Raw genomic sequence first — 122112 nt, forward strand, 5'->3', positions numbered from 1 at the left:
TGGCCAGTCTTTGCTGTGCTGGGAAGATTTAGTTCTTTCTTGGTTGGTTGCAAATACATCAGAGCTTTGGCAGGGAATCTTGAGAATGAGAGATGTGGGTCAGACTGTCAGGTGGCATGGGGGGGGGCATGGAACATGAGCCCCAGGGAAGTTTGTGGCCTCTGTACCAACATGGACAACCATCTAGAGAACCTGCAAAACTCGTTAAGGACATACCACTTCTCCCCCAGAGAGATGACCATATTGAACACTTATTTTATGCCCTGCTTTTCCTTGCAAGCTCAAGGCAACAAACCCTCACTTAATCCTCACAACCACCCTTTGAGGTAGGTCAGGCAGAGAAAAAGGAGGCACTGGACTAAGATCACCCTGTAAGCTCCATGGCTAAGCAAGAATTTGAATCTGGCCCTCTTCAGTCGCCTGGTGCTCTAACCCAGCCTTTGCCAATCTGGTGTCCTTGACACTTTGCTCTACAACTCATACCAGCACATGCTAGTCAGAGCCGATGAGAGTTGTAGTCCAAGACATCTGAAGGCACCGGGCTGGTGAAGCCTGCTCTAACCATTGCACCACACTGCTTCTCTGCTGCTGCTGTTGGCAGCTGGCCCTGGTGTCTCAAGTCGCTTATGATGCTTTAAAATGCTCCTTCATGGTTTTCATTTGTTTTTTTCATTTAAGAGCCTCTAAGCCCAGGCTCCACAGTTTTGCACACCTGCTCGCTTAGCGATTGGGTGGGGAGTAAATGATTTTCTGTAACATTGCCCGCGGTAACTTTCAGAGCTTGTGTGTTCTGATGTGAAATCCCCAGGAGGACTTGGCTCCCGGAGACGGTTAAAATCCACACCATCAAAGTCCCTTGAGCATGCTCTCCACCCAATGCACAGGTTGCCGTGTTGCAACATGCTTTCGTCGTTATCTTGTGTCTTCAGTGCATAAATCGGAACATCATTTGCCATGCATGGACTGAACTTTGTTTAGGACCTTCATTCAAATGAATCTGGAGGAACCTCAAAGCGTCCACTTGGGTGGAAAGGCATTAAGAACAAATGATAAAATTACAAAGAACCGAAGGACTCTTATGACGATTGCAATGTGCATCTCTCTCTCTCTCTCCGTTGGCATTCAGTTAGTTAGCTTTGCCATTGGGGCTGAAACCAGTTATGTGAAATTGGCCGAGATCAAAGTGCAGATTCACGTGGGAAACACTGCAGAGGGTTGCGTGGCTTAATTTGGGGGAAGGTTTGTAGCTTAGCACTAAATCATTTTTGTTTTGCATGCAGAAGGTTCCTGGTTCAATCCCTGGCATCTCCAGGTAGGGTTGGGAAAGTCCCTTGCCTGAAACTCTGGAAAGCTGCTGCCAGTCAGTGTGGACAGTATTAAGCTGGGTGGACTGCTGGTCTCTGTATGTCACCCTCTACAGAGGGTGGAGAAGCAGTTGTGTCTCTGCTAGATCTTTGCCTATGTGTTCCTCTCAAACAAGAAGCTGCCAACGTTCTCCCTCTCATCAGGGCCGTCTTTAGCATATGCGGCACTGGGGTGCAAAAAACTGCCCAGCGCCCCCAATTTTTGGGGGGGGAGGCTAAAGTTGTTGAGCTTCTTTTTGGGGGGTACGCAACTCTCCCATGCCACTGCGGGTGGAGGGAGGAGAGCAATCCCTGCAGAGGCTTGGGAGGAAAGCTGTGTGAGCAGTGTGTGTGCGCTGGGCAGGCCTCTCAATGGCCCACTAATTCCAGGGACGCAGGAGGGCAGAGCTGGCAGCTGCCTCAGCACCCACAGCAGAAAAGCCTGCGGTGCTCTGACAGGCTCTGCTCCGCTCGACAGCGGCTGTTTGGCTGGCCTGGCTCTTCAATCCCCGGACTCCAAATCTCAGCTCCAGACTCTAGGCCTGGATCCCCTGAGAGCCCAGAGCCCGGGTGCCCCGCACCCCTAGCGCCTATGGGTGAGCCGGCCTTGATCCCAGTATATTGATAAATCAGTGCCTGGATGGATACAGCTCTGAGTCTCCAAGGGGAAAACAGCTTAATTTCTAAACTGAGTACAATGGTACCTCTGGTTGCGAACGGGATCCGTTCCGGAGGCCCATTCGCAACGTGAAAGGAATGCAACCCACAGCTGCGCGTCTGCTCACACGCGGGTTGCTATTCGCCGCTTCTACGCATGCGCATGACATTATTTTGCGTGTCTGTGCATGCACGAGTGGCGAAACCCGGAAGTAACCCATTCCGGCATTTCCGGGTCACCGCGGGACACAACCTGAAAAAACGTAACATGAAGCAAATGTAACATGAGGTATGACTGTATTGCAGATTCCTAAACCTGCCTGGAGGTTATAGCGCGTAGGGGTTTTTTAATCCTAGATTCAGTTGTATATCATATAGGATGGTAGTTGCCCTTTCTATCCAAGGCATTTTGCACATGCTCATATAAACTTTAAGGGAGGCGGAAGCAACCTCCAGCTACCCACGAGCCAAGCCACAGTCTCAATGCCACGGTCTCAGGCCCTTTGCCTTAAATTCAGCCTGCCGGATACAATTCTCTCGCAAAGGTATTTTTGTGCTTTGTTTCTCTGGCCAGAAAAATTGATTTTTGAAGCCTCCAACGAGCAAGACTCATGCTTCCAGCAAAAGACAGCCAAACCTTATTGTACAGAGACAGATTATTAGGGAAAAGGGTGCAGTTTGATTGGTGATCTTATTACCGAAAAATTGTAACATGCTTCTCTCCCACCCCCACCCCCCGCCTCACTGCCCAATTTTCTTCTGTGCTTTCAGTTTGACGCTCTTATAATGAAACGAATAACTTGCGTCCATCTTACAATCCTAGACTGAAAACAACAGCTTGTCTTCTACAAAGATAGGACGCTGCTTTGTACTGGTCCATCAAGCTCAATATTATCTGCACTGATTGGCAGAAGCTCTCCAGGGTTTCAGCCCTGCAGAGGTCCCAGGCCTACCTGGAGATTCTGGGGACTGAACTGGCAACACTAGGTCAGTGCACCTGGCTATTAACCAGAAGGTTGGTGGTTCAAGCCCCCTGCCACACTGGGATGGCTGTGGGCAGGATGCTGGGGGTTGGACTAGATGGCCCCAGAGACCCCTTCAAACTCTACGATTCCATGGTTCTATGATTCTGATTCTGATTGGAAAGCGGATGCGCTGCCATTGAGCAGAAATCAAGGATTTGCATGCCTCTGCAGTGTAACCACCTTGATTGTGGCAAGGTTTTAATTCCCCCTCCCATTCAAAGCCATTTTGGGTTTTCAACAGGTGCCCAAATTCTCATGGCAGGTTTTAATTAACAGTAATTAGCGGCAAAGACAGAATGTCTTGCTGCAAAAGGGCGTGTTGTGCAAAAGGGGAGAAGTAACACGTCTTGTTAATTTTTTTCCACAATAGAAGTGGTGAAACGGAGTAGCTTGAACCTCGGAGGATCTGCTTGGACGAAACCACCAAGTGAACAGCTAAGCCGCTAAGTCGCCGCGCTCCAGTAACACGAGATCAACTTGTCAGATGAGTCATGGCTGTGTTCGTGCCGATGACGGGCTGGCGCTGTTGTAACGGTGGTTAAAGATCATCGTACGCAGACGCAAGCTGGCTCTCTGGGGCTGGCCTGCCACTTAAGTGCCTGTTCCACATAAGTAGCCTGGTATTTTGCAGGGCACGCCTTAGATCAGGTAGGCTTAAAGGCGTGTGGACAATGCCTGCTAAGATCTCCGGAGCTCAGGAACACAATACTAAGGCAATCCAAAACCATTTTGTTGCCACAGGAAAAAGAGGATCCTGCTGCCTGCACCACCACCACCCAGGGATGTGGAAGAAATAGATTCATTGCACATGCAAAGGTGTAATACATAGCTGTCAACTTTTCCCTTTTCTTGCGAGGAATCCTATTCGGAATAAGGGGATTTCCCTTTGAAAAAGGGAAAAGTTGACAGCTATGGTGTAATACAGTTCTCCCACATTTGCACTTTCTGAAACAATTTGCAAACCTAAAGCACAACTGTCCTCCAAAACCCACACTTCTCCGAAGGCCGCAACTCAATTCTCCGGCCAAGTTAGGGGTCCAAAAATGCATACAGGAAAGCGTGCACAAAAATGCAAATCTTAGTGAAAATAAGCAGAACGAAATGCATTCTTTCTGGGGCCATTGCTTTGTAAGAAATGAGTAGATTAGGCAAAATGGCGCGCACACCAAATGTGTATATTACAAGGAATTTGCTCTAAAGTGCTGGTGAATTTTCGTGAGGGCTTAAAGAAGAATTGTATACTGATGCGGAATTGTGGAGAACTGAATTTAAGGTGGGGGGAAAGGTGTTTATTTATGTTCATTTAATAAAATCAAAAACCACAGAGTAGCTGGGAAAACACAGCCAAATAGGCGGGGTGTAAATAATAAATTATTATTATAAATTATTATTATTACTTGATGGGGGGGGAACACACCCTCAAAGCTGTTCACAAAAAGGTAAAGCGATAAAATCAGGAAAATATGCAGCCCTACTTTAAAAGATATAACAGTTAAAATACTGAAACAGATTAAAATTACATCAGCTTTGTAAGCATCTGAGTAGGCTTGTCAAAACAAGATATATATATTTTTGCAGGCACCAAAAAGAGTCCAGGGGAATGAGAAACTGAGAGAAATGGAAACTGACAGAATTGCCCATTCCTACCCACACTCCAACTCCATGTACCAAACCTCATGGGACTAGTAGCTGACTCTTCCATATTAGCAGAAGGAGAGCAACTTCTACCAAATCTGAAGGCGACAGAGTAGCTTAGATGAGAAGGCGGGGAGCTGTTCCATCCCTAGCATCTGCCAACTAAAACAACAGCCTCACGGCAGGGCCGGCCCTCACAGAAGAACCCTGCAAGGCCACGCCAGAGTTTCCCAAACATGGGTCTCCAGCTGGTTTTGGACTACAACTCCCATCATCCCCAGCTGGCAGGACCAGCAGTCAGGGATGATGGGAACTGTAGTCCAAAACTGCTGGAGACCCAAGTTTGGGAAACAGTGGTCTAGTCCCACACCCTGTTTCTCACAGGGACCAAGCAGGTGCTTCTTTCATATTGTTCTGAGTGATGCATTTTGTGTACAGCAAGCCCACAATTCACGTGCATTTAATTTGTGTGCTTTCAGCTTTATACACGTGGCAAAAAAATAAATAAAAAGGGGGCAGAAAGAGGGTAGGGTTCTGGGGGAAATGACTTTGTTATAATCAACAGTTAATTCATAAACAATTACAGTGGTACCTTAGGTTACAAACACTTCAGGTTACAAACGCTTTGGGTTACAAACTCTGCTAACCCGGAAGTAGTTGCTCTGGGTTGCAAACTTTGTCCCAGGATGAGAATGGAAATTGCGCGCCAGCAGCACGGCAGTAGCAGAAGGCCCCATGAGCAAAAGCGCGCCTCAAGTCAAGAATGGTTTCGGGTTAGGAACGGACCTCTGGAATGAATTAAATTTGTAACCCAAGTTAAAAGGTAAAGGACCCCTGACAGTTAAGTTCAGTCGCAAACGACTCTGGGGTTGTGGCACTCATCTCGTTTTACTGGCCGAGGGAGCCAACGTTTGTCCACAGACAGTTTTTCCAGGTCACGTGGCCAGCATGACTAAGCCACTTCTGGCAAACCAGAGCAGTACACGGAAACGCCGTTTACCTTCCCGCTGGAGCTGTACCTATTTATCTACTTGCACTTGACGTGCTTTTGAACTGCTAGGTTGGCAGGAGCAGGGACCGAGCAACAGGAGCTCATTCCATCACGGGGATTTGAACCGTCGACCTTCTGATCTGCAAGTCCTAGGCTCAGTGGTTTACACCACAGCGCCACCCGAGGTACCACTGCAATTCATTACCAAAGCAATACAAACACAGCTTTTGGGGTAGACGGTGGTGAGGGGGTTTAGTTAGGGGGCATGGGAGTGCAAGGGCAGGAGAAATCAAAACATACGAATACACAGACTCTGTCAAAATGGTTCTCCACTTAAGCCCGCAGTGGCGTCAGGGCAAACGTCTGCTACTTCATATAACTTCATATAATTAGATCCAAGGGAAGCTGAGAAGAGCTTGCTGTTTCACAGCAAGCCCACAGGAGGGCACTGGAAACAAACAGATAGAGCTGCCTTGTCAGTCTCATAACTATATACACACCATCTCCTTCTGGCGGTGATCAGTGAGCCATTCTTCCAACAGTATGTCAAAATGCAAAAGCTTTTCGAGCAGACCCTGGCTTTGTTACTTGTTCCGGCAAGCCCTACTCTAAAACACCACTGGGAATGTTGATAAAAGTTTCTCAACACATTTAGAAAACCCTTTTCACAAAACCACCGGAAGGAATTATCCCTAATGCACCCCTGGCATACCAAGATGCCCTTGACATTATTTAAGTGCCAGCCATGTATGACGCAGAATTTGTATTTGTTGACAAACTTAGGGAATATCACCAGAGGTCGGTAACAAGAGGCGGTTCCCAGCCACCCCTCGTTGTTTTCCAAAACTACAACAATTTTGCCTACTTAAAAAATGTGTGCATCATCTACATTTTGCTACAGAGGCAGAAGGGAATAGAGATAAAAAAGACACCACTTTTGCCTTGCTGTTTCAGACGCAGGTCCATTTAGGCTGCAATCCCAGGCCTGTTTACCTTTCAGTGAGACCCGCTCAGCTCAGTGTAGTTTATGTCTGAGTAGGGAAACATAGGATTGCAATGCAAACCCACTGTTCCATTTCCAGGGTGGTGGTCAGCCAGCCAAAAGTAGGGTTTCATCCACATTTGTCCCACCGCTTTCCCCCAGGAAGACCCACAGTTTACCACTGAATTTGAACCAAATAGCTACCAGGTTTTCTGTAGTTTGCTGTCTGTTCCAATTCAGCAGTAAAGTGTGGGACTGTTTGTTTAGCCCAATCACTCATCAGTGTGCAGATTTAGTGAACTGGCCCAAAATGAAGGTACGATAGTGGCCAAGTGGGCAGAGATGGCAAGGATCCTGCACCTTTAATAAGCATGTGAAAAAAGATTTTTAAAAAACTTTATGAGAAATTTATGAAATCAACAAACCTTATCACATTCTTAGTATTTCCTCCTCTGCCATTTTCACAAGACCATCTATGTCTATGGGTGGATCTACACATGGGGGGGGGGATGCTATAAATAAGTCAGAAATTAAATCATTATAACAAAAGAAAAAAACACTACGTAAGAATCACATAGGAAATTCTTTTGTTCTTGGGCACCATCTGGTGTTGCAGGTTTATAACACATTCAAAGTGTTGTTTTTTGACTAACGTAGCTGAGTCCTATGTATTCAAGTTTATATTAAATTCTCTTTAAAAAATACTTACTGGCTACTCAGTGCCCTTTCTTTCTTTCTTTCTTTCTTTCTACAATTTTGGATTAGGTAAACGTAAAGGGACCCTGATCATAGGTCCAGTCATGACCGGCTCTGGGGTTGCGGCACTCATCTCACTTTATTGGCCGAGGGAGCCGGCGTACAGCTTCTGGGTCATGTGGCCAGCATTACTAAGCCGCTTCTGGCGAACCAGAGCAGTGCATGGAAACGCCGTTTACCTTCCCGCTGGAGCGGTACCTATTTATCTACTTGCACTTTGACGTGCTTTCGAACTGCTAGGTTGGCAGGAGCAGGATCCGAACAACAGGAGCTCACCCCGTCACGGGGATTCGAACCACCAACCTTCTGATCAGCAAGCCCTAGGCTCTGTGGTTTAACCCACAGCACCACCCGCATCCCTAATTTCGGAATACAGTAATCTAAAATATAAGAATGTGAGTTTTCAACTACGTTATAATGGTTTTACTTAATTTGAGGCATTGAGTTTAGATGGCATGGATTTAAAAAAATGGAAATTTATATCAATGTCAGAAAATTATACATTTTCTTTTCCATCTTACATCACTAAAATGTATTGCTACATTACGAGGGAAGAGACGGCGTGTTTGCCTAGGTGCAAAAGACCCTTACGATGGCCCTGTCTTCTTTTGCCTCTGGCCACCCCACAGCCTACCCACTCAATAAGAAGTCTGTTTTTAACAAGCATACCTGTCTTCCGCATTGGTACGCTCAGTGCAGGAAGAAGGTGGCCTCCCGGTTAACAAACATGCGAGTGTTGTGGTTGATTCAGAGATGCAGTGTGAACAAGCAGCCCCAAAGCCTGCAACACCACCTTGAAAACAAACAATCCAGGATCTCGCAACCACCACCAAGCCAGGCTTGGGATCGGACACAGCTTGATTTAATTTTCTTGTGAACTTCACCCTTGTCTTCGTCCCATTTATATCGCACCTTTTCCTCCAAGGAGCTTGAGATGGCGTACGTTGTTCTCCTCCTGCTCCCCATTTTGTCCTTGCCACAACAGCCCTGTGAGGTAGGCGGAGAGCCTTTGACCAGCCCAAGGTCACTCAGCGAGCTTTGTGGCAGAGTGGGGATTTGAACCCTGGTCTTCCGGGGCCACAGTCCGACACTCTAACCATTACGCCACATGTGTCCATTAATATGCTTTCACCACCCTTCTCTTCTATAGAGAGCCAAGTCTCACGACGCAGTCTGGACATAGGGAATTCACACGGAGCTGAATTTGGGGAGGGGGAGGCAGCAGTGGAGTTTTCTCCCAGGCAACAAGTTGTTTGTTGCTTTGGTGCAGAAGTTTAACTTGGGTGCTTACTTCTTCTTTTAAGCGTAGGGCTGACACTGCTCTAATTAATGGGGAAATTGAAGAGGGCAATATTATTAGTGCCCACAGAGCCTATACGCTCCTTCCTCACTTTAGATCTTTCTTGCTGTGTGTCTCTGTCTTTTTGCTTCCATCTTCCCCTCTGCTTTCGTTCTCACAGCCCCTCCTTTGACCTTTCTCGCAGCCCTTTTGAAGTGGCTTCTTGTTTTGCAAGGCTGTGAGCTTTGGGCTACTAAGAGGAACACACACACACACATTTGGCTCCATGCGGTTGCCAAGGGGTCCTCACTTTGCAGTAAGAACGGAGGGCAGAGAGAATTGTCATCTTATGTACCTGGATGCAGAGCTGCCCCAAGGCAGGTGGGGCAGGGGGAAGTAGCCAGTACCAATCACACTTGTGGAGTGGGGGGGGGGCTCTCATAGGGATGCTGTAGAAACTCGGTTCAGTTGACATTTAAAAGTAAACCTACCCAATACACACTTTTCAAAACAACCTGAGGACCAGAACACTTTTCAAAACAACCTGAGGACCTAATATGCACACCTCCACAGGCCGATTTTCCCAAATGGGAGCCACTTTCACAATTGTAAGTTGCTTCGAGCAAGTGACAACGTGGCAAGAAATGCAATTCAGCAACAATAAGAGTCCTTTGAAATTTGCACTTCTCTGAATTTTTCAGCACAGGTTTTCCAGTGAGGTGGTGCGCACTAAAATACATGGATGAGGGTAAAGTGTGCATTAAGATGTATTTATTGGTGAAAATAACACACTCAAATGTCTCCCATTTGGGGAAATCGGCCTGTGGAGGTGTGCATATTAGGCAGAATTGCAAATGTACATGTGAATTGTAAGAAATTCACTCTGAAATGCTGATGAATTCTCATGATGGCCATAAATGTGGAGAACTGAACTTAAGGGTGGAGAAATGAAAAACAAGGAGCAATCGTAGAATTGTAGTGTTGGAAGGGACCACAAGGTTCATCTAGTTAACCCCCTGCAATGCAATCTATTACCCATTGTGGGGCTCAAACCCACAACCCTGAGATTATGATTCCTTCTAGCTCAGAGATAACCAGTGTTGTGGACTAGGGCTCCCAGCATCAATCCAGGTTTAAGTCTCACCATAAAAATACTACAGAAAAATGCAAGTGTGTCTCATTAGAGATTGGTTCAATGACATTTACAACAGCATAGTAAGTTGGCCTGGGAGAACAATGGCTTCCCAGTAATTCACCATGGAGCCAGAATTTGAACCAAGACCTCTTGGTTTGCATGTCACACCCTGAACAGGCTCTTTGGTACATGCTGCTGAAATGTTCCAGCCTTGCCTTGGTGGCAACCATTCTAGAAGGACTTTGTGATAACATGCACCTCCGTGGGGAAGTGAAAGACATCCTTAGATGAAATGTATTTATTTCACATTTATCCCCTGCTTCCTCCAAGGAAATCACATCAACCGGGAATTTTCTAACAAAGAAAATACAGGGGAAATTCCGCCCTGCAGTCCTTACAAATCCCTCCCACTCAAAGTGCCCTTTTAATATGGTTTACATTTTGGGGATCCGACATTGTCTAATTTACTCCAAAGCGGTGCCAAACGCCAGCAGAAGGCCCCCTGCAACGTTTGGCGGTTAAAACCCCATGTTTCATGTGGACAAAGAACAAATCATGAGTGTAGGCCTTGACTGAGGTCATTATGGGCATGCAAACCGGTATCTGTTTACCTGTAAGCACACACCTTTAGTTTATCTTTTTGATATAAAAAAATACAAGTTTCTCAATCTACCAGCTTTGCACAAAACAGCAGCCATGTGTGTGTGTGTTGCTCAAAGCCAGGAAATCTAGTATCTATGGGTATTTGTTCACATGTGCACATATACCTTTTGTGATCTACCATGCTTGCACAAAAGAACAGTCCAAAAATAAAAAAATAAGCAATGCCTCACTCCAAACTAGGTAAGGATTTGGAGTTGTTCACATGAAAGGCTACCTGTCACTTTATTTCCTCCCCCTTTCCTCCCCATCTCTTCTACCCATGGGCGTAGCCAAGGGGACAGCGGGGTCCACGAATCTTGTTGGAAAAGGCAGACTGTGACCTTTCCTTTGGTCAGATGGAAACAAAATGGAAGTAGGGGGCATGGAGGGAGACAGCACCCAGCAAAACATCACCACAGAGAGGGGTGGGTTTTTTTCACCGTAACTCACAAAATCACAAGTTGGGCACCTCTCAGGTGGGCACCATTGCCATTGTAAGAGAACAAGCAAGCTGTTTGTGGTGATTTCCGGTACATCTTATTCTGGAAAAATAGCACTGACCACTGATTACTCATAAGCAGGGAATATCTCAATCAAACAGGTTTCCCCCACAAAAATACCCCAAATTTCACAACATAGGAGTAGTGTGACTGGAGACTGTGACTGGAGACCCCAGGTGGAGTAGCAGGGGCAATCTCATCCTTTTCTTCCACACTGTGGCTCCAGACCAAATCATCTGTCAGGATAGCTATGGCGGTCACAATTTCACCCAAAACCCAATGAACCTGTGTTCATCTGTGTCACGAAAGGCACTGTCGGGAGAGCTGTGAGCTATGACCTGATCAGGACAGATGCCTAGCCAGGACACAGGATTCAAATTAGGCCTCAGTGTTTTTCTTACAGCAGCACCCTCATGGGGGCCTCCTTTCATGCCCCCACCTCTGCCAGAGAAGCGGTGCCAGCATAGGTGCTGATTTCCTGCGAGATCTCATCAAAGGCTTGCAAGATATCAAGGAGGGCAAAAGATCTCATGAGATCTGGGTGAGATCTTGCAAGCTCTTTCAGGGAATCGGCGCCCAAGCCAGCACGGCAGTGCTGGTACAGCAGCCCCTACAAGTGTCCCTATTTTCCAGGGGTGTCCGTGATTTAGAGAAGCTGTCCCAGTTTCTGATTTCATCCCAGAATGTCCTGCTGTTCCTTAGGATGTCCCTATTTTCATTGGATAAATGCAGTGCTGGTACAGTAGTCCCTCTAAGTGTCCCTATTTTCCAGGGATGTCCATGATCTGGTAGGGTGTCCCTATTTTCATTAGAGGACACAGGCCTGGCCAGGACAGCCTTCCTGTTATATATTCTGGGCATGATGAGGCATATGACACTCACCTGAGTCTACTCCAGCTGAGGAATCACATACCTACTTCCCAAGCTAGTGAGCCCCACCTGGGCTGTGGGCCTGTGTCCTGGACAGGCCGTAGCTCATAGCTCTGCTGCCAGATTATTTGCTCTGGGGCCACAATGTGGAAATAAAGGATGAGATTGCTCACCATATACCAAACACTCTACTATCCAATTAGCCCCCCCCCCCCCAGTGGTTTTCTCATAATGCCCTTCCCAATGTGCCTAATTTGCCCACCTTGCTTTGTGAGGTCTTCTATAATCCTGAAGTCTCTTATGTTCAAGCCCTTTGTGCCACAGATGAACACAAAAGGCTTGGACATAGAGACAGGTGTCAAAGAGATAAATAATTACCTGACATTCAGAAGACATCTTAAGGCAGCCCTGTTCAGGGAAGTTTTTAATATGTAACGCTGTACTGTTTTTAACACTGATTGGGAGCCGCCCAGAGTGGCTGGGGAGACTCAGCCAGATGGGCGGGGTATAAATAATAAATTATTATTATTATTATTATTATTATTACTTCAGGATGATAGACCTGTCAAAGAAAGGTTTGGTCAGAGGAATGGAAATTAAACCTTGCAAAGTTGGCCTGAATAGTGAAATATGTGAAAGTTGTTTTGTTTCTTGGGGAAGGGAACAAGCCCTTCTACCCCCCAAGCAAAGCCAGGAAAGTCCAAAAGAGCCTTGGCAACTTATTCATACTGATATATGTGGTCCAATTCAACCGATGTCTCAAGGGAAAAACAACAAAATGGGAAATTAACTTTTCAGCTTATATATGTTGATAATATAATTTTGGTTACTGAGAACAAACAAATGCAGATTTAGATGTTGTTCATGTTTTCCTCTAAGCTCTGTGATTCAGGATTTGACACCCTGTTTTAAGCAAAACCTTGCTTACCCATGTGGGCTGAATTACACCTGTTACTTTCGGAAGACTCAAGACTTTCAACCTCTTGCATGCAGACTGGTGTGGGCAGGGCTTCAGAAGTCATTTTGACTATGAGTGGCAGGAGTAGAATTCAGAGTGAGTTATTCATATCTGAGGGGCTTTCAAATCTATATGGAGGCAGGAGCACACTTAAAATTGTGTGTGTTTTTCATTATCAATGTTCTTTTCTAGAACGTAATAGAAATGTGTCAGGTGCTCCATTTCCCAGCAAGCTGCCCAGGAGGGACTCTTCCCCACTTTCTCAGCAATTCTGCATTTGGGGCAGGAGGTCTGGAGGTTCAAAGGCCTGGATGAAAGAAAGCTTTGGTTCGAGGGAGTCTGTTACTTGTTTGGACTCCCCAGTTACAGCTTTAAAACCTTTCCAAAGAAAGTTTTAAACTTGATCCCATCTTGGACCACAAGCTTAACACAAGTCAACAGTGTGATGCAGCAGCAAAAATAAGCTAATGCTCTTCTAGGCTGCATCGACAGAAGTGTAGTGTCCAGATCAAGGGAAGTAATAGTACTACTCTATTCTGCTTTGGTCAGACCACACCTGGAATAATGTGTCCAGTTCTAGGTACCACAATTTAAGAAGGATGTTGGCAAGCTGGGATGTGTGCAGAGGAGGGCAACCAAGATGATCAAGGCTCTGGAAACTTACAAGGAGCGCTTGAAGGAGCTGGGTATGTTTAGCCTGGAAAAGAGGACTGAGAGGAGATGCGATAGCCGTCTTCAGATATCTTTAGGGCTGTCACATGGAAGAGGGAGCAAGCTTGTTTTCTCCTGCTCTGGAGGGCAGGACTCAAGGCAATGGCTTCAAGTTACAAGAAAGGAGATTCTGACTAAATGTCAGAAAGAACTTTCTGACAGTAAAAGCTGTTCAGACTCTCCTTCCTTGGAGGTTTCTAAGCAGAGTTTGAAGGGCCACCTGTCATGGATGCCTTAGCTGAGATTCCCGCATTGCAGGGAGCTGGACTAGATGACACTTCTAATGCTACAATTCTATGATTCTATTGTGATAAGGTGGTATCTGTATTCTGCTCCCAAACTGTGCAGCACTTAGCCTGGTAGCTGACTGGCACCCTGTGTAATTCTTTCAGCAACAGCATAATATGATGACAATATTCTGCCCTAGCGAGCCACTGAATTTTGCGCTGGCTGCAGCTACTACAGAGCACTCTCGCCTGTAAAGCAGGGCAAACAGCCAGCCTACCTTCACTACTTAGGACAGACGCTGCTGTTTCCTTTGCTGAAGTCTTTGGAGAGAGGTCAGTGGGCATTAGACGATGCACCATACAATCGCCACTTCCCTGCAATGAAGCTGATCTTAAATGCTCATCATGTTATGCGTGCACACCGTGGTGGAAGATGCAAGGCACTGGTGCATAGCATAGCATAGCTGACAGGCAGATCGGGTGGCTGAACCTTTCCTTTAGATACGTGCATATATATATATAGCTTGCAATGCAATGTAACAACAAAAGGCAGGTTGTGGTTTGGCTTTGTTTTCCATCTTTAGCAGCAGCCAGGAACAGAAGAACCATTTGCATAGAGTGCACAGAGAATATTTTTTTCTATGATTTGGGCAGTGTTGTTGTTTTGACAGCTGCAACAGCACCTTTGTAGGGGCTCCAGGGCTTAGGGGACACCAAACTCTGTGCGGACCAGTTTGACTCCCATGGCTTCTTCCAAAGGGCCCAAAGAATTACAATTTCACTAGCCAAACCTTATCACCAGGAGCTAGTTCACACTGAGGGGATAAAACTGTGCCAGGAGGGTGGGGGTGCCACTGCAAGTGAGGCGATTCACATTATGGAATTCTTGTTGGGGGGGGAGCTCTCCACATAAAAAACTCAATGTCAGATAGAAGCATTCAGGCCTAGCCTTCTCCCTGGCTTGTAAGCCTTCTAAGAATAAAAATACGGCCCTGTTGCTACCAATGGAGGAGCAGAACATCTTGCACACACCCCTCCCCTACCGCTGGAAGTTTCACAGCCCAGACAGAACCAGCCCTACCAGGCGGAGGGCCTTCTGAGTAGTGGCATCCGCCCTCTGGAATGCCCTCCCATTAGTTGTCAAGGAAATTGTCGGGAGTGCGTGCAAGAGCCAGGCCCTGTGACCAGTAGGACTAGGGCCTTCCTAAGTTTGTTCTGAAGAGGCAAGGTGCGGCCGCACAGGTGAGGCCGATTGGTAACTCCCAGCACCTGGTGGCAAGAGCCGGGAAGGGATATAAGGTCAGCATTTCCCTTCGGCTCTTTGCCACAGCAACACGCTTCCTGCCTTTGGCTTCTTGCTTCCTGATCCTTGAACTCTTGACTTCGTGACTCATTGCTTCCTGACCCTCGGACTCTTGGCTTCCTGGCTCCTGCTCCCACCCCGCCATCTTGCCCCTGGTCCTGATGTCCTCAGCCGGGACTTTGACTCGGACCGTGACTGAAATAAAGAACTATCTGACTTTTAGAAGACATATGAAGGCAACCCTGTATCAGGAGATTTTTAATGTCTAATGTTTTACCATTTCTTATGTAAGCTGCCCAGAGTGGCTGGGGAAACCCAGCCAGATGGGTGGGGTATAAATAATAAAATTATTATTGTTAGGCAGAATGAGGTGGCTTCCTCGGTTGGGTGTTGGGGGTAGTGGAGAAGTGTTGTTGGACAGAGCTGTTTGTGTCCCACATCGCCTGCAACTCCTAAGCCAACCTGCTCCCCTCAGGAATGGCGGATAGCACCGTTCCATTACCACTGTTGAACTAATATTCCGTGAAGGCTGCCCTATTGGGGCAAAAGGGGCCTTGCTCCCTCAACCAGCCTCCACCTCCCTCCCTTCTGACTTTACAACCAGTCCAGGGGGTTTACAACCAGTCCTATCCGCTTCTTCCTTCTCCTTAGTCTCAGCATTGCCTTTGAAGAAACTCAACAGGCAGCAGGATGGAGGCAGAGTGAGAATTAGTTGGCTCTGCCTTTCTTCAGCTGGAGTCGCCTAGCATTTGGCTTCTCTGATTTCCATCCCACCAGCCTCAAGGGGCACCCAGCCCCCATGGGTAATTTTCACCTCCCAGTTGCACTCTGCTTTCCACCTGGGGCTAGCAGCCGCTGACATGTGGGGTGGCAGGACATTGAGAACACATTGAGGGAGAGAAAGGGTTGAGACAAGGCCCTGTTTTGAAAATCAACCTCCCCATGGCTGCTACAAGCAATTAAAAAATGACAAGATGTTGAAGCAAGCTCAACATCTCATCTACCTTGGTCCCACAGACTACGGCCTTATTGGCCATGGCACCCTCCCTGTGGAATGCCCTCCCATCAGATGTCAAAGAAATAAACAACTCTGACTTTTAGAGGACATCTAAAGGCAACCCCATTTAGGGAAGTTTTTGATGTTTGACACTTTATTATGTTTTTAGATGTGCTGGAAGCTGCCCAGAGTGGCTGAGGAAACAGGAAACCCAGCCAGATGGGCAGGGTATTGGTATTATTATTATTATTATTATTATTATTATTATTATTATTATTATTTTATTTATTTATTATTATAGTGTCCGTGTGTCTCTGCCTTATGAAAGAGCAGCAGTACTCGCCATTGCTGACTGAAGACAGCAGAGAGATGCCTGCACTTCATCCTAACCCTTCCCCACTCAAGCAACCAGCATTGGGGTGTTAAGGGTGCAGCCTTGATCCTATTGAAAGAAATGGATCTTAACTTAAGCTGTGTTTGACTAGTCCCATTGGTTTCAATGGGGCCCAAATTCAGCTAGCTTTGTTTGACTCCAACCCACTGCGGCTATAAATGATTCGAGACCGGCCAAGATCTCTTATGCACAAGGTTGTACAGTATTGTTCTTGTGGGTTAGACATTTTTACAACTTCCTGTTCGTGCATACTCAGTGCAGAACCTTTAAGATCCATTTCCTGGAAGTGGTTTTTAATTTTTCTTTTTTTAAAAAAAAAAATCTCTAGAAGATAGATAATACACCTGTTTCTTCTGCAAGATATGGCTCTGCGGTTACGGAGTAAAGCAGTTGCTAAACCATTGAATGAATCTTTCAGCGTTTAACAGATAAAGAAAAGGGCAAATCAGGCCGCAGCCGTGCAGAGCGATAGCAATCACCAGAAGCAAATTTTCAAGGCGAGCTGGTAAAATCACTCACGGGACACTCTCTGTAACCATGCTTCCCATAGGGAGCAAGGTGAAAAGGGTCTTCCTTCATGGCATTTCCCCTGAGGAGGTTGTGGTTTTCTCCTCCTGCTGCTACAACGGCTAAATTTCAGTAACTGCCCAAGTCCTCAAAGGTCCTTGAAAGTAATTAACACATATTTTAATTGTTTTATTCTAAGCAAACAAACTTGTTGCAAAAGATGGGGGTTAAAGGGGAGGGGTCTAATATAAATAAGCAAACAAACAAACAAACCGCTTGCTTAGTGTGGGCCACACTAAGATACACTATAATTGCCCCATGGTTACCCATTTTTCTGGAGGAATGTGTGATTTTGCCTCATCTTTTAGTGCCTCATCTTTAAGCTAGGGCAACAGCAGCAAAGGTGAGGGTGTTGCCGTTACCTCTGTAGAGGCGTTTTTACGTGTGGTGAAGGAGGGCTAGCTGCCTCGGGCATATTTTGGATTTGCTCATGGTTTTTATGGTCCCCCTGTGTGTGTTGTTTCAGTTTATATTGATGCTTTTAGAAGATTTCTCATCCTGATATCTGTGCCCCTCTAGAGTGTGAATTTTGCCGTATTTTATTTTGTGGGGGGGGGGGTTTAAGAGCGTGCAAACTGCTTAGAGGTTTTCTTTCGAAACATGAAGTGGTATACCAATTGCCCAAATAAACCTGCCATAAAGGGAGGCAGCGAGAGCTAAGGAAGAGGCATGCGGACCTACAGGGCTAGTCATGAAGGGCAGTCATTTCTCCCAAAGTTACGGCATACCTCTGTGCCCCACTCCCAAGACTGATTCTCACATGGCAGCCACAAAACACTCTCTCTCTCTCTCTCTCTCTCTCTCTCTCTCTCTCTCTCTCTCTACCTGAAAACTGCCGCCCCCAGTTCTCCCACACATATACATACAGTGAGCAAAGTTGTCTGGGGATTTGGAGTGAATACAAGTCATCAGCATGTTGATGACACTTAAGCCCTCTTTCTCCTTTTCATCTAAACCAGGGGAGACTCTGAAAGTGTTGATGGTGAAGACGCCATAGCTTTTAAACAAATTCAGACTTCTGGTGGCTGTGGTTTGTGAAGGGTTGCTGGGAATTTATAGGGGCTTGCACACCATTGTTCAGGTTCTCTCTCTTACCTCCTTGCAAGGAGGGGAGGGAACTCTGTTGCAACAGAAAAAAAAAGATCTGCCTTGTCTCCATCTGTTCATCTCTGACCGATCATGGACTTAGGGGACTCAATCCCTTCAGGAGTTGGGCAGCAAAAGCCAAACCCCCAAAATTTTCTATAACATTCCCTCAAGGGATTCAGTGGGACTTTTCCCGAGCAGACAGTGCAATAGATGGGCTGCAATCCTATGCACCCCTTGCATCCAACTTGTACCTAAAAATCTGCACCAGAGAATTGTAGAGTTGGAAGGGACCCCTGAGGGTCTTCTAGCCAAACCACTGGGGCAATGCAGGAATCTCAACTAGACCATCCCTGACCAATGGCCATCCATCTTCTGTTTTCCCCTCAGCCAGGACACAGAACAAGGGAGACTGGAGGTGGGGAGGGAAGATAAATTTTGACAATGGGACAGATTTGTCAGGCATGCGCAGGGACAGCTTGAAGACTTTACACAGAGAGGGACTCCACATGGGTTTCCCTGCATGTAACGTAATAGGCAGGGAGCCAGCTCAAATAGAGAGAAAGACATTGGGGGAGGGGAGGACAAAAGAGTACCAAAGTCTGCCCATTTTATCCTCTTTGAGATGGTGGCACTAGGGTTCTGGGACCACCCTACCCAAAATATTTACTTGCCTTCAATGTATTGTTACCACTGTTATTCTATAGTACAGATCCTTTTTTAATTAAACACTTTCTCTAAAATTAAAACGGCAGCAGTAATCATTAGCATAGATATCAAAGGAAAGGCGAGAGAATAGTTCCTAATAGATACAAGGGAGACACAGATACAGTGGCGTAGCGTGGGTTGTCAGCACCTGGGGCAAGGCAAGTAATTTGCGCCCCCTAACCCGTGGATTTGCGCACCCTAACCCTAACCCCCAGATGTTGCGCCCGGTGCGGCCGGCCCCCCTGCACCCCCCACGCTACGCCACTGCACAGATACACAAGCACACATAAGTAAATAATCCAGCCTTGGGGAAATTTCAGCCTTCACAACATAGGAAAACGGCCAAGTAAACAGCTATTTTCGTGGAGGAGGGCCAAGATATTAACTGATATGCATGAAATTTCATATACAGTGGTACCTCAGGTTACATACGCTTCAGGTTACAGACTCCGCTAACCCAGAAATAGTGCTTCAAGTTAAGAACTTTGCTTCAGGATGAGAACAGAAATCGGGCTCTGGCGGCGCGGCAGCAGCAGGAGGCCCCATTAGCTAAAGTGGTGCTTCAGGTTAAGAACAGTTTCAGGTTAAGAAGGGAGGTCCGGAACGAATTAAGCACTTAACCTGAGGTACCACTGTGTAGCTATATAATCCCTAGTGTAGTAAAATAAGACCTTTGCAGCAGGCATTTTCAAAAAAAAGTTTTTAATGAACCGCCCTAGTAGGGCAGTAATTGTTCCTTGATAATTTGTCACCCCCCTTCCATGATGGCACCTGGGGCAGCCCAGCCCCTCCACCCCCCTTTCCTACGCCCCTGCTCAAAACATCACAGAAGGTCTCCAGTAGAATTCTGAGTGTTGCTTCTCTCCTGTCTGCCAGGATACCTGATAATGCCTTACTTGATTGCATTTTCTGGGCAGCCTGGCCATTCCTTTGAGATGGTAAATACTTTAGTTCATGAATCTCTTACACACATTGATAGTTTGCTCAGCTTAACAGATACTTGCCAGACTGTTTTTGCAGGGAAATGTACGTCCCTACAGTCCATATACAATTGGAAAGCTTTTCCCGTTTCCTTCCTCCTTGCAGATAAATATTTGAGGTCAATTTGGGAGAGTCAGAATGGCTTCAGGATTGCTCTCCTGTGCTATTTCAGACACGTGGTGTATGTACTGTAATGATCTCAGGCAGGCAAGAAAGCTCCGATAAGAATTAATGAGTCTCTGTCAGTTTTATGGTACGTTTATTTACAATTAACATCCAGAGAGCGGTTTTGGGCCTGCCACTCTTATCTATGAGTTGGTCACTCTGAGTCTCTGCCCTTTTTGCAGCATGAAGGGTGCCAAAGTCCAGTCCTTCCTCTCTTTTAACCCTTTCAACTCTTCTGCTTTGGGGAGAAAGTGGGTGGGTTTCCCCCTCCCCCGCTTTCAAACGAAGAGCCCTCTAAATACTGCCTCCCTCCTGGTTGCATAGCAACCCCCTCAATGCCGTCTATCTCCTCCTCCCCTCTGCCTGTGATCTTTCCGAGTCTGCTGCTCTATCTGAGTCTGGGAACTCTTGATGAAGGGGGGCTGAACTAACCCACTCCTGCTCTGTCTGTGGCTGCAATCCCTTGTCTCCAGAGTCAGACTCTGGCTCCCTCTGTACTGGCATTCCTTCATCTCCAGAGTCAGACACTTCCCAGGCTTTCGATTCAGCCACGTCTCTGACATATACTTAGGTATGTGTTTGCCTTGTACATTTATGAACATTTATTCTATATTTGAGACCTTCTTATAACAGGAATAAAATTAACTCTCAAAAGATCAGCAAATGATAATTAAACAGAAATTCACTCTCAACAATTACAATAATTATTAAACTATGATTTTAAAAAATAACTGCACGGCACAATGCATACAATGCCACAATAAATCCCTACTTGAGACCTTTTTTAATCCAGGCAAAAACATTTTCAGTTCCCGAAGCCTCTGATGTGTTACCTGAGATGCTTTTCTTGTACTGGCCTTGCTTCTTATTCTTCTTCTGCTTTAACTATGTTGGTTAAACATACGGCTTCCCCCAAAGAATCCTGGGAGCTGTAGTTTGTTAAGGGATGCTGAGAGTTGTGGGGAGGCACCAAACTACAATTTCTAAAGTGGCTTAACAATCAGAGGGAATGCTGGGAATTGTAATTCTGGGAAGGGAATAGGAGTCTCCTAACAGCTTAAAAAGCAGAGACATCACCTTGCCAATAAAGGTCCATATCGTTAAAGCTATGGTTTCCCCAGTAGTGATGTATGGAAGTGAGAGCTGGACCATAAAGAAGGCTGATCGCCAAAGAATTGATGCTTTTGAATTATGGTGCTGGAGGAGACTCTTGAGAGTCCCATGGACTGCAAGAAGATCAAACCTCTCCATTCTGAAGGAAATCAGCCTTGAGTGCTCACTGGAAGGACAGATCCTGAAGCTGAGGCTTCAGTACTTTGGCCACCTCATGAGAAAAGAAGACTCCCTGGAAAAGACTCTGATGTTGGGAAAGATGGAGGGCTCAAGGAGAAGGGGACGACAGAGGACGAGATGGTTGGACGGTGTTCTTGATGCTACGAACATGAGTTTGACCAAACTGTGGGAGGCAGTGGAAGACAGGAGTGCCTGGCGTGCTCTGGTCCATGGGGTCACGAAGAGTCAGACATGACTAAACGCCTAAACACACACAACAGATCTCAGTAAAGCTCGAACAGATTTGCTCATCCTTACGAGGCACTAACCTGACCTAGATGGAGCAGGATGGTGTTTTCATGTGCCCTGGGTTTGTCTTTAATCTCATTTTTTTATTTTTTATTTTTTTATTGCTTTATTCTTCTTCTGGAAGTCACTTTGTGGCAGGACCAGCAAAAATAGATAGAGGATTACAGATGTGGGCAGCGTGCCTTTTTGTCCAATGTTTGGTTTCTAGAAGAAAGAAAACTCTGTTTGGGGACAGAGGCAAGTTACTTATTGCAAGGGGTGCTTCCCCTCCTCTGGTGGTCCTTGCGCGCTTTGTGGGCCTTCTTGGGTGAAAAGCGGGGGCTCGTAAGAATATAAATATATGTGACACCTGTTCCTTGGAGACCACAGAGAAAGCCATTTTTCACCCTTTGCCAGAGGATGACTTGCAACAATTCATTCTGTAGGTTCTTCTTCTCGAAAAGGGCAAAGATCCCCTTATCACTTGGGCCATCTGCATTCTCTCAGGGCAGCAGGAAACACCTGAGGCTATCAAGGGCCCCCTCACTGAGGCTGTGCTCCAGGCAGGAGAAGGAACAGCAAGTAAAATCTCAGCCTCTGAGCGCAATGCATCATGTGCTCCGTTCTTGCAAGAGTATGAGGGCTGAGCCAAAAAGAAAAAAAAAGGAAGTTCCTATAAATTGCTCTTCGCACAGCATCATTCTAAGCTCCCTTTCACTAGCTGTTATTGTCTGGTTTCGTGGCAAGTTAGCAAAAGGCCATGGACAGAGGTAAGTCCCCTTTCTCTCTCTCAACCTCAACTTCAGGGTTGAAATTGAGTCAGAAGCAAGCCTCTGAACCTGTTTCTAGCTCCAAGGCTACTTGGAAACAAGCACAATGGCAGTGTGTTTCTGGGCATGTGCAGAGTAGAATTTGCTTGCCATTAAACGATGGCAGCCTTGTGCTCAGACGCCCATCTGGGAATGGGGGCAAGGGCTTCCAAGTGGAGGGGGGGTCAGGTTTAAAAGCCCTGTCATCTCTCCTTCCTTGGAAGGTGTGTGTTTCAGTGAACAGACTGTGTTACTTGCTGCCTTGCCTTGGCTCCCAGGACAGCTGTTAGGAGAAGCCCAAATTTCAAATTACAAGACACAGGAAAGGACCACAATGTGGTATTTTGATTTATTCATGTTAAAAATCTCTTCTGTTAAAAGAGATAAACTCCACCCCGCTCTCAAAGAAGTGTGTTATTTCTAAAGCCAGGGGGTATAGAGGCTCAGACTATCTTTTCTGAACAGGAAGCCCCTAATCTCTAAAGACCTACACACTCAGTGATAAGTGAGGCTTTCTGTGCATGCTCAGTGGCACATACTTCTGAATGAGATGCCACTTTGATAGGAAAAATAAACATATACGTATTTTCCCCCAGCAATGTTGAGTTTGAATGATGTCAGTTCTGTTTTCTGTTGTAAATAATACTAATATAATATAAATCACAAGGGGGAAATTAAGGAATGAACTGGGCAAACTGCTTTAGATAAGATGATTCAGAGCTCATGCTTGCTTGGAAAGCTGCTTTCGGAACAGCTTTTTGTAGTTTTCTGGGCACAATGCAAAGCACAGTTTTGGACTTGCAAACCTCCTGTCTTATGGTCACAAGCTTTGGCGACCATAGGATAGGTGTCAGCAACAGCTACCCTAGGGCCAACTCTGGCCTTGCAACTGCCATCCTTGAGGCTGAGGGGGAGCAGGGGTTGGGGGAAGCAGCAGCTATGATGGGGAGACACCTGCCAGCAATATAATTTGCCTGGAGTGGTGGTGCGGCCATCGTCTACAACTCCCCCTTCAAAACAGCCATCCAGTGAAACCACTTTTGAACCTTAGAAACCACCTGCTCCCCTCTACGAAAACAAATCCCAAATCACAGCCCTGTTTATCACAGCTAACGCATGATCTGTCCTCGTTGCAGCCTTTTCTATAAGCATTTCAGAGTGGGCATGAACAACTTTGCTGAAAGACCACGATATTTCAGCCGTCACTTAAATTTGCAAGGCTGCCTTCTCTTCATGCCCTCTTCTGTGTCGTCCCAGCCGTTTTCTGTGTCACTGTGTGCATTGTGTTTCCCTCCTCTAGATAAAAAGCTGAGAGCGGTCGTCGTTTTGAACTTGCCTCTCCTTTTCCAGGTAAGGAGCTGACCCAAATGGCCGGTGTCCCTTGAGCACTGCTGCAGTGGGGTGGGGTGAAGTCATTTGATACAGAGTCTGTTGCATGTTCCCTTGCTCCACCTTCCCATGTCAGTAAAGGGAAGAAGTTGGGCAATGGGAAGGATAAAAGGTTCAGGGTGCTTGACAAATGGCCACTGGGCAATAGAAATTTGATTCGGCTTGCATTTAAAGGCGAGCCTAGCTGGACCGCATGCTCTGCAGAGACGCATGCACCAAACCACAGCCATCCTTTGAAATCCACACTTCTCAGAATCTTGCCAAACCGTTCTCCAGCCAAGCAATGCGTACAAAAATGCATATACTCAAGTCAAGTGTGCAGGTGGGTGCATACATTACTAAAACATAACCTACAGAGATGAATGATTTTAGGGGGCATTGCAAAAATTAGCAAAACCACATACCCAAGAATGTGCTCATTAGGAGAAATCTGAGCTAAAACGCTGTTGAATTTTCATGAGGACTATTTTTATTGGTTATAGATTAGTAATTCTTTATTGTAATTGATAAGTGTAAACTGTTTAATTACGATTTGCTGATGTTAAATTTTACTGCTTACTATTGAATTCCAATGGAATATTGAATATATATCTTTATTGGATATAAGTTGTTTATTTTTAAAGTTATTGTGATTTTTTAAATATCACATCAGATTGTTACTATTAATGTTTGACATTTTATTATTATTATTTATATGAGTTGGAAGCTGCCTAGAGTGGTTGGGGCAACTCAGCCAGATGGGCAGGGTATAAATAAATACATTATTATTATTTTTATTATTAAGATTGTGGAAATGTAGAGAACTGAAGTTTAGATTGGAAAAATGGGAAACATAAAAGGGACAGCTTTTCCCATCCCTCCTGGGCAACCATCTCAAGGTGCATTTTATTCCCACCTCTGAAGAAAGGCATGTTGCTAAGTTGTGAACTGAGGTTGACTCTGGAGCTCCTCTTTCCCTCATCTTTCTCACTTTCATACAGGCTCTCTCTCTCACTCTCTCTCTCACACACACACACATTCAAGGGAGAGGGTGGAGGTGTTTGGTGGTGGGCTGCCTCTCCTTCCTTTCTCTTTGGGCGATGCTCCTTCTGCAGGTCCACCCACAGGATGTGGTAGGAGCCCTCGCTCACAAGCCCACCGCAAGGTTTTCTTGCAGGCCTCAGAGCTCGGTGTGTTTTCCCTTTTAAACTTTGTGTGGCCGGTTCACCTCCCAACCCGCTGCGGTTCTTTCTCTCTGCTCCTCTGCCACTCCTCACGCCCGCCATGTGTGCAGTACATGCCCCTTCTCCCTCCCTCACTCACTACAGATCCCATTCCTCTCTCTTTTGCTCTGCCTCTCCTTGCTATTTTTGCAACAAAACACACCAGCAAAGTCCCCAGCAGTTCCTGTCCCTTTCTCCAACCCCCCCTTCCCACTGACCCTTTTCCTTCTCCATCTCCATCCTCCCTACCCCTATCCTAAACCAAACCATGTCTCAGACTCAGGGCCAGATTTAGGTTTGATGAGGCCCTAAGCTACTGAAGGTCATGGGGCCCTTTAGATGCCCAGCTGTCCTTTGTCAACAACAAATTGTCACTGTTTTTTGTGTTCAATATATGCTACATGGTAATTTATGGACCTAATAGGTACAGTGGTACCTCGGGTTACAGACTCCGCTAACCCAGAAATAGTACCTCGGGTTAAGAACTTTACCTCAGGATGAGAACAGAAATTGCGTGGCGGCAGCAGGAGGCCCCATTAGCTAAAGTGGTACTTCGGGTTAAGAACAGTTTCAGGTTAAGAATGGACCTCCAGAACGAATTAAGTTCTTAACCCGAGGTACCGCTGTATCTAAAGCCATTTGCACATGTTGCCATGCAACCAGTCCATGCAGAATGTAGGCACCCTATATATAGAAATGAGCAAACCAGTGATATTTTAGGCTCAGGCTAGCAGGCAGAGCCCATTACTTACTGTATGTAGGTTTTATTTTATTTGTTTTTTATCTTATATTTTGGAAATGTACATTCAGGTGTGTTTTTTTCCTTTATATTTTTGGGGGGCCCTCAAGAGAGTGGGGCCCTAAACTATAGCTTGTTTAGCTTATACGTAAATCTAGCACTGCTCAGACTTAGTCCTGGAATATCATGCCTCTTCCACTTTTGAAAATGGGCAACCCCAATGTGTTGTTTTGATTGTCTGGAATTTCCAGTGCAAATGTCAGGGAAACACACACCAGCTTCCCATGTGACATAGCAAGGGACTGTAAAGACATGAATCACAGATCACATGCTGTGGTCACCCACAAGTGGCAGAGGGATTTGGAATCACCCTTTTCTGAGTGGTGGGAGAGCTTTTGACCACAAAACAGGCTTTTAAAACCTCTTATCTTAAGGGTGCAGACATCATGCCAAAGTTAACCAAAGGGATGATGGACACTTAGCTATGGTTTGGTGCGATGTCTGAGCTGATAGACCATAGTTTGTGAGAGACCAGCTATCCTGAATCAGAAACCATGGTTTGAAGTGCATGAACAGACCATGGCTTGTGCTAATTATGGTTTAGCACGATGACAGAACTCATAATGACCTTCCTTATGGTTACTTCTCTGCTGCCAAAGATTGGTGCGCCAAGGGATGGATAGATTTTTGGTTTGGGTTCATGTCAATTTTGCATATGTTTGTTCCTAAGTCTTTCCCAGCATTTCCCCACATTAATCTGCGCTAAAATTTGTATTGAAATACTGCTTTATGACAAAGTACCTAGCTGATACATATTTTATCTCGCGGTACACCTTTCTTGAGGTATTTTAGTCAGAAATACACATGCTTTTGGGGAGTTGCTTCCCCCCCTTAATGCCACGAATTGCATCACAAAATCCCAAGCAATGCAAAATCCAAAGGATAATGAAGCCCTAATCCACACCTAGGTCTAGGAAGTGAGAATCAGGGCAGTTCAATTTGCAGGACTTGAATTCCCCAAGCATTCTCAGCTTGCTTTCTTAATTTATTCTTGCATTGCTATCTCACTTTTCCTCCAGGGAGCTCAAGGTGGTGTACATGCATCTCTCCCCATGCCATTTCATCCTCACAGCAACCCTGTGAGACAGACTAAGAGATAGCAACTGTCCCAAGATGATCATGACAATGACAATACTTTTCTTTTTTGTACCCCACCCATCTGACTGGGTTGCTCAAGTGAGCTTCATGGGCTGAGTGGGGATTTGAACCCTGGTTGCCCAGGGTATCAGCCCCATGTATGCTACCTTGAGCTTCTTGGAGAAAAGGCAAAATGTTGTTGTTGCTGCTGTTTAGTCGTTTAGTCGTGTCCAACTCTTCGTGACTCCATGGACCAGAGCACGCCAGGCACTCCTGTCTTCCGCTGCCTCCCACAGTTTGGTCAAACTCACACCGGTAGCTTCGAGAACACTATCCAACCATCTCGTCCTCTGTCGTCCCCTTCTCCTTGTGCCCTCCATCTTTCCCAACATCAGGGTCTTTTCCAGGGAGTCTTCTCTTCTCATGAGGTGGCCAAAGTATTGGAGCCTCAGCTTCAGGATCTGTCCTTCCAGTGAGCACTCAGGGCTGATTTCCTTCAGAATGGAGAGGTTTGATCTTCTTGCAGTCCATGGGACTCTCAAGAGTCTCCTCCAGCACCAGAATTCAAAAACATCAATTCTTTGGCAATCAGCCTTCTTTATGGTCCAGCTCTCACTTCCATACATCACTACTGGGAAAACTATAGCTTTAACTATACGGACCTTTATTGGCAAGGTGATGTCTCTGCTTTTTAAGATGCAAAATATAAATAAATAAATAAATGAGTGAGTGAGTGAGTGAGTGAGTGAGTATATACTTTCCCACCCGTAAATATATTCACAGATAGGCACTCCAGACCATATCACTTGCAATGGCGGTTCTGATGCCTCTTCTCCGTTAGATTTAGTCCCGCACAATCTTCTCATTCTGAACTTCGCCAGCAGGATCATGTCCCTGGTGGCGTCGGTTCAGCACCATGAGGAATGTACTGGAAAAAATATTCGTTCCATGAAACAGGTACTTTCTCAGGGCAAAACCCAGCAACCGGATCCTAATCTGGACTGCTGTCCAAGACCAGGTATAGATCACATAAACCAGGAATATTGGAAGGGGTGCCCTCCAGATGGGGTTGGACTCCAACTCCCATCAGCCCCAACCAGCAAGGATGATGGGAGCTGGAGTCCATCAACCTTTGAAAGGGGAATTCCATGCACTACCTTTACCGTTAGCTTTTTATTGTGAGTGAAACAGCTGGTGCAGACACACCTTTGTTTTTGAAATATTTCTACCACCATCCCCGGAACATTTTGTGTAATGATGTTTAGTGTATGTAGCATTTTCTGAGTGTTTTGAGGTGTTTCACCCACATTATCAATACTGTAATCTCTACACAACAGCCCTTGGCAGGAGATCAATGTTATTATCTGTATACTGCAGATAAAGAACTGAGAAAGAGTGGCTCATTTAACACCCACACCTGCTGAGCTCATGATAGGGATAAGATCTGAACCAGGAATTACATGATTTCTAGCTCAGTTCCTAAGACACAACCGTGGCCCAGCTACTGCCTGGGAGCAGGTCCTGTTGAATTCAAAAGTAGGCAGCTATAGGATTCTGCTCTATCTCAGTTAACTGTGCCAGTAGCTAAGGAAGCATCCTTCATTTTTATTTTATTTCATTAGGAAACTTTGGTGTAAGTACTGCACATCACATTGTCCTTATGTGGGGTCAGAAACTCCAAGTTTGAAAAAGAGAACCTCTTCTGCCTATGACGACATCCTCGAAAAGGAACGAACCAGTCGCACGTGACCCTTCATAAGGCAATGCTCACATGTCCTAATCAGAATTTCCTCCTTGGTATCTCACGGGCCCAAATGTGGCAATTTTCAAAACTTTAACCACTGTCACGAATTATTGTTCTATCTGAAAATGGCAGACATTCCCTAAAGATAGAGTTGTTGTTTCTCCCCATTGATTTGCATCAGTTGTCCCCCCCCCCAGAAGTCGATAACCCTGCCATAAACTCATTTTAGTGATCCCCATGTGCCTCTTTTTACTGAGGACAATTCTCTATTTGACCGTGGAACAGTCTTCCTTGGGAGGTGGTGGACTCTCATTCATTGGAGGTTTTTTTTGTTTTGTTTTGTTTTAAATATTTTTATTAGTTTTTTAACATATCATTTTCAACAATTATTAAGCATACTTTTATATCTTATTCAATTTTTTGACTTCCATCAATCACATCTGAAAATTTTCCAATCTTTCCCACTTAATTTACATTTCTTACTTTCACTATTACATGAAAATATCATAACTAATATCTCTCTTCTTTCTCTTCTTTGCAATATTTCATATATTCCTCCTTACAAAACTTCTTGTAGTCCTACTAGTGTAATTTTTTTATTACAGTTGCTCTTCAAATAATTCGTATATTTCTTCCAATCTTCTGTGAATCTCTGGTCCCACAGTTTCGAATCCTTCCTGTCATTTTGTCCAATTCTGCGTAGTCCATTAATTTCGTCTGCCATTCTTCTTTTGTCGGTATTTCTTCTTGCTTCCGTTTCTGGGCCAACAATACTCTTGCCCATTCATTCATTGGAGGTTTTTAAAGCAGAGGTGCTTTAGCTGAGATTCCTGAATTGCAGGGGGTTGGACTAGATGACCCTCAGGACCCCTTCCAACTCTACGATTTTATTGGAGAGGGTGCCCAGTCCAAGTCCAATTTAAAGGTAAAAAAAAAAACTTTAAAAGGCGAGCGCAGGAGGGGGCCCCAGCATTGCCCATCACGTGGGAGCACCAGGGCAGCAAACTGAGCTGGCACAGTGCAGATAGCTACGTCAGAGTGAATTGCTCTATGGAGAGATATTCAGCACATCTATATGAACATGGCAATACAGTGGTACCTCGGGTTAAGTGCTTAATTCGTTCCGGAGGTCCGTTCTTAACCTGAAACTGTTCTTATCCCGAAGCACCACTTTAGCTAATGGGGTCTCCTGCTGCTGCCAGGCTGCCGGAGCACGATTTTTGTTCTCATCCTGAAGCAAAGTTCTTAACCCGAGGTACTATTTCTGGGTTAGCGGAGTCTGCATCCTGAAGCGTATGTAACCTGAAGTGTATGTAACCCGAGGTACCACTAGTTATTTCTGCATTTGCATCTATAAATATAAATTAGCCTGTGCATTTTGTGTGCACGTCTGTGTCAACAGCGCATTTCTAGGCAATACATTTCCTCTTTTTCTGGCAATGTAATTTTTGCTTGGCTATACAATTCCTGGAAAGCTTAATGTCTGTAAGCATATGCCTGCCAGGTGGCAAGCATTTTCTGCAAAATAAAAATGCTTTCAAATGTCGCACACTGAAAATTCCCTTTATGTAGAAGTCATCCTGTCTTGGTGGGTGGGAGAAAAAATGGTTCTACAGAAGTGGTTCCCAACTGGTGGTTCACAGACTCCAGGGAGTCGACGTAACCCACCCAGGGGATCTGTGGCACAATCTACTAGAGAGATATCAAAGTTTTTGAAAATAGTGGGTCCATGTGGCTTGGCTTTTGCAAAACAGGGGGTCTGCAGTACTTAGCTGATGGAGAACCACTGTGCTACAGTGTCAGAGAAATGGACCTGAAGGTCAAACAGGGTGTGACATTATTCAGTCCTTACACGGCAGATTTGTTAAATAATCAGCCACTATGGTGGGGCTCATACTGAGAATCTGATGGGGAGCAGGGGCGTTTTAACCCTTTTGCCCTTCAAACCAAATCTGGATTGGGGCCAAGTGCTGAAATTTGAAAGGAAGTGTGCACAGGAAGCCAAACAGATGTCTTATAAGCCTGCCCCCAAAACACAGAACCCACTTCTGTTGTCCCAACACACACACGCACACACCCCAGTGCCCTTGCAGAGTGTTCTTCTTGAGACCACACTATTTACCCTCTTCTCTAATACTCTCTTCACTTGGGGCTGCAGGGATGAGCAACAGAGACAGTAGCTCTTATTTGCTCCAATCTCAGTCCTATATTGTAGGGTTTTTATCTACATCGCAGATAGTCAGCAGGGCAACGGCTGTCCTCACTTCAGTTTCAGTTCATCTCACTTATTAATAATCATAATCATAATCATGATCATAATTTATTATTTATACCTGGCCCATCTGGCTGGGTCCCCCCAGACACTCTGGGCGGCTTCCAATATTACAAGCTTCCCTGAATAAGGCTGCCTTTAGATGTCTTCTAAAAGTTTGGTAGTTATTTTTCTCTTTGACATCTGGTGGGAGGGCGTTCCACAGGGCGGGCGCCACTACCAAGAAGGCCCTCTGCCTGGTTCCCTGTAACTTGGCACAGGGAATGTAATCAAACTATTAAGTAGCATACTGGCGACTTGCATTGGAAGAAAAGCTTCCATTGGTGCACATTTGAACCTTTCCAACTTGGGTGACTTTACAAAGAGGATTAATCAAACTCTTGGCTGTGAATGGCTAGCTATGATGGCATTGGGGCATGAACCCTCCCATCTCTGTGGCACCTCCCTCCCCAATCTGGAGAACCCCTGAGCTCATGGTCCCCCATCCCTATTTGCTTTCTAAACAGCCTTTAATGCAGTTACTAATTGTGTGAATATCTGCTCATCTAATGTGGAACCTAGAGACTTAAAAGTGGGCATCCACTCATCCCAGGAAATCCTTGGAACTGTAGTCTGTGTGTGTGGCTAGATAGCTCTGAGAGCACCCTCATCTGGCAATGACCTCCAGGACACCTGCAAAGGATCATAGAATTGTAGAGTTGGAGGGTACCCTGAGGGACATCTAGTCCAACCCCCTGCAATGCAGGAATCTCAACTAAAGCATCCATGACAGATGGCCATCCAACCTCTGCTTAAAAACTTCCCAGGAAGGAGAGTCCGCAACCTCCTGAGGGAAACTGTTCCACTGTCGAACAGGTCATACTGTCAGAAAGTTCTTTCTGGTGCTTAGTCGAAATCTCCTTTCTTGTAGCTTGAAGCCATTGGTTCAAATCCTACTCTCCAGAGCAGGAGAAAACAATCTTGCTCTATCCCCCATGTGACAGCCCTTTAGATATTTGGAGATGGCTATCATATCTCCTCCCACTCTCCTCTTTTCCAGGCTAAACATACCCAGCTCCTTCAACCGTTCCTCATAAGGCTTGGTTTCCAGTTCCTTGGTCATGTTGGTCGCCCTCAAAAGCACACGTTCCAGCTTCTTAAATGGTGGCACCTAGAACTGGACACAGTACTGCAAGTGCGGTCTGACCAAGGCAGAATAGAGTGGTACTATTACTTCCCTTGACAGGGACACTATACTTCTCTGTTGATGCAGCCTAGAATATTATTAGTATTTTTGTTTTTGTTTTTGTTTTTAAATATTAGAGTTTCCAATTTTTTACAAAACAAAAAGAAAAAAGCAAACATAAAAAACATTAAAAACACATAAGTTTCACAACTTATTTTCTCATAACTTATTTCCCCGACCTCCTCATACCTCCCCTTCTTGTATATCCAGTTCAAATTATTTATACAGCAAATCCTTATCTCAAAGCATTACAGCTTAAAAAAAGAAAAAAGAAACACCTTATTTTCTCTCCAACATCTTAGATTGTTGTGACTTTAAATTCTTGCTTACAAAAAGAAAACCATTTTATCATATTTACAGCTTGAAACCACTTAATTTCAATCCAACATCATTCAACATTCCTTAATTTTATATTATTAGTATTTTTGTTGCTGCTGCATCACACAATTGGTCTACTTGTGATCTACTAAGACCACTAGATCCTTTTGAGAAGCCATGATAGTTAAACTGCGAATCAAACAATTATACCTAGATATAATTCCTCAATGAATGTGCCCCCTGATCTGAAGATTGCTTCCTGGGGTTTTTTTTTGGGGGGGGGGGATCACTTGGCAAATGCTGCAGAGATGTTATCCCCTCCAGTATATAAGTTGTAACTGATTCTTTTATCTGCCTCCTAGCTCTGCATGAGCCAGACTGTGACAGCTGAATACGACTACAATAACAACTTCACGATTGACTACGATGTGTATGCAGACATCTGCAAGAAGGATGAGATCCGGCGATTCCGTGCAGTTTTCTTACCCGTTGTATACTCCCTTGTGTGTTTTGTGGGGCTGGCAGGCAACTGCCTGGTCATGGTGACGTACATCTACTTCAAGAGGCTCAAGACGATGACAGATATCTACCTCCTCAACCTCGCCGTAGCGGACATCCTTTTCCTGCTGACTCTCCCCTTCTGGGCCTTCAGCGCAGCAAAGTATTGGGTCTTTAAGGAGTTTGGTTGCAAAGCCATCCATTGCATCTGCCAGATGAGCTTCTTTAGCGGAATGTTGCTGCTGCTCTCCATCAGCATCGACAGGTATTTCGCCATTGTCCAGGCCCCCTCAGCCCACCGCCTTCGGTCCCAGAGAGTTTTCGCCAGCAAGGTCACCTGCCTCTCCATTTGGATCCTAGCTTTCGTCCTCGCCATCCCTGAGCTGGTCCACAGGGGCATCTATGAGTCTGACCAACAGAAGCCACGCTGCAGCATCCTAGCATACAACTTGCTGGCCTTCAGCACCGGCATCAGGATTTGCCAGATGCTCTTTGGCTTCCTGATGCCTCTCCTAGTGATGACGTTCTGCTACTGTGTCATCATCAGGACCTTGTTCCAAGCCCGTAGCTTCGAGAAGAACCGGGCGATCAAGGTCCTCATCGCCGTGATGGTGGTCTTTGTCCTCTTCCAGCTGCCCTACAATGGCGTTGTGCTAGCTGAGACCATCTCGGCCTTCAACCACACCAATGGCGAATGCGAAGTCATCAAGCGCATGGATGTGGCCAATGACGTGACGTACGGCCTGGCGTGCTTCCGCTGCTGCCTCAACCCCTTCCTGTACGCCTTCATAGGTGTCAAGTTCCGCAATGACCTGCTCCGGCTCCTCAAGAACCTGGGCTGCATCAGCCAAGCGCAGCTCTGGCAGTGGTCAACGTACCGGGATAACACAAGGTGCTCCATTGCCACGGAAACTGACACCACCACCACTTTCTACCCCTGAAAGGCCCCATCGATCGCCAGTCAACTTGGTGTCACAACAGCAGCCTTTTCCATTGGCCAGCATGAGAGATTGACACTTGGAACCTTTGAATCTCACCTGGTGGGTAGGTTTCCAAGTTGCCTGAAGGGCCCAACGTACCGCCCTCCCTCCTCCACAGATCAACTCACATAATTCAGACTGTTGTATAGAGTTAAGAGATGTGGACTGCAGAAAAGTTGCTTGCGGATCTCAAGGAAGTGAGCTGATGGCGGGGACAAAACTCTGCCTATGAACTAGAAGAGTGAGCCTAAATCAGGGTTTCCCAAATGTGGGTTTCCACCTGGTTTTTGTCACTACAATACCCATCACCCCCTGACCACTGGTCCTGCTAGCTAGGGATGATGGGAGTTGTAGTCCAAAAACAGCTGTAGTCGCAAGATTGGGAAACCCTGGCCTAAATGAATGTAAGAAAAGTTGTGTTGGATCAGGCCAAAGGCCTATCTATCTAGTCCAGCATTACTGTTCTCACAGTGGCCAGGTACCTGTGTGAAGCCCACTGCCTTCTCACACAGGACTTGGTCAACGGGCCCCTCCCTAGCTTTGTCTGTGGGACTCTCTATCATTTCTCGGTGGTGAGGTAAACACAGTCTGCAGCTGCTCAGGGGCCCATTTAATCTACTCTTACTGAATATTATCATGTGCTTTCTAGCAGATTGCTGTGAACACAGCTATCGCTGGGGGTTTGCCTTAACGCAATACCTGTCCAGAGTCTCAGACTTGTCAGAGGAATGTTAATAGCTCGTGATGGTCAGGAAATGGTCTCTCAGCAGGAGCCCAAAGGTTAGAAGATGGCCTCTTGAGACACGAATATGTTCTAAATAGGAGAAACCCAGGAGAGATTGGGTGATGCAGCATGCCTTCCCTATTCCCTCAAGTTACGGAAGGTCCGTGTTGGGGAGAGAAACCGCAGTAAGTGATTGGGACTCAGAAGAATGCAGAGAGAGATCTTTGAACTCAGGAAAGTACTATTTTGAGGCCTGCCTCTCTAGCAGTCTGATGTGGGACGGTAGCATTTGCTGCTTGTAAGAGGGTTAAGCTGTGTTCAACTTGTACATTTATAAATAAACTCAAAATATTAACAGACACACCATAAGCCTCTGGTTATCTCTCCCTTCAAGAGGAATCAAGTGCTGCTCTTGGAACTTCTCTTCTCTTACTATTATTATTGATCATCATCGTCGTCACTGAGTTATTAATTGCCTTCTAAACCACTGCATCTTGGCAATTTGCATATAAGAAAATTCAAAGCAGTTAAAACCACAAAAGGTACATTTAAAACATGACCGGAAGCCTGACAAGCTCATGGAAAACCCACATTGGTCCAGCTGGGGAAAGCCTGTTGGAACAAAAAAAAATGTATTTAATTGTTTCAAGGAAATGCAGTTATTGAACACCTGTCCCTGGGCACCAGAAAGACTTCCATAGAACAGGGACAGCCGCACATAAAGCCCTGCTCTGAGTTAGTGTGGGATGCAGCTTATGAGATCTTTGAAACTCGCAAGAGAAACTCGTCCACTGACCTCCAGGTGTGTAGGGGGTGTGGGGGATGCAGGGAAGTATGGAGTCCTGGGTTTCCAACTATAAAGCCTTTGGGGATAACACATCACCACAAGTGAGTCATCCCCAGTGCCGGATTTATGTATAAGCTAAACAAGCTATAGCTTAAGGCTCTTGGGGCTCCCCAAAAAAATTAAAGGGAAGAAAAACTGGATGTACATTTCCAAAATATAAGATAAAAAACAAATAAAATAAAACCTACATACAGCAACAGTGTTTTGTGTTGTGTAGACTCCTATGATGTAAGTCATGGGCCCCGCCTGCTAGCGTGCTCCCTAAAATATCACTGCTTTGCTCCTTTCTGTATATAGGGTGCCTACATTCTGCATGGACTGGTTGCATGGCAACATGTGCAAATAGCTTTAGATACCTATTAGGTCCATAAATTACCATATAGCATATATTCAACACAAAAAAACAGTAGCAATTTGTTGTTGACAAAGGACAGCTGGACATATAAGGGCCCCATTGCCTTCAGTAGCTTAGGGCCTCATCAAACCTAAATCCGGCCCTGGGCATCCCACACCAGAGATGTTCTTCCAGTGCAAAACTTAACTGCCCACCTCGGGAATGAGGAAATCTCTGTAGTTTGCTGGATTGCCATTAGCCACAATGGCAGGGGCTGAGGGGAGTTGCAGTGCAACGGCCCCCTCCGGCCATACATTTCATTATGCATTCATGATGATTTGTGCTTGGGATGTTATTGGGGCAGTTACACCCGATTCTCCTTTCAGTGCTATCTGCACCTGCAAAAAGGGAAGGAGCGGATAGACTGCTTCTTTTCCAATTAGTGCATGCCCATAAGTTTTCTTTTTTCTTTTTTTTTACACCACAAATGTCCCGAGGGTGGTGTTCTGCCCGGACACTGAGATCCAGCTCTGGGGGCCTTCTGGCGGTTCCCTCACTGTGAGAAGCAAAGTTACCAGGGAACCAGGCAGAGGGCCTTCTGGACAGTGGCACCCACCCTGTGGAACGCCTTCCCATCAGATGTCAAGGAAATAAAGAACTATTTGACTTTTAGAAGACATCTGAAGGCAGCCCTGTTTAGGGAAGTTTTTAATGTTTGATCTTTTATTATCTTGTTGGAAGCTGCCCAGAGTGGCTGGGGAGGCCCGGCCAGGGCTATAAGTAATAATAATAATAATAATAATAATAATAATAATAATAATAATAATAATAATAATAATAATAATAATAATAATTTTGCCCCACACTGGGAGAGCATTGCCGAGCGACTCATAAAGCAGAATGATGTATGGATGGTCCTGTATAAATTCACCACTAATACACTATTATTGTGCCCAGGCCATGTTGCAGAGTACACTTAAGAAAGAAAGGGATCCCAAAATGTTTGGAGGAAACTGCGTAGACTGACCTCCATTCCAGAGCAGGTGAAGTAAATGCACAACAGGTGTGAAACTGGCCCTTGCAAACGAGGTGGGATCTTCCACCAGAACAGCAGCGCATGGGCTCTGAGCATCCTTTCACACGGGTGCAAGGGAAGCTGAAGTGAAACTGTTTCTGAAACTGCGATCGAGATGTGGGGTTTCCCCACATGCATACTTCTCATTTCGCTCGCTCATGCCACCCCCAAACATCAGGGAAATGGAATCCGAAAACAGGAGGCCGGTGAAAAACGTTTGGTGGTTTCACTGCAAAGCAATGAAGTCTCTTGTTTCCAGAAACTGGTTGGTAAGATAATGGAAAACAGGGGTGGGGTGGGGAATGAGGGACTGAAATATCAGCAAGCCCTTTAAATAAAATAATGTGAATGACACTTGACTTCAAGCCATGGCCAAGCAGAGCAGCCATTCACACACACACACACACACACACACACACACACACACACACACACTGAGAAAGGGGGTGCAGACTTGCATAAAACATGTGTGCATTAATTCGTATGCCTCCTGATGTATGTTGTGCTCTAGGAGGCTTAGTAAGGTCAGAATCGAGTATACACTTCCAGAATTGACGCTGAATACAGTGGTACCTCGGATTACGTACTTAATTCATTCTGGAGGTCCATTCTTAACCTGAAACTGTTCTTAACCTGAAGCACCACTTTAGCTAATGGGGCCTCCTGCTGCTGCTGCACCGCCAGAGCACGATTTCTGTTCTCATCCTGAAGCAAAGTTCTTAACCCGAGGTACTATTTCTGGGTTAGCGGAGTCTGTAACCTGAAGCATATGTAACCTGAAGCATATGTACCCCGAGGTACCACTGTACATTTCTTCTGGTAAATGAGCCACCATTAGCCACTAGAGGAACGTGAAAATATGTGTCCTGGGCTTTTTAGACTTGTTTACCCATGTTCTATCTGAAACCAAGGGGACGCATTGGTTGCCAGATGTGAAATATATTGGCCTTATGTCCAAGCTCTCCTACCCCTCTATAGACTTTTCTTCTAAAAACAGAGAAGGCAAGAAACTTTCTTTCAAAGTGAAATTTGCAATTCTCAAAATCTCACCTCCCCTATCACCTTTGTCTGCTTGCAATCCATGCCTGCCAGTCTGCGCATGGAACATGCACTTTGATCATCTCCCACGTTTTGCACCTAGATCGCGCCGAGCGAACAGTGGAGATTAAAAGGGGCCTCGAGTTTTCAAACCCTTGCTTTCTGCCAACAGAAGCTGGCGAGCAGTAAAGATAACAAACAAACTTGCGGTGCCTTAACAGACAGATTTATTGTGGCACAAGCTTTCACAGAATGAGATTTTGGCTAGATGCTATCGGCAAGAGAGTGATGATGGAGGAGAAATCTGAATGAATCTGACCGAACACAGGAGAGAATTCGTTCTGCAGCTGCTCCATGGTGGTTGTGGTGGTGGCGACAAAGAGATTCTACTTTGCACTCACCACTGTTGCACTTGTGTAGGGCTGTTCAGCAGAACTGTTCTGAGGTTTACAACTTGTCGCTCGGTGGATTCTGGTTGATCCCTCAATGACCCACATTTGCAAGATGTTTTGCACACAAAGTTGCTCATGGATGGTGATTTCCACAAAGTATTCGATGAAAGTGTTTCTACCCAGGATGTGGATAGAATTCTTGAAAGTACGTATATGCCTGGTCACTTGCATGCTCACCTTTATTTCTTGGACTGGATGATCAAAAAGACCAAGGGTTGTCTGAATAGATAAGGCAGGAAATTTCTTGTTTTCTTCAGAAAGAGGGCTTGGCTCCAGCAATTCCAAAGGAAGCAATAGTCAGAGTTGGGTTGCCTGATTAAATAGGGAAGGTATTTTAATGTAGGTGTGGGTTTGTTGTTGTTGTTGTTGTTGTTGTTGTTGTTGTTGTTTGTTTGTTTTGTTTTTTTTTTTTTTTTTTTTGCAGAAAGAGGGCCTTGCACCAACCGGAAGAAAGCATTAGTCAGTAGTGCTGAACCAAGTATTTGGAATTCTGAAAGTTCAGCCTGAATTCTGAGTGCATTAAAAAGGGGACATGAAATTGTACCCCCTCTTTCAGATTTCAGCAGATTTTGAGAGTAGGGTGCAAAGTTCCCTGGTGCTCCCTCAGTTCCTGTTGGGGGTACATTTGAACCCCCAGAATTGTACTGTGTAACAATGTGTCAAGGGCCACTGGCAGCTGTCCTGGGTGGCCACTATTTTTCCCCAGGGTGACCTGCAGAATGATGCTTTCTTCTGATGCAATCTCAGTGCAAGTCATTACAATCCGATTTCCAGCCTGGTTTTGTATAGAATCATAGAATTGTAGGGTTGGAAGTGACCACGCAGGATCACCAAGTACAACCCCCTGCAATGCAGGAATCTTTTGCCAAGTCTGGGGCTCGAACCCACAACCCTGAGATTTAAGAGTCTCATACTTTACCGACTGAGCTATCCCACATTTCTTCTTTTAAGTCCATTGTATTCTTCTTTTTGGGACGCGGGTGGTGCTGTGGGTTAAACCACAGAGCCTAGGACTTGCCGATCAGAAGGTTGGCAGTTCAAATCCCCACGACGGGGTGAGCTCCCGTTGCTCGGTCCCTGCTCCTGCCAACCTAGCAGTTCAAAAGCATATCAAAGTGCAAGTAGATAAATAGGTACCACTGCGGCGGGAAGGTAAACGGCATTTCCATATGCTGCTCTGGTTTACCAGAAGCGGCTTAGTCATGCTGGCCACATGACCCGGAAGCTGTACGCCGGCTCCCTCGGCCAATAAAGCGAGATGAGCGCCGCAACCCCAGAGTCAGCCACGACTGGACCTAATGGTCAGGGGTCCCTATACCTTTACCTTTATTCTTCTTTTTAACTATGCTTCTGGTTGCTGGCCATGTTGATCATCTCTCTGCGGGTGGAAAGGCAGAATAGAAAGATGTCTACAAAGCTAAAAGTATTCCATACTGTTATATTCATTTGGAATATCAAGCTTGAAGTATATCGAACAGCAGAGGGCAATATAACAACATCTGGCTTTCTGCAGTTTGAATTTCCTGCTTCCGTAGACGGAGATGGGCATGTTACTCTTGTTTAAACTGTGCATAGAAATTCATCATTAATAAGCGTTGACTGGAAACCAGACAAGGCATGACATTCTGCAGTAACCTCCATACATACTCTAGTTTGAGTAAATAAACTCATTGGCTTCAAAACAGAGATGTAAGCCTTTGACAATATTTCTTGGAGCTTTATGATAAAGAATCTTCATGGGATGGGGGTAGGCCAAGGTTTTGAGAATGGTATGGCTGCAATATATTCTGAACAAAAAGCTAAATTAATTGTAAATAATGTAATAACTGAGGAACTTAAGATAGAAAAAGGAACACGACAGGGGTGCCCAATTTCCCCATTACTCTTCATTTCAGTTCTGGAGGTGTTGCTGAACATGATTAGGAATGACCAGGAGGTTAAAGGAGTGCAGGTCGGAGCTAAACAGTATAAGTTAAGAGCATTTGCAGATGACCTAGTATTGACTCTGCAAGAGCCAAACACTAGTACGAAAAGGGTCTTAGAAATAATCCAATTGTTTGGCCAGGTGGCTGGATTTAAGTTGAATAAACAAAAAACCAAAGTTTTAGGAAAAAACTTAACAGAAATGGAAAAAGAGGAGTTCCAAGAGGAGACAGGGCTGACGGTGGTCAAGAAGGTTAAATATCTAGGGGTTTACTTGACATCTAAAAACGCGAATTTGTATAAGGACAACTATGAAAAATGTTGGTCAGAGATTAAAAAAGATCTAGAAATATGGTCAAATTTGAAATTGTCAATGTTAGGCCGAATTGCAGTGATTAAAATGAATGTATTGCCTAGAATGTTATTTTTGTTCCAAACCTTGCAGATACTTGATAAGATGGAATGTTTCAAGAGGTGGCAGAAAGATATTTCGAAATTTGTCTGGCAGGGCAAAAAGCCCAGAATCAAATTCAAAATACTGACAGATGCCAAAGAAAGAGGGGGGTTTGCCCTGCCGGACTTGAAATTGTACTATGAGGCAGCAGCATTCTGCTGGCTGAAAGAATGGATGCTCCTCGAAAACATTGACATCTTAGATCTGGAAGGCTTTAATAATGCTTTTGGTTGGCATGCATATCTATGGTATGACAAAGTTAACAGTGCCTTTAAAAACCACATTGTTAGGAAAGCATTGTTTAATGTTTGGATAAGATATAAAGATCTGTTGGAAAACAAAACCCCTAGATGGGTGTCACCAGTGGAGGCCAAGGCAGTGAAGAAACTCAATATGGAGGTCGGATGGCCGAAGTATTGGGAAATTTTGGAACAGGATGGAGATAGGTTCAAATTGCAAAGTCATGAGAAATTGAAACATAAGGTACAAAATTGGTTTCAATATCATCAAATAATGGAATTTTTCAAACAGGACAGGAAAATTGGCTTCCAGATGGAGAAATCAAAACTAGAAACTGAATTGCTAGAACCCAGTACTAAGAATTTATCTAGAATGTATAACTTGTTGCTGAAATGGAATACACAGGATGAAACAGTCAAATCAGCTATGATTAAGTGGGCACAGGATGTTGGTCATAACATCATGTCAGCTGACTGGGAATGGTTATGGAACACCGGTATCAAATTCACGGCATGTAATGCCTTAAAGGAAAATATTATGAAAATGGTATACAGGTGGTACATGACCCCAGTCAAGCTGGCAAAAATTTATCATTTGCCCGATAACAAATGTTGGAAATGTAAAGAGACTGAAGGTACCTTCTACCACCTTTGGTGGACGTGCCAGAAGATTAAGGCTTTCTGGGAAATGATCTATAATGAAATGAAAAAGGTACTTAAATGTACGTTTCCTAAAAAACCAGAGGCCTTTCTCTTGGGCATCGTCGGCCAGTTGGTGACAAAGAGGGATAGAACTTTTTTTATGTATGCTACGACAGCAGCAAGAATACTCATCGCAAAGTATTGGAAGACACAAGATCTACCCACTCTGGAAGAATGGCAGATGAAAGTGATGGACTATATGACATTGGCTGAGATGACAGGCAGAATCCGCGACCAACGCAAAGAGACGGTGGAAGAAGAATGGCGAAAATTTAAAAGTTATCTTAAGGACTATCATAAACTTAATGAATGTTAAAGTGTTGTGGTTCCTAGAAACAAAGGGATACAGCGATATAAGATTAGAATATAGAGAAGACTAGGATGACAGAGATTGAAAGTAATAATTGGGAGTTGCTAAAAATTTTGGACATTGGGATGCAGAAAGGGGGGGGGTATGGGGAAGTCCTAGAAAAGAGGTTTAGGAAAATATGTCAAGAAATTATACGTGTATGTTTGTCTTTTTAAGTGTTTGTTTGTCTTCAAAAAATTTTGTAAAACCAATAAAAATTTTATTAAAAAAAAAAAAAGACATTCTGCAGTAACCTCCATACATACTCTAGTTTGAGTAAATAAACTCATTGGCTTCAAAACAGAGATGTAAACCTTTTATGAAGGCAACACTGGTTTTATTGTTTTGTAATCTGGTGCCCTGAAGTGGGTTTAGAGTGACAGCTGTGCTGTTTCTCCAGTGATTGCAGTTGTCGCATAACAACCATGTTGTGGGAAGATTTTGTGATGTGATGGTGACCCCGGGGAACAGATAAGAAATGCTTTGTTTGGCACAGCTTTATCAATCTCTTCAAGCAGAGACAGTGAAACAGGCAATATTTTTCCAGCCCAAAGTTACTTTGTCTAGAGCAAGGAGGGCCAACTCTGGCTATTCGATTAAATAAGTATGTTGTTGTTTAGTCATTTAGTCGTGTCCGACTCTTCGTGACCCTATGGACCAGAGCACGCCAGGCACTCCTGTCTTCCACTGCCTCCCGCAGTTTGGTCAGACTCATGTTCGTAGCTTCGAGAACACTGTCCAACCATCTCATCCTCTGTCGTCCCCTTCTCCTTGTGCCCTCCATCTTTCCCAACACCAAGGTCTTTTCCAGGGAGTCTTCTCATCTCATGAGGTGGCCATAGTATTGGAGCCTCAGCTTCAGGATCTGTCCTTCCAGTGAGCACTCAGGGCTGATTTCCTTAAGAATGGAGAGGTTTGATCTTCTTGCAGTCCATGGGACTCTCAAGAGTCTCCTCCAGCACCATAATTCAAAAGCATCAATTCTTAAATAAATAAGTATAACCCACATAATTCTTAATAAATAAGTATAACCCACAACAAATACTCAACATTTTGCTACAAACATTGGCTGTGCTCAGTCCTCATTGAGCTGTTTTTGGGCGAGGGGAAAGCTTCTGGAGTTTCCCATTAAATATTTTTTAGGGGTGGGGGGTATTTTGCTTTTGTTTTGTTTTGACTTCCGGAGATCTTGGGGTTCCCCTGAGCCTGTCAACACATCCCTTTTCTGCAAGGGCATTTCCATCTTGGCTACATAAGAGGAATTCAGTTGCAATAGGTGATATACTATAATAGGATTAGTATATGCTGGTGGGGCCTGGCCAGGGTGAAGGCCTCTTATATACCTCCTGGGATTGACAAGGCATCTGTCCCTCACCTGAATCTCATAACTCTCCTGACAGGTGATTTGGTCTGCGGCCACAGTGTGGAAATAAAGGATGAGATTGCCCACCAGATACCAGGCACTCTACTATTCAAATTAGGCCCCAGTGTTTTTGTTACAACCCCCTTCTCAAGTAAGTAATCAATTTTAATCTAGAATTTAAATTCTCAAAATTTTCTTATTTGTTAATTTGAGCAAGTAAACTACTGCTCTCACTTCATTACAAACAGTATTTCTACCTGCAACACACTTGAGCAAACCTGCTCCTTTTCCTTTCACAGAAATTTTCTTGCCATTTGCAACTATAGCTGCCTCTGATTAGTTATCATTTAACCCTTTGGGGAAATAATTGGCATCACACATCATGTGCATGGAAGTTGCCGAACCAATTAACCAACTAGAAGGATTACTCTTAATAACACCAGTTTTCCTATAACTTGATATTGCTGGATAGTTTTGATGAACTGCAAAAGCATTTTTAGTTTGCTTTTTGTTGCCACCCTGGAACTTTTCTTTATTAGTGCCACTTTGTTTCGTACGATTCCTTGCAAATAAAGGAAAACAACTTTTCTGCTTGTATATGTTAATATAATTTTGGTTACTGAGAACAAACAAAATTGTACAAAAACAAGATTGGGTGCAGGCCTGGCCAGGACATAGGCGTCCTGATTGTGACAAAGGTGACCTGTGTGCTTGCTTGCTTGCTTGCTTGCTTGCTTGATTAACAGCTATTGGGAACTTCAAGGTCCCTGCTCTCCCTTCTTATAGTCTTTGTACTGGACCTGGAGACTCCAATAGAGAGCATTCCATGTCAAGAAGGAGGGCAAGTGGGCACTCTATCAAATGACAGGGCAGGAGCTACACGGAGCAGGGCCTTTTCACTGGTGGTGCCCATTGTATGCCTCACTCTTCCCAGACCTGTTCTCTTTTGGCCTGTATTTTGAAGCTTTATAATTTAGGAAGACTTTGGAAGAACTGGTTGACAAGACATACACACACATACATCTCAAATCCTCAAACTGGACCACAATCCACAATGCAAAATGATAGTAAAGCAAATAACAATCCGCATTGAAATAACAAACGTTGATAAAACCCATCAGTTTTTCTCTTTTCATCGTTCGGCCTGTCCCCTGCCCATCGTGAGATTTGCTCAAACGCAGTGTAGTGTGTTCTCGGCCTACGTCACCTCAATGTCTTTCCCAGCAGTCCAGTGGAGCACCTCCCTTCCCTTGCCAGGAATGGTTGAGGTGAAGGCAATAACAGCATGGGTTCCTCCTATAAAAACTCTGGGGCATGATGTGGGCTTCCCATGCATTTGCATGAACACAGGGAAAGGCCAACCACAAATAATCCCGTTCTCGTAAACACTAGCCGGCCCCAGGTTTTCCCACAATGCAGTGCAGCCAATGCCGTGAGAAAAGCCCTACTGCTGTGTCCCTCATGGCCAACAGGGAAGGCGAGAAGCCTTCCAGCTCGACACACAGGTCAGCCCTCCTGGTCCCCAGCTGCTAGCTGGGAGTTCCAAGTGGGAAGCTCTCATGATACAATCTCCTTTTTCCCCTTTGAAAGCGGCAGTGGTTCTCAACCCTTTTCTTTTATTGAGAGGGCGTGGAAAACTGCTGGGGGGTCTTGGCAGACTATGTAACAAACTCTTTGCTGGTCGTTCTACAAATCAAAGCTCATACATAGCGCATGTTTTAATAACTGAAATATACTCGGAGTCGAGAGTGGATTTCATGCTCTTTATTCAGCTCATAGTGGTGAAGAGGAATGGAAGTTCCCCCAGGATGTCCGCTTTATATACATTATTTACACAATGGGCCCCACATGATTGGCTAATTCCAGGAGTCTCCTGTAGGCCAATCAGGTTGTGGATTCACTTCCACCTGGAGCTGGATTGAGTGGCTCCTGCGGACCAATCATACTGCTGCATTGTTCTAGGACCAATCAGACTGCTGCATTTTGGATCCTATTGTTCTAGGACCAATCAGACTGCTGCATTTTGGATCCTATTCAACTCAGTACATAACAATAACCATCTTGCTTTCCTGTTGTGATGGAGGAAGGAAAACAAAGTAACTGCACTGGCATCATAATCAAAACCAGCGCTATGGCATGAAATCATGGGCCTTAGGTAGAAATGCAGATTCTCCAAGTGTCTCTATTTTCCATGGACATCCCTGATCCTGGTTTCTGATTTGATCCCGCAATGTCCCAACTTTTCCTTAGGATGTCCCTATTTTCATTGGAGAAATGTTGGACGGTATGGAGTTATCCGACCCCCGAGCCGTCTGAAGGCAGCCCTGTACAGGGAAGGTTTTTTTAAAAAAATGTTTTATTACATTTTATATATATGTTAGAAGCTGTCCAGAGTGGCTGGGGCAACCCAGTAAGATGTGCGGGGTATAAATAGCAATTTTTTTTGTTATGGAATGGGACGTCCCTATTTTCATCAGGGAAATGTTGGAGGGTATGGAAACGCGGTAGAAATGTGGTTCATTTAAAGGCGAGCCTTTGTTGTGGCTTCTGCTACCTTGGACTCTGATCCTGGGCCAGCCATGAATGCTATGGTTGCAGCCAGTGTTATTTTTCTAGAAAAAGGAGGTGCCAGAACTCACCATGAATGCTTCTCTTGTTCCCTTATAATGGCAATGGCACCCACCTGAGAGGTGCTGGAACTGAGTTCCGTGATTTCCATCTGAAAAAAAGCCCTGGTTGTTGCCCTGTTAGTGTTATTGCTGGTAAGGTAAAGGTAAAGGACCCCTGGATGGTTAAGTCCAGTCAAAGGCGACTATGGGGTTGCGCCGCTCACCTCGCTTTCAGGCTGAGGGAGCTGGTGTTTGTCCACAGACAGCTTTCCAGGTCATGTGGCCAGCATGACTTAACCGCTTCAGGTACAACGGAACACTGTGACGGAAACCAGAGTGCACGGAAATGCCGTTTCCCTTCCCACCACAGCAGTACCTATTTATCTACTTGCACTGGCGTGCTTTTGAAGGTTAACAGGAGCTGGGACAGAACAACGGGAGCTCACCTTGTCGTGTGGATTTGAAGCGCTGACCTTCTGATCAGCAAGCCCAAGAAGCTCAGTGGTTTAGACCACAGCACCACTCGTGACCCTATTGCTGGTAAGTTTCCTGGTTACTCAGGTGTCCAAGTGAGCCCTCTGAATCCTCATCAGTCTTGCTCTGCACCCTCCTCTAGTGCTTTCTCCTGCTGAACTGGGTGACTCCTCTTGGTTGCTTTGGTGGAAGGTGGAAAGATGTGCTTGTATGTGTGTACAAACATCTGTTTCATGTAGCTGGGATACAGCCTATGGTGCAAGGTAAGAGTCATGCCTGTTGTTTCAACCACTTTGGCCCTGCCCACCACCACTGGCATGTGACCCCTGGAAGACTCCCTATTGTGGCCCCACCCCTTTCGTAGGATGTGACATTAGAGAATTCACTATGTACATGTGGCCATTTCACAGGGTCAGTTTCTTAGATAATATCGGATAATCATCTATGTGTGCTTCAGCCCGTACATCAGATTTTATGCACAGAGGTTATATTTTGATGTTACGGCCCTGTATAGACATCTAGAGACACCCAGGGTAGGACTGTGTGCTGTGCAGATAGGAAAGGCAGACCTAATCTCTCTCCCCTGTATATACCGTATTTTTTGCACCATAACACTCACTTTTTTCCTCCTAAAAAGTAAGGGGAAATGTCTGTGCGTGTTATGGAGGGAAAGCCTATGGGTGGCATGCCTACGGATTTTCCTCCTCTAGAAACTACGTGCGTGTTATGGTCGGGTGCATGTTATAGAGCGAAAAATATGGTAGTTGTACCTTGGATCCCAAACACCTCGCTAGTCGAACGTTTTGGCTCCCAAACGCCGCAAACCCAGAAGTGAGTGTTCCGGTTTGCAAACATTCTTTGGAACCCGAATGTCCGGCGGTGCTTCCACGGCTTCTGATTGGCTGCAGGAGCGTTCTGCAGCCAGTCGGAAGCCACATTTGGATTTCCGAATGTTTTGGAAGTCTAACGGACTTCCAGAACGGATTCCGTTCGACTTCCGAGGTACCACTTTATTATGAGCCAGATCAGGGATAACTTTCAGGTGCTTTGAGCCTTGGAGTTTAAAGGACAACAAACAGATCGTGCACAACTGTAGAGAATGGGTTTTGGTGTAAGCCGATTCTCTTTTCAATGCCCTCCCTTATTAAGATGGAGCCAGTGAGTAATCAATTTTCTCAGGTGCCTTCCTTGTGGGCAAACCACCAGGAATGCATGATGCCACAAGGTACAAGACAAATAGGCCTATCAGGGATGGTGAAACAGATGGTGAAGACAGCACATGCCTCTCGGAGCCACAATGACACAAAAAAGCACATGCTATGTAACGTGCAGAGCTGAGATGATGTGGCAAGGACATGCCCAACTCCCAGCACCACCACTTCATGCGCATGATAGACTCCCTTGCGGAGGAAGTTGCCATAGGTAGTGGGCTAAACCTGCTTTTCTATTAATAGCCTCATCTCCTTTGAGTAATTACAAAGCTTTCTCAAAATTGGGGAAGTGGCAGCATCACTCTACTAAGACTCATTGAGGGTGTTGAGATGAAAAAGATGTTGAAATATACATTTAAAAAAAAAAAACCAGAAGCATTTTTACTTGGTATTATAGGTCAGGACATTAATAGTCAAGATGTTAAATTGTTTTAATATGCAACAACTGCGGAAAGAATATTGTTAGCCCAGAAATGGAAACAATTCCGACGAAAGAAGAATGGCAGATGAAATTAATGGACTATGCAGACTTGGACGAAATGACAGGAAGGATTCGAAACCTGCGGGACCAGAGATTTACAGAAGATTGGAAGAAGTATATGAATTATTTGAAGAGCAACTGTAATCAACAAATTATGCTAGTAGGACTCCAAGAAGTTTTGTACGGAGAAATATACGAAGTGTTATAAAGTAGAAAAAGATAGAGATATTGGTTATGAGTTTGAAATGTAATATGGAAGATAAGAAATGCATACTAAGAGATTAGATTGGAAAATTTTCAGACAGGATTGATGGAAGTCAAAAAAATTGAATAAGATGTAAAAGTATGTTTAATTACTGTTGAAAATGAGATGTTAAAAAACTAATTATAGATGATGATAGATAAATAGATGATAGATAGATGATAGACTCACTGAGGGTGTAAAGGGCACAGGAGTGGGGAGATTTCAGGCTTGTTGGGTCTGCTTTGTTTTGCTAGAACCCTAAGATCCAGCAACTGGAGTCATGTGCAAAAGACTAAAGAACTTGGTGCCTCTGAGTACGTCCAGAGCCTAGGAATTTTGTTTTCCAGATCCAGAACTGAACTGAGCTCACGAGAAAGTTCTAGGAAGCTTCTTGTTCCAGCAGTCCAGTCGCCTTGTTGTTTCTATATTACTAAACCATGGGTGGTGGGGGAGGGGGTCAAAAGTGAACTACTGCAGATAACCCAGACCTATACCAGTCGATTCCAAGAACACAACAGTCAGCTGGATCAGGTCCAAAGCCCACCTAGTCCAGCGCTATGTCCAGCTATACTGTTTCTGGCAGTGGACCTTCAACATTGCTGTCATGGCTAGGAGCCTTAGCCTCCATGAATTTGCCTAACTCTCTTTTTTATGCAACCACTGCCTCTTGTGGGAGTGAATCCCATATTTTAACTATGCACTGCATGAAGAAGTAGTTCTTTTGTCCATCCTGAATCTTCCAATATTCAATTTTGTTGGACGTCCCCAAGTGCTAATATTGAAAGAGAGGGAAAACAACTTTCCCCCATCTGCTTCCTCCATAACCAGCATCATTTCACACACCTTTATCATGTTTCCCCTCACTTGTCCTTTCTCTAGTAAAGGTAAAGGGTAAAGGGACCCCTGACCATTAGGTCCAGTCGTGGACGACTCTGGGGTTGCGGCGCTCATCTCGCTTTATTGGCCAAGGGAGCCGGCGTACAGCTTCTGGGTCATGTGGCCAGCATGACTAAGCTGCTTCTGGCGAACCAGAGCAGCGCACGGAAACACCGTTTACCTTCCCGCCAGAGCGGTACCTATTTATCTACTTGCACTTTGACATGCTTTCGAACTGCTAGGTTGGCAGGAGCAGGGACTGAGCAACGGGAGCTCACCCCATCGCAGGGATTTGAACTGCCAACCTTCTGATCAGCAAGTCCTAGGCTCTGTGGTTTAACCCTGATCTACACTGGTAATTTCGGGCATGCCCAGGTTACAAGCCTAGACTGGTTTCAAGTTTGCTTAGGGGTGTCTTCATGACTCCCAACCCAGGAATCCTGGATACAATAGTACTGGGAAGTGCTGCCCAGAATACGGAGTTGAATGTGGAAATCCTGCAAGTCCCAGTTTTTACATTGGCTCAGCTCACATGTCCATAGTTAACCATACACGGAGGAAACAAACCAGGGGTCATGGACTGGCTGGATGCAGAGGAGTGGGGGGAAGCACAAGCTGGGGAACCCCCCGGGGACCCCCCCCCAGGGGAAGAAGGCTCAGAGCCAGGGGATTGGTGGTGGGACAATGATGAGTGGTCAGAGGGAGAAGAGAGAAAAGACTGGGAGGAGGAGGTGTCAGAAACTGAAGAGGTAACAGGGTTTAGTGAGCAGGAAGAGGCTGCGGCAGAGGGCCATCCAGACTCAGAGGCAGGAGAGGAGGCTGGGGGGGGGCAAGAGGCAGAGTGAAAGCAGGCTGCTAAAGAAGCCAGGGAGTCTCCCCCTCCTTCTGCGGCCAGCTCCTCTCCCCCCTGGTCTCCCAGAACCAGAAGAGGTATGCAGAGGGTGGAGAAAAGAGAGACAAGATGGAGGAGCCTCAGACTGCTGAGGAAGGACCTGGAGGAGGAGTCTTAGAGAGCGGTGGGAAAACAGGCACCTTCAGCCCTCGTTACTGCCTCTTTGGGTCAAGACCTACTGGGAAGAATTGCTGTGATCGCTGGGCCTGCGTTGTTTTGGCTTCTTTGAACAAAGAGTTAACGTCACTGACACTGGGTCATTGCTGACGTCATTGCTGACGTGCCCCTGACTCCGGCTCCTGACCCCAGGATCCCAGGCTCAGCGGCATGTCTAAACCAGTCTAAACTACAGATGATGGTTCGTTGGGAGCAAAACGAACCATGATTCCCTGGTGCAGACATAACGCTAAACCAGAGATTGTGGTTTGTTTCCCCTGCGTGATAGCAAGGAGGAGCAAAGCAAGTGTTCTGTGGGAAGGAGGCCATGTTTCAAGTCCCCATGGGTAAAAAGAAAACTCTGGAATAGTGAGGGTGTGTATGCCTGTGTGTATCCGCTCAATGCTTTAGAAAACGAGCAGGAGAAGAGACTTTGAGGAGTGAGGTGTAGACATGCCTCAGCACGTACAAACCTCCTTGGACCCCTCAGTGCAAGGCTCGGCTAGCTACTGTAGCTCCTTATATAGTCTCCTTCCTTTGTGAGACTCAGTCCAGGGCACCTGGAAAAGATGAAGTGGCTCTTTCTAGTCTTGTATTGCACCCTAACTAACGCTACCTTTTCCCCGAGGGCGACAGACAATGCACAACCCGGTGTGATTCACCCCTCTTCACTGTTACATAAACAGGGGGACGTGTTGGGAACTGTAGCAGGAGTCCTGCGTGCGATGACATCCCCATTTCCGAAGAGGAGGAAGTCTGCATCGCCGTGTCATCCGGCACAGCGATGTAAGTAGGGGGAGACTCTTTGAAAAGCCCAGAAAACACAGTGAGGAGATCGGAAGTCATACTAGAATTAGTGAAGAATTAACTCAATTCCGGATGTAAGAAATTTAACCTTTTTTTCGGATTGCTTTTTGTTGAGTACTACATATTTGAATTGTTTTTCTTTGTTATGCTATGTTTTTTCTTTCAAAACGAATAAAGCATTAAAATAACGAATAAAGCATATATATATTTTTAAGAAGAAAAGCCCATTCTAACACACTGCCAGGAAGCTGATTTACATGGGCCTGTGCTTCGCTTGATATCTCTGTGACTCAGTGCTTGATTACTTGCAGCTGGGAGCATCAATAGCCTTCCTTCAAAAAGCGCTGGGTTTGAGTTCATTTGAGGCAAACAGAGGAGCTCTGCCTATTGACCATGCTGGCTGCTTCACCCAAGCACATCGTCACTTGGTGATGCAAAGGGATAGGCATGCAATGGTGGGTTCTCCTGGAGGGGAAAGGCTGGGCTTGCATTTGGGGGAACCTGGCCTCTCCCTGCAGCCACACAGGGCTAATTTTGTGGTGACTGGTGGATCACTGTTCCTCAGCCGCAATCCTCCTCAGCTGGAAAACAACAGTGACTTCGCCCAACAGTTCCCAAAAGGAAAACAGATCGGGCAAATGAAGGCTAGGCAATGGGTACCACTGAGCTTGAGGCCCTCCAGACTGGTATTTTTGGCAGGTGTGTCCTGTCACACGTCAATGATGCAATGAGAGCACATTAGTGGTGGGTTCGTACTGAACCATCCACACGTCATTCCACTTTAATAGTTGACCTGTGATGCTTCCCCAATGTTACTTTATTACTCCTGTCTGGGAGGTGCTCCTGCGCTATAGTGCAACAAAAGCAGGTCAACAACAACAACCCAAACTATTTGTGATATACAAAGTTACAGTAAGCTATGGGGTGTGCACTGATTGGAAACAAAGTGGAGCTAGTGCGGTGTAATGGTTAGAGTGTTGGACTAAGACCAGGGAGACCAGGGTTCATAATCTTCACTCCACCATGAAGCCACTGAGCTCCACCACTGGGTGACCTTGGACCAGTCATAGAAACATAGAAGATACCCTCAAGGGTCAACCCCCTGTAATTCAGGAATCTCAGCTAAAGCATCCATGACTAATAATAATAATAATAATAATAATAATAATAATAATAATAATTTTATTATTTATACCCTGCCCATCTGGCTGGGTTTCCCCAGCCACTTTGGGATGCTCATATATCAGAACATACTGAATGTCCATCCAACCTCTGCTTAAAAGCCTGCAAGGAGGGAGAGTCCACAACCTCTTGTGGTAGCCGTTCCACTGCCGAACAGCTCTTGCTGACCGCAAGAGTTTAGTCGGAATCTCCTTTCTTGTAACTTGAAGCCATTGCCTCGAGTTCTGCCTTCCAGAGCAGGAGAAAACAAGCTTGCTCCTTCTTCTATGTGACAGCCCTTCAGATAGTTGAAGATGGCTATCGCATCTCCTCTCAGACTCCTCTTTTCCAGGCTAAACATACCCAGCTCCTTCAACCGTTCCTCATAAGGCTTGGTTTCCAGACCCTTGCTCATCTTGGTCGCCCTCGTCTGCACACATTCCAGCTTGTCAACATCCTTCTTAAATGGTGGCACTCAGAACTGGGCACAGTATCCTAGGTGTGCTCTGGCTAAGGCAGAATAGAGTACAGTGGTGCCTCGGGTTACAGACGCTTCAGGTTAGAGACGCTTCAGGTTACAGACTCCGCTAACCCAGAAATAGTACCTCAGGTTAAGAACTTTACCTCAGGATGAGAACAGAAATCGCGCAGCGGCAGTGGGAGGCCCCATTAGCTAAAGTGGTACCTCAGGTTAAGAACAGTTTCAGGTTAAGAACAGACCTGCAGAACGAATTAAGTTCTTAACCCAAGGTACCACTGCAGTACTATTACTTGATCTGGACACTATATTTCTTTTGATGCAGCCTAGAATAGCATTAGCTTTTTTTGGTGATGCATCACACTGTTGACTCATGTTAAGCTGGTGGCCTACAAAGACTCCAAGATTCTTTTGGCATGTACTGCCAGAGTCGTTGTGCCTCTCAGCCTAACCTATCTCACAGGGTTGTTGCAGGGATTAAACGAGGAGAGGGGTGAACCATGTATTCCATCTTGAGCTCCTGGGAGGAAAAGTTGGGGTGTAAATGCAATAGATAAATGATTGCCCCAAACAGTAATCAAAGTGGGATTGCACAGAACTGCTCCAATACCATCATGAGTACAAATACAAATGCATCCAGAGGTGCTTTTACTTCTGAGTAAGCATGCATAGGCTTGCACCAAGGAAGCAGTGTTGGGACTCACTCAGGTTGTTATCACCATAAGAGAGGTAGGGAAGAATTGAAGCTGAATTTGGAAACATGATCATTTGAAAGTGGCTTGAGAGAGGCATAAAGAGTGAATTTTAAAAAGAAAGATATCTAACTTGGCCATTGTTAACCACAGTCGTACCTTGGTTTTCAAACAGCTTCGTTCTCAAACATTCTGGCTCCCGAACGCCGCAAACCCGGAAGTGATTGCTCCAGTTTGCGAATGTTATTTAGGAACCCGAACATCCAACGGGGCTTCGGCAGCTTCTGATTGGCTGCAAGAGCTTCCTGCAGCCAATCAGAAGCTGCTCTTTGGTTTCTGAACGTTTTGGAAGTCGAACAGACTTCTGGAACAGATTCCGTTTGACTTCCAAGGTACAACTGTACGCCCATTGTTAAGCACATTGATTTCAACGAGCCTACTTGTTCTCAGACTCAGTTCAAGAATATCCAATTATTTTTAAAAAAATAAGAGGTTTTTTTAAAAAAATTAAATGTGATTTTTATAAATAAAATAAAGGAATTTTCCATTAGATTTAGTTTCCTATTACCTGCTTTTCAAAATAATATATATCTCTAATACCAACAAACATCTTCCAAACCAGGAATGGGGAATCTCACTTTCTTTCACGTCTGAGGTGAAGTATTATGAATATGATAGTATGGTATTCATCATGGCTGCAAATTATGGATGTTATGACTCTGTCAACCAAACAGCATGGATATTTCCTTCCCCATCTCATGGAGAAATACTGCTTTGCCTCGTAATTACTAGCCTTGCTCCTGAAAGTTATTGGCACTAAGTATTTGTTTCCACACAAATGGTCTTGTAAAATTACCATCTGAGTGATTTAACAGCAACGGACCCAGAAGATCAGGATTCTTGATGGCAAATGGGGACAGCTGGAACTGCAGGGGCTCTTTGTCAACTCGCTTCAACTCTGACTCACCCCATGAACATAAAAATTCAAGGGTGGTAAAAGCTCCAGTGTTGTCAGCCCAGCTTAAATAGGCCCCTTAAGGATGAACCTATAATGCCAGAACAAACTGTGGAGCGTTGCTTTTTGCTTCCTTATCCTGGTCCTTCTCAAAAGGCTCATTTCCAGCATATGCTCCCACCTGTGCCCATTTATCAGGCACCAATCCCTCAGTCTGAATCAATGGCTCCATTTTCTTCATGCTTTACCTTTGCATAGGCAAACTCAGCCCTCCAGATGTTTTGGGACTACAACTCCCATCATCCCTAGCTAACAGGACCAGTGATCAGGGATGATGGGAGTTGTAGTCCCAAAACATCTGGCGGGCCGAGTTTGCCTATGCCTGTTTTAGGAGATGCGGGGAGGGCTCTTAAAAAAAATGCTTGTATGCAAGAATGGATGAATCTATCAGATTTCCTTTATTTTGCATAGTCTTAAATTCAGTTCTCCACGCCATTGCATCAGTTTGCCTTCTCAAAAAAGCCTTTGTGAAACAATCACCTACATTTTAGTAGAACTTAGAAGATTCATAATTTGGGGGCGCCAAATTTTGGCCTTGCGCAGGGCGCCATGTTACGAAAGATTGCCAAAGCCCGCCCCTGCAGTCAGAATGAATGCTCAATAATCCAGATGTGAGTTGAAGCTGTTAACACTTTGCAGCTACTGAAGCCTTGCCTCTAATTTTACCTGTGAAATGCTAGCACTTACTAGCTCCTCTTAAGACTTTGACGCATTTCTTAACTGCTTTCCCTATCAGCCTGGTATTCTGTGGAACTGGGTGTGGTAGCCTCAGGGCAGAGAGAGTGGGCAGACTGGGAGTCGGAGGCAGCTTCCAGTAAAGGTTTATAGAATTAAGTCACTGATATGTTCAACCGCAGCTGGAGAAGAAAGGAAAAGCCATGAAGGAACTTTGAAAAATGGATGGTTGGGGTGGGGTGGGGTGGGGGGAGGCTGCTGGGGGAGGGGGTTATTGGTTGGCTGTCTTGCACTGAGTCAACATGTTTTACAGCCCATTTAAAAAAAAAAAGAAAAAAGTGAGTCACTTGAAAAGCAAAAGGGAACAAGCAAAACCTACAAGCTTCCTAGCAACAGAGTTTTTCCTTTCTAAACTATCTAAAACAGGGTTGCGAAGTCTCAGGGTCTGACTTTGTTTCAGGGGTTTAGCCTTCTTCTCTGGGTTCGGACACAGAATCGTAGAGTTGGAAGGGACCCTGAGGATCATCTAGTCCAACCCCCTGCAATGCAGAAATATGCACCTGTCCTTTATGGGGATCGAACCTGTGACTTCGGTGTTAAACAGCACCATGGTCTAACCAACTAAGCAATCCAAATTCCCAGGGCAAGGGAAAGAGTCAAATCTGTTGCTGCTGCTGGCATTATTATTGATGTACCATTTATATGATTGAGGGGTCAGGTTGTGGCTGTTGTTCACCATTTACCGCATTTACTCAAACCTAATCTTCACTTTTTTTGGCCAAATTGAGGTGCACATTAGATTCGATGGCACATTTATATTCTCCAGCAAATGGTCTTTTTTTGTTTCAGTGTTCTGGAAATTGAGGTGTGCATTAGATTCGATGGTGCATTAAACTCGAGTGAATACGGCATTTATTATTACATTCGCATCCCACCTTTCCTACCAGGAGATCAAGGCGACGTGCATGGTTCTTCCCCCGTTCCCTGCCTCTATTTTTATCCTCACCTGTTAGGTAGGTGAGGTTGAGAGGCAGTGATTGGCCCAAGCTCAGCCAGTGGGTTTCGTGCTGAGCGGGGATTTGAATCCTGGTCTCCCAGGGTTCCCTACATTGCAGTGCATTTCTGTAAAACTTATACAGGGTCCAAGATAGTATCCTGCCTGAGGCAAAGGATACGACAACATCCAGTGTATAGAAGCTAATCGTTGAAACTTTGTTCAGCGTTGGTAATGCAAGAGCATTTTTGCATCACAAAGGGCAGCAGACTAGCTTAGAGGGCAGGCCCTACGGTGTATGCAACTCTGTCTCCCAACACCTTGCTGCTGCTCTCCACCCTACACTATCTGCTGCCTGAAGCAGTCACCTCATTTCGCCTAAGGGTAGGGCCAGGCCAGGCAAGGAACAGGCTATGTTCTACTTTCCTTGAGGGTTTTCTCCTTGAAATAGAAAGCCCAATCAGGTTCTCCTCCTGACCACCAAGTACCATCCTCTACCTCGATCAAGCACAACCTTCTCTGTGCCTTGGCAGTAGAACCTATGCTTCTCACACAGAATATTCCAAATTCAATCCCTTGTATCTCAAGGTATGGCTGTTGGGTGTCTTCCTCTCCCGTCTACAGTAGCTTGTAAAAGTGGTAGACAAATTGGAACACGTTCAGAGAGGTGGGTAAGAAAAATGGTCAAGTTGGTATGGAAAACGTGGCCTATAGGGAAAGGTTGAAGGAACTGGATATGTTTACACTGGAGAAGAGAAGACTGACAGGCAACTTGATGGAACTCTTCAAAAGTCCAAAGGGCTGTCACTGTTAAGTTGTGGGTGAATATATCAGACAACACAGCGATTCTTCAGACAGCTCTTGTTTATTCACAGGCCAGAACAGAACTGAACTGAAGGGTTCGGCCAACCTGCTTATATAGAGCTCAACTACAAAGCAACAGTAACATCTTTCTGTAACTATCCAATCACTGAACGTCAGTTTCAATTCCTTATTTGCATATGCAGACCTGAGTGAAAACTATCTACAGTATCCCCCTGCTGGCCCAGGGTGAGAACTTCAGTACATAACAGTCACAAAGATGATTAGGCTCTGTTATGCATTATACCTTTAAAGCACATTCAAAGCCTGTTCCCCCTCTCAAATAATTTTGGACACTGTAGTTTATTAAGGGGCTGCTGGGAATTGTAACTCTGTGAGACATAAGCTACAGTACCCAGAATGCTTTGAGGGAAAGGATGTGTTTCGAATGTGCTCTAAAGCTATATGGCGTGTGCACCTTCTCTGCTTCCCCAGGTAAGTAGGTTCAAGTTGTAGAAGATAGATTTCAGTTGTACAGTAGGGGAAGCATTTTAAGGCCCTAACATTTAAAAGCCCTGAAGTTAGGTTACCAGACGTCCCCATTTCCTGGGGACAGTCCCCAGATTTACAAATCAGTCCCCTGACAAAATCCATCTGTTTAGTAGGAAGTTGAAAAGTGTCCCAGGATTCACTGAAAAAATCTGGTAACCTTACCCTAAAGCCCTAAACAGCCTTGGCTCAGTATACCTGAAGGAGCGTCTCCACCCCCATAATTCAGTCCAGGCACTGAGGTCCAGTTCCGAGGGCCTTCAGGCAGTTCCCTCACTGCGAGAAGCAAAGCTACAGGGAACCAGGCAGAGGGCCTTTTCGGTAGTGACACCCGCCCTGTGGAATGCCTTCCCATCAGATGTCAAAGAAATAAACAACTGTTTGACATTTAGAAGACAACTGAAGGCAGCCCTGTTTAGGGAAGTTTTTAATGACTGATGTTTTAATGTATTTTTAATCTTTTGTTGGAAGCTGCCCAGAGTGGCTGGGGAAACCCAGTCAGATGGGCGGGGTGTAAATAATAAATTATTATTATTATTATTATTATTATTATTATTATTATTATTATTATTATTATTATTAGTGAGGGCGCTTCCAGGGAACCTGATTCTTGAACATTTGTCCTGATTTGTTTTAATCGGAACGTTGGCTGTTTAAATCAATCTTCTTTCTGAGTTATTTGTGGGAAGGCTAGAGGACGACATGTAAAAGCACATGCCGTTCCCTGCTTTTCAGGGCATTTCCCCCTCACTTTTTTTAACCACAAAAAAATTGATCTTTTGGGGAAGTGGGGTTTAATTGTGTAACCTGAACTGGCTGGCACGTGATTGCATCCCAACTGAAAATGGTGATGGTCTGAAAGCATCCAGTGTGTAGCTTAACAATGGAATCAATTATCAGGATGTTGACGCTTTAAAAAAAAGAAAGAAAAATTAAAAATAGCATTATAGTGTTATAATGCTATAACCCTCTTTTATCTGTGTGGTACCCACTAATGGGTTAAACATTATAGTGAGAAATGTATTTTAGTACTGTTTAAAATAAATATTTGCCTTTATTATTACAGTGGTGCCCCGCAAGACGAATGCCTCGCAAGACGGAAAACCCACTAGACGAAAGGGTTTTCCGTTTTGGAGGTGCTTCGCAAAACAAATTTCCTATGGGCTTGCTTCGCAAGACGAAAATGTCTTGCGAGTTCCTGCAGGGGTTTTTTCCTCCCCCCCTTTTTCCCAAGCCGCTAAGCCGCTTATCAGTTGATCCTAAGCCGCTAAGCCGCTTAACAGCTGATCCGCTAAGACGCTTATCAGCTGATCTGCTAAGCTGCTAAGCCGCTTATCAGCTGATCCGCTAAGCCCGCTAAGCCGCTAATAGCGCTAAGCCGCTAAGCCGCTAATGGGCTTGCTTTGCAAGACGAAAAAACCGCAAGACTCAACGGATTCTTTTCGTCTTGCGAGGCACCACTGTATTTATTACTATCATTAATTAAATTTGTATACCTCCCTTTACCCAAAAATCTCAGGGCAGTTCACAGTATAAAATTAGAATATAAAAAAGACACAAAATACATAAAATAAGTAAGAACAGAAACAAACCAATAGCACACACGCCTTTCACAACACATTTAAAAGGGCATTGAATGTCAGTCGGCCAAAGGCCTGGTTTTCATGGTGTGATAAAATGCCGTGCAAGTACAAAGGTCCTAGCGCATATATGTGCTGAGCTTCAAGTGACCATGTGACCTACTCTCAGCAGCTATGTCATGCTCAGTTCACTAGTGTGAATGGAACGTAGAGAGGTTCGCATGCACAGGAACTGTGCAATACTCTGGACAATGAGGAGCCTATTGCAATTCTGCTTGTAGCTTACGATGGAAGATCAATGCTAAGGCCAGTAGCCCCCGACACTTCTTACTGGATGTTGTAGTGCAGAACAGGGAAATATGCTGCTTGTTCTGGAGAAAGTAGGTAGGCAAACAAACCCCTGTGTTGCAGAGAGAACATCAGAAATATCTAGGCAACACGATGACCATGTACATACGCAATAGACAGTCTTTATAGAATTCCTTCAAAACCATAACAAATACAAAATTAAATCTTTAGTCCCAAAGTCTCTGAAAATCCTTAAATGAAGCAAGGTACCAGACTTTGTACGATGAAAGACAAGCTGCGAAGCTTTGTGTATTCGGCAAATATGATGTCCAACACTGAACAGTGATTCCGGATATTGACTACTGTTTCGTAGAATTATTCGTCAGCGTGGTGGGAGGATATTGAATTGCTTCATAAACCCATCTTATTTTGAATGAATGTACGTAAATGAAAATATCAAATGCTGTGAAACAGTGCTCATGTAATAATATAGTCACTGCATATATCCTCCCACCACGCTGACGAAGAATTCTACGAAACAGTAGTCAATATCCGGAATCACTGTTCAGTGTTGGACATCATATTTGCCGAATACACAAAGCTTCGCAGCTTGTCTTTCATCGTACAAAGTCTGGTACATCGCTTCATTTAAAGATTTTCAGAGACTTTGAGACTAAAGATTTCATTTTGTACTTGTTATGGTTTTGAAAGAATTCTATAAATTTGAAGGAATTCTATTGTGTATGTACATGGTCATCGTGTTGCCTAGATACAGTGGTACCTCGGGTTAAGTACTTAATTCATTCCGGAGGTCCGTACTTAACCTGAAACTGTACTTAAGCTGAAGACCACTTTAGATAATGGGGCCTCCTGCTGCTGCCGCGCCGCCGAAGCCCAATTTCTGTTCTTATCCGCCCTGGGTGTCACCAGTGAGGGGGTGACAAAATGCCGGGTGGCACTCACTGTGCGGCCTGCAGCGCGCCTGAGCCACGCGTCTCTCCTGGGAGTGACGTGGTGGCTTGGGCGACCGCAGGCTCCGCGCTGCCCCAAATGGTCTGCCCGCCATCTCCCCCTCAGTTGTAGGCTGAGTGGGAGGAGGCAGGCAGACTCCTCGGAGGCCCCGTCCCGGCTTGCCCTGCCCCACGGGCAGCTGGCCCCACCCCTGGGTGCAGGGCACACGCGCCGCCCCAGGCGCGTGATCGGTTTGCTCCGCCGCTGGCTAACAGACCTCTTGCTTATCCAGAGAGTTTTCAATAATTTTAAAAGTGTGCTTCTTTATGTGTTCACTGGCCCAACAGGGCCTGTTTCCTTGTCTCCTGTTTGAACAGCTAGTATGAAAAGCAGCCTCGTAAAAGCCCTGCCATAAAAGGTTTCCTATCTGTGGGTTGCTGGCTTGTTTCATTACAGTGATCAGGCCCTTATCTTGGATATCACACCTTGGAGTTCTGCAGAACTCAGAGCACAGAGATAGGGGCAGAGGGCAGAGCAGAAGGAGGCAAGAGGAAAGGGAAGGCTATAAATAGGAGCTTTCCCCAGTCGGCAGAGCATGAGACTCTGAATCTCAGGGTTGTGGGTTTGAGCCTCACGCTGGGCAAAATGTTCCTGCATTGCAGGGGGTTGGACTAGTCACTAGATGACCCTCGGAGTCCCTTCCATCTCTACAGTTCTATGAAAAGCACCCAACATATGTATACTGGGCAGAGGCTGGACTTCTTGCACACATCGTGCTACTTTGCTAAGCAGCATAAGGCCCACTGCAAGAATCAAGTCATCCGCATGGTGGCTGCAGAAATATAGATGCTCAGCCTGTGCTGAGTCCCAGACCTAGCTACATCAGCTCAGAATTAAGCGCATCCACCATCATTGCCAGAGCAGTGTCAAATTAAAGGGCCATGTTGAATTTGGTGTATGTGCTGATGATATACAAGTGGGAGCCCCAGCAGGATTACCTGGCTGGGAGCAGCAGCAGAGAGTGTCTCCCCGCAGACGCTCTAAGTGCCCCTATTTTCTTATATATATTAATTTTTTATTAAATTTTCTGTTTTTACAATTTTCTGTTTTACAAAATATCCTTAAAATATCAGTGACTTCCCTTCTTCTCTTTCCATGGTTCATTTTGCATAACATACGGTAATCCCTGCATATTTTACATAACCTAAACCATTCAGTATTCCATCGTTACATCCATCAAAACTTATTTACACTGCTGAATTTATCTTAATGCTGCCAACCTTTTCAAGTGTACACAATATCCCCCCATATAGTCAATAAACATTTTCAATCTTCTTTAAACATATGTTCTTCTTGTTCTCTTATTCTATATGTTAGATCTGCAAGCTGCGTATATTCCATCAGTTTAAGTTTCCATTCTTCTTTAGCTGGGACCTCGCTCCCTATTTTCCAAGGACATCACTGATTTAGAGAAGCCGTCCCAGTTTCTGATTTGATTGCCGAATGTCCCACTTTTCCTTAGGAGGTCCCTGTTTTCATTGGAAAAATGTTGGAGGGTAGGTTCCCAGTGCCAGAGGTGGGTATGCGGGGGGCAGAGAGTGGAGGGCAACATGAGGAGGACACAGCAGGACAGGCACATGCCCTTCCAATCCACTCTGTCGCTCTAATTGGAAGTCACATGCCTGTTGCGTCCTCCTGACGCCCTGCCAGCCCCACACTGCTTCGTGAGGCTGGGGTGTGGGATCCGATTCACAAAGCAGTGCAGGGCTGGCAGGGGCAGTGCAAGGAGCAGAATGTGCCCTGAGGAAAACTGTGCCTGGGGCAAAGCTCTGCCCACACTTTTCACCACACGAGTTCTTGTTGATGAGTGAAGGGCGCTCTGCACATTCTCAGGAACACTCTCCGTCTGGTACTCCAGACTGTGAATGAGGGAGCCTGGATGCCAGCCAGAGGGCACCAGAGGGTATTGTTCTCCCTCCACCCCTCGTTTACCAGAAATCGGGATAAAATCCCCCCACCTCCTTTTGTCAAATGCCCAGATTCACTTCTTTATTTCTCTGTTTGTTCATTTCCCCTTTACATGTCTTCCTGCTTAGTGAAGCAATGAGTTGCGGTGGAGGGAGCATGCCTGGCCGGTTGCCAGCTTCCACAGTCAACTTATTGGGCTTTTTTTTCATTACTCCTGGACATGACTCGAAGAGACACGCCTTAGCAATCCAGGTGTGGCTGCCATGAGCTCACCTGGCATAGGCGGGAGGGGACGACCATTAAAGCAACAGCACCCTCAAGGCACTCATATCTTCTCACACTTTCCCTTTGCCACACTTCGGAGTGAGTATATCACAGAAAACAGCTGCTGCAGCTTAGGTAATGGAATGATTCTTTCTCTTTCTTTCTTTCTTTCTTTCTTTCTTTCTTTCTTTCTTTCTCTCCCTCTCCCTCTCTCTTTCTCTTTTTTGTTTTCCCCCTGTTCTTCACTTACAGTTGCAACTTTTTCCAGCGTCCCGTATTAAGTTGCATAATATCTGTCCCACTATGATGTGTCATGTCTGATGGATTGGAATGTAAAATGAGGGATCCCCACATCCATTTTTTTCTTGTGACTGGTCTAGAACACGGTGATAAAGAAACCCCCAAACGCTGCAGAATCCTTTCGGTTCTAGAGCAGTCACGTTCTCCATTATGCATGTTGCATGCAAAACGTGTGCGAAAGAACTGAAGTTGCTTGTTTTGACTCTTGACCTCACTTTTATCTTCTACGAAACCTTTGCCAGTGCTGTTAGCACAGGGAGGGGAGGACAGTCTGGTTGCACCTGGCCTTTATTCATGGAGCAAACTGGATAATATGGGTTGATGTGCAGAGGAAGAGTTAAGTGGGTTTTGGCTTGTCAGGGGAAATTATGGGGGATCCTGCTTACTGCTGGACAGGGTGAGCCCTGACACTGGCTATGCACTTCCAAAACCTGGGGTGCTTCAATATCAGGGATTTAGTATGGAATTGGCATGCTTCGTTGGCTCACTTTTTATAGGGCATCCACATGACACCATCGTCCTGTCATTGTCATCCTGTCTTTTCTCAGGGTTCCTCCAGATGATGTTTATTGAACACTTGCCCAGATTTACTTGCACAAAGATTATGTGGAGGGTAGACTATGCCTAGTCTTTTTTGAGCATTCCTTTTGATTTGTTTGCAGGGAGAATAAGTGTTCAACCTGATTTGTCTGTGCGGTGTTTATATGTTTTCCCGCAAATTATTTGTTCCGCCCACACTTCTCATTGCATTTTCCCGCCATTTTCCTAACAATGAAACGTCTGCAGTTGTTTTCTGTTTGAAGTGAATTTGGCTAAGTAAGCACTATACTTTTCCAGTACATTTGAAGCACGTTTTCACTGAATGAATTCAGGGCACTGCAGTTTACCTGTCACAGAGCAACAACTCCCAGCAACTCTTAACTCTGTGAGGGGCAAACTACAGTGCCCAGAATTTTGTGAGGAAAAATATATGCTTTAAATTTACACTGTGTATGGGCCCTTAGTTACATAAGAGTGCTAAAGTGCTGTAATCCACTTTAATCCAAACACCATGCCTTTAAAGCTTTCCCCCACAAATCCTAGGAACTGTAGTTTGTTAAGGGTGCTGGGAACTGTAGCTCTGTGATGGGTAAACTAAAGAGTTGCTAAATGCAAAAAGGGGAAGGCTGGAGGGTTGTGGAAATCATGGCCTAGATAGGGGAAATGGAATTAAAGGGCTGCTGACAGGACCAGAGTAAAAATAAACATGGGTTCTTTGGATATGATACACTAGATTTGATCCAAGCCCTGGAAGCTATTGAGAGCAGTATTGCTGCATCAAACACTGACCTACAGTTAGGAAAGGGGGGTGGGATTTGTTTGCAAATGTGTGCTTTCAAAACAATATGCGAACCAAAGCACGGTTCTCCTTCCAACTTGGTCTGAATTTTGCAATGCAGTTCTCCAACCACATGTACAAAAATTCATGTTTAGGGGGGTTTTGCGGGTGGGTGTTGTTGATCTTGTTAGTGTTAATTTTTTATCTATATTTTGGATCTTGTGATTTATGTGGAATTTTTCAGTTTGGTTGTGTACTTTTTGATTTTTTTAATTATTGTTAATGACTAGTTTTGTTATGCTCATATCTATTTAATTTTTTATACATTGTAAACCACCTTGCACATGGTTTGAACTTTGGAAAGGCTGTAAACAGAAGAATAAGTGATTGATTGATTGATTGATTGACTGATTGATTGATTGATTGATTGATTAGTGGAAATAACATGCTGAAATCCATGCTGTTACAAGAAAAAAATGTTCTTCCCCCTCGAAAAAAATGCGTAGACGAAGAGAAATGTGTACAAATTTTTAACTTAAGACTTTAAAACAAACAAACAAATCTAGAAAATATATGTGTGAAAATGGAAAGAAGTGAATTGAAGATTGTATAAATAGAAACTGAGAGAAACCAACATTAATAACTTCATCCCTGTTTAACAATGGGGGCCAACATTTATTCAAAGCTGACTATTTAGTCACTCTTTTTTGTTCTTCCTGTTTGAAATTTGAGCTGCAAAAGCAAACAAGCCCATTTCCTTATCCTAGAAATAACATGGGAAGGAAGGCCGGATCACAGATTACACGCTCCTTAATCATCATTGGGTTCCTTTGTGGCGCTCCTGGATTAAGAGGGTGTGCCGGGGAGATGGCAGGATACCGTTGCCATACTGAGGCTTGTTTGTTTTGACTGTAGTAACAAGAAGCCATGTTACCAGTCACACAGCCTAATGTTAATATGCCTCACAGACTTGGAGACACAAGGCACAAAACTGTGTGGCTTTAGAAATGCCCAGGGTGATTGTCTGTAGGCCTCATGGCAGGAATTGACCCTCCTATTAGACAGGGTGAGTCAGCCGCCTCAGGCAGTTGATTTGGGGCATCATGAAAGGTCGGTTAATTTATCCATATTATGTGTTTACCGCCAGAGAGGGCAGTTTTTGTGGTGTTTTCAGCCTCAGGTGCCAAAGTAACATGGACAGCCATGGACAGCTTGACTTGGAGTGGGGGTCGGGTCACTTTACCTCAGGAAGCAAAATGTCTTGGCTGGTCCTATTTGAAGGACTGGTAGTGTGAAAAGGATTAGTAATAAGAGACAGACATTTATAGCCTGCCTTTAAATTAAGAAAATGTCCGAGGCGACTCACAATAAATATCATCTCTGCCCTCCCCCCATTTATTTTATTAACTGGTCAATGACACCTCTAGTAAATCACTAAACGCCTGGTAGTTAAAAAGAGCTTGTCTAGTATAGGGGCTAAGAGTATTTGCTGGAAAATTTCTGGGTGAAATCTCACCCCACCCCTGAACTTACTAGGGGACTCCAGATAAGCCACTGTTCTCTCAGCTACCTATCTGCAATATGAAGATAATAATACTGGCATAACTTGCAGGACCGTTGTAAGGTTAACAGGAAATATGCCTATGAAGCATACTGAGCATTTACAAAATGTCTCCCATGAAGGCTCTGTGTTTCAAGCAACCTGGGCTCCCCTGTTCTTATTGTTGCTCAACTCTTCCCAGACATTTAATTCCTAAGCATGAATCTCAGGACATGGTCTGCTAGCTAAAAGTGGTGTGTGTTTTTCTGTCAAATAGATTGCGTAGACCAGGGATGGGGAACTGGATTCCTCCAGCAGGTCAGAGTCTGACTTCGCCAACCGCCCACCACGAGCCAGATTCTGACATCCCCAGCACATACCCCATGTCCCACTTTGACCCACCCATTTGTCAATTGCCTGAAACCATTATGATACGCTTTTGAACCCCACGAACCTTTCTTTTGCTAATCAATTGCTCTCCAAGGGGAGCTTGGGTTAGTCACTCTCTCCCAGCCTTGCAGGGTTCTTGTGAGAATGAAAATGGCGACATGCTGCCTTGAGCCTCTTGGAGGAAAAGTGGGGTATAAATGTTGTAAAAATCTTCTGCAAAGGGCTATGTTTCTATTTTCTTTAGCTCCTCCTCATCTATCTTGCAACATCGTCTTCGTTTTACTATACAAAGCTCTTCAGATTTCTACTGTTCTCTTGCTCTTCCCACTTTCCAGCTTTTTAACATTTGCACTACTCCATCTCCTCCTATTTATTTAAAGCAGCACCTGCAGCAAACTCATCTCCTTCTCACTGATTTTCCAAGAAAAGACCTTATGACCTGCAGCTTTCCTCCTTTCCATTTGTTTTTTTGCTCCTTATTGTCTGTCGCTATCAGATTGTGAGCCCGCAGGCAGCGCTCATCTCCTTTCAGCTTCTGAACAGTGCTTAGCTGTTAAAAGCTCTAGAAATAATACCAGGATTCCCTTATTATTTAGCAGTTAAAGAGGCTCTCCAGGCAAACCTCTTGGGAGGAAGGTTTTGCCCCGCTGTTTTTTCCTCCACTGTGCTCACTTGTTGTTTTAATTATGCACACATCAGTGACGTAGGGTGGGAACTTCTCCAGTGTTTCATTTCTCTGTGGGAATGTTTTCCATTTCACAAGTTCGTTAGCAGCAATATTGGGCAAGTGTTTTGCTACAAGTAAATTAAATGGGTTATATTAGATCGCTCTCGAAGGCATCAGAAGAAGAATAAAAAAATCTGATGCAAATGGAAAAAGTTCCAACATAGATTACTCTATTCGAATTAGCCTGATTTGCATAGGAAATTGTTGTGGTTCAAAGTTTTCCAAAACAACAACAGCAACCCATCAACAATGGATGTGTGAGGGTGTCTGAATTTTATTTATTCATTTGTGATGTTTATATCCAGACTTTCCTCAGAGAAGCTCCCCAGAACAACCCTGAGAGGTAGGCCAGGCTGAAAGATTGTGACAGGCTCAATGGCCACTCAATGAGTCTCATAGTCTAATGGTGGGGGCATGTTTGAGCCTGGGTTATCCCACTCCTAGTGCAACATACAAACCACTACATCACCCTGGCTCTCACTCAGTCCCCAAATCATCCCAACCTTATTTTTAATTTGGTGTGCTGTTCTCAGAAAAAGGCTGGGGGGGGGGAGAGACTGCTGCTCTGTTGTAGTGATGCTGTGAAGAAGAAGAAGATGCTGTGAAGAAGAGAGCCAGCGTGGTGTAGTGGTTAAGAGCGGTGGACTCGTAATCTGGTGAACTGGGTTTGCTTCCCCACTCCTCCACATGCAGCTGCTGGGTGACTTTGGCCAGTCACACTTCTCTGAAGTCTCTCAACCTCACTCACCTCACAGAGTGTTTGTTGTGGGGGAGGAAGGGAAAGGAGAATGTTAGCCGCTTTGAGACTCATTCGGGTAGTGATAAAGCGGGATATCAAATCCAAACTCCTCCTCCTCCTCCTCTTCTTCTTCTTCTTCTTCTTCTTCTTCTTCTGTGAAGCACTCCTTAGATCTTGGAGTATAATCGTACCTTGACTCCTAAACGCCTTGGGAGTCAAACGTTCCAGCTCCTGAACAATCAAAAACCGGAAGTAATTGTTCCGATTTTTGAATGTTCTTTTGGAAGCCAAACATCCGACGGGGCTTCCACAGCTTCCTGCAGCCAATCAGAAGTCGCGCTTTGGAAGTCAAACATTTTGGAAGTCAAACGAACTTCCTGAACCAATTCTGTTCGACTTCCGAGGTACAACTGTAGTTGGAAATTCCAAGGAGGGACTGTACCCAAGCTTGGTTTCTTTTGCATGGGAGAGCAGTGAAGTAGATGACCCCTAGGCTCCCTTCCAAGCTTAACATTCAATGAGATCTCACCTCACCTTCATCTGAAGATGTGCAATCTTTGCGAGCATCTGATGGGCATTCCAAAATACTAAGAGATCCCTAATAATTTCTAAACCATTAGCTCCTACCATTGAGGAGGCAGTAGTCCATCCTGGACTATTAAGTAGAAATTTACCTATAAAAGGAACAGTCAAAGGTGTCTTCTTCTGTAGCCAGTATTAGATTTAAAAAGAAGTTCTGTACAGGCAGCAGGTTTGGGGGGGGAGACTGTAGCTCAGGTTCAGTCCACCAACATCTCAAGGAAGGGCTGGGAAAGACTCCTGCCTGAGCCCTACACAGCTGTTGCCAGTCTGTGTAGACAACATTGAGTTTGATGGAGCAATGGTTAGTCTCTATGTAACACAGTTTCTTTTCTTCTTGGGTTGCTTCCAACAGTGCATGTAAAACAGATCGTTGGTATGGAAGGGGCAGGAGATGGGTCATGTTTAAAAGAGGAACAAGTTCCAAAAAAATGTGAGAACCTTTCTTCCCCACCCCTGATTGTGCAAATCCTTACATATCTATGTAAAATGGCACTAAGCCTTCTCCCAAATCAGAAACACCTGTTATGTGGGGGAGAAAGTCCTCTGAAATGCATTGATCTCTAGTTTCCTTTCCAGAGAAAAGGGGGACAGAAAGGAGCCGTTTTTGTTCACGTCCAACAGTTATATAATTCCCAGAGCATAACGTCCTGGCTATTCGTCAAGCCTTTTTTCATCTGCCTCTCTCATCAGCCTTCAGGGCAGTAAGTCAACAGTTGCTAGACATGACGTACGGCAGCAATTGCAGCCCTTACCTTCTCCCTGCCTTGAGCCTAAGCTATAAACTTAGCCTGACACCCATTTGTCTGTTCCTGAAAGGGCTTGCTTCGGTAGTGGTGAAAGCTTTGGAGTATCTTAAGCAGGCTTGCACAAAGTTAACTTTGTGGGTGCGCCTGAGGTCCAACAAGGAAAGTTAGGTAAACAAAGAAACCTTTACACAGTTGTTCTGACCATCTGCAGAAAAGCACGGTGTTAGCTGATGAAGAAGAAGAGTTTGGATTTGATATCCCGCTTTATCACTACCTGAAGGAGTCTCAAAGGAGCTAACATTCTTCTTTCCCTTCCTCCCCCACAACAAACACTCTGTGAGGTGAGTGGGGCTGAGAGACTTCAAAGAAGTGTGACTAGCCCAAGGTCACCCAGCAGCTGCATGTGGAGGAGCGGAGACGTGAACCTGGTTCCCCAGATTACGAGTCTACCGCTCTTAACCACTACACCACACTGGCTACAAGTTACATCCCATTTGGATTACTGTACAGTGGTACCTCGGGTTACAGACGCTTCAGGTTACAGATGCTTCAGGTCACAGACTCCGCTAACCCAGAAATAGTACCTCGGGTTAAGAACTTTGCTTCAGGATGAGAACAGAAATCGCGCAGCTGTGGCGTGGTAGCAGCGGGAGGCTCCATTAGCTAAAGTGGTGCTTCAGGTTAAGAATGGACCTCTAGAACGAATTAAGTTCTTAACCCGTGCACTTTGATATGCTTTTGAACTGCTAGGTTGGCAGGAGCAGGGACCAAGCAACGGGAGCTCACCCCGTTGTGGGGAATTGAGCTGCTGACCTTCTGATCGGCAAGTCCTAGGCTCTGTGGTTTAACCCACAGCGCCACCCGCATCCCTCTTCATATATGTATATAGTTTCAATTTTATTAATGTTTAATTGTTTTTTCAACGTTAGTTCTTTCCACTTTTAGCAATTCTTGTTTTTATCTGTAAGTTGCCCTGAGTCCCATCAGGGGAAAAGGTGGAGCAATAATAATAATAATAATAATAATAATTAATAATGGAAGAAGCGGCAGAATTTGCGGTGGGGGAGGGTTTTAGTGGGAAACCACAAAAGTGTACTTTTACCTGACTATTATATTCTCAACCCTGCCCTCTACTGACTGGAGCCATTCAAGGTTGCTTATACCCAACAGAATTAAACCTGTGGGCCGGAGGTTTCTGGCTGCTAATCTATATCTCTATTTTCCTATCTGTGCTATGTTTTTGTGTATCAGTGCAATTGCCCATTTTTGCTGCTGAGCCCTCTTCAGCCCTTCCCAGAGTTGCCCTTTCCTTTCTGTGCCTGTTAATAAAACTGGTCTCTATTCTCTGTCCACTTGCAAGGAATCACAGATGTTATAGCATGGGTATGCAAACTAAGGCCCGGGGGCCAGATCCGGCCCAATCGCCTTCTAAATCCGGCACGTGGACAGTCCGGGAATCTGTGTGTTTTTACATGAGTAGAATGTGTCCTTTTATTTAAAATGCATCTCTGGGTTATTTGTAGGGCATAGGAATTCATTCACACACACACCCAATATAGTCCAGCCCCCCACAAGGTCTGAGGGACAGTGGACCCGCCCCCTGCTGAAAAGTTTTGCTGACCCCTGTGTTATAGCTACATTTGTCAATAAAACTTTGGCTCTGCATCTATTGTTTCTACTTTGCTCAAGGACTCCATGTATTTTCTTTAAAAAAACAAACCAACCTGTTTTCTTCCCCACCAGCACTGCCTGGAAGAAATGCATTGGTGACTGTCGTTCTTCTGCTTACAATTAAATAAGTAAGCTTCCTTTCTCCCTCTCTGCCCCATTACCTGCCGTTCTGAAACTAAAGTGCATTACCAGAGTGCTCATAACCATTTATCTTCTGTTTTAACATTCTGTTTGCACAGGTTTTCTCCTTTGATGCGACAGGCTCCAGGAAAAGTTTGCAGGTGTTTGCAACATCTTAGCCGCTCAGAGAGAGAGAGAGAGAGAGAGAGAGAGAGAGAGAGAAGATAAACAATCCTTGAAGACTTCACACCCAAAGGATGTCAAGGGTGATGCCAAACCATGTGCTTAGGGTCGGACAGACAATATGTGTTTCGTCCCAAGAAGACCACGCTCTCTTGCAGCCTAACGGTTATTCGCCTTGCCACACTTCGCCATCGCAGTATTTATATTATTCTGTAGAAGGCTGGGACAGACAGATCTCATTGACCCAAGGCAAAGGAGGTCCACTGCCCAAGATGGAACTCTATGACTCCTGTAAGCCGGCAGAGGCCACACCTATGAAATCCCCAAATTTGGGGGATAAATGTCTGCCAGAGGAGCCAGCAGAAACCAGCAATGACAGCTGCCCAGAATTCTCTCCCACTTTGGATGTGTCCATTGATAAACTGAACCGCCTGATCTTGGAAATTGACCCCACTTTCCAGCCTCTCAAGCTGAATCCAATCGAAAGCCAGAGTCCTAACCAAGCTGTTCCACAAAGCAGCACAGCAGTGGCCCCAAAACAGGAGCCAGAATCCCCAGGTAAGGTGTGGAATTCATTGAGTTACAGGGCTCAGTCTGCTGAGCTGATGAGAGGGCCAAATGACTGTGGATTGACCTTTCTTCCTGTTGCCTGCCCCCATGGGAGTTTATTGTGTGGTGTCCCTCAGAGGAGCTCTCACTCTCCTGAATCGCTGGAAACTTAGCTCCCACCCAAAAACAACTTCCGTAAACCTGTAGTGGTGAATGTTTCACCATTCTGACAAACAGCAGATGCGGTGACGAATCTGTGACTGAGCTCAGGGCCAGATCAACCACGAGGCTAATAAGTAGCCTTAAGCCCTCCTAATTATTTTGGCTTTCAATTTCCCAGCTCAGCCAGTGAAGTTGAGCTTCCCTGGACTAGTCACCTGCCCTTAGGCTTCCCTTCCTCATAGGTTGCTGTGTCTGAGAATAGCAGAAGGATAGGAAAGCTGATAGTCTTCTACAGTAGTACCTCTGGTTACGTAAACTTCAGGATGCGAAAGCAGCAATACCGGAAGTATTTGACTGGGTTTTGCTACACATGCATGCGCAGAAGCGGTCCTCAGGTTGCGGAAACCTCGGGATCCGACCAGATCTCCAGAATGAATCCTGTCCGCAACTGGAGGTACCACTGTATTAGCCTTTGGTCTTCCATACCTTTAATCTAGGCTTGATCTGGATTGTATTTCTTCGGACTGTAGATGGGGGGACATCATTGATTGCTCCACCACAAATGCATGTGTGTGTGCGCGCGCGCACACACACACACACACACACACACACACTAGGGTTCCCATATTTCAAACAGTGAAAATCCATTGTTTTTAGCCAAAGTTGTTGAGCAAATTTGCAAAAAAAGAGAAGGTTTTGGGCTATTTTTAAGGAAAATTCTGGGAATTGTAGCTCTATGAGGTAACACTGTATTAGCCTTTGGCTCAGCAGCCTTAACAAACTACATTTCCTAGGATTCTTTGGGGCAGGCCATGCCTGTTTAAAATGGTAGGAGGCTGCTTTAAATGTGCAGTGCAGATGGGACCTTTGTCAAAGTTCAGTTCAGATTATATTGACCACCTCACTGGCAGTTTGTGACCACTAGGCGTATGATGCATCCATTGACTTGTTCTAATTTGTGGTGTTTCTCCCCCCTCCCCAATCTAAACTCCATATGATTGTTCCCTCTAACACAGCTGATAGATTTTTCTTGATTGGATTAGATGTGCCAATTAAATGCAGCATCGTGTGTTTTGCCCATGACATGGGATGGGGGTGGGGAGGAGCCTGTTGAGACAAGTCTGCTTAGTCATTTTTTAAAAACTCAGTGGTGATGTCTCAGAGGGTGTTCCCTGCGATGATTGCCAAGGGCAACATGAGATTAACTGTCGTCTCCCCCACAGATTTATCTTTGAGCTGCAATAACCAAGCATGTCGGGAAACTAGGAATAAATTGCTTCTTTCCATCCCACACACTTCTATTTTCTATGTTGCTGGAAAGGTTTGCACACACATTAGATATTCTTATCTAAAATGGAAATGTAACCAATGATGTCCTGGGTGATGTCCTAGAACCCACTTGGCAACACCCAGGAAATTCAGGAAGCCACGGGGTACTGCATAGTTTTTCATATAAAGCCCGGCCTAAATGGTTTGGGACCAGAGAATTTGAAGGCCCCCCTCTTCCTGCACGAACGCGCTCATCAACTGCAGTCATCTTCAAAGGGAGCGCCTACTCTGCACTTTGCCATCAAGGCAGGTGTGTATGGCGGGGATGTGAGACAGGGCCTTTGCAGTGGTAGCACCTTAATTGTAAGACTCTATACCAAGGAAGATTAGACCTGCTCCTTCTCTGTTGTCCTTTAGGTGGGAGTTTAAGACATTTTTGTTCTGGCAGGCTTTTAAATGTGTTGTTATATGGTTTACTTATCAGTTTTATTTTGGCTTTGTGGTGGGTTGGATTAGATGACCCTCAGGATCCCTTCCAACTCCACAGTTGGGAAATCCAGCCAGATGATAATAATACACTTCTATGATTCTGTGACCTCCACTCTGGCAGGTGGCTATCATGCTCCCACTAGGTGCTTGAACCAGCTAATTGCCCATTAGAGCTTTCTGGTCCCCATCGATGACGACCGTGTCATGCTAAGCCTGAAGGAAAGGCAGAGACACATTGCATAACAAGGCAGCATGACTCACACCACCCTGCTAGGTTTTGTACTTTGGCACTACTTTCAGAGTACAAAATACAGACACATCGCATCATTTCACAAAGGGCGTGCACAGGTTATAAATTGCTATGTTGCCCTCTTGCAAAAAGCATGCAGTTGGCTATCAGGAGAGATTCACGAGTGGGAATTGCACACCCAGAACCCTGTTGGGCAACAGTGGGCAACCTGTGGTCCTCCTCATGTTGTTAGACTACAACTCCCATCATCCCTGATCATTGGCCATCCTAGCTGGAACTCATTAGAAATTGAGTCCAACAAGCATATGGAAACCCGCAGGTACCTCTTCCCTGCTAGTGGAGAAAAAGCAGCTTGTGACCTTTTTTTTGGAGGTGGGATTTGTAAGTAATAAGTAATTTGTCTCTCTGTTTCAGTGTTTCCCAAACTTGGGTCTCCAGCTGTTTTTTGTACTACAGCTCCCATCATCCCTAGCCAGCAGGACCAGTGGTCAGGGACGATGGGAATTGTAGTACAAAAACAGCTGGAGACCCAAGTTTGGGAAACACTGGCCTGTTCTGTCAGGTTCTGTCTTCCTCCTACCTCTGCCCATGTGAGGATAATTGTACTAACCAAACTTGAATGAAATAATATGATTCTGCAGGCTGGGGCCGATTGGAGTTCGGCAACATCTGGAGGGCTACAGGTTCCACACGCCAGCTATATGTGAAGTACTTAGAGCACTCAAAAAGTGGTTATACAAAGTGGTTAGAACTTTGCCTCCTGTTTAACACAATTCCTTCTCTTTCTGTATACTTCCAAAACAACTGAAAAAATTAACATCTTCAGTGCAGATTACAGTTGTTAGATTGCAATCTAATCTCCAGAAAGAGATCAATTGCAGTGGAGAGAAAAGATTGAAATGGGAAGCCTTCCCAGAAAAATTGGGCAAAGAAAAACAATGGGAGTTTTTGTGCCTCTATGTCCAAACTGAACAAATGTGTCACACACTTGGTAATAAAAGCAAACTTGTTCCCACCCCCAAGGTTATTCCTCCAGGGTTAGTAAAGTGGCACTAATATTATGCCAATCCTGCACAAACTCATTGATGCTGTGATAGTAAAGATCCCCATTTTATTTTATTTTTAAGGAAACCTTTATGTATATGTATGTAGTTGTGTATAACAAGGTTGGGGAACCTGTAGCCCTCCAGGGGTATTGGACTCTAATGGCTTATGTCAGAATGGCCCATGGTCAGGATGATGGGAGTTGAAGGCCAACAGCATATGGAGGGTCACAGATTTCTCCACCTCTGGAGAATATCAGAAAAAGATATTTCAATGTCATTGCCAACACTGAGGTGTGGTTTTGCCTCTGATGTATTCTTGGGGAGTCACCAGATGTTTTTTCATCTGGAGTCAGGTACAGACAGGACCTATGAGAAAAACTAAAGCATCAGCCACACCCTCCCATACAGGTGCCAACAAGTAATGGGCTCAATGATCATCACTGGAATGACTCTATATAACCCGTGTTTTGGCAGGGCTGTTTGCCTTCCAGATTCTGGAGGTCGTTTCTACCTGGAAAGGGAAAGTACCTGGAATTAAGCCAGGAGTGACCTTTGACCTCAAGTTTGCTTCTTAAAAGCTTTTTATATATGCATTTCAGGGTGATTGCCTTCACAAGCAGGGTACAAAATAATTTCACAGCAAACATTTAAAACCTATTAAAAGCCACATTACATTCCTTAAAATGATCAGTAAAACTCAACAATTAATTAAACCAGCTGATAAATTCTTTTTAAAGTCACCAGTGAAATGGCTGTAGGCAATTCCATTAATATGGGGCCATCACTGAGAAGGCACTGTCCCTAGTTCCTGTCAGCCTAATGCTTCTTATTGACAGGCCAGATGGACTTCCCCATACCCCAGTCATTCTTGTTTAGTTCCCTGTCTTTTTGTAGACCTCAAAACCTAGACTTATTTATTGAGCAAAGAGAGAACTGAACAGGAAAACAAAAGTAACTGCAAGAACTGTCTGAAGGTGGAATGTTTAGCTCTAACCCAACATAGTGAATGCACTTACTGTTTAACCCCATCATTTCCCATCACTACACTCTGCACATGCCCGGAGTCCTTCTCTTGGCTGCTTTTCTTACTGTGTGTATCCCAACACCAGGTCCTGGAATTGAAAACAGGTTCAAGGACAGAGGCCTGGTTTGGATGCGGCTTTGAAGAATCAGCAACTATAAACATTTGAGCGTCACTGTGCAGCTGCTTGCAGTTTGATGCTGTAGGGTTGAGCTGGTTGAAAGGGGTTGAGGCGTTTCTGCAACTGAGGCGTTTCTCTAAGATTTGTCCCGAGGCAAATCTAACTGCCTCTCAGGTAGTGGATGTACCTTAAACCAGAAGTTCTGTCCTCTACCCCCAAGTCATCCTACTCTCTTGTTAGGAAAGAAACAATATCTTTCATCAAAGATCAAAGAGAATAATGGGGAAAGAAACAAAAATAGTCCAATTTTAAGAGTAGAAGCTGCCTTCAAATTGGGTTGCGGAGGGGTAGCCAAATTTTGAGTTCTTGAGGAAGTGACTCACACAGCAGGCAACCAAGGGGAGATGGGAGCACGGTTAATTCTAACATTTGCAGATTCCTCTTTGTGAAAATGGTTTTCCATACACATCAAGTGCCTTTTCCTGGAGCCCGTCAGGATGAACTGATGAAAGCCAATTTTAACTCATGAGTTATTGCTGCAATCTGCTCTGATTGTATATTTTATCTTTATGAACACTGTTTTTATTGTGTTATGTGAGCTGGTCTTTGACTGTAATAAATTATCTATCTATCTATCTAACTGCCTCTCAGAATTGGCTTTAAGGGTGAGAGTAGCCAGACTTGTCCCGCCCCTCTAGCATTTCACAGTTGCTGAAAGTCAAATTTGTGAAGGATGCTTTCCCCCACTTTACAGAGCAGTGGTGGTGGTGATTTTGCTGCAAGGATTACTGAATCATAGAATTGTTCACTTGCAAGGGGACCCCATCTAGTCCAGCCTCCTGCCACATAGGCATAGTGTGAAATAGTGTGAAGCTCTTTTTAAAATGTTCTCTCTCTCTCTCTCTCTCTCTCTCTCTCTCTCTCTCTCTCTCTCTTACACACACACGGTGCTTCCAGGGCAATTTACAAAAGTACCGAACAAAACGCAAATATATATATAGATTTGAAAATATATATTGCTTCTTAGTGTAGTGAAACAGGTATATTGTTAAAAAAAAACAACCAGGGTTGGAGACTAAGCTTTGCTGTGCTCTATTTCATCTTGTCTGTTGCTCTTTTTTGCTTCTGAGGTTTTTGATGTTTCTTTCTGGCAGACATAAAGTACATCGAAATGACACCTGCCAGAGCAAAGTGCCAGGAGTCTCTGCAGAACTCAGCGAGTCCGTCCAGCGCCCCACATTCCATGTCTCCCCCAAACCACTCCCCTTTGTTCCCCCATGGAGGAACCCGCTCCAGTGGCCACATGACCTTCATGGTTGGCCACGATCCTGGTGGCCCCCAGTATCCCACAGGAAGGCAGTCGCCGGCTTGCATCCGAGTCTCTGAAAGAATCTCCATCCCGCAGCAGGACCAGAAGGGCTACGGGTCCAGTTCCCTCCTGGCTTCCTCCCCAGGCTTGGAGAACTTACGGAAGCTGTCTCAGCATGGAAGGCTGGTGCAGCGATGCAGCGAGGCATCTCTGCTGTCGACAAGTCCTGGGTCGGACACCAGCTACATTCTTGGAAGGTAAAGTTGTTGCTTGGGAATCCTTTGTACCTGATCTAGAAGTTAACTCATTCGGGTTTCTGTACCTTTATAACAGCAGTTGTGTAGAAGAGGGGCTTTCAGTAGGTGGGAGCTTGTCATGCACATCTATTAAAGGTACGGAAGCTCTATCATCTGGGCACCCTTATGCTAACTGATAATTATGGGAGAGGACTAGGAATTGAATGGAGTATCCTGGGGGGAAATGGGACTGGTTGAAATTCTGAACTGGAGCACTCCCCACCGCAATGTTTTGTTGCAGATCCCTTGCCTACTTGCAATTTTTGAGTTTAGAAGATAAGAGGCACCACATACTATAAGACAGGGTAGCAAACAGGATCTGGTCGAACAGACTGGATCCTGAGCTTCACCACCTCCCCACAGGTCATTGTGACAGGTGGGTGGGACTGCACTACCTGTCAATTACCATGGTGTAAAGTCACTAAGGGGACGGGGGTGGTGCTGTGGGTTAAACCACAGAGCCTAGGACTTGCTGATCAGAAGGTCGGCAGTTCGAATCCCCGCTATGGGGTGAGCTCCCATTGCTCGGTCCCTGCTCCTGCCAACCTAGCAGTTTCAAAGCATGCCAAAGTGCAAGTGGATAAATAGGTACCGCTCCGGTGGGAAGGTAAACGGCATTTCCGTGCGCTGCTCTGGTTCACCAGAAGTGGCTTAGTCATGCTGGTCACATGACCTGGAAGCTGCACGCCGGCTCCCTCGGCCAATAAAGCGAGATGAGCGCCGCAACCCCAGAGTCAGCCACGACTGGACCTAATACCTTTACCTTTAAAGTCACTTAGCTTCCAAGGAATGTGTGCTCTAAGCACACTCCCAATTCTTTCCTTTCTTTCTGCAGGCACAGTTTGTGACTTGACAGAGCCCTTCAGGCCAGAAAGACCTGCAGGCCTTGATATGGTGTTAATAGTTTTATGCCTCTTCCTTAATGCCTCCTCTTGTGTTTCCTTTCATCTTTTGCAGCAGCTCCCAGTCACTGTCCAACAATGAGCCCGACACTCCTCAGACCAGGTCAACGGGAAGTCCTTCCTCTGTTGGATCCCTCAATGGTTCTTCCCTTGGTTCCTGGAGCTCAGGTTCCTACTATCCTGGTGTCAGTTGCTCCCAGAAAGGGAATTCTCCCCTACCTCAGCCGTTCCAGAAGGGACAGACCCATAGCTGCTCTCCTTCACCCGTCACAAGCTCCCCATCCCCTGTGCCCATTGTGCTTATCAACGGCCGTCTGGAAGACAGTGAGATGTCCTCCAAACTTTACAGGAATCACCCAGGTTCTTTCAAACAGAAGATGCCCCCGCCCAGTTCTGGCTCATTTTCAGGTGCCAGCAGTTCCAACAAAACATCTTCAGAGAGCTCGCTCTCATCTTCTTCGTCTCTGGACAGTAAGTCATCCAACCCCTGTGATTAGAACCTATATATATATTTACCTTAATTTCAAAACAACTTTGTTGCAAATGGGGCACATGGAAAGGATCAGTGCTTGGAATGTTTATTTTTTAAAAAACTAATTCAAGTTTGTCCCATCGAAAAGGACAAACAAGTTCATCCTTTAAACAGTTCAAGTTCATCCAAATGAACTTTTTAGTTTATAAAAAGTTTGTCTTCAGCAAAATAAAATCCAACATTCAGAATGTTACAAGCTCAAGTAAGGGGTCCAAAAGCAAATTGGGGGCCACGCACAAGTAAAAAGATATCTTGACAGATAGAATGTCAGCTGGTGAAGCTTTCCCCATAATTTTATTTCCATACTAGAAAAGGCTTGGCCTGTTTAATTTGTACCAGCCACACACATGTCAAAGGCACAATGCATCACAGGCTTTTTTCCTGTACTATTTGGTGCAAGCTACTCCTGTTGGAAGAGGGAAAATCCCTTTAGCACAGACAATACCAGAAATGCTGGATATTCCTTCCTTCTGATTGCTTAGCAGCAGTGATTAAGTGACTTGGAGATCTTAGCAACAGCAACACCTCTATATCTGCCTAATAAGCCTTAGAGCACAGCCTCCACTTTTTGCTTTCTAACTTTCTTTATTAAAAAAATGAAAGCTAAGTATTCAGTCGTACTGCAGAGGATAGGGAGAGAATGAATGTGAAAATGAATTAGATACGGTACCTTTAAAAGATCTACCCCAAAATGAATTTAATTTACCTTTCGTTCCCCTGGCATTGAGGGAACTACTTCAGGTATAGTTCAGTCAATGGCTAACATCCTGTAACAATGAATTCAACAGGTTAATTTTTGTTCTGTGAAGAGGTAACTTTCCTCTTATTGCCATAAATCTGTTGTCTAGCCATTTCAATGGATGGTTCATTTCAAATAATGTGTCTCCTTTCCCTGGATCTTTATGATTTCATAAGTCCCTTTCAGACCCCACTTAAGCCATCTGTTTTCCTAGCCTAAAATTTAAAGGAACAGCGATCAGTCTCTCTGATCATTGCAGTTGCTTTTTGGACATTGCCTCCAGCTTTTCCTGTATCCTCTTCCCTCTTGCAGGCTATTCAAAAGAAACACAGACAACGATGAAGTTTGTGATGGACACCTCCAAGTATTGGTTCAAGCCTAGCATCACAAGGGACCAAGGTAAAATAAGGCGTGGCGTTCATGGGGGAGGTGAGGAAATAGCAGGGAATTTAAGAAACACTGGGCAAAGCCACAGCCATATTTTCTTCCTCTGATATAGCAGGGCCCAGGGTCATCCTGGGCAAAATGAAGATTGCAGGAGGCCAGAGGGTGCATTTGTAAGGGGAGGAAACATCAAATAGAAAAGAGAGTTTCTAAACCCTTACTGCTTTCTCCTTTGCAAACCTCCAGCCAGTCACTTTTCCTGACTCGACTGGGCAATCGGGGTGGGGGTGGGGAGGGTTAAGGATGCCGGATTTATGTATAGGCTAAGCAGGCTGAAGCCTAGGGCCTCTAAATCTAGGGGGCCTCACCAGCCGGCCCTCTCCCCAGTGCCACAGTCTCCCCTCTTCCATAATTGCAAACCCAAGGCTTCAAGTGAGGACAGGGCAACTTGGGCCTCTAAATCTAGGGGGCCTCGCCAGCCTGCCTGCTCCCCAGTTGTGAGGGTGAGGGGTGGGGAGGAGCCTCACAAGTGGAGTAGCATAGGGCCTCTCTTCATTTAAATCCAGCCCTGCCGAGCAAACGCCACTACCCCTGCCCTGGCTTTACAAATCAGAGGTAAACGCAGGCTGGAGAATCCTCCTTCGCTTATTCTGAAAGTACCAAAGAGAGAAGAACACATGCAAGTCCACATATACAAGAGAAAGGGAACCTATAGCCCTCCTGATGCTGCTAGATTGCAACTCACATTGAAAGGGACATCGGTATTCAGACCAGGAATGTAAAAATCAGGCAGCAAAGTTTCTTAAAGAAAAAGTTTTTATTTGGATTTTTGTCCGACAAAAAGCAAATAGGGTGCATTCAGGAAAATGAAGAATGCCCGCCCCCCCTTTGGGGCAGTCAACTTATATATCTTTCTGCAAAGCCCAGTTCAGCCCCTTGGCATCCCTTTAGCCAATGATTGACAATTTCCTATGGTCATTGATACATATTCATTAAAGCTCAACCAATGAATAAATTTGGTGTGTCCTTTTGGTTCCAAGTTGCCTATTCCACTAGGTGGCGCTACTGGCTTATAAACTAATTAACCTGTTTACTAGTTCCAGGAACTGCCCCTGAGCAGGTGTTTACTGGAAACGCGTCCTGTGGTTTTGACAGTTTCTCTCTCAGAGTTATATCTGGATTTAGGTGGTTAGCTACGTCCTGCTACTTGCCTTTGTCAGGGGTCGTTTCTCAGAAATGGCTTAACCTCAGGTGCAAGCTACCCTAACCACATCCTTGCAAGCTTGCATGCTTGCTGCCTCTGCAAAAGGTGGCAAAGTGACAAACATGAGAAAGAGAAATAGTCTTTAGCTTTCTAAAATGGCTTTGTGCTTTTAGCTTTTAGATGGCCCTATAATATGGCTTTAGAGGTTCTTAGCCTGGCTCTCTATTGGTCATCCTGACCTTCACCCCTGCATTCCCCCCTTTCCATCACGAAAATGCTGACCGGTCACGGTTCTCCATTTTCGCTTGATGGACCTATAGGTGCAACATCATAGAGAGCCAGGATATAGGTACGTGTTGCTGCATTAACTGAGCGGCTTACCATTTGGCGTACAATCTGAATAAGGCAAGGCAAAAAGCATGATAAGAGTAATATGGTAACGAAGAGAAGTAAAATCACAAGCAAAATCTCTTTTAACCATGACCAACCTGGGAGTTAAGAACTAATTCAACTACATACACTGGGGAGACCTGCACCATCTAGACTAATTTTGTGGTACAAATCAGCCTGTAACACTCAGACCTGTTCAGGCTCTTAGCTACAGCTGTTGTCATATTCAGGAAGGTGTTTTCCCTCCCCCCGGTGGCCATCTGAGAGGTGAGAACCATCCGGAGGCGGGGTATGATCCACATCCTGATTCGAGGAATGTTCGGTGCCCCAGAACAAAGAACTGTACCACCAACACAGAAATACCACAAAAAGGGTAATACCACAAGCCAAAGGGATGGTGGCCCACGAAGGCCAGGGCATGGGGCCTCTAACTCCTGGCCCTGCTACGGCGTGAACAGCGTCTACCCACAAAACGTTCCCACTCTACACAGGGAAAAGTGGCCGCCTGGCACTGATACACTGTTAGGCCTCGGGAGCTATAGGGATGGCAATAGACTCTGTAAAGTTCAAAGGCTGGTCCTACTGGGTGGAGGTCACCTACGTGGTCTCTGACCAGGGCCTATGGAGGCTGAAGCCTGGGGTGGTAACCCTTATGCAGCCACAAGAATACCCTACCACATTCAAGGGTATTATGTGTGGAGTTGCCAGGCCAGGTATTCTTCTGGGATTATGGGAGGCTCGAGCCACCACGACAACCACAGGTGGGGCTGCAGGATTTACTGGCACTTGTTCAGCAATTTCAATGTGCACCTGGTTCAGGCTCCCTCCCCTGCAATATTTGCATTAAGATGGGCTCCGTCCCATGCAACACCTGGATCAAGATTAGGACCTGGTCTACCAGATGGGCTTGGTACAGTGCTCCACCCCCTGAGTGACAGTTGGTTACCCCCCCACAACAGCAAGAGCGGTCCAGAACTCGATAGATTTCGACCGTCTCTGCAACTTCCCGTAGGAGCAGTACCCATGTGCGCTGGACAGTGGTGTGGAAGAGAAGCCACAGTGGGGTAGCGGGATGTTTCAATACGGCAACCTCATCAAACCCCTGTTCCCAATAACCAATGAGCACGCCATTTCTTACCACTGGCAAGGCAAACCAGTCGTAGCAGAGGTCCGCAGGCCAAGAGGGTCGGTATGGCTCGGTGGGGTCAGGGCAATAGGACATAGAGCAAAAAGGGCAGTAGGACATAGAGCAAATCAATACAGAACATAATAGAGAAAAGGGGAAAGTCCTTGTGAAAGTCCTTGTGATGATCAGTCGCAGGATCACGTTGCCCGTGGCCCAACGCGTTTCCGGTAGCGTCAGACACAAGGTGATGATCAGACGCGTGTGATGCACCCAGGGAGTCACGTCGGCTACTCTCACCGCAGTTGGGATGGAGAGGAGGACGGTATACGGGCCTCGCCACTTAGGGATGAGGGGGTTGCGCTTCCACGCTGTCACCCGGCTGGAACTGGTGGACCGGCTCAGCGAGACTGCACGGTGTAGGCTCGAGGTAGTACCTGGAAAGGGAAGCAAACACACACGGGGACAGGAATTGCACTTGTTCCTGAGTGATGTGATCTCCCACCCGCCCCAAACTGGCGGGGATGTCTCAGACGAAAGGGGGTGGCCTGCCATACAAAAGTTCAAAGGGTGATAGTCTCAGTCTCTTGGTTGGAGTGTAGTCCTGACTCCTGGGTCAGCTTGGCCAAGTGGGTCTTCAAGGTGCGATTCATACGCTCAGGTTTTCCCGAACTCTGGGGTCTGTAGGCTGTGTGTAGCCTCCAGTTTATCTGCAGCACCTTGCACACTTCTTGCACAACTTTATCAATGAAGGCAGGGCCATTGTCACTGCCAATACTTCTGGGGAGGCCAAATCGGGGTATGAGTTCATGTAACAGTTTCTTGGACACTTCACAAGGTATCTCTGTTCTAGTGGGGTATGCCTCTGTCCAGCCCGTCAGGGTGAAGACAAACACAAGCAGGTATTTGATACCCCTAGCTGGAGGCAATTCAGTGAAGTCCACAATCAGGCTTTCCATAGGGGTAAAGCCCACGTGTTGTACACCCGGTGGGGGGAGGTGGCCTTGTCTGGGGGTGTTCTTGGCGCACAGGACACACCCCTGGGATATAGCAGCAACTAGTTGAGAAAGGTTAGTGATATAGAAAAGTCTCCCAAGGTGTGCTCTGGCAGCTGGACCCCCTAGATGAGTGGACTCGTGGTAATTCTTCACAATCACGGTAGCCAGATGTTGGGGCACAAAAACACGGTTTTCTGGTAGACGGAACCATCCCTCCTGGAGTGTTGCTCCTTCCTGGCGTGCCCACTGTTGCTCCTCCGGTGTGTAGCGTGGTTCCACATCGTCTGGAGTGAGTTGTGGGATGAGGGCTGCGTTGAGTGCTGGTGGAGGTTTCAAAGCTGCTTCACGAGCTGCGTTGTCTGCCTTCCGGTTGCCCCTAGTGACCATGTCCCGGCCTCTCCCATGGGCTTTGCAGTGCATCACGGCAATCTCTTCGGGACCCCATACTGCTTCCAGTAACGTCTCAACTTCTGGACATTAGCCTTGCATCCTGCTGCCAATTGCAGGGCAATGCCTTTTGCTGTTGGACTTCGCCTCAAAACACAAACAACTCTTGGAGACTTTGGCTTTCTTAGAGCTCTTGGAACGGCTTGCCTGCCTTGCACCCCCACTTCTGGGTGCTCTGCTGCCTGAGGAACAACTTATTGAAGCGTAGAAACAGCTTCCCAAAACAGCCTCAGCCCCCTCTGGCCTTGGTACTTTTTCTGGGCATCCTCTAGCCCCCTCTGGGCTTTCTGGGCGTCCCACAGCCCCTTCTGGTCTGGCTGCCACTGTGGCCTGACATGCTGTCTTCAGTGGCTGCCACGCTACCCAGGGCTTCCTCCCTTGGAGTATTGCCAACAGCCAAGAATCAACGCTGGCCCTTAAAATGTCTAGGACCCTTTGGTCTCTCTAGAACATCAGGCACGTCTGCTTCACAAGCTTCCACTGCGCCTGCAGACTTCTCAATGGGTTGGGCAAAGCCTGTTTCAGCCTCCTTATATTCCATAAGGGTGAGAACCAAATGGGGCACATTCACATGCATCTCCTGGCCAAACATGAACTTGTCTGCTTCTTCCACTAGTGTGGCGGTGGCAGTGACAGGCCACAGACAGGGTGGCCAGCCTTTCACTGTGGAATCTAATTGCTTGATAGTCTCAAAGGCTTCTTGTTGGGCCGGTCCCCACTCAAAGGGGTCACTTTCCCTTCCTCTGGTAACTTCATTTAGAGGTTTTGCTAAAATACTGAAGCCTTTGATCAGGATTCTGCAAAAGCCTACTGCTCCACAACTTTAAGCTTGTCTTTTAGGGATATCACAATCTCTGCCTCTTTTTTTTTACAGTGACCTTTTGACAATTTCTAGATGGTCAGTATGTTCAGCAAGTTATCTGGATAAATTAGCCAAAATCTTCATCCCTTTTTTTTTTTGCATTTTGTAAAGTGAGCTGGTTGTGTGAATCTTTCACTGATTTCAGCTCATTCACAAAACTTTGTTCTTTGTTTTTCTTTTAATTTTAGTAACTTGTTCAATTTCTCCTTTACAGAGATATGTTCATCGACTTGGGATTTAAAATGGTCTGTTTCCTCCTTACATTCTATTTCTGTTTCTTGCAAAAAATTTTTAGCTGATTTACTTATTTGTTCTTTAAGCAATTTAATTTGTGAGTCACACTCCATGAGTTTGTTGTTGTAAGTAACATCACAAGTCTTAATTGCAGAATGAAGATCTTTAACTGTTTGGCTAGTCTCTTTGTTTTGCCTAACAAATTCTTCATTCTCTTTTGTTTTACTAACGTTTTCAATTTTTTTTTTTCCTCAGCCAGTTCTGATTTTATTGTACTTAACTGTTCAGAAAGTTCTGAAAGCTTTCTGCCTCCACTGTTCACACCTTTGGTTTGTAGATCTTTCAGTAACTGGACTTCCCTTTCAGCCTTAGACAACACTATTTCCCTGTCTTGCATTTCATCCTCTTTGCACTTGATCTGACATTTCAGAATATTAATCTGCTCAGAATACACATTTGTATTTGAAATAATAGCAGAAATTTCTTTGTCTTTCTCAGCTAAAACCTCTCTGAGGTTGTCAAATTCTCTTCCATGCCTCTGGAGGTCTTGAATTAGTTGAGACCTCTCTTCTAAATGACTTGTGTTTAATCTATTAAGTCCTTCATTTGTCTGTTCAAGATCCTGTTACATTAATTCTATAGCAGTATCCTGTTTCATGCTCTTTTCTTTTATTTTCCTCTGTTAATGCAGTAATAACTGCTTACTGTTCTGTACACTCTTCTCCATAAACACTGCACTTCTTCTGTACATCTTCCCTCTCCAAAACCTGACATGAGGGAGTGACTTTGCAATGTTCAGTCCTGCATTTCTTCAACCAGGGGGGGTGATTGTCATCTACCACCTTCAGCCAGTTGTCTATATAGGGAATCTGGTCAGGATGTCCCCCCTGGTCTATGCCATAGTCTCCTCTAAATCTTTTCTTGAAGTTGTTTAACATGCATTGAAGGGGAATTACTGGACCTTTCAAGACTTTCAAGTCTCCCCCCTCCCATTTTCAGTATGGCCCTGTACAGCGTCCCCACACCAAACACTCACACATTCATTTCGCAACTTTTCTCACCCAGGTGCGGTCGCCCGACTGGGAAATGGAGTACTTGTTGCTACGACCCCAGGGGAATGCCCCGGGGTAACACACATACATGCACAAAATGCCTCTCTCGTTGGACGCTTGCACGACACACTAACCACCCTGTGCCCCCCCCTTTTTCTCCTTCCTAATACCAAAGCGTGGGTGGTTGTCAGGAATCAATCCTTCTCCTTAATGCCACTATCCACGCTGGAGATGTGATCAGTATCTCCCTTCTCCTTAATTAAAAGGAGGATTTTCTATCCCCTCAGGGCTTGTTGCCATGTACTCACCCCAGCCGGCTGTTCTCTGCCCTGTCCTCCCAACCTCGGCTCTTCAAATCCGTTGTCCTCTGTCCCAGGATACAGCAAGAGGGTCAAGTTGCCTTCTGCCCCCCTCCGAAGAAAAGGTTCGGTGTGCACGTGGAAGCCAGGAGGTCTGTTGACCCTCCCCTGTCTCTGCCCAGAGGGCAAGGGAGCTGCCTCCTGGTCTCTGAGGACACTTAAAGTCCTTCTGATCCGAGTCACTTTTGGCACCAGAAATGAAAGGGACATCGGTATTCAGACCAGGAATGTAAAAATCAGGCAGCAAAGTTTCTTAAAGAAAAAGTTTTTATTTGGATTTTTGTCCGACAAAAAGCAAATAGGGTGCATTCAGGAAAATGAAGAATGCCCGCCCCCCCTTTGGGGCAGTCAACTTATATATCTTTCTGCAAAGCCCAGTTCAGCCCCTTGGCATCCCTTTAGCCAATGATTGACAATTTCCTATGGTCATTGATACATATTCATTAAAGCTCAACCAATGAATAAATTTGGTGTGTCCTTTTGGTTCCAAGTTGCCTATTCCACTAGGTGGCGCTACTGGCTTATAAACTAATTAACCTGTTTACTAGTTCCAGGAACTGCCCCTGAGCAGGTGTTTACTGGAAACGCGTCCTGTGGTTTTGACAGTTTCTCTCTCAGAGTTATATCTGGATTTAGGTGGTTAGCTACGTCCTGCTACTTGCCTTTGTCAGGGGTCGTTTCTCAGAAATGGCTTAACCTCAGGTGCAAGCTACCCTAACCACATCCTTGCAAGCTTGCATGCTTGCTGCCTCTGCAAAAGGTGGCAAAGTGACAAACATGAGAAAGAGAAATAGTCTTTAGCTTTCTAAAATGGCTTTGTGCTTTTAGCTTTTAGATGGCCCTATAATATGGCTTTAGAGGTTCTTAGCCTGGCTCTCTATTGGTCATCCTGACCTTCACCCCTGCAACATCATCCCAGACCACTGGCCATCCCAGACCACCTCCAGAGTCCAACAACATCTGGAGGTCCAACCACAGGGTTCTTGCAAGGATTACAATGAGGGCAAGGAACTTCAGTGCAAAGCGGCCCTCCAGGCTTCTCTATCTGGCCCACAGAACTCTCCCTAGGCCACACCCTATCTCAACAGCCCCCCCCCACACACACACTGCCCCACACTGGTCTTGCTGTGCATCCAAAGTGTTTTTGCCTGCAGAAATGTGTCATTTACACAATGAAATGTTTTGAACACTAGAAAGCACCATACACACTAATTGTTGTTGTTGTTGTTGTTGTTGTTGTTGTTGTTGTTGTTATTATTATTATTATTATTATTATTATTATTATTATTATTATTGTTATTGTTATTATTATTATTCATGATATTGACATCCCACCTGCCTTCATAAAATAACGCCCTTCTTTGTTTATGGCGATGCTTTGCCTACTGTGTGCCGTTAATCAGCTGTCCAGATGCTAGCTGATGAACCTCCTGGCACTTTCATCATGCGAGACAGCACATCTTACCGCGGCTCGTTTGGCCTGGCCATGAAAGTCTTCGGCGGCAAAACAGGTACTGAGGCTTCCCTTTTAGGGGGGGGGGAGGGGGTTGGTCTTGCTCAAGCAGGGGTGTGTAGTCAGTGGATTATTCCCCTGGCACCTTCTTCACAAAGCCCGAGAAGCTTCTGCCCGGCTTAGGGGAGGCACGATGCTCATGTGTGCAACATCGCCCCCCCCCAAACCCCTCACAAGCTGGCGCTTCTGGCCCTAAGTGTTCCCCTATGAAAAATTTCACTGCATACCACTGTGCTCAGGAGCTTCTATTGCAAGTCCCTGCAGGATTTTAATACCTGCCTCGGGGTTTACTGCCCTGAGGTTCCCAGTCTTAGTGTTGACAATATAGATAAAGGAAGGGGAAGATAGAAAATGAGATCAGAATATGTGTCTTCCCCAAGCTTCTGATGGCTGGGGTGCACTTTAAAAACAATAACAAAAAAATAAAACTGGAACCACACATCACTCTTGCAACTGGAAAGATGTGGTTTTAGGGTGTGACAGTGCCTATTGTCTATGGTCACATCTACACCACCCATTTAAAAATACATGGTTTTCTCAGAAGAATCCTGGGAACTGTAGTTCTTTAAGGGTGCAGGGAGTTGTAGTTTCTTTGAGGGTGAACTACTGTGACCAGAATTCTTTGGAGGAAGCCATGTGCTTTAAACGTATGATATGGGTGTTGCCTGTGTGTCTCTGCACATAGGATGTTGCCTATGTACCGTAACTCTTGTTTTGCATTGAGGATTCCAACTAAACAGCTTACATTGAGAATGTATTTGAAATGGTATAAGTTTTATTTCTATCATTTCTTTATAGCATTTCTTTAAACAGATTTTAGGAACAGCTTTTAAAGTTGGTGGCAGATCACATGGTTCCTTTCATGAGAGACAATAAATTGTTGGGTTTAAAATAAAATGAAATCCATGTCTGTAAAGCAACTGGGAAGTGGGAGTGCCAAATAGTAAATTCTCCCTCTCCAGCTGGTTTAATGTTGTACCACAGACATAGCATCAGTGATTAAAAAAAAGAACAAAAGGCCAAGAATTTAGGAACAGAATATGCTTTGCTATGTTTGTTCATTTTAATTTTTTAAAAGAAAATGATACCACCTTTCTGTACAAAGAACACACAAACAGTGTTCAGAAACTAATGGGCTTATTTACAAATCACTACTTGTGATTTATAATTTGTAAATATATTTTTTTAAAATGTGAAATAGCACTAAAATGAGTAAGGGGAAGGGGGTGGAAAGCGAAAACAGAAGAGGATGCAAAGACACGAGCCAATTTTTAGAAGCCAGTTCAGTTTTTGCAAAGTCTCTGGTGCAAGAGTTGCATTTTCAAATTCGTTTCAGCACTATTTGTTTTTGCTTCAAAGGGGAAGATGGCAGTGATCCCATCAGGCACTTCCTCATTGAGTCTTCTGCCCGAGGAGTACACCTTAAGGGCGCTGAAGAAGAACCCTATTTTGGTAAGACAGCCTTCCTGATGCATCTGTTTGTTAAATGTCACTACAGTTGGCTCAGGATTTGTTGTTAGGAAGCTGTGTGTAACATGAGTGTTTCTGAAGTTACTGCATTTTGCTGTTAAGAAGAACCCAACTGGATCAAACCAAAGTTCCATCCAGTCCAATGTTAACACTCTTAGTAAACAAGCCATTCTGCTTGTTCCCACTCTGGCTTTTGCTAAACATTTGGGGTGGATCTCCAAAGTAATGAGCTGACTGGTTCCCAAGGACGGCAGCAAGATCTCATATTCACCTGTTTCTGGACAACCCTAGGAGGAGCAAGGATGGATATGAGACATGATAAACTCTGGTTTGTCTCGCAATGTCCCAAAAAAGACAACATGTTATCTCTGAAAACTGTTTTCTGTTAGTTGTTCGTTGCTTCCCCTATAACAATTTCCCTAGTTCGTTAACAAACATTCAGTGCAGCTGAAACAAAATAAAAAAATTCCTTCCAGTAGCACCTTAGAGACCAGCTAAGTTTGTTATTGGTATGAACTTTCGTGTGCATGCACACTTCTTCAGATACACATTCAGTGCAGCTGTTAATCAGTGGCAGAATGCAGGGGCGAAATGAGAATTTTGGCAGAGATTTTGGGTTCAGAGGTTTAAGAACACCGTGTACAAACCTCTTCCTCTATCTCTTTGTTACAGGAAGTCTCTCGGCGTTTGTATATCAACACACCATCATGCCTTTAGCATTGCCCTGCAGACTGCTTATCCCCAGCCAAGGTACGTTTAGGAACTGAAGCAAATAATTTCTGAAGCGCTGAAAGGAATGGTGTGCTCAGTCTAGTATTCATGGTAGACACAAGAGAGGGATAGGGAATTTAAGGCTCTCCTGATTTATGTGCCGGCTGGGACTGGACGGCCACCAGTGGCGTAGCATGGGTTGTCAGCACCCGGGGCAAGGCAAGTAATTTGCGCCCCCTAACCCGTGGATTTGCGCCCCGTAACCCTAACCCCCAGATGTTGCGCCCGGTGCGGCCGGCCCCCCCTGCACCCCCCACGCTCCGCCACTGACGGCCACAGGTTCTTGGAGAAGGGAATTTCACATATGTGGGGCCATCATTTGAAAAGGCCTTGTCTTCAGTGTCCACCAGCCTGATTAATCTTAGCAGCCTGATTGTTCAAGCAACCTGATTGTTCAGGGACGTAACGGTTTGTACGTAACAGTCCTTTAAGCTGAGGCCGGAAATTCAAGCCAATTCAACTGATGCAAAATTGGTGTGATATGATAAAATCTTCTAGTTCTCACAAATACAAGTACCACTTTCAAAAAATATGAAGACAAACAGCCCATCTAAAGCACCGGGGGCGGGGGGGATAGCTAGGTAACAACTGAATCAGCATTTGAATCACTAGTAAACGTGACTGTTTGTGGCACTGAGAAGAGGGAGAGGTTTCTTCATCCTGCAACTCCTGTTTTTATGATTCGGCTTTAGTTTTGATTTTGGTGTGCATCTTTAGAGACTGATGTGATGGTTCCCCTGTGCATCAGAACTGAAAATTAGAACAATGCGGGTTGTAATTGGTACATTTTTGTCCTCTGTCTGATTAATTTTTTCCTACTTTTATTTCCCCACTTCCAACCTCACTTCAGATTTCTTTGGAGGAAGAGAAAATCCTGCTGTGGGTTCAGAAGCCACTCTACCAGTTTCAATGAAAGCTGCAGGTGAGTGAAATGGGAGCATGCACACCTATCTGTTCAGTTTGTAGGGGTTGTTTGGAGTTTCGGTGCCAAGTGTTGTAAATTCACACCTGTTCTTCTGTCTACATGTAGCTGCTGCTGCTGTTGCAAAGATATCCCATTTTGCCATCACTCAGACCAGCCTCATAAGTAAACTTAGCCAAGCTAGTAGCCTGCATAATAATAATAATAATAATAATAATAATAATAATAATAATAATAATAATAATATATTTAATGTACAGTATATCCCACCTTTCTCCCAAACTGGGATTCAAGGCAGCTTGCAACATTAAAAAAAATTTTTTTTATAAAATACGAAGTAATGGAAACAATCTAGTTAAGAGCAATAATGAAAATACAACGGAACACAATTGCCCTGATAGCAGCAGCCCAGTGATCTGCATCATCTGTGCCTTAGTTTTCAAAGCCCTGCCTGAAAAGGAAGGTTTTACAGTGCTTCCCAAACTGAGTAATTGATACCCAGAGGCGGAGCTAGCTGCTCTGGCACCCCGAGCGGTGTGCATGCTGTGCACCCAGGGGCGGGGTGAGGATCCCGGGGGGGCGGCGGCAATGACACCCAGGGCAGGGATGACACCCAGGGCAGGCTGCACCCACCGCACCTCCCATCCTCCTCCAGTGTTGATACCTCAAACCGGGGTTTGTTGATACCCTGGCTGGAGGAGGGATGGTAGCTCTTCTTCACAGCATTCCTTAACCACTTACTCTGTGTGTGTGTGTGTGTGTGTGTGTGTGTGTGTGTGTGCGTGTGCGTGCGCGCGCGTATGCGCACGGGCTATCCAACTCCGGGAATGCACATCTGGCCTTTTTTTAAAAAAAAGTGAGAAACACTAGCAACCTGAACACCTTTCCCATCACAGCCATTTGGAGGGGTTTGGGTAAGGGGAGAGAGTTTAATTTCATTTTTACATTTATTAACACCACTCCCAGAGGTCAGCAGCCACAGTAGGTCATTAATTGTCCTTTCTTCTCTCTCTCTCTCTCTCTCTCTCTCTCTCTCTCTCTCTCTCTCTCTCGGCCTTCTGGCCTTAACAGTCTGCAATCTCCTGTACCTGCACTCCCTGACCATGGAGACGCTCACTGGCAAAGCAGCAGTTCGGAAAGCTGTGTCTGCCACTTTCGAACTGGAGGTCCCGCCTACACCCACCATCGTCCACTTCAAAGTGACTGACCAAGGGATCACCTTGACAGACATCCAGCGGAAGTAAGGAAGCTGAGTAGGACAGCGGGTGGTGGAGGGGGAGGGAGCACCTTTTATTACAGAGTTGCCTGCTCTGTTAAATTGTTGTGGGTGGGAAAGAGGGCAGACCTTTTGCAATGTCAGGAACAAAAGCAGAGGTGCTCCCGATGTCTATTTGCAAATGGGAACATGCGCAGGAACCGGGGAACACCCAAGGATTTCCGCCCAAGGGGGATATCAGAGAATTCCGACAGGAGCAGAACTGGCCGGTCCGTCCCATGTGTGAAATGGGAATCAAACCAGTGAATACGATCAATATTCGCCACTGTTGTTGTTGTCCACAGAATCATGGAATTGTAGAGGTGGAGGGGACCCTGAGATTCCAGGAATCTCAACTAAAGTGTCCATGACAGATGTGGCTTTCTGTCCACAAACGTTACATGATTGATTACATCCACACCACACACCCTCCCACACACATTTGCATTCTGTTTCCTTTGCATTGAGATGAATGGGGTGGAGTAACGTAACCATAATGTAAGGTAAAGGTAAAGGGACCCCTGACCATTAGGTCCAGTCGTGACCGACTCTGGGGTTGCAGCGTTCATCTTGCTTTATTGGCCGAGGGAGCCGGCGTACAGCTTCCGGGTCATGTGGCCAGCATGACTAAGCCACTTCTGGTGAACCAGAGCAGCGCACGGAAATGCCGTTTACTTTCCCGCCGGAGCGGTACCTATTGATCTACTTGCACTTTGAGGTGCTTTTGAACTGCTAGGTTGGCAGGAGCAGGGACCAAGCAACGGGAGCTCACCCCGTCGCAGGGATTCGAACCGCCAACCTTCTGATCGGCAAGTCCTAGGCTCCGTGGTTCAACTCACAGCACCACCCAACAACCATAATGTAATTTTCATCAATTACGTAAGTTACGTAATTTCACCACTAAGGGCAAGACAAATAATGTAGGGGGGGTTCAGTGCAGCAGAAAGGAAACAGCGCTGAATAGTGCACATACAAGAAGGGATAGCCATTTTTGAACTGACTTCTTAAGTAACTCATTGGTTTTATTTTGGGTGTTTTTTTAAACTTTTTTAAAAAAAGTTTGAGAAACATGCTTGAGTTTTGCCTCCTTTCTACAGGGTTTTCTTCCGGCGGCACTATCCACTGGCTGCCATCAGCTTTTGTGACATGGACCCCGAAAACCGAAAGTAAGTGACCAGGCTACTCCTCCAGTATTGCTACCAGCATTAACAAGAGGCCACATGCAGCAATTTTGATTTCTCCCCACCTCACCCACACAGTTTATTTCCCAAGCGTCTTTTAGTTTAGGGCCAGTGCTTTCTCTCCATGTGGTTGGCCATAGGAGGCTGAATAGCAATAGCAATAGCAATAGCAATAGCAATAGCAATAACAATTTATTACTTATACCCCGTCCATCTGGCTGGGTTTCCCCAGCCACTCTGGGCAGCTTCCAACAGGAGATCAAAAATACATTGAAACATCAGTCATTCAAAAAATTCCCTAAACAGGGCTGCCTTCAGAAATAATAATGGCTCTCTATGGCTACTCCCAAAAGGGTGGGCAGACTTCAAACTTGTCAGACCCACAATGCCTGTTTGTTTCGCAAGATCTACCAGCCAGAGCCAGCTGCAAAAGACATAGAGTTAGAACTGAAGAACAGGGTGCCTTATTAGCCTAAGGAATTGTTTCTCAGTACCAGAACTGAACTGGGCTCAAGTTTTTTCACAGCAAACTGCACTCCTGGGACTCTGCTATACAGCTGCAAATATAAAGTTTTAAGTGCACTATACAAATGTGACACTAGATGGTGATGGTGCGCTAATGGCAAATTCAATATATATTTTTAAAACTTTTTTTAAAAAGCATTTTCACAGCGGTTTTTTCATATGTGTCTAGATTCCACCCTGGTTAGCTTTTTTCATTTCACTAAGTGAGAAAAGTTAATTTGTTGTTGCTGTTGCTTTTTTTAAAAAAGTTTTTATTAATTTTTTTAATTATACATATCAAAATAAACATTTTACATAATACCATATATCCAATGACTTCCCTCCTTCTCCTTCCATGGTTCATTTTACTTGCCTACCATTCCTGCATATTTTACTGTTGCCGTTTTAGTCAGTTCTCCAATTTACATCATTCAAATGTTATAATCACATTGTTGAATGTATCTTAATGCTGCTGTTCTTGCTGTTGCTAAACCATTGGGAGCCAGACACCCTTGCCTATCTGCTGCCAATCACCAGGAGATCTACTAGTAGTAGATCCCAATGCACTTTCTGTCCACCCCTGTTCCAGACTATTTCCTAGCAATCTACGTACCATATTCTTTGCTTTCATCCGGAAAACACTGGGTTTCAGTGGTTTGGCAGAAACCTAACCTGGATCCTTCATAAAAAAGAATGACTGAATCAAAAACGGGAAGCGCAAATGTTGTGTTTTAAGCACCTTCTTGCAAAGTTTAATTGTTATAGTATGGTGGATCAGGGCTGGCCCAATACATTTTGGCACCTGACGCAGACCCCCAAGTAGTGTCCCCCTCCCTGCCAGGGAATAAGAGCTGCAGGAAAATCTGTACCATGGTACCTCGGGTTAAGAACTTAATTTGTTCTGGAGGTCCATTCTTAACCTGAAACTGTTCTTAACCTGAGGTACCACTTTAGCTAATGGGGCCTCCTGCTGCCACTGCGCTGCCGGAGCACGATTTCTGTTCTCATCCTGAGGTAAAGTTCTTAACCCGAGGTACTATTTTTGGGTTAGTGGAGTCTGTAACCTGAAGCGTCTGTAACCCGCAGTACCACTGTATCAGGAAGGGGGGCAGGGACAAAGATCTGCATCAAGATCTGCTGCCTTATATTGAGTCAGACTGTTACATTAAACAAGCCAGCTAATGAAATGATTTGTTGAATATGAAGTCTAATCCTCTCCCCTTCTCTCTTTTGTAAAGGTGGCAGAAATTTTCCAAAATTTCCAGGTAAGCTATATGGATGGGATGCGCAGCTTCATGGAATACACAGAGGCTAGATGATGATATGAGGAATTAGAGATTGGTTAGGGCAGGCATAAGCAATCTCGGCCCTCCAGATGTTTTGGGACTACAACTCCCATCATCCCTGACCACTGGTCCTGTTAGCTAGGGATGGTGGGAGTTGTAGTCCCAAAACATCTGGAAGGCCGAGTTTGCCTATGCCTGGTTTACGGCAATTGTTTTCTCACAAAGCATATTAGTAGTAGCACAATCACGCATTCCTGCTCAAAAGGAAGTCCTACTGAATTCAGTGGGACTTGCTCCCAGTTAAATGTGTGTCTAGGACTGCAGGCTAAGGGTTGAGGAAAAGGCAGCAACAGAAATTCAACTAAAAGGCACTGAGGTTGAATAGGTACCCTCATGGTAAGCTAGCACCCAGATGCTAAGAGTGCGTTGCTTCCAAATGGGGGTTTATTATGGGAGTGGGGGCTTCTCTGCATGTTTTTTCGCAGCCATTGGCATCAACAAGCCAACATGTAAATCCCTGCCCCCCCATTTAATCTGGATTTCCTTTCTGGGAAAATCCGGGGGGGGGTTAAAAGGGGGAGGGAGCTGGTGTGTCACAAACACACACCCATTCCTGATACTTGAACCAATTCATTTACAATACTGAGTCCCTGTTTCCCTGAACGCAAGTCCCATTGAATTGAATTGAACTGAATGGGTCTCACCTGCGGACATGCGCTTAAGATTGCAGCTCGTGTCCCTTTGCTTTCTATGCCCCTTCATTAATTTTGGATTTGAACCTTAATCTTCTGAGCCTTACTTTTCTAAAACAAATTATATAACAAAAGTGATTAAAGGGGTGAGTGGAGGTGGGTGTGGGGAGAGAAATGGGGCAGTCAGTGTAGGTGAGTCACCCTGGGCGTTGCCTCCTCCCAGCTCCTTGCATTCCAAGAAAGATGCCATTTGAACAAAGGAATGGAAGAGAAAAGGGGGGGGGTGCCCTTTGTAACTCTTTGCCCTTCCCCATGACTATCAGAAGCAGAATATATTCTGCAAAATGAGGACATGGAAAATTCCTTAAACCACAGAGTAATGCACCACCTCTGACTGTGCATATGTGACACATTTAAATCACATTTCCTTCCCTACCCACAAAAAAAAAGAATATTGGGAACTGCAGTTTGTTGTGGGTGTTGGGAGTTATAGTTTCGGGGGTAAAATACAGCTCCCAAGGTTATTGGGGAGGAAGGAAAATGTGCTTTAATATGCCCAGCCAGAGGTGGTGTGTTTCTCTGTGGTTTAAGGAATCATGGTGTGTCCAAAGTTGAAGTCTACATGCTTGAGCATTTCTTCATCCGTCATGAGCATAAACCTATCACATAGTGATCTGTTTCCTCTCTGTTTCTCGCCACAGGATCTTCGGTGTCATTGCCAAAAGCCCAGCAGACTCTGAGAATATCTGCCACCTCTTTGCAGAATATGACGCAGTGCATCCGGCTTCCCATATTGTTGACTTCATCAAGAAACTTCTGTCTGCTGCTTAATGTTGCCCAAATACTGGGGTCCTCTGTTTCCTAGCAATGCTGCCCCACCACTCCCTATACCCCCACCCCACCCGGAAGCGCAACAGTGCGCTATTGGTCTTTGAAAGCTCTCTGGGTTGCATTTCGAAAAGGCTCTGGAGACAAACCATGGCAGTATGAGTGTTGTGAGGGCTGCAACAGAAATGCGGCAGTGGGAAGCAGCAGCAGGTCATATGTCTTTGCAGGAATGATTCAGTGACTGGATTGTCTCTCTACAGGAAGGCCAACTGCGTAATTTCTGGGCTCCTATTTCAACCAGAATACTCTTTAGGCCAATTGATCAAAAAAGGTGTTTTTCTACCCTGTGGGGAAAAGATAGTCTTGCAACATGCAAAGTTGTACTGATTTGCCTTGGTAATAGCAAGACTTTGAGATAGGTCTGCCAACAGAAAAATCACTACAGGGATCCATGCTCAGTTCGTCCCTTGACTGGACTATTGTAATGTGTAAATACTTTACGAAGAATATTTAGAAGCTGCAATTGCTGCAGAATGCATCTGTCAGAGTGTTAAGTGGTTTGGCACCAGCCTGCTCATGTAATGAGATCAGCAGCAGAGGCCCTTCTTCTTGCCCCGTTGTTAGGGGATACCCACAATGCAGGGACACAAAATAGGATGCCACCACGGAGAAGGCCCTGTTTATGGAACTCACTTCCCTTCTCTATAGGGACAACACTGTCATTATTCAACTTTTGTTGCTGGGTAAATATACCCTTTTTTCACCCAGCCTTTGAGAGAGGGTTGAGCCAAGAGGGTCAGCTGTAAACATGGCTGCCATAGTGTTGTTATTTTGATACTGTATATTATTCTTATTAAATATATACTGGCCATATCCAGTGGCGTAGCGTGGGGGGTGCAGGGGGGCCGGCCGCACCGGGCACAACATCTGGGGGTTAGGGTTAGGGGGCGCAAATCCACGGGTTAGGGGGCGCAAATTACTTGCCTCGCCCCGGGTGCTGACAACCCATGCTACGCCACTGGCCATATCAATAACTTCTATATGAATCTTATTACTGTAATCTGCCCTGGACCCAAGAGCAGCTGAAGTGTGGCCTAAATGATCAAAATCGTCAATTAATTAATGTCACCCCAGTTCTGAAAGATCTGCAGCTGTTGCCTCCATGTTTGTGTCTGGCTTACAAAATGGCCTGCTCTGTGGCAACGCAGGTCTCAGACTGGGTGCAAGGTGAGATTGAGACTGGATACAGAGGCAAGACAAAACAGGAAAAGGATCAAACTTGAAGCCAAGATCCAGCAGCAGTAACAGGCGGTATGGTGGGGCAGTGGTGCTCACCTAACCGTTGAGCCGCTGATGATTACAGGGAAGGAAAGAGCAGGGAGAAGTGAGGCAACAGGGAGGTTGGTGCAGTGCAAACACACTGGCGAAGCTCATTTGGCACTCCTGCTGGTAAACTTGCACCGCACCAACCTTCCCGCTGCCTCACCCCTTTGTCGTTCTCAGTAAGCAGCAGCAACTCGGCCGTCAAGAGGCCAGGTGAGTGCCACCGCCACACCATTTGCAGCCATCAGGCTGTGCTCTAGAAATTCAGGGCTGTGAAGTTGCTTCAGCAAGAAACAAGTCAATACTGAGCCCTGTAGAGCATCGGCTCTATCCTAATGGTTGGCCCCCATCCACATTGTAAGGTGCTGCTTTAATTGAAGGGGCCCAGCCCTCTCCAAGAGTCGTCTTCTGCAGTACAGCAGGGGAGCTTCTGGCCTCTTCCACACTGAGACTAGTATTGCTGCATCCTCAAGACGTGGGACAGTGTCCCCCACACCACACCCTTGTTTGTATGATAGCAACACTTCTGGGATTGGCTCTGTGCTCCAGAGAGCTCCATTCCATCACCCGAAATGGATTTTAATTTCTTTTTGCTTTTAACTTGTTTTGTTTTTTTGCTTTTATATGATGTTATTTTGGGGTTTTAATGTTTTTATATTGTTGTAAACAGCTATAATTTTTTTAATGATACTGCAGTATATAAATATTTTTATAACTAAGTAAATAAATCTTACTTCTGGTCCTGGACATAAAGCCCTACATGACTTTTGCTCTAAATACCTGGAGTAGTGCCTCTCCCTGTACCAGCCTGCCTGTGCCTTCTGATCTGCAGAGGAGGCCCTACTTACTGTCCCTCTGTTGGGAGAGATTCAATATGGAGTGACGGAGCAAATGGCCTGTTGCAGACCCTCCAAGTGTCCCTATTTTCCAGGGACACCCCTGATTTAGAGAAGCTGTCCTGGTTCCTGATTTGATCCTGGAATGTCCCACTTTTCCTATTATCATTGGAGTCCTGTATAGGGACTTTTTAATGTTTAATGTTTTATTATAATTATTTATATGTTGGAAGTTGCCCAAAGTGGCTGGGAGTGGGGGGTGGGGAGCCAGTAAGATGTGTGAGGCATAAATAGTAAAATTATCATTATATTTCTGGGTTGCCCCAGCCACTCTGGGCAACTTCCAACATATATAAAAACATAATAAAACATGAAACATTTTTTTTAAAAAACCTTTCCTATACAGGATTGCCTTCAGACGGCTCGGAGGTCAGATAACTCCATAACCTGCAACATTTCTCCAATGAAAATAGGGACATTCTAAGGAAAAGTGGGACATTCCAGGATCAAATCAGAAACTGGGATGGCTTCTCTAAATCAGGGAGATCCCTGGAAAATTGGGACACTCGGAGGGTCTGGGCTAGCATTAGCGATATGTATAAAACCATATACGATCCTCTGAAAGGCTCCAAAAGAATGATGCCAACAGCTTTTAGGAAGCAATGGCACAAAAAAACTCTCCCAACAAAAGGGCTGAAGTGCATTTCTTCGACTGATTCTGCTTCTCTTGCCCCTTGTGACTGACCCAATTTGACCTTCTCAGTGTTCGTCAGTATTGCCAGCGGCAATGATTTGTGTATAATGAAGCGGGGGTGGGGGTGGGCTGCTCTTGTGTTCTTGGCCCCTCTGCTGGAGATGTTTATGGAGCGCCTGGGTAGTGAGATTTCTCTGAGGTTTTTGCTCTTTTTCCTCATTCAGATAACAAAAGTACTCAAGCTAGGCCGCAGCCTCCCACTGGCAAGGGGGCCTGATTCATCCTAAGCTGCAGGGGGTGCCGGAGAGTCAGATTTTAGCTGCATTCTCCCCCCCCCTTTTTTTTTTTTGTCTTTCTTTTTATTTGCTCACCCTCAGTCCAAAGCATAGGAAGGGTCTACATTGCTGGTTAGCGCAGGCCTATTTTGATTAAAGCAAAAACATAATCACTCTCGTTAATGTTCAGTTTGCTTTCCTTTTTTCCCCTTTTTCCTGGCACGTTGCAAGCTGAGTCTCCGAGGGAACCTGGAAAGCTTCTTATGCAATCTGTGAACAAGGCTCTGCTTTTTAATTTTGCAGATATTTATGACAATTCTGTCCCGTGAAAATACATTTATCATCACAAAGGGGGTTATGAAGAGGCAAATGAACACTCTGGCTCCCCAGCTGTCAGCGGAATGGGACACTTTCTGACTGGCTGTTTGCCTTCTCGTTTTTGTTTTGGTCGGTTTTTCCTTTCCTTTGACTTGGATTTTGGTTTCTGTTCCTATAATGGCCTCTGAGGCACTATCCCAAATTTGCAGCGGATGGGAGATTTGGCACTTGCGGTCAGGTTTCTGCTGCCGGGGGGGGGGGGGTGGGGGCATATGGATCTGGCCTGCTCTTAGTTCTGCTTAGTAGCAATGCTGCATAAATTCAGAAACCGTAAAACAAGACATAAAAAAGAAAAGGCCTCTTTTTCAAACTACACCCCACATTTCCTTAATAGCATTTAGATCCCTGCTGGGGAACCTGTAGCTATCCCGGGGGGGGGGGGTGTAACCTGGAGAGGTCACCCCTTCCATACCCTCCAACATTTCTCTGCTCTCCAATGTTTCACCGATAAAAATAGGGACGTCCTAAGGAAAAGCGTTGCGTTCCGGGATCAAATCAGAAACTGAGGCAGCTTCTGTAAATCCAGGACAGTCCCTGGAAAATAGGGATACTTGGAGGGTGTGACCTTCCCACCCTGTTAAAAAGGTTGCCAGCAGGGCAACCAGGGGTGAAATGCTCCTCTTGCTCTGAGCCAGCCATCACAACTGTTCGTATATTCCTCTTTAGGTTAAGTCTGCTTGCCATCTAAAAAATAATTTATTTTTGCAATTCTTCTAAATTTTGCATTGGTCTTTTGCTCTTTGCTAGGCTATAAATAGAAAGTCTATGGTTAAAGATATACCAGGTTCGGTTTCAAGATTCGTTCTCTCCATTGCAATGGCTCCCCAAAGTTCATTTTGTTTGGAGGATCAGCCTTTCTAACTAATGCTTTTGAAAGTCACATTTGGTGTTAGCCTGGCAGCTCCCACAATGTTCTTTAACAGCCATTAAGCATAATAGCACTGTACACAATTACATACATGTGGTTTATCAGGAAAACCCACTTGTTTCTTGATATATAATATTTACAGGGGGGTTTCCCCTTTCCTTTTTCTTTTTTGAATTATGGGTTTCTAGTACCACAGAAAAACCAGGACTTGTGTTAAGTTGTGGACGAACATATCAGACGACACAGTGATTCTTCCAAGCAGCTCTTTATTTGTAAGCTGGAACAGAACTGAACTGAGGAGCTCAGTCAGCCTGCTTACATAGAGCTCCACTAGAATGCAACAGTAACCATTTTCTGTAACTAGCCAATCACTGAACGTCACTTTCGATCCTTCATTTGCATACAAACTATCCAATCACTGAAGTCACTTTCGATCCTTTATTTGCATAACTATCTACAGTATCCCCCTGCTGGCCCAGGGTGAGAACTTCAGTACATAACAACTTGGGCATGTGATGAAGCAATGAGATGCAGCCCGAAGATGTGCCTAGATTCCCTTAAGCCACATTTTTCTAACTGTTTGTGGAGGGCCAAATTAGCTTTGAGGAAAAGGCGTATTTGGGGTGGGTTTGCAGGACCACAATGTTCTTTAAGAATCATTAAACACAACTGCATTGTGCACCATTATGAATCTTGCGGAAATGGAAAGCATCTCGTGCCATAGCGCCCCCCCCCCCCGCATTTTGCACATGTGGCACATCGAATTGCATTGATAATGGGGTTGTAGGTAAGGGTGGGCGAGAAATGTGAGTCAGTTCACACTTACCTAATCCACACTTTCTGAAACAATGCGCAAACTGAAACACACATCCTACAATCTTTTAAAATTCGCACTCCTCCGAATTTTGCAGCACTCCAGCAATCCCGTCAAGCAATGTGTGGCCAAATGCTACACAAGCATTTGAGACAAATTGTGCATATAAAATAAACTAAAAACTAAAAATAATATAACTGCAGGTGTTAATGAAAACAACATACAGTGGTACCTCGGGCTACATACGCTTCAGGTTACAGACTCTGCTAACCCAGAAATAGTGCTTCAGGTTAAGAACTTTGCTTCAGGATGAGAACAGAAATTGGGCTCCGGCGGCGTGGCGGCACCAGGAGGCCCCATTAGCTAAAGTGGTGCTTCAGGTTAAGAACAGTTTCAGGTTAAGAATGGACCTCCGGCACAAATTAAGTACTTAACCTGAGGTGCCACTGTACCCCCAAAGTGGGGGTCATTGCTTTGCAAAAAATATTAGGCAAAACTGCATACATTTGCTTTATGTTGTGAACTGCACTGTGCTCTCTGGATGAGGGGCAGTCTACAAATAATAATAAGAACAACAACAACAAGAACAATAATAATACAGAAATTTAAACGCTGATGAAGTTTCCTGATTGTAAACTGAGGTTGGAATGTGCAGGACTAAGTTTAAGTTTAAGGGAGGAGGGTTGGATGAGAAACAGAGTAACCGAATTAGACAGCGGGGCTGCGCCTCTGAGTCCCTGTCCACAAAGCCTTGCAGCACTATGACACCTACGTGTCAGAAATGGACACCTGCAAGCAAAAGCCTACACGTGTTGACTTTCTCTGTGTTCTAGGACCCTGCATGATTTGTAGAGTGCCTACACTCACAGAAGTCTTTCCCTTGCAAATGCCATGCCTGGCATGTGGGCATCAGAGACTTAGCCACCCCCGCCACCATGCAATCTGGGGAGGGCCGTATTCTTTATAAACATACACAGGATCAGGCCCTACATCTTATTATGATAAGCCCACCTATGTATATGTATATGCACATGCACCCCAGGATGTCCTGGCACCCAACACGCCTTTTGCAGCGCTGATAAAAGGAGCAGAATCCTCTCGCCGGGACAGATTTATTCAGTGGAAAAATGGTTGTCAGGTGCCAACTGGGGGAAGGGGGAGGGATCCGGGGAGGGGAGTCTCAGTGCCACGTCCTGGCACGTGTGTGGCAGTGGCGGGAAGGCCTCCTTTGCCCTGGGGGCTTAATTGAAAAATGATGACAAAGGCTGTCAGGTTTGGATCGCGAAGCGGAGTCCAAGGGTTTTCCGAGCTGGAATGTTTGCTCTCGGCTGCCCTCACACTCCCCTTAATTGCTTTTTGAAAAGGAAAAGAAAACAGTTTAAAGATGGACTTTGGGAGGGGAGGCCGAGCCAAGGCCCCCCACTCCATTATCGCCCTGCCACAAAGGCTCAGCTCAGGGAAAACATTTGCGAGGGGAGGAAAGGCGGGTGGAGAGGCTTTTAAGCAGATCCAATTTCCAGGGGGCTCTTTGCAAAAATAGACGGGCCTCTCAACTCTGCAGCTTGTATTGCTTTTTCTTTTGTCACTGTAGTTTGCTAACACTTCTTAGGCTGAGGTTTAAAAATATAATCTCCGCCCCGCCCCCTCCTGTGGACTTCAGTTCCTTTGCTGTTTCGGGCAAAGGGGTGGGGGAAAGGGAAAGGTTTAGGAACAATGTTTCCCCACTGCCTGGTCAGCACCAGGGAACTCAGCCTTGGAAACATCTGAAGTCACAATAAAGAAGGAAGCGCCTCTGAGCATCTGCAGAGTGGCTTTTCTCCCACTCCTGAGTAGCCTAGCCACAACCAGGAGGGTTTGGGGGAGGGGGGAGGGCTTCTCAGGAAGAAAATGTGATGACCAGGAAAACGTTCCTTTCCATTTTTACGCCGAATGTTAGTCATTTTCCCTCCTCTATTCGGCCATCTTGTTACTAGACAGGATGAGGAAAGTCATTACAGTTGGTTACCTAGCAATCATAATGTGGCGAAACGAGGCCTGTTGGGTGAAATGGCTTTTGACATCCCCAGATCCCCTTTTGTTGAGAGGATGGGCTTTTGCATACCTTAAGAGATGGCCAAGTACAGGTGATGTCATTGAAACTAAATAGGCAACAACCCTTCTGGATAATTATTATTATTATTATTATTATTATTATTATTATTATTATTATTATTATTATTATTATTATTTTATTTATATCCTGCCCTCCCCAGCCGAAGCCGGGCTCAGAGCGGCTAACAGCAGTACCCCATGTCTCTCCCTTCCTCCCTCCCTCCCTTCCTCCCCCTCTACCTCTTACCCTGGATGGAGGTGATGTCATTCAGGTGCCTATGCAGGTGAAAGAGAAGAATATACCAGCAGTGTTGGAACTGAGTCTGAAGCAGACAGAGTGAGAGAGATGTTCTGTGATGAGTGAATGCTATAGCACTGGGGAATCACTTTGGGGAGCAGAATATGTTGGAGCACATATTCACAAGAACACAATCTGTACAGACTTGACAAGAGTGTCAGGACTAATGAACAGCTGATCCCCAGTCGGCCTTGCCCCATGGATCAGTTGCTGAGAGTGAAAGTCTCCATCTCCCCACAGCTATGTCCTAAGGTTTTTCCTGAGCAATTGGAGACCACGCCTGCGTGAAGACAACCTCTCCTCTGCCCTTTTCATGCCTCTTCTGGTTCTGGGAGACAAGCAGGAAGGGGAGCTTGTCTCAGCAGGAGGGGGATACACCAGTGACTCCTTACCAGCCTGACTTATCTCTGCCTCTTGGCCTCCCTCCTCCCCTTGCGTCTGCTTCTGCTCCTGATTCTGGACTTCTACCACAGACTCTCCCAGCTCACTAAGCCCTGTTAGCTCTTCAGCTTCCAACACCTCCTCTTCCCAGTCTTCTCCCTTTGTCATCCAACCACCACTCCCCGGGCTCTGAGCCTTCTTCCCTTGGTGGTTTCCTAGCTAGTTCCTCCCACCATTTTTCTGCGTCCAACCAGACCCTGGCAATCTGTCATCACAGAACTACAGGATGTCTTAAAGAACCTTGTTCCAGAGAAGCCTACAGCTCAGAGATTGGGGTACGCAAAACAACAGCATCCCTTTCTCAGGTTGCCTTAGGACAGCTTTAGGATTTTATTGGACCAGATACTCTCAGTGGGATGATCTCCTCACCATTGTCAGCCAAGTGCCTTTCTCATTCATATATTCATGGAATTGGAGAGTTGGAAGGGACTCCAAAGCTCATCCAGTTACTAGCCTCTCCCTCTGAGTCCAATGCCATCACCTCTGAAAGGGGAGGGAAAATTCGTTCCAGTACACATTAAAAAGCCAAATCTCTCCAATTCACATTTTCCAAAACAACATGTGAACCGAAACTCAGCTATCCTTCAAAATTTGCCTTTATCCTAATTTTGCAAGACAGTTCTCCAGCCAACATCAAGGCATCTATTAAGGGAAAGTATGCATAGAAATGGAGATATTAGCGAAAACAACATGCAGAAATACACTCGATTCGGAGGAAATGGCTTGTAAGGATGTGTATGTTAGTCCAAACTGCAAATAAAAATGTGTTTATTAGGAGAAATCGTCATTAAATGGTGATGAATTTTCATGACGAGCTTTTTTAAAAAATAAACAAATGGGTCGCAAATATAATTTAAGATTGGAGAAATGAGAAACTGAGGAAATCGAAGTGGTCAGGTTCCTTCCATCCTCAGGTGTGCATAAACATAAGATAGGAAGTTGAGAAGCTTCCCTGCAATGTGAAAGCTCAGTGGTAGAAAACCTGTGTTGGATGCAGAAGTTTGCAGGTTCAATCCCTGGCCTCTCCAGGTAGGGCTGGGAGAGAGACACCTGCCTGCTATCCTGGAGAGCTGCTGCCAGTCAGTGCAGACAATATATAGCTAGATGGCCTAATGGTCTCCCTATGTTCCTACGTACCCCAAAGCCCAATACATCCTTTCCACCTACTACAATTTCTGTCAGAAAATGTGCCAAAAGCTGTTGCAAGGGGAAATGCTCGATTTTGCAGCAAAGAATAATGTATGTAAATTCTTGTCATATATTTTGCTCACGTCGACCTTGATTCCTCCTCCACCATCTTGGCCCCCAAGTCCTCAATACAGAACTTTGGCATTCTTGGGACTCTGGAAGCTTTTCTTCGAACTTTCTGCTTCCTTTAATATTCTACCAGCGCGCAGCAGTTGAAAACTTTACTCCTGGCCAAAATGCCTTGCAAAAGGATTCGGGGGTGGGGGAGAGGCCGAGGAAGAAGAGTTATAATTTGATTCACTCTCGCTTTGCTCCGATTGTTTACAGGATCGAGGGTCACGGCGTGTTCCCCTCCTGTCTCCAAAAATGTATCTGGGGAAAGAACAGGCTGTTAACTACGAACAACAAACGCTGATGCCTCACGCATTGTGTTGGGCGCTGGGTGAGCAGGAGTTTGTTTTGGAACAACTCGAGGCCCAGTGGGGACCAGAAGCCATAATATAATGCCTGGGGTAGCATTTCTCATATTGTCCCTGACTCAGCTAGGAAGCCATGGCGTGCGCATTCAAGAAAGGCTTCACCTTTGTTCCGTCCAATTAACCGATGAGATTAAATTCCATGCATATAAACAGGAACTGAAAAAGTGAAGGCAGAGGGGGAGGGTCTCTCCTTTAGCAAGAGTTGACTAAAGCTTGCATGCACTCTCACACGCACAAAATGTTGAAAAGCAATTGCATTCTATCCCTGGATTAATATTGGTGCTAAAGTACTACTCTCTGTGACTGTATACACACCAACTTATATGTAGCACAAAAAAATATAGTTTTTCTTCATCCAGCATGCTGCTTTCAGTCAAGATTGATTCTAGATCCTGCTGCCCACAGGGGTGTGTGTGTGCTTTTGAAAAAACCCTTTTCCTGCCTGCAAATGCCCCAGAAGAAGGATGTGGAGGTTGTGATATTGATATATGCCCACATCATTGAGCAGTTGTGGATACAGTCACCTGTTTTTAAATGGACAGGCTGAATCAATCTGCAATCAGCTTTTATTTCCAGAATGCAACGAGCTTCTCAAGACACACTTTTCAGGGGCAAATATATATATGCAATAGATCTAGACAGCGTGCTCAGTTTCCATTGGTTCTAGAAAAATAATAATAATAAAATGTGTGTACAAAGCCTTATAATATGAGAAATCAGGTCAGTCAATTGGCAGTAGCTGTGAGTTAGTGGTTTGGAACCAGTTCAGCTGGGCTACAACTCCCATTATCCCTGGCTGTTGGCCGTGCTGGCTGGGGCTGATGGGAGTTGGAGTCCAACAACATCTGGCAGACCTCAGGGCTGACAAAAGGGAGCACTTCTTTGCTCAATGCTTGATTAAGTCACAGGATTCTTGATGTGGCACCTCTGTGACATAACATTGTTATGACTCTTCATAAGAAGAAAGTGAGGTGGAGCTCTCCAAAGCAGGATACATCTCTGCGAATGCCGGAAGAGGATATTCAGTTTCTGTTTCAACATGGCTGCTGGTCTTTCTTCCAGAGATGCTACGACAAACAAAGAAGTTGTGGACCTCCAGAGATTGGTCAATGAACTCCTATCAGCTCCCGCCAGCAAGGAAGGATGATAGGAGTTGGGAGTCCAACTAACCTATGGGAAGGGAAGCACACAAGTTCCCCTTCTCCACATTAGAGCATCTAGTAGTATCTATTCAGGAGATCTAAACAGGACCTCCACACTGAGAAGCAAAATACCTCTGAGTACCAGAAGCCAGGTGTAAATAACAGAGGATGGTCATCCCTTCATCCGAAAGCAGAACGCTTGGCAAGCTGTGCCTTGATCTGATCCAGCAAAGCATTTTCTGGTCCTTTTCCCTCATTTCCATGCTTTGATTTGCACGCATCACAGGGCCGTCCGGTCTGTGTGCATGTAGACGAGAGCTTTCTGGGAAATCTGTGAGTGGATCTTGATTTCCTACTATTGTTCCCTTGCCTTTCAGGCTGCTTCCCTTGCCACAAACCACCCATTCAGCCCACCCTCAGATGAGCTACTAACCGGTGACAGTTGATGGACGGAGGTGGGTTGGCTGCTCAGCAAAGCTAGGGTATGGGGAGCCAGAATCGCTTCTCTTCCTTCCCCCGCTGTAGCCTGATGGAATATTTTATATTTCTCTGTCGAATCTTTCTGTTTGCTGAAGCAGAAGGACTGGTGAGATATAACCAGTAGCCATCAGTTTGAGTCCAGTGTGAGTGTGTGCATTCCCAAGAAAAGCCTCATCCAGGAATTCTGGGATGTCTGATCCCTGCTGTTCCCGCTTGCTGCCAATCTGATGCTCAGGGCTGGAAGGTGGAGATGCCAAGGATGTGATGCGTTCGTCTCACTGCTCATGTACATCCTCCTCCCTCTCCCCCCCCCCCCGGAAGTCACCCACCTGGAGATCATTCCAGCAAAACAGACATCCATGTGAACCATTTCAGATTCCTAACATCTGCAGGAAATATCCAGTTACTAATGCTTTGCTTATTGCTAATGGCTGCGGTTATAATTTTCCTTTCGGATGGTCAAAGAATTTTTTGTCAGAAGGAAATCTATTAGCAGTGGTGGTAGCATTAATAATAATATAATCATAACCTCTCTCCCCTTTTTCATATTTCTTTTCTGGACTTGTTTCATTCAAAATAAAAATGCCAGAGGCTTGGGTTGGCATGAATTTCTAAGGCTGGATTTTTGCATTCCTGGCACCCATTTCTCCCTCTTGGCTTTAACTGTTTCCTCTCTCCTTCAACAACAATTTTCTTCCGACCAGGCTAAATTGGTTCATCAGAAAGCCCTGCTGCCTTCTGGTCTGTTTAAGGATATTCATAGAATTTATAGAACTGTTTTGAAATGTTGTTTTTAATGTGTGTGTTTTTCCTGAAGGCAGCCCTGTATAGGGAAGTTTTTTAAATGTTTGATGTTTTATGATGTTTCTATATATGCTTTAAGTCGCCCAGAGTGACAGGGGCAATTGTTGTGGTTGCTGCTGTTTGATGCCTCGTTTCTCAAAGCAGCTTCACACAGTCCTGAAGCTCTCTGAAATCTAATTTGCCTCTTGCCAGAGTGTGAACTGTCAGAGCCATGCAAAAAGGGTAAAGGCACCACACACACAAAAGTGAATTAAGTCAAACAAAAATTATTACAATTTGGAAGACAATTGGACATTTTATTTTAGTTTTTTAGTTTTATTGGATTTGATTTGATATGTTAATTAGATGTTTTTATTGGAAAATTAAACGCTTTAAAAAAAAAGTGAATTAAGTCATGCTGGGGTAAACAGTTAGGAGGAAAGAGCTGTCAAATGCATGGTGGACTTCACTGCACTTTAAGGTCCTAATGTGAACACAGCTTTTATTTAATAGCAATTAGCACTCCAAAGGGGAAGGAAGAAGTTCATTCTTAACCTCCTTTCCAAACCCAGAGGCTCAGGCCTGTGCTCCCAGTTGATAGTGGTGAACAGGGCAGAGGCTGGAGGAAAAACGGGGGTGGGCTGTCCTTTTTCTGTCCTTAGGATCCCCTGAGAAACTCAGCAAGCCTACTGGGCCTGGAAGTGGATGGGACAGTGCAGCTGACTGCTTAATGGGACACAACTGTGAGCAAGCTGAGGAAAAGCTAGTCACCTCAGACCTGGCCATCAAAAGCAAGCCTGGAGGGAGACATTAGGGAGATGTTAGAAGCAACTCTTCTCTTTTAGGAGGCTTTTATCAGGTGAGCTGAGAACTTGTTTGGAACCTGAGTGAGAGCCAGGAGGCATAGGCGCCAACTCCATAAGGCTGAGGTGTTTTCAGCCTCCCTCCCAAAATCTGTTGGGAAGAGGCTAAGCCCCCCACCCCACCCCACTGGGCCTCACAGTAGCAACAGGCCTTGCAAGGCCTTGTGGTGGCGGCCTCCTTGCGCACGATGCCCGTGACGTCACATGTGCATGACAGACCCTCCCCCCTCAATGTTGGGTGCAGCTTGTTGCCTCTGCCAGGGTGGAAGGTGTGTCCAAAGGCCAAAGAATTGATACTGGTTTATATTTATTATTAATTTTGTATTAATGTAACATTTTGAGATGTTAACTCTGCATTTTTTATAATAGCTGTTGATTTGTCTGCTGCTGCTGTAGTTTCCTCTATACTGCTAAGAGATTTTTAATATATCTATTAAGCGGTATGGAATTGGTGTAAATAAATAAATATTTGGATCTCCACCCAAGATGGCAAATCTAAAGCTTTACAATAGTCTTTTCAGTTTCACACATGGATGGAGTAAGTTTTACAGAGGGATGGGTTGCTTTTCCTCCTGCTTGTTAATTTCACTATTCTGCCGCAGCACAATTGCAATTTAAAATCAGAAAAATAAAATAAAGAGTAGCATCTGCAGCACAGAGCTTGAGAAGGATAGCCTGCCAGGATTAGAGCCAGAACCTACACAGCTGTACCTGCTGCTGTTTTCTATGTAACCAACAAATTAAATAGCCAACTGAAGTGTGTGGGTTGTGGAAGCGTCATATTCCAGGAAGCAATTAATTAAGGTTGGGAGCCTGTAGATCGGGGAAGGTTTGCCTGGACATCCATGAAACTGCCTGAAGGAGGCATGATGCTTGCACATTAAAAGCCTCGTCTGGAGACATCTATGCAGTTTTTGTACAATAAGTACAGCCAGAATGACTGGACAATGAAACCTCCTGTTGAGCACCTTAACGTGTGTGTGTTTTATATATATAGACAGAGAGAGTTCAGTAATGCAAATGGCTTCAGAAGCCAGTGGAGGACATTCTGTTTTCATAGAATCATAGAATTTTAGAGCTGGGAGGGACCCCGAGAGTCATCTAGTCCAACCCCCTGCAATGAAGGAATCCCAACAGTTTCAGCCTTCAGCTCAAGCACGCCCTCCACCCTCTTCTGGGTTCTGGTTCCCTCCCTGGCTGCCAGTTTGTAGGCAAACCCTGGTTTGCATGTGCTCTCCAAACCAAAACTGGAAACCAGTTTGAATAGGAGTTATACTAAGCTAGGGTTGCTATACGTCTGGGATTTCCCAGACATGTCCTCTTTTGGCAGGTCAGCGTGCCCGTTTGGGTGGATTTTTCATGGATTATCTGGATTTCGGGGTTTGCTTATTTTGGGGTGGGGCACCCGCATGCTCAGAAGGCGTTGTGTCCCGAAACGGGAAGCACCACATCGGATGGCCTTGTGCGGCCTTCCTGGGGCGGTGTGATGCCCTGTGCTGCTCCCAGTGGCTGGCAGGCCTTGCCAGCGGCCTTCCTGGGGCATGCAAGGCCTCCCGCTGCTTTGAGTGGTCTTCAGGCCTTGCGCCACTTTCCCAGTGCCGGGCAGCATCTTCTGAGCAGGAGGCCGAAGACAGCAAAGGTAAGAAGAGCGAAGCGAAGGAGGGGGCGAGCAGATGGGCAAGGAAGGGGTCAGCGGCAGGGACGGGGCGAACAATGGAGATGGAAGATAGGGAAGGGAAGGTGTTCTGGGTTTTTTGCTCTTCAGAATACAGTGGTGCCTCGCAAGACGAAAAGAATTCGTTCCGCGAGTCTTTTTGTCTTGCGATGTTTTTCGTCTTGCGAAGCACGGTCCGTCGCAACTGCGCCTCTTCAAGCAGCTTTAAAAAAAAGCGCGATGTTTTCGTCTTGCAAAGCAAGCCCATAGGGAAATTCGTCTAGCGAAGCAACGCAAAAACGGAAAACCCTTTCGTCTAGCGAGTTTTTTGTCTTGCGAGGCATTCGTCTTGCAGGGCACCACTGTATGGCAACCCTATACTAAGCCAACCAGACAATCCCATAAACAAAGACTGTTGGCTCTCTGTCTTACTGATGTATTTCCCCCCATCTGTTTGAGAGGTTGCATAGTTGATCGATAGGCCTTCAGTTTTGTTTGTTCAAAAGCATTTTTAGGCAAAGAAGAAGAAGAGGTTTTCCAGAGCACCAGACAAATCTAAATGTAAGGCTGCGGGTGGCAGGGATTGTCCAGTTAATCTAAAAATGGCATGACACAAAAGGCACAGCGATTGGTTAGAGCAGGGGTTGTCAACCTGGTCCCTACCTCCCAGTAGTGGGCTTTTCAGGATTCTAGGTGGGTGGTAGGGGGTTCTATGGAACAAGCTGAATCCTCCTTCCATCGAGCACTGGTGGGCGGTAAGGAAATTTTACCATCAAGAAAGATTAGTGGGCAGTGGGTATAAAAAGGTTGACTACCCCTGGGTTAGAGGGAAGGAAGAAAGCAAGCTCAGGCTTGCTAGCCCTTAGTTGTTACGCGTTTGTAATGAGAGAAGGTGCCCAAAGTTGCTGGTTATTCAGGAGAGTCAATGGAGAGGCCCTCTGGATGTTGTGGACTCCAACTTCCATCAGCCCTATGCCAGTAGAGCCAACGTCAGCAATGCTGGGAGTTGGAGGCCAACAACATCCGTTAAATGTCCACCACTATAAGCTCTTTCTGGAGGGAGGGTTGCCATCGAGCAGCTACTTGGTGCTGTGGGATCAGTGCTGACCCATGGCATGTTCCCCCTGCCATGGAAATGCCCGCTGGCTGGGGTGGAGGCTGGGTGGGTTCCGTGATGTTCATGCATCTGCTTATTGGTGATTTTAAACTCAGCATTGAGAAATCCCCGTAATAAACTGTTGGGGTTTGGTACAAATGTGCCCATAAAGCACTTGAGAAGAAAGGAGGCCTAGGGCTTAGACAGTCTCCCGAGCCCCTTTAACTATGTAGGCGAAAGGGGACCCTTCTCGTTTGTTTTGGCTCTGCTCCTCAGTCCTGTTCTCATCCTGCTATAGTCCTCCTCCTTTGCTACTGTTGGCGCTCACACGATTTCTAGACCCAGGCCTTGCATCATTTCCTGCATTTCCCCCTTCTGTTTTCTTTGTAATATCTGATCAAGGGGGGGGGGGAGCGTGAATTTTCTGAGCGGTGCTTGCAGCGGCCATTATGAAAACACAGGCCCGTGCCCCCTGCTGAATCTCTTGTTTTCACAGCCTCGTATTTATAGTCAAACAAAGTGCCCCCCCAAATGAAGATCAATGGGAGCTTGGTGAAGACGAGGGGTCCTGCCGCGGCCGGTCTGCTGGCTTCGTTGCAAAGGGGGCGGGAGTCATCTTGGGCTCAAGCCAGCGATGTCATGGCGGGGCAGTGACTGTATTCGCTTTGGATAGGAATGTAGGGCCCCTTCAGACGCCCTTCGAAGATTCATGACAAATAAAAGAAAGTATTCCTTCACATAGCGCCGAGTTAAACTGCGGAACTCCCTCTCACAAGGAGGCAGTGGTGGCCGCCATCTTGGATGGCTTTAAAAGAGGATTTTAAAAGGGGATTCCAAGTATCATTTGGTGGAAACCATTGGGGAGAGGGGAGAGCATGCTTTTGTGTTCAGTTCCCCCTTGCAGGCTTCCTAAAGGTATATGGTTGGCCACTGTGAGAACAGGATCTTGGACTTAGAAGGGCCATTGGCCTGATCCATCGAGCTCTTCTTATATTTTTATACTCTTATGACAACCAAAATCTGCCACCAGAGCACCCAATCCAGACTATGGTGTGGGAGGGAGGAGTTGAACCTTTCTTCCTTCACAGTGTTTCCTGGATGAAAACAGATGACAACCTCCCCCCGCCCCCACACCCTACCCCAAAGCTGTTGTTTGCTCCAGGAAGGATACGTTTTTGGAAACAAATAGTGGCTACGCTTCCAGGGCAAATAAACAGCTTTATGAAGAAAACTGAGAAAATGGTCGTACATATTTAACATATCTAGTTTGCCCAATAAGAGTTCTGATTAAGGAACCATATTCTCACATAGAACTTTTTGTTTCTTGGATCAGAGAAAGAGATGCAGTTCTTTAGCATCTCTCTTTCCTGCCTATTTTTTGTATTGCTTACACAGTTGAGTGCATTGCCTCTCTTCAGTTTTTTGCTTGCTAATAGCCGGGGATGGCTGGTATTGAATGGGTGAAAATGATTGGAGTTATTTTCCTGAATGACAAATTTACCTTTGTGTGTCAGAGAGGGAGGGAAGAAGGAAGAGGGTGGCATAGATTCGAAGATGGAGATAGAGGTTAGATTGGTGTTTTGGCTTGTGTTGACGACAACTAAAGCATCCTTGAGACGGCAAGTGTTCTCTTTTGAAACCTGATGAAGTTTCTTGCCAGCTGTAGGACTGTCTATTTGCTCCCAACAATGCTCATTTCAGATATTACAGACGACATCAGCAGTTGTGGTTTCTTATTATCTAGGTTTTAGGAAATAGTATTGAAAGTTTTTATATGTTTTTATATCAATTTTCTTGATTTTGTTCTTCAATTCCTATAAGCAAACATCAATTGCATAATACAAAGCACCTTGTTCTTTCTTAGAAAGAAAAACAAAACATGAAACCGCTGTAATCAATAAGTATTAGTATGAAACATACAATTTGTCTCCACAACTTAGTTGGGCTCACAACAGCATTTGGCTTAAACCTATATTGGATACTCCCTATCTCTCTTTTGATATATGTTACTTCAGGTACCAAATTGCTCGCTATTTCTATAGTTAATTCACCAGGTTGCATCTATGCAGTTAGAGTTATAATTTCCATCCCCCCCCCCCGCCAATTTTCCTAAGTCTAATTTATTTGGTTCTTAGTGGACAGAATGCAGAGTTCTCCGTAGGCTATCTGGGCTCACCCTGACTTTAAAGCATTGCAGGTCTTGGGAAGCAGTAGAGCAGAAATGTACATAAAAGATATAGCCTCAGAGCAATTTTGGATTCTTTGTGGATTCAGTCCATGTTATAGATACAGTGGTGCCCCGCAAGACGAAATTAATTCGTTCCGCAATTTTTGTCGTCTAGCGAATTTTTCGTCTTGCGAAGCACGGTTTCCCATAGGAATGCATTGAAAATCAATTAATGCGTTCCTAGGGAAACCGCTTGCCAGGCTGGCGGTGCGGAGAAGGGCTTTTCTCCGCACCGCAAGCCTTCAGGACAGGTACGGGAACAGAGGGGAAGGCGCGCAGCGCTTTCCCTCTGTTCCCGGGGCTTGCGTGGGAGGAGGGTTTTTCCTCCCCACCGCCAACATTCAGAACAGCATTCTGAATGTTGGCGGTGGGAAGGAAAACCCTTCTCCCACCCCAAGTCTTCAGGACAGCCATCCGAAGGCTGGCGCGGGGAGAAGGTCTCTCCGCCCCCCCCCCCACGCCAGGCTTCGGTGCATCCTTCAGAGGCTGCTGCCATAGTCACGCGTCACTTCTCCAGCTGGGAGAGGGTCGCGGGGGGCTGGTTTAGCCCCGCGCGCGCTCTCCCGGCTGGAGAGGTGACGGGCGCCTATGGAGGCTCCTGCCATAGGCGCGCGTCACTTCTCCAGCTGGGAGAGGGTCGCGGGGGGCTGGTTTAGCCCCGCGCGCGCTCTCCCGGCTGGAGAGGTGACGGGCGCCTATGGAGGCTCCTGCCATAGGCGCGCGTCACTTCTCCAGCTGGGAGAGGGTCGCGGGGGGCTGGTTTAGCCCCGCGCGCGCTCTCCTGGCTGGAGAGGTGACGGGCGCCTATGGAGGTTCCTATGGAGCTGTTCCTGGAACAGCTTTCCGAAGTGGGGCGGCTGGGGCAGGTGACCCCGCCCCCCGCCCCACTTCGGAACAGCTGCAAAAGACGTCAGGGGGAAGCGGGGAAGCGAAGCGCTTCGCTTCCCCGCTTCCCCCGGACCTCTTCTGAAGCAAGGGGCTGGGGGGAGATAGCGATCTCCCCCCAGCCCCTTGCTTCAGAAGAGGTCCGGGGGAAGCGGGGAAGCGAAGCGCTTCGCTTCCCCGCTTCCCCCGACGTCTTTTGCAGCAAGGGGCTGCAGGGAGATCGCTATCTCCCCCCAGCCCCTTGCTTCAGAAGAGGTCCGGGGGAAGCGGGGAAGCGAAGCGCTTCGCTTCCCCGCTTCCCCCGACGTCTTTTGCAGCAAGGGGCTGCGGGGAGATCGCTATCTCCCCCCAGCCCCTTGCTTCAGAAGAGGTCCGGGGGAAGCGGGGAAGCGAAGCGCTTCGCTTCCCCGCTTCCCCCGGACCTCTTCTGAAGCAAGGGGCTGCAGGGAGATCGCTATCTCCCCGCAGCCCCTTGCTTCAAAAGAGAAGACCCGCTGTCCCCGGGGCAAGCTTCGTTTTGCGAAGCAAGCCCATAGGGGAATTCGTCTTGCGAGGCAAATCGCGGACGAAAAAACCTTTCGTCTAGCGAGTTTTTTGTCTTGCGAGGCGTTCGTCTTGCGGGGCACTACTGTACCTGGCAAACTACAGGCAGCCTGTAGTTACACATAGCAGGCAGCTGTTTCACATTTTGGATGGATGTCTGTAGAATCACTTGAGTAAAACAATTACGGTATATATTTGTGGGATGGAGAAAACCCATTTTATGTCAATTAAGTACTCTTGGCTCTAAAGTTCCCCTTCTCTCGCTAATGAGAAACAATATTTTTCATATGCTCACCACTTTCCTAAAGCAAGAGAAGTCAAGCGGTGGTGCAATGGGGTTTAGTTTCCTGTGGATGAAAAATAGTAATAGATCATTTATTTATTTTTTTAAAAATGCTGCTCAATATAATCAAAATCTCCAATCAATTTACATAAAAACAATAATAATTCTCTATGGGGAGAAATTTGGGTTTACATTTTAACATGTAAGTGAGTCTTGGGCAAATTATCAACTGCCTCAACACCTTCTGCATGCACTGTGTCAGGAAGATTTTGGGTATCATATGGCAGGATAGAGTTTCATGCACAATGAGCTCTCTCAAGCTCACATTGCCAGCGTGTTCACACTCCTGTCTCAGTGATGTCTACTCTGGCTTGGTCACGTTCACCAAATGGAAGATGGCAGGATCCCCAAGGACGTGCTCTACGGGAGCTGGCTTCAGGCATCTGGCCTGTTGGCAGACCAACTCTGTGCTACAAAGATGTCTGCAAACATGACATGAAGATGGGCAATATCAACCCCACCAGTGAGAATCCTTGGCAGACGACTGCAGTGCCTGGAGACAGACAATAAGGTCATGTATACGTAGCAGTGACCAGAGGAGGATTGACCGCTGAGAGGAGCGTAGAGAGAAGAAAGGCCATAATGCATCTGCAGCAGCACAACTGGGCACATTCATCTGCCCCAACCACAACAGACATGTCTCTCCTGCATCGGTCTCTATAACCACAGCAGTCGCTGCAACCTTCCAATAGTTTGACTTCACCCCAAAGGCACACTCCTCTGTTATCTTCTGAGATAAGTGGGTGCCATCTACTTAATTGATACTTCCCAAAACAATGCAGGAACTGAACTGCAGCGGTCTGTGAAACAATCCAGCCAAATAATCTGAACAACAACAACAACAAAAAGTATATTAGGAGAAAGTGTGCATAGACACATATATAATTTGTGGAAAACAACGCATGCAAAATTGGAGAAAATTCACCTGCCTTGTGGTATGGTGCTGTGTTATTTCAGAGAGCAGGCCAGGCGAAGTTGGATGCTTCGCAAAGGAACAGCTTTATTGCAAACAAGAATGGTTGGTCTAGAGCAGGCATAGGCAAACTTGGTCCTCCAAATGTTTTGGGACTACAACTCCCATCATCCCTAGCTAACAGGAACGGTGGACAGGGATGATGGGAGTTGTAGTCCCAAAACATTTGGAGGACCAAGTTTGCCTATGCCTGCTCTAGACCAACCATTCTTGTTTGCAATAAAGCTGTTCCTTTGCGAAGCATCCAACTTTGCCTGGCCTGCTCTCTGAAATAACACAGCACCATACCACAAGGCAGGTGTGTGTTTATGTGCCTGGCATAAAAATAATAAAAATAAAAAGGAGGAATCCACAAGTAGATGGCCTCCAAAGGCTAGTGCTGATGGCAACATGTATTTGCCTGCAGAATCTTATTTGTACACACAGAAGGCTCTTCTTGTAGCAGGTCACTGTCTCCAGTGTTTCTGTATTTCATGCAGCAACTGTTTGTACAAGAATGGTGCATCATTGTCTTATTTCCGCATGAGTGGAGTTCCAAGTTGTCTTTGCTGGTTTGAGAACAGCTTCTTCCGTATTGATTCCATTGTTTCAGAAAGCCACCTTGATTTAAAAGGTAGAGAATTTAAATGTTATTGCCAACCTACTGGGTGGGTCCCCCTGCCCCCCTTTGGAAGTTGAGTAGCTGCTTCAGCAGCAGCAACCCTCCATCACAGAGATGATATCTGGACAAGCTGGTACAAGGCCGAGGGTGTGATTTTAATAGACCAAGAAAAGTTGACTCTCCTGCATTCAAAATGCAGAAGCCTGTGGGATTCAAAACACACAAGCTTATTCCTGCTGGGTGAAAACAGCAATGTTGTTTTTGTAGACACCTTCTGAAAATCTAAAATTTCCAAAAGGTAAAATCTAAGATTTCCATGTTGGCTATCTCCGAACCTGTGTGAATGACATTTATGTAATGCCACATGATGAGTTGGATTTTGGAGCTGTGCAAGTGTACTAGATGACTTATGGTGGATCAGGTGATTGATCCAACTAACTGTCAGGGAGCCAGCCACCAATAAATCACACAGAGTAAGTGAAGTTAACTCTTTATTAGAAGAAACAAGGCCTGCTCAGGAGCGCCAGGCCTAATGAGCACAGAAACTATTCTTGGTAGGCCTCTCCCCATGAGGCAGTTGTGGAGGGAGACTGAAGGTCCCCACCTTCCCACAGCTGCCTAATCTCCTCACCACCACCCCAAGTCATTCCCAAGCAATCTGATACTAGGCCAGCAAGCCTGTCTCTGCTCTTCCCTCTTCATATCTCCTCTGGTTCTGGGAGCCCAGGTGGGAAGGGAGCTTCTTGCAGCAGCAGGAGGAAATGCCCTTCTTCACCAGCATGACTCTTCTCTGCCTCTTGGCCCTCCACCTCTCTTGCTTGAGCTTCTGATTCTGGACTTCTCTCTGCCATAGACTCTCCTTGCTCACTAACTCCTGTTCATTTTCAGACACATCCTCCTCCCAATCTTCTCCCTCTGGCCGCTCATCCCACCACAACTCCCTGGGCTCTGAGCCACCTTCCCTTGAGGGTTCTCCAGCTGGTGCCTCCCAGCATTTCTCTGTGTCCAGCCAGTCCACAAAACTAGCCCAGTTTTGCTTTCGAAACTGCTCTGGGAAACCTTGGTTCCTCCAGTAGACCAGGAACGATGGACAAGTTTCCTTGAAAGGCAGCCCTCCCACCAAGACCAACCTTATTTTCAATGTGTTGATGAAGAAGAGTGTTGGGTATATTTCCAAGCAAAGTTTCACGTGGGTCAGCCCTAGTTGAAGCTAGTGTTACTGATGGCGAGATGCCTGCATTGGAGAGCGATGAGGAGACTGATGAGGCTCATTGAGACCCAACACAGGAATCTCGTCATCGGTCCCCTCCCCTCTGGTTGTGCTCCTTCTTGGAATCGGCTCTAGGCTTCTCTTCCTGGATGCAAGCAAATCCCCTTCAGTGTTCGCCCTAGAAAATTCCCCGCAATCCTTGACACAGCCACAGGGATTCCTTGGCAGACAAATCCATTTGGGAAAGCGTTTCACGAAGGTAGGCATTTCGAAAAGAGATAGAGTCTCAAGTAGGAAGGGTCTTTTCCTGTCCCAGATACATGAGATGATTTAATTGGAGATGCCTGGGATTTAACGTGAGACTTCCTAGATGCCAAACATGTGCTCTGTCACTCCAAATGCTTGGCCCTTCTCCAAACACTGGCTGGGAATGAATACATATTTTGACTGGATCCCCCTCCCCCCCCCCAAAAAAAAAGAAAATTGAAAGAGGAAGGTTGGCAACAGAACAAGCCCATTCCTGAGAAGCAGGGCTGAATCTCAGGGTGGAAGTGACTCATGCAAGTCCGTTGTGGCACAGCTGGCATGATGTCAGAGAGTCCTAGGGCGTCACTACCACCCTCTCCCATTGTTCTTTGGGCTTCTCAGTTTCCTGTAGCGAGGTGATAGAGAAAAGATTGGTTGGATTGCTTGCATCTAGGTCAGCCTTTCTCAACTCCCATCACCCCTAGCTAGCAAGGCCAGAGCTCAGGGATGACGGGAGTTGTAGTCCAACAACATCTGGGGACCCACAGGTTGAGAACTGCTGATCTAGGTAGAGCAGGGGTAGGCAACCTAAGGCCCGGGGGCCGGATGCGGCCCAATTGCCTTCTCAATCCAGCCCACAGACTGTCCGAGAATCAGCATGTTTTTACATGTGTCCTTTTATTTAAAATGCATCTCTGCATTATTTGTGGGACCTGCCTGGTGTTTTTACATGAGGAGAATGTGTGCTTTTATCTCTGGGTTATTTGTGGCACATAGGAATTCGTTCATTTACCCCCAAAAATATTGTCCAGCCCACCACATGGTCTGAGGGATGGTGGACTGGCCCACGGCTGGAAAAGGTTGCTGACCCCTGAGGTAGAGCATGTTCCTGGTTCAATGCCTGGCATCTCCAGGTGCGGCCTGGAGAGCCACTGCCAATCAGTGCAGGCGATATTGAGCTAGGTGGGCCAGTGGTCTGACTCAGTACTTGGTAGCTTCCTGTGTAGAGTTCAGGAGACACAAATGCCCCTTGCTTGTCAAGAGTTGAGGACAATTGTTTTGTGGGCCGAATGTTGCCTAATAAAAATGTTTTCTTCCTATTTGGCACGCGCAGAATTCTTGAAATCGACTTGCACGGGAGGGAGGGAGGCAGCTGTGTGTTTTCCAGGCCTTTCTACCCCTGCCTCTGTAACTCTATGATGATCTCACTGTCTCCTCTCCTCTCCATCCCTCGCTCTTCAGAAAACCGATATGCCCAAAGAGGCAGGACAGCCTGCCAGAGGTGAAACAAGAAGACTTAGCAAGCGGCTGGCTTTTGTTCAGGATTCATGCTGATGGGGCCCTTGGCCAGCTGCCTCCATCTTGCGCAGCTTTCCCTCTCTCTGTGTGTTTATCGGCCGAGTCCTACAAGAAAGGTGGGGCAGGCTGGGAGGGGGAAACAAACAGGCCGAGTGCTCTTGGCCAGCTTGCCAAGAAAACGAAGGAGCAGCTGGAAACGGCATTTATCTTATCAGCACGTCATTCCCAAATGGAAGGGTCATTAAAATGAATGATTCCAGTGTGAAGGCCCACAGAATCTTCCTTATGAGTTGGCACCGAAGGCAGGGCGGAGAGTCGTAAATCTAACTATTTTCCGCAGCAGCCTCACTACAAGCTGAAGCAACAGGCATCCATTTGCTCAATCATAACAACCACAACCGTCACCACCACCACAGCGAACACAAAGCTCAACAACCAGGTCAGGATTTGGGGAGCAGGGTGATGGGGGAGAAAGGCTTGTTGTGCAATAGGCATAGCCAGTAAAGATTATGGGATTATAATTTTTGATCAACTGAGTCCTGGCACAAAAAGGGCACTCTAAGCAGATGAAGTGTTGGGCCCAATAGACTAGTGATCTGAAAGCATTGATTAGAGCAAGGATGGGGAACCTTTTTGGCCCAGCCGGCCAGAATCAATCCCCACCCCAACAGGCCAACTTTGTCCGGTGAATGGGACAACCCACTCGCCCTTCACCTAGCACCATTAGGACATCAAATAATTGCCAGGTAGCTTGTGCTCCCCCAATACACGCACAAAGTCGTTGTGTGGCATTTTCCAAGTGCCTAACAGCCACCTTGTGCTTGGTATCCCTCAGGCCTCCCTCGTAGTCCCTTCAGGGATGCAAACCATCAGTGTAGCTCCTCTGTATGCAGAAGTTGAGAGAAGTGCAGTGAGGAACTCCAACCAGCAGATGGCAGCAGAGAGGTGGCCGCAGGGTTGCAGGAGGGAACCCCCAACAGGTGGCAGGAGATGATGGTTTCTGGGGAAGATAGTAGGAATTGCAAGGCCAGGTATAGGGTAGCTCTAAGCTTCCCCTCCTAGGTGGCTTTCAGCAATAGTGATTTCAGCCAGTAGTGTTTCAACCTGTGAAGCTAACTGAATCATTCTACAGGAGACCCTTTGTTCTTCTGTCCC

The 122112-nt window shown here is 45.6% G+C and overlaps 2 protein-coding genes across 3 annotated transcripts; both read left to right on the top strand.

The window, feature by feature from the left end:
• The first annotated feature begins 22086 nt into the window (after positions 1-22086).
• Positions 22087-34863, top strand: CCR7 (C-C motif chemokine receptor 7). Of its 2 annotated transcripts, XM_081166645.1 has the most exons (3): positions 22087-22242; positions 23582-23631; positions 32670-34863. In XM_081166645.1, the coding sequence occupies exons 1-3, from the start codon at positions 22233-22235 to the stop codon at positions 33744-33746; spliced, it is 1137 nt and encodes a 378-aa protein (XP_081022771.1). In that variant the 5' UTR covers positions 22087-22232; the 3' UTR covers positions 33747-34863. The 2 variants fall into 2 exon arrangements, with proteins under 2 accessions (XP_081022771.1, XP_081022770.1); XM_081166644.1 differs by lacking the exon at positions 22087-22242 and having other exon boundaries at positions 23261-23631.
• A 27476-nt stretch (positions 34864-62339) lies between these two features.
• Positions 62340-97802, top strand: TNS4 (tensin 4). The gene is made up of 14 exons (XM_081166350.1): positions 62340-62586; positions 70704-70745; positions 70780-71325; positions 76829-77240; positions 78237-78652; positions 79765-79851; positions 87909-88016; positions 89378-89470; positions 90161-90238; positions 91110-91181; positions 92253-92421; positions 93534-93602; positions 95360-95386; positions 96801-97802. Exons 3-14 carry the CDS (start codon positions 70842-70844, stop codon positions 96928-96930), a joined length of 2145 nt encoding a protein of 714 aa, XP_081022476.1. The 5' UTR covers positions 62340-62586; positions 70704-70745; positions 70780-70841; the 3' UTR covers positions 96931-97802.
• Positions 97803-122112: the final 24310 nt, after the last annotated feature.

Source organism: Podarcis bocagei (assembly GCF_964188305.1).
Source record: "Podarcis bocagei genome assembly, chromosome: 13".
Lineage (NCBI taxonomy): Eukaryota > Metazoa > Chordata > Lepidosauria > Squamata > Lacertidae > Podarcis > Podarcis bocagei.

Excerpts from the sequence above, each read along its gene's own strand:
- CCR7 (XM_081166644.1), top strand. The coding sequence starts at position 23,398 with ATGATCTGTCCTCGTTGCAGCCTTTTCTATAAGCATTTCAGAGTGGGC. Across the intron at positions 23,632-32,669 it reads ACTTGCCTCTCCTTTTCCAG|CTCTGCATGAGCCAGACTGT; the intron begins GTAAGGAGCTGA and ends TCTGCCTCCTAG.
- TNS4 (XM_081166350.1), top strand. The coding sequence starts at position 70,842 with ATGTCAAGGGTGATGCCAAACCATGTGCTTAGGGTCGGACAGACAATA. Across the intron at positions 90,239-91,109 it reads ACTGCTTATCCCCAGCCAAG|ATTTCTTTGGAGGAAGAGAA; the intron begins GTACGTTTAGGA and ends ACCTCACTTCAG. Across the intron at positions 95,387-96,800 it reads AAATTTTCCAAAATTTCCAG|GATCTTCGGTGTCATTGCCA; the intron begins GTAAGCTATATG and ends TTCTCGCCACAG.